The sequence below is a fragment of the Agelaius phoeniceus genome, chromosome 3 (assembly GCF_051311805.1).
Source record: "Agelaius phoeniceus isolate bAgePho1 chromosome 3, bAgePho1.hap1, whole genome shotgun sequence".
Lineage (NCBI taxonomy): Eukaryota > Metazoa > Chordata > Aves > Passeriformes > Icteridae > Agelaius > Agelaius phoeniceus.
In genome coordinates, this window is record NC_135267.1 from 47,872,906 (window position 1) to 48,017,084 (window position 144,179).

General features: G+C 39.8%; 1 protein-coding gene across 1 annotated transcript; it reads right to left on the minus strand.

The window, feature by feature from the left end:
* Nucleotides 1-280: 280 nt before the first annotated feature.
* On the minus strand, nucleotides 281-98,484 carry LAMA4 (laminin subunit alpha 4). Its single transcript, XM_054629187.2, has 38 exons — nucleotides 97,812-98,484; nucleotides 76,064-76,165; nucleotides 66,242-66,366; nucleotides 62,117-62,197; nucleotides 57,305-57,519; nucleotides 53,256-53,351; nucleotides 51,253-51,404; nucleotides 51,000-51,110; nucleotides 48,200-48,311; nucleotides 46,070-46,237; nucleotides 45,110-45,303; nucleotides 43,178-43,294; nucleotides 41,448-41,596; nucleotides 39,328-39,469; nucleotides 38,172-38,268; nucleotides 37,298-37,414; nucleotides 36,462-36,647; nucleotides 31,475-31,614; nucleotides 30,103-30,276; nucleotides 28,932-29,074; nucleotides 28,410-28,572; nucleotides 26,192-26,325; nucleotides 24,866-25,037; nucleotides 22,713-22,844; nucleotides 21,560-21,702; nucleotides 17,927-18,062; nucleotides 16,654-16,791; nucleotides 15,002-15,135; nucleotides 13,616-13,780; nucleotides 12,730-12,883; nucleotides 11,821-12,011; nucleotides 10,121-10,310; nucleotides 9,140-9,295; nucleotides 8,150-8,309; nucleotides 7,021-7,151; nucleotides 4,183-4,276; nucleotides 3,070-3,189; nucleotides 281-1,637 (listed from the first exon to the last, which is right to left on the minus strand). Exons 1-38 carry the CDS (start codon nucleotides 98,010-98,012, stop codon nucleotides 1,492-1,494), a joined length of 5,481 nt encoding a protein of 1,826 aa, XP_054485162.2. The 5' UTR covers nucleotides 98,013-98,484; the 3' UTR covers nucleotides 281-1,491.
* Nucleotides 98,485-144,179: the final 45,695 nt, after the last annotated feature.

Genomic DNA, 144,179 nt, shown 5'->3' on the forward strand with positions numbered 1-144,179 from the left:
GCTGCAGTGTGTCAAAACCCTTTTTTCACCCTACTGAGAGTAGTAGGGAAACTGCTGATTAGTGCTTACAGATGTATCTTATTCTGGTGGTTCTTCCATCTGTCCATGCTTTCAAGATCTTTGGATTCCAGTTTTCATTTGTGTGTTTTCCAGATGAATTCTTATTAATTTTCAGTCTCTAGGGTGTTGTCCTTTATTTTTGCATTTCATAGTTTCCTGCTTTGCAGCTGGTCATGTTTTGAGTTGGTTCCAACAATAATTTGCTCAGCAACCATAAAACTTTCATTACTTTATTCTTTATTGCATTACTTTATACTTCAAAGAAAAGAAAGCTAAATGGCTTTGATTCCTTATAGGTGATGATTGAAGGGACTAAGTTTTGCAAGTGATTTGTATCTATTTGGTGTGCAAGCCTACTGTGAGTTGAACCCTACCATTAACTTCCATCTACCTTCTATGGCTATAACACAGCTCACATTTGCAGCCCTTTGCCTTCTGTTTGCATCTTCCTGTTTCACTCTTGGTTGCTCTGCAGCAGCATATCTTCTGAAGGAAGATATGTTCCTTGTTTGGGGATTTCTGCTCTAAACTGAAGTCCTGCAGGAGCCTCACAGGGAAGTGATGTTTTTGTATGATAAGGGAGTCACCTGAAACTGTGACTGTGATTCTGCTTTCTATGCTTCATTTTTACTTGTGTCACATTAGTGCAAATGAGATCACAATGAGATTGTGAATTTAGTGCTGTGTTTGTATGTAAGTGCATTTAAAAATTCAGAGAAAAAACTTGAAATTTAAAATTGTCTCTAAGGCAAGCATTACACTAAAATTACCTAGTTTAGGTAAATGAGTCTATATATAAAACATCTGTCTTAAAAGATATACATCCTCTCTTCATATTGTGGCAGAACATATCCATGAAGTCTAGAAGTGGAATAAACATTTTAATTTTTCATTGTTTGTAAGCTTACATAATTAGTATACTCTCTTCCCCCCATTTTATTTGAGGAATATATAAATGAGTTGAATGGAAAATTAAAAATATACAGTAAGATCTTTATACAGTATTTGCGATGTAAATCTATTATCTAGCTTTATTCTTTAATGTGCATTAGCAGATCTTTTCCTGTGGAACAAAGGGTGACTAGATATGGAATGAGATTATGTAGAGGATCTATTTTGAAAATAACATATTTAATATAATTTTAATTTATTTTATATTCTCATATTTTCATGTAAAAGACTGGCCACACATATACTATAAGAAATGGTAAAGCTCACTCTTGTGGTATGTTAAGAGAAGTGCAGAAGCAACAGCTTTTATTCTTCAGTGATTTTTGTTTGCATGTAAATATGAGAAGTGACCCCCCTTCATGCTTTCTGTAGATGTGGCTGTGATATTTTCATTCTTCTTGTCTTGCTGGACATAGTTTCTTTTGTTCTATTTTTCTTTCTGTGGTCTAAGAAACTTTTCAGAATTGATGCAGTGCACTATCAGGCTGCTGGACAGGTATTAATGCTTACAGCACCACTAACCAAAGCTGCTTTACTAAAACTCACTGGCTTTTCATCAATCATGAAGTTACGAATGCAGCCAATGAAGGAATTGCGTGTAGTCAGGCTTGATGTTAGCAGAGACTCTGGAAAAAGAAGATGAAAAAAATTAAATAAATAAAAGTTTAGAGCTCATGATGGGCAAAATAATCAGTTTGGTAGCAGAACTTTGCTACTAAGTGCAGCTCTTCTTAATCTTCTTTTAAAATGTTTGGCCTACTGCCAGTGTTCTAGAGGCCATTAAAGTATGGTTAGTTATCTACAGTTATGTGAAACTCTTGATACTATATTATCAATAGACACAATTTTGCATTTTTTGACAACTACATTTTCTTTTAAGTAACAGAGTAGATGAGTCCCTGTGTCTGCTTTTAAAATTTAACATCACATGTATTGTAATCTGTGTCTGATTTGTTAGTTTGCCTTCAGTTGGCTGTATCTGCATGGCATTATTTAGTATTCTATCTTATTTGTTGTTGTGAAGTTCTGTGTAAGAGTTTCCTGTGCCAGGCTGATAATAGCATTATAGAGCCAGTGTATGGCATTGCTTTAGTATTCTATAATTAATGTAGAAATAGAAGGCTCTATTATGAAGCAGAACAGCATTTGCAATTACCCCTTTATATTACCTCTCTGGGAAGAGTTCTGTCCTAATAAAATTCCATTTTGGATTTAAAGAGTGAGCAGGCATCTGTGCATAGATTTTATTATTCCCTTTAGGCTCATTCTACCTCCTGGTAGCGTGGGATGGATGTGAACACCATGCACTCAAGCCAGTAATCCAAGATAAGCATTATAATGAATTTTGTAGTTAGAACTGTTAATGATTGACATGCAAGGCTCAGAGAAATAATGCTGCATGTTTTCACTGAGAAATGTATGAGAGTTGACTTAAAAATGGATCACGTAGTGTTGATTACAGTTTGTATATGAACCCCAACAGAGTAGCTCTGTCTGTTGAATAAGGGAAGGAAATGTGGTAATCTTGGCCCATGCTACACAGATGGTCTGTGAGTCACAAATACACAGGAGCAGAAATCTGTCTAACAGAAACCCCTAGTAAGAAAAAGAATCTCCATGTTTTATCTTGTGTTCAAAGATGCTATTGCTTGAAGAAGAGGAAAGATGCCTACCAGCAACTAAACCTTGGGACTCAGGTTACAGTGACAGCGAGTTTCCAATCCCATAAAAAAATAAATCACTTCTTAAAAAAGAGTTAGCCCACATGGGAAGGAAAAACAGAAAAAAAGAAATTTTGTTTGTTGTTGGCTGACTTCTCTAGTGAATCCATACGGTGCCCTCCAGCAGCTGTGAATGTTTTCATTTCAATGAAGCAGCACATCTTTTTCTTTGATAACTTGAGGCAGAACATTTATGATCAGCTCTTGAGCCTTTGAATTTTACCAGGTTGTTCACATATTTTGTTCTTTTTTGAGATGAAAACTTACTCTTTATGCTTTCTCTGGAAACAGGGCTGAAATCTCAGAACAATGTACCACAAAGATACCAAAAACCTACCTGGTACACCTCCAATAAACACTGGCTCCCTGTGGTCCATTGCCTTTGGATTTAGAGGCCCTACCACATGGTTGACTTCAGAGTCTACGTCCAGCTGCACCACATTTGCGTCTCTAATAACTGAAAGGAGAAGGAACAGAGATCAGCAAGAAGTGTGACATGAGTCTTTTATAAGACAGACAGGAGTTATCTCTTTGGTGTGAGTAGTTGATTTAGTGTTTGCTAGACTGAGTGTGAGCCATCAGTGACAATTTGTGAGTGGATTCTGGCACAGGGCAGGACCAATGGTAGATACAGTGGGAGCAAGGGTGCTTTTGAGTGGGGGTCTTGATCCCTGGTGGCAGTGTTTAGGCTCCAGGTTATGAGCATACAATGGCTTGTGGCTTAAAAAAACTGTTGCCCAATCACTCCCATTTGGGGATATATCGGAATGCAGTGAGACTTCTCCCTTGCTTGAGTGCTTGGATTTCCTTCAGAAGGGAAACAGAATGCTTGTGGACAGGGTGTAGGCTCAGATCACTTCTGCAGTGATAGTGGAAGACATTCTAAGTCCACATCTAGACAGGAAGATGAGGTGGTTCAAAGCACCCAGGAAATGCTTTTTGACTTTCAAAACCAGGAAAGAAGGATGACTCTCTGGCACAGAGGCAAAATCCCAGCTGCAGACATCTCTCTATCATGAGCAAAAGGTTCCCCACATCTGTCTTGTTATTTTACTTTTAAGGGCAGTGTATACTTTTACCTACTGCATTCTATCAATTTATTTAACCTCTAATTGGGAAAGGAAGACTATAATCTGGTATATGAATTAGGAAAGGTAGCCAGAATTTCAGATGGGCTGCTTTCTGTTCTTTGAACAGGGAGCTTCCATCTTTGTTTGTTTTCCCTATCTTTGTAGGAACCTGTGCTTGTCTTCCCAGGAAGCCCTACAGTTCTGTGTCTGAGGGATGACTAAGACTGTGTCTTTCACACAAACTTGGGTCTTGGCAGGTGAAAAAGAAGAACCTGAAAATACTTCTGCATTGCCAGTGCTCTAGCCCATGGAGATGGATATCTGGGGAGCAAGAGACGGGCTTTGTTACCTTAAATACGGAACAATCACCTTTTACTGACCTGCAATTCGATGCCACCTGCCGTCGCAGAGACTCTGTTTCAATGTCACTGAAGTTGAAAAATCCCTGATTCCATTATTCAGTTTCACAGTAACCTAAGGGAAAAGAATGTAATCATCACTGTAAACCCCCTCCTTTTCTCTTTTTACCTTCTGTTGTAACAATGTTGTATTCCTCACTCAAAACATGTCAAGTACCCAAGAGAAAGGAAAACATGGCTTCATTAAATTCTTCAAAATAAAGTACCTTTTAAATAATATTTAGGGTGGGTTGGTGTTTTTTTTTTTTTTTGTTGGTTTTTTGTTTGTTTGTTTGTTTGTTTAATTGTTCAGATTCAATAGTTCGGAGACATTCCTAATTATCTCAAGGAAGAGTTCAAGAAAAGATTTAAAAATAAGAGCTAATTTCACTCATTTACTAGTACCTCTACTCTATAATTTCCTGTGTGATAAATTAGTGTTTAGAGGCATCAGATGATGTTTTTGGCATCTTGCTAGCCACTTAATAAGGAAAACAGTCATGAAAACCCAAGTATAAACAAGCAGAAAAGATAAGAGAAAGGAATGGATAGCAAAATTAAGAATTACTTTGAAGTTACTTGTTCAAGCTTACAAGTAAATCTCTGGAAGAGCTAGAAGGTGAACATAATTCTGAATTTTGCACTTCTGTTTTAGTTAATGGATTAATATCTTTCATGGAAATGGTGCAGCAGCAGCAAACCAGTGCTGTGTCCCTGTTGTGGGACATGAGATTCCTGGTGGTGATTGCCAGAGAACTCCAAACTCTGAGCCCAGCCACTCAAGCTTTTCAAATGTTGAAGTTGTTCCTGATTATGCTGACTCTATGCTGACTGAAAATCACAGAATCATAGAATGGTTTGGATTGGAAGGGACCTTAAAAATCATCTTGTTCCAACCCCCCTGCCATGGACAGGAACATCTTTCATAAGATCGGATTGCTCAGTCACATCCAACCTGGCCTTCAACATTTAATGAGATGGGGCATCCACAGGTTTTCTGGGCAACCTGTTCCAGCCTCACCACCCTCACAGCAAAGAATTTCCTCCTAATATCTAATCTAAATTTACTGTCAGTTTGAAGCCATTCCTCCTGGTCCTGTCACTACATGCCCTTGTAAATGGTCTCTCACAAGGAAGCAACTTATAGTTAATTCTAGAGGGTTTTGATACAGTTGTAACCAAAAAATATTATTTTTTTTCTAGAAGGGCACCAACAAACACAACTAAAATGATCCTCATGTTCTATTTTATCCACTCTTAGACAAAAGTATTGACTGAAGCAAATAAAGAATTACAGGAGAAAGTGACTCCTTAATAAATCACTCAGACAAGCTGTACTGATAGAGATGTGTACATTTTAAAAATGAATTATAGTTGCTGATCTTATTCATTCAGCAAAATGGTTTTCACAAAACAGGTCTTTTGTAATGCATTCAAAGAGGGCAGATAGTTAATGCTAAATACACACAGATCCTTACTAAGAATTTACTGAACTGCTGCAGTGACAAGCAGGGAAAAGCTGCTTTTCCAGGGTGAATTTTGTTTATGAATTGCATTTGCATTATACAGGAAGGGAGGTGTGAAGCAGTAAGGGAAGCAGCACCCTTTGTTAGACCAGTTGGTACAGTTGGGAAAACCAGACAAATTATTGGGCATGCAGAACTTTGGTTAGAACTTGACATAAGAAGTGCTATACTGGACTGGTTCTATGCAGTCTCAGCTTTTAGGTGTCGCATGATATGCATCAGCACAATGTACTTAAGAATTTCTCTGTTAATTCCCTAGATACAGGGGTAAGAATGGGCTTCATCTTACCTAATCAGCTGTCAAAAGTTAGGTGCCTAACTGAAGCACCTGTTCTCTCTATAGCCAACACAGAAAAAGAAATTCTCTGAATAACAGCTCATTTAGTCACCTAATTAGACACCTGCTTTAGGATAGGATGAATCATCTTGTTAAACTGTTTACTCAGTCACTCTGCTGTAGGTGCTGCTCTTGGAGAAGAGGTGAGAGTGTTTCCTCAGATGTTGCATTTCTAACTGAGGTACAGCCAGACCCACTTAAAAACCCTTCCACTTTGATTGACAGGTGCATAGCAGTGATTGAAGAATGCCCACACTGCTTAGTCTCTTGACTGTGCCTTGAGTTTCTCCTCTTCAGGAAAGACCAAAAAACTGCTGAGATTTCCTATGCTCTAAATCTTTGCTTGTGTGGTTCACTTAAGACTGAAATTTATTGCTGTAGGTGTGCAATGCATAGCATGAAGACATCCAGATTTTATCAATAAACACAATAAAAAATAGCAACAACTGTCTGGTGTGTAAATTTCTAACCTCTCTCCTTCATTTGAAATCCAGAGCCTGTAGAAACCAGGCCAACAGACAATCAGAACTTTTCCTTTCCCTCACTCTTTCTATCACACATATATCTGATAAAGAAAGAAGAGACTGAGTGTAACTCAGACTTATCGTTTAAGAAATAAGAAAAAAAAATTATTGACGGTTACTTGTAACCATGATACATTTTTAATGTGTGGATGAAAGAGCAGTGCCAAAGAGTTGGTGCTTTTGCTTCTTTTCAGCTCACAACAAAATATTTATGGCTTGTATTAGTAAAGTGATCTGAACTTGTCACAGGTGTTATTTTTAGTATTTTAAAATAAATATTTGGTTTGGCTAATCTAAGCTGTTATTATATTTAGGGGAGAAATAAGAATCAGTTAATGGCAAATTTGTAAGACAAAATCTGCATGTAGCGAAGCCCAAGTAAGTGGAAGAGAAACCAGTCAAGGCGGGGGAGGAGATGTGACCTTGTTTATACCTGTCCATTTCTCATGTGCATATTCAGGTACTCTCCATTCACGCTGTGACCATGCAGTAGGATTCCTGAGCTGCTTCGGGGACGTATTTCAAAAACAACTTCAAATTTCAGGCCTAAACTGAAGGATTCATCTGTGAAGTAAAAAGAATAACATTTTTTTTGTACCGAGTTAGTGATGAAATTGGACATTTATTCAAAGTCAAAGTAGAACATCAGAGGGTGGATTTCATTTGTTCTTCAAACTATTGAAATATGAGATAGCATGATGTGCTGTCAATGACCCATTTCAACTTTTGTTTTGATTGGACAACTAATAAAGGTTTATTTACTTTTCTCATTATTTAGAAAATGTATTTTGTTTAAAAATGTTTCTTAGCAATAAAATGGACAACAGAAAGTAAATGATTTGTATTTTTGGCAGTTTCCTTTTGTGCAATTTCCTAGACACTCAGAAGTCATTATTGAGTGAGTGGGAGTTCACTTGAGCTTTGATGATTCAATAGGAGAAACTCCCTTTTTCAAACTGGTGACAGGCCAGAGAGCAAATTAGAAACACTAGTCTGATTCTTCTTGGTGCTGCCAGTGAATAGGGTTTTGCAGTTTCCTTTCTTGTTCAAATCAGAGTCTATGTGACTGAAACAACCTCCTAAAACTCTTCCTGGGACACAGCAGGCCGAAATGACAGAAAAGCTATGTTCTGTCATGCTGTTCTGTATCAAGACATGCCGAAAGCCTTTCTGCAGGAGTTTTTATTTACATGTTAATGAAAAAAATTAAGGGATGACCATTTGATGGTGTACTTGGTTTTGGCCCTGTTGACTTCTATGCTAATTTTTAACATATTATGGTCTGTTCCCTGATTAAAATTATTCCCTTATTAAAATGATTCTTATTATTTGAAACACATACATACATACATGCAGATGTGTTTATTTAACAACATTTAAGTTTCACAGTGACATTGTGACCTGTCAACATCATCTGCTTAGCACAATAGTGATCTGTTTCTGATAATCCTTACAGCTCACAGCCTTGGAAATTACCACACTCTTTAGTGAAAAATGCCATTCTGAAGCACACTGAATACCACAGTCCTATTTTGGGATACATTTGGTTAGGATTATATTACCAAGGACGACATATCCTCCTTCTGATGAAAAGTATGTTCCTGCTTCTGATGGGCCTTCAAAGCAAGGTGTTACACTAAATGTCTGTGAAGCTGAAGTAAGCGATCTTCCATTGAGCTGTAAGTTGCTGAGACAACCGCTAAAGCTGTAGACAGAGTTAATCTGAGGGGTAAAAAAAACCTTGATTAGTAAATAAACTGCTTGTGGAAGGAAATATATTCTTCTGTCCTTATTTTTATTTGTTAATAAGCTGTAAGGCTGTGATTGTCTGGCACATCAGTTTTGAACTAAAAAACAATTTCCAGAGAAGGTGAGCAGGAAAAATTATTCTCATAGCCTCTCATGTCTTTTTGATGACTTCAAGGTAATTCCAGCTTGTGTTTTTTTCTCAGTCCTTACTGAACTGTGAGAAACAAAACACAAGTAGGGCAAGGCAGTGCTATACATATACCTCATAGCCTCAAGGCAAGATGAGTCTACTTTTTCAGAGTAGTTTATCAATCTTGTTAGGCATATAACACTACAGATTACCTTGAAAGAGAATATTATGTTCATTGTTGGTTCAACACTCCTTTCTGTATACTTCAGTACTGAGCTGTAGAACAGAATCCTGACCTCTAGGTATTGTCTTAAAACAGAGGTACTGTGAGAACATCAAAATGTCTCCAAAACTCATTCTGTATCTCAGACCTCAGGGTGAAATTGATCTTGCCTAACATTACTTGTCTCATCTAATTTTGGATGTCACTAGGATTTTTCTGTTCCTTATGGACCATTAGTTTCCTAGCTGCTGCTGCAAGGCTGTGGAAGCCTTACCCAGCTACCACCAGCCCAACCCTGTGGAATGCTCTATACATGAGCTGAGCTGTCTGCTCCTTAACAGGATGAGGGCCAAGATCTTAATCAGATTTTGTCTGATCTCATCCCGACAGTCAGCTTTTGTTTTAACTTTACACAGAGGAATGGGGTCTGTACATGGAGATCTGCTTTACCTGGATGTTTTTTACAGCTTTTCCGGGAGCTACACCTCCAATATAGAGTGGTTCAGTGACTTGCCAACTATTCACATTCCCATCAAAAGATTCTTCTAGTACTCGGAGACCATCGATTATCAAGCGACCAATATTTTTGCCTCTAATAAATATCACCTAGGAAGGGAAGAAAAAAATGTGGAAGATTACTTCCATCTGTTAAGGAATCACTACTGTGCATGAGAAGAAGATGAGACATTTGAGAAGAAAAGTGCATGAGCGATGCTCTACAAGCCTGTTTTGCTAACTTCCAGAATTCTTTGTTGGACAACCCTCATTTTTCACATTCATATGAAGGCTAGATAGTAAAACTGCTGCCTTTCTTACATTTTGGTGTACAAGGCAGAGGTAACTAAGGTGTCATAAGGTCTACTGAGATCTACCTATCACTGTTAGCATTTTCACAGTCATCATTAGTTTTATGGTATGGGTTCATCCAACCTGCTTGAAACACTTAAATGCCCAAGTCAGTAGTTTAGTAGCTGTAGACTTTCTCTGTAGTTAATGAGGAGAGGGAGATACCTACAGAGGGAAATTCACCTTGACTCCTAAAATTGTCTTTTTATTTTCATAGACTACTGAGGCAGCCTAAGACAGCTGTGCTCCTTTCTTAGGCACTTCAAAGACATTTGCTGAACAAAATTATTCTAGTCTTTCCTTTAATAACTCATTTAACTCTTAATTGCCTTACTGCTCTGCTTGCTTCCTTCATTTCTGTTCAGCTGTTAGTGTTGGGAATTGCTGAATTTTTATAACTGACTCACTTTCCTGTCCCTAGTTAATGACTTAATAAAATGCTGCGTGGAAGATCTAAAAATATTTATGGAAGTTTCTCAACATGTAGGCATGTTTATGAATACATGAATGAAAACTCCCTGAGCTGGTACATGAAAAATGCAGCCTTGACAGCATGTGCCATCATGATTGCTTGCTTTTACTTACATTGTGCCACAGACCATCATTGTATTTCTCTTGGCTCTTAATCCTTATCTTCTGGTGACCGGCATTAAACATAAAAATGAGTCGGCCATGAGCTACGAAAAGGGCCAGGAAGTTTGTCTCTTTTTGATCCGAAATATAACAAATCATTCCGTGAGATGAGTGAGTTTTCAGACTGATAGAGAACTGAGCTCTGGCACATAAAAACACAATATTAACGTTAAAGCAGATACTTTTGATTTAAATCAAACATCAGGCAGAGGAAGACTGAGATTTTCCTTTCATCCAAAAGATATTCATATGCTTTATGGAAGCAGTGTTTCTAATAAACATTCTGTGCTGGTGTTTTGAGCAGAAGTCAAAGCTGGAGGAAAAAGCTGCCTGGTGAAGAACATTTTTTCAAAAATTAAAACCTCTAGAGTGAATAAGTTCAATGCAGACCACCAAAATCTGACAGTACATTTCCTTTTATGTTAAACAGCATGGCTGGGGGAATTTTTAAGTGTGATGGCACGGAGGCCTGATGTTTAATATTATTCCAGACTCGATCGAAGCTTCTCCTTCCTTGTAGTTCCTTGTGAAGTCCAGGACTTCAGCATAGGAAGTCATACCATTGTTGGTTTGACACTGTCACAGTGAAAATTTCTTGAGTGATTGCTATTATTACTTATGGTCTAAAGCATGGCAAAGCTGTATTGGTGTAGGACAGTGCCAGAACTGATTCCTCCTTTTTCTGATGTCAGGTTTAACCCTAGTTTCCATTCTTCATATTGTGTCAATCATCTATACATTCCTAATGGCCTCTGTGTGTACATTCCACAGACACTCAGTCCCTTGCCAATATTGTTTTAAAATGACACAACTCATTACTTTTTAAAAATGAACATTATAAAAATGAAGCTTTAATAAAATTTGGCAAATAAATATATGTTTTAGGAATGAAGGTATTAGAGTTTGGGTTTGCCTTCATATGGGTGCCATCAGAACTGCCCTAAGTTAAATGCATTGAATTAAAATGAACATAATGGCTTTCTAATTTAAATCAGGAAAGAGCACTCTTTTTTTTCTGAGTTAGTGGTCTGGTATGCTTCCAGGAAGTGCTGTGTTGTTGAATTTATAGTCTTTAATGGAAAGTATTAAACCAAAATCCTTATTGGATTTTGAATATTGCATGAGATATTTTGTGGGAACATGAATATTAAATTTCAACAGTATCTGGACTCATTATTACTTAGATTTCTATTATGGCTTGAATTGGACCAGGTTTTCATAGCTTTGTGTCTTACTGCACTATGAAGATTAAACGACTGACAGAGTCCACTCAGCATGTTACTGCTTCCTTTCTGCTTTAATGCCTTTACTTCTTGTGTAAAGAGACTGATTATTGTGCATTGCTTGTATAGAACTAACATCCTCAAAAGCTTCACACAAACAGGCAAGGAGACACATTTTGTTAATATTCAATACAGATGAAGCTTCCATAAGAAGGATGTAAGTGGAAGCACCATCTATGTTTTTCTCTTACTCAACTGAAGCACCTTTTAATATAACCTAACAACAGGCTCAACACAAAATTTAGCCTAAGATATAAAGGAACAAAGCCACGGTAACAGTAGAAATGTGTCCCTTAAAAAAAAAAAAAAATTGAAATACATATTTCTCCTGCCAAGCATATTTCATTTGTATTTCTAAAGTCACTTTACCTTTGACTGAAATCCTTTGGTATGTGATCAAATTCTTGCCGGCTGTTTGCTGTTCCTCCAAATTGATAGGCATGTTCAGTTGCCTTGGGATTCATGGGCAAGTGGCACTGAGGCTCTTTTTGCAAATTCACTTGATACAGCTTTTTGAGGCCAGATGAAGGCTGTGCAATCTTGTCTTTATCTCTTCCCACCTTCATAGAAAAAGAACTATTAACCAGAATTTTTAGCTAAGATTGGACATAATAAAATAACAGTATAATTTATATATAAACTAGTAATATATCGTTTCACTGCATAAATACCAGGGTTGTTTCCGAGTCAAATTTTCCTTGAACAGATCTACTGTAAATGCTGATTTAGGACAGAACAAGGCAGAAACAAGACAGAACAAGGCAGAACAAGACAGAACAAAATACTTGTGTAGCTTACGTTATTACAATTAAATTTTTTGCAGTTTTCCTAATTAAATCTTTTTCTCTCTGCTTTTGGTGATACCAGCTATATTATAGGCATGAGAGGATATGCTTAGACTAAAAATTCCGCATGCTGGAGGAAGGTTTTTCCCCATTTATATTAATATGTACTAATTGTACCCAGTAGAGAGCCATACAGCAGCAGATGAGAACAGAAGCAAGATTTTTGCCTTTAGAATACAGAAGAAATCAGAAAGGCTTGTTTCTGAAGTACTGTTTTGAAGAGGTCAGGTATTTTATTTTATAATTCTAGCAAAAGAGAAAGACGCAAGTATAGGCCAGATAGATTGTGTCAGGGCAATCATTTCCAGCGATGGAATATGTAAAGGAACAGGATCCTGTTCATATATGGGACATTGTCTTTGTGCATTTTAGATCCATAATTTGGAGAATTTTGGAAAACTCTAGAGTGGTAATGGAGCAATTTGTAGCAGACCTTTTTATTACGGTTTCCTTTGGCTTTTGATGAATTTTTTCCTTTCTTATGGAGAAGAGCAACTGGAGGAGATTCAACAGGGCATCCATACAAAGATGCCTGAACTTTCTCAGAGTACTTCTGGAAATCCTCCACTTCAACCTCTTGATCCAACCTGTGTTTCAAAGAGGAGATGACAAGAACAGCTTTTTTTCTCAAGTGTTAGAATTGTCTGCATAAAAATCTCAGAATTTTACATTTATAGTTTAGATTATATTTGAATGGGTTTAAACTATATTTAAATGTTATATTAAATTATATTTAAATTATATTTGAATGGTTCATTCTTGGACCATGGATGAAAGTACAGATTGATCAGTCAATGTATGGGTAATGAGGACAACCCATACTACATCTGTGTGTTGTATATATGCTGGCATAAACAGAGAATGTCAATCTGCAGCATCAAATTCAACTTTAAAATCTATATAAGAACATATGGTAAAACAATTAAGATCAACACATTCGGATCATTTTTACATGACCAAAGTCCTAACCTCCCCAGCTTCTGCAAGATGTCTTAATACAATTTTGTTTCAAAGGCAAACCTGAGAGCTACATAATATAAATGTAAATTACAGCTATGCAAATTATTCATTGCACCAGCAGCATTAGCACTGAAAGCTTATTTCATCAAGTTATTCCCACCTTAACAATATCTTAACCTAACAGATCTGTGCCAACAGATTCCATGGCAAATAAGGTAAAAATCTTATTCACACATGCTGTCTAGCCTCACAAAATGAGAGAGGAATTTTTATTGTGACAATAAATCACTTCTCACGAGCTACTATTCAAGCTGTCAGGCAGGGCAGTGACTGCCTGTGTTTGGGAGGATGTTACTCACCTAGTGAAGTAGGCATTGCTTATGCAGCCAGTGAAGTTGGCTTGCTGTGTTCTGAGGGGAGAGCCACCAAAATAAAACTTCTTGATGCTGTCTGGGCTTTTCCCTGCTCTGTCCTTTGCTGGGTTCTTCTTGCTCTGTTTCTTGTCATCAACAGTCAGCTCATACCTGCAAAGGCAAAGCATCCATTTTGCAGGCTAGCTTTGGAAACGTTGGTGCCAGTGGTCAGACAGAACAGTGCACCCGAAACGCTCCACTCAGTGCATACACACTCAGCACTACTGCTCAAAGGCATGAGAGGACCTTGATTTCAGCTGTGCAGTGCAGTGCATTGGCAAAACTGTGTACACAGGCCTATGGATTTAATATTACCCTGCAGTTAATTGTGAAGTCCAAAATTGTACAGTGAAGAAAGACAGACTAGGGGGTTGCTGATGAAGGGATGGAGCCACCTTTTGGGTAAAATAAGATCCAAGCACATGCTAATTGTTTATGGCCCTATCCCTTTTTCTTTCTCTTTCATCACAGTGCAGTGGTGTTTGAGCTTATACAATGCTTTTTAACTAATCTGATTTTGCAACCCACTAATTGTTGCAGAAGTCAGGAATGATTCTCTGGCTTTATAAGAAACTAAGTATACTAAAGCATCAGACATTGATTTTGTTTTGCAAACTCAGGGAGACATGACAATCCCCAAGGTTATTCCAAAGCACCTTTTTACACCTTCAGCTTTTCAAACTGTGATTCTTGGATGTTAGAAGTCATAGGTACAAACCTTGATTTCCATTAGGAAAGTAAGAATACTTGTATCTAATAGGTAAGATTCTTAAAGAAAGTTTCTTTGATTATGTGACCTTCTAAAAAAAATTAAACATATGAACAATAGTAAAACATACCAATAAACCAAAGCTTTCAAGAGTTACAAGGAGCACAGTGAGAGACTTATTCCCTACTGCTCTATTTAGTCACATTTGTGGCTGCCAGTGCTAAAAATATTTTTAACATGTTTCACTGTGTGCATCCCAGATGAATGCTTTATGTGAAGATGCCTCAATTACTTTAGGGTAAACTGGGAATTGTTTTAACAAATTAAAAGAATCAATCCTGTTAAAAAATTAATCTCATGCTAGCCTTAAATGTTATTAAACTGTTTTCTTACCTGAGAACAAAAAAGGACTAAGCTTTCAGAAAAACTATTTGCATTTAAAAAAAAATTCTCATCATCTTGAGCTCAGGCCCGAGTTGGTCAGTTTTCAATCACATTTTAAAATCAGTCACTTAAAAAAAGCCCCGCTCAAGTATTTAAAAGTGAGTGCTAAATGATAATGTGCTTTACAGGAAATATTTATGCTCTAAAGGTAGAGAATAAAAGATGCTGTACAGCTTTACCTTTCTGGGTTGACAGAAGTAATGATGAAATGTGTTTTCCCATCATTGTAATTTCGGTCTGGTGACTGAATTTTGGTTCCACTTGCATTTAAAACCACGGCACCTCTCTCCATAGAGATGGATAATACATCTGGCTGAAATACAGACAAAAACACCTTCATAAGCAAGCATTACACAGAAAAATTAACAGTTCTGTGAATTTTCCTCTTGTATTTATTATCCTTCTGTGTTCCACATTTGTGCTTCATTTGCAAAAAGATATACTCTGAGAAGCAAAACAAGAGATGACATCATTAGAATTTATATTGCCAGTTTTAAAGTCTGAATTCTGGGAATTCTGCTGCTGATTATGTCTCATGTACCTGTCACATGAGCTCCTTCCATGTAGCACAAATGTATGATGTTTGCATTTCATTTGTGTTTCTGGTACCGTATTGAGCAGCTGCTACTGCGAGATTCCTGCTGTCATAAGACCAAGACGTTTTTTTCTTTTTCTAATTCCCTCTGATCAGAGCCATTCAATCACTCAAAATTATCTCAGAGATAAGATGTGCTATCTGGGTCAGGCGTTCGGGATCACTGTGCCACTAGCAGAATGCTCCCAGTTCCATTAGAGCAAGCCCTGCCACTGTTCACTGGTAGGAATCGTTCTGCCTCATTTGCCAAGCGCTAAATAGCTGAACTTCTGCTTGTTTAGTAGGGCACTTGGCACCTCAGGATTAGAGCTGTTGAGTTAAAAACCTGAAGTGGTGTGTGCGAGGCCTCATTTATGCAAACGGCGTGGGGAACTGACACGGTTACTGATTTCAATTGAAGGTAATTCTCCAGGCTGCGACACAGGAAAGTTTAGAAGTGGTTATGGGTGCCACGCAGCCTCCTCTGCTGCACTGCTGATGATATTCTGCAAGCATAGCAGAACAGACATTTGGGGGTGGTTGCAAATGTTCTGTCATCTGAGCTCATGCTCGCTGCAGATGTCAGTCTGAGCCTGCAGCATCTTGGGATCGCTTTGTCTCACACAACATTTTGTGAGTGCAAGTCCATATTTCTGCCCAGGTCACACTTCTCAGGGGGTATTTAGAGCAGCCTGGCTTCCCAGAGCTGCAAGGAGCCATTCTCAAGTGTAGCTTTTCCCAGTCACACATGGAGGTCTGAGTGCCATCTGGGAACATAGGCAGTTTTGTGACTGATTTCTGTCAGCTCAGCAATGCTCAAAATGCTGTGCCACTAATTCAAACAAACTTTGCTTCTCCGTGATTGTCTGGATGGCAAATGTCAGGTCCTTAATACTATTTGTGCTACTTTGGTAGCACCTGCAGGTCCAAATAGGGATTGCAGTGCTGCTGAGCACAGCAAGGTGCTCTGTGCATTTCTGCCCTGAGGACTTCAGCGAACACAAGTAGATGCATGTTAATTTAGGCATATGATCCGGTTCTCTTCTCAGCATCAAAATAACACCAAAGCATTACTGCTTTTCATCTACAGATCATATGCAAACTGTAAAAATGAGGTCACCAGTGAATGCTTCTATATTGCAGACTGCTTTATCTTGAAACCATAAAGTGAGAAATTGTATTATTCCCCTAGTATTCTCCTGGGGAAAAAATTAAAAGGTAAAATAAAACAAAAAGTAAAAAAAAATAGATACTTACTCCTTCAGAATAGTAAAACAACAGCCCACTGGGCTGCAAGGTCCGGAAATTAAAGCCTCCTTCAAACTCAGTAAAGAGGGACACTTTTTGGCTTGATGCAATGAAGCTCTCACCATTGAAATATGCATTGCGGGACATCTGTGTATTAAATAAAATGAAATTAGAAGTACAGCTCAAAAAACATTCCAATAATACAAAGAATAGGGCTTTTTCTTTTTTTTTTTTTTTTAACAGTTGCAGCCAGTTCAGTTCTAAAAACCAATTTTTCCTGCATATCTTACCCTAATTTATATAGGCTTTCTCTCCCATCATGGGAAAATCTTGAGAAAGTGTAGCAATTTTAGACTAAGTCAAATTATTCCCAACTTCCTGGGATCTTGGCCCTATTCTAAGTCTGCTGACGTTAAAGAGCATGAAAAGTAGAAGCAGAGGTGCTCATGCCCCTGTCTGAGTTGCATGGCACTGAATCACAGTTCCAACATGTGACATGCTACTTTGTGTGCTGTGCTGGGTACTGGGGTAGGGTGGAGGGTATTGAACATGGTGGTCTATAACCCTCTGAGTCTCAGGAGCAATGCTAGGTCCAAGGCAGGACAAATTACAGAGAGCTTCCATATTGACAGAGGGTGAGGTGGTGTGATGAGTTCTACAAGCAATCCTTCCTCTTCACAGGTTTGCAGCATGGCTTTTGATAGACGTGGCCACAGGATGAAGACCCCAAACACTATCTGGATTTGCCAGCCTTGCATTGTACTGGACAAATGGTGAATGATAGAAGGGACCAGAAGTTAAATGGCAATTTTCTCAGAGCTAATGCTGGTACAGTTTATGTGTGTGTGTGTCACAGAGGAAGAGCTGATTTGGCTTAAAGGGAGAACTCATTTGAAGGGTGAATTTTTTGCTGTCTTTTCCATTTCACACATCTGTATTAGGATGCATGTAAGGGTGATTCTTCTTGTATCTTTAAGAAAAAAATGAATTACATTGGAATATTTCCATTCAGAATACAGTACATAATTTATTTCAGATTGAGTTTTCACATTGCAATTTCACATATGAGAAGAATTTTAAGTGAAATAACTTGTGCTATAGTTCAGAATGAAAATTGGGTATTATGTCAGCAGACTTAACAGACACACACAAACTCCACACCTCTGCTAGTCAATGAGTGCTTGGTGGAAGACTGTCTTTCCATTGTTTGGAGTAAAACTCAAGCTCCCAGCTATATCCATTGTAAAAATTGCTGTTATGTCACAAATGGTGTTATGCTTACCAGTGAATCCTCTGGGCACCCATAGCTGATTCCCAGGGTTCCTGGTTCTTCCAACAAGTTGAAATCCTTCTTTTGGAACTGGAAACCCTTCATGCAGCCTTTAAAGCCGATACTTCCTGCCAGATGTGAACTAATGCTGTTGGACAACAATACCAAACAAACTGCAGTTAGATAGCTCTTGTCTTTCTGAACAGGATTTTGTTGCCAAGATATTCTAAAAAAGTTCTGGAAGAACTTCAGTCATTTGCCTCACTAGTGCCCAACTCCTGCATCTTTGTGTAAAACAGCTAATGAGCCACATTCTATGTTTTGAAAAGTCAAGATGCACCAATTGTAGAAAATATAATGTATTTGTAACTACTTACAGTAAAAATAAATTGATTTTTGTCTTAATTTTTTTAGCTTTGAAGAGAAGTTCCGATTTAGGTTTCCTGTCTTGATTTTACTAGCAAGCTCAATTCTTGCCTTTGCAAGCAAATGTGTGTGGAGGAATAGAATGTAAGAAGATAAAGATAGTGCAGAAGGTAGTCTCACACCTGAGGAGTTGCAGCTGTACTAATCACCAAAGATTAGGAACAGGCCTGTCCTTAACAGGCCACAGCTGTGTCCAGTATGAAGAGGAGTGCTACAAAAGAATGGGTTAGCTGGGTGAGGAGAGTTGTTGGAGTTTGTTGGCTGTGCTGTGAAGAAGAAGAAGAAGGAGTCAGTGCTGTGAGGAGCCGCCTATGAGAAATCACTGAGAAGGTATGGCATTTTTGCAATAAGATGACAACAAATGGGTCTCTATTTCTTATGAAAAATACTAACAGAGGTCAGGTCATACTTGCTGATGTATGGGTTTACATAATTTTAAATGAGAGCAGTGGGTGGGCTTCCAGGACCTTTTTTTAATGTCAGATTTGAGGTAGACAGCATAGCAGTGTATCCCAATTGTTCCTACTCATTACTCTCAGTTTTTCAACTCCACACCTTACCCAGATACCAGCACAACATTACAGCACAGGATGATTATAATTGAGTTTATCCTCACAATTCTCAAGGTGCACGAAGAAGTAATCTGCATAAAATCACAGTGAGTCTGTGATAGGGGCAAGGAAATTACATGGGAGCTGCTGCGTACCAGTCCAGGAGATAACCAGGGAGCAAATACACTGAAGGAGTGGGTGTGAAATCCAGAGTTCTGACCTGGCTGCCTGGAAGCAGTCTTTGTCCTTTAAGCAAGATGTAGCTTAGCAGTGGGACTCTTCACCTCACGTGACATGGTACTGTTGACCTCTACTACCTGCACTTGCTGTCTGTGAGTTATGTCATTATAAGGCAGATATTGGGAACATGGTAGAAGAATTCGAGGTCTGGAAATGCCTAATTTTTTGCATTGGCAAAACCAGACCATCAGGGGAAGTAGTGCAGATGTACATGTCTGAAACACAGTGAGAGAAGGAGTGCTGTAGGGGCCTAATTTGCTCTGCAGTGAAATCAGCAGGAGGGCTTCTGTCATCCTTACTGGGATTTGGACCAAATTGTGGGGTATCAATTAACCACTATAATCTTTACTCTGATTGACCCTGAGGCTGGCTGTATATGACAAGTCTGCCTTTCTGTAAAATGCCACAACATTTTCTATAAACAAGCTATAGAAGAAAGGCTTTCACTTAAAGAAAGGCTTCTGAGTTAATTTCTTAATTCAGTTAAGGTCCCAGTGCTCCTACCTACCCTTAGCTTTCTGATTTATGCAGAGAGTGAGGTGAGAGTAAAATAATGGATGGTGGTACTTCCAGATTCATTTATTTGGAGAAAAAAGGCAATTGACAGAGAGAGATGCATTTGAAGAGAGTGAAAGTTACGCTGCTTAAGAAGAATATTAGATTGCTGTAAGACTAGAGCTAGTTTCCCCATGCTGCTGCTGCCCTGCAAAGTCAGTTAAATGTGAGTCTGTCTGCAAAGAGGAAGCATAATTATCAGTAGTAGATAGTATCCTACTAATCATGTACTACTCTCTCTACTGCTGCTACTAACTTATGCTCCTGATAAAAATAGAATGATGCCACCACGTTTGGTCCATACTTTTTGCTGTCTACCCTTGTAAAGAGAATGAAAGTTGAGTATAATATCAGAGACAAAGTTGCACCTCTGCTTAAATAATTTCTGTATATATTTTTAACATTATAATTGATAATATTTTTACAATGCCTATGGTATTTTTTTATCTGATACTGCCTATTAATTGAGATGCTATTTTTCCTGCTTTGACAGTACCTTCCAGGTGTTTTTCAGAATAACCACAATCTGCTTGGAAAACTGCAGGCATAATTCATGTGATTCATCTTCTGTCCTATATTTGTGAGCAAGTCTCATCTGCCATTGAGGTGCTCAATTGCCTAGATTTCTAGGTCCTTCTGGGCTTTTTTGATGTTCTTTAGCCTTGATTAATGAGAGTAATTTTCACCATCCTTCTGTACTTTCTTTCTAGATCATTAATGTATTTAATACCAGCCCTGAGAGAGATCCTTTGAGCATGAGCTGTAGACTTTTTATACTGTGAAAATTGAAAAGTTACTACTATGTCCTATTTTCTCTTTCCCAGCTGCTTTCCAATCCACTGCAGCATTTTCTCTCTCCACTCCACTATCTTAATAGCCCCTTATAAAAGACCTTTGTAAAGAACTATTTGAAAGGACAGTTAAGTTATACTCTGTTTCTCCCTTGCCCACCACTTTGCCTGCATGTTCAATTAACTACAGGAGATTGAAAGGCACAAATTTTCTTTACATGAAGTTTGTCACTGTCTTAAAAGCTTAAAGATTAAGCACTTTGTATCTCATATATTATTTTTCAAGTCAGCAGTCAATTTTGACAACAAAATAAAGAATAAAATGTCACTAAGTCCCAGAAGCTGTTGCTCAACATTTCTTTTTTTTTTTTTAAACATGGAGGGTATTTCTGTTAGCAGTTATGACACTTGAAACAGCAGCTGGAGCCATTTTGAAAATTCTGGCCTTGCTGTCTGACCCTGGGAATGAATACTGCCTATCAGAAGAGAATACTCTTCTTCAAGTAGCCAGTCTGCTCTCAGGGCATGACCCTGGGGTCCAGCAGATTCCTGTGGCAGGAAATGAGAGTTACACAGTCTACTGAGATTAAACTGCATTTCTGTCAAATGGTAAAATAGGAAAATGAGACCTTTTCTTCCCACGCCTACACAGAGCCAGCTGACTTAGATCCAAAGAGAACCTGAGACAAATCAGAACTGAAATGCTTAGTGGGAAAAAGATCATCTTTAGATTTGAAAATGTGGTTGGTAGAGGGTCTTGGTCACTTTTTGCTGAGCAAGAAGTAATACCAATTTTATATGCTAACATGTTCTTTGAAAATGCCTTTTTGTTTGAAGAACACAACTGTTTCTGTTACCCTTTCTAAAACAGGGCCAGTGTCAGTAAAATTTAACTGTGCTGGATCAAGCCTTGTCTTGAATACTTAAGAGTTCTGAGACACACTTAGAGTGTCTGAAGGGTTGTTTTATATGAGGTTGATGCCAAAGAAATTGTTTCATTGTTACTCCTTAAGGACAGGCCATACAACTTTACATATGGTAGTTAATTGAAAATACTGATTGAATCCCATTTGTAAACCAACCTGGAGTGCAAGATCTCAGCAGGTGCTCCTCCAATGTAAATGTCTGTGAAGGGCATTGCTGTTCTTTCATTGTCCACGCTTTTTATGTGTCTTCTGTCTACTACCAAGATCATCTTCTTGGAATTGTGATATATAATAGAAATCTGAAAAAAAAGCATGTGCTTAGAAGTGTAATCTTTTATAAGCTGTTATGGTGATCTTGCAAAATTGATTGCATCTTTATATCTTCTGTTTGAAAAGTTCCCCCCATTTAACAGAGAATTTGTTTGTAAATTGGGAGAGGCTGACTGATTACTAGTAGGAAGTTTGTTTTGATATCTTTTTTTTTTCTGACAACTGAATTCTCAGGATATTTCAACTAAGAATAAAGAAAATGTACCAAATTCTACACTGTGGCAAACAGAAGCTCTGTAAACTTCAGAATGCTTTCTTGATTTATCCAAAAATTAAGACATATTTTTGAAAAGTTATTTCACTGTCAAAGCATAACAAGTTAAATTGTTCTTTGCTTAAACATGAACAGACCTATAGCTGTAGTTTTGGTCACGAATCAGACTTTGAATTGACATCAAGTAAAAGGCAGGAGAAGCAACTCACTATGGGGGGGAATTTGCTGCTGTCACAGTTGCATTGGCTTACAGCAAATTCCCTGAAACTAAATGCAAGTAGATATTTTACATCTGCCAAAGTCCCTAAAACACTGTGCATATATAAATGTTGCTATCAAATCAACTCTCCTTGTAAAGAAATAGGAAATGCCATAATTCTTGTAAAGCAAAGCATAACAACTAAGGTGGTCAAGTTAACATAATGACATGGTTTTACTTGAGGAAAGTTTTATATTTGATTTAGAGGACTGTCCTTGATATAATTTCATATGGAAAACTTTCTCCCACGTGAATGGTTGTGTCCTTGGTTAGTAATACACACAATCTGTCTACAAGCACTGATTTATGAGGAGGCAGGGACAGCCTTCCCTTTCCTCTGCTCTGTACTGGTAGGACTTGCATGCGCTCTGCTCTTCTGCCTGTTCTACCATATCAGCGCCTGCCCCTCATCCTTTGGCACCTTTCATGGCCATTGGAGCAATTATTTCTGCTTGGAGCCTCTGGGATAGTTGGTCAAACAGCTGTGATAGCAACCACATCTGTACCTCATGAAATTTAGCATCGTTAATCCTAGCCTTCCTCATGGAGTCCTCGAGAAGCACAGGGCCACTGCTGAAACCGAAGTCATAGCGGAGGTACAAGAAACCATTCTGCATCTCTAGGCTGAAGAACATGCTCTGTGTAAAAACAAAACAGCAGTCAGAAAAGGACTGTGTGGCAGCAATTAAAAAAATTTTATAAACAGAGTTATAAGATTGACATTGGGAAAAGCATGCTGGGAAAAAATATTTGTGAAAGTGTAACACATTTTTCTATATTTTTATATTTGTAATATATGTTTATATATGCACATGAACGTAAAATTGTTTTATAAGTGTTGCTTTTTGGAAGACTTGGAACTGTTTCCTTATAGAAATAGTATTTGGTAGCACAGTGATGTCACTATCCTCTACCAGAAAGGTGTGTTAACATCAGGAATACCTATTCACTGTTGAAATAATACCCCATGCCCTAAATGAAAGATATTATACTGGTGAAAGCAATGTTGTGCTCATATGGCCATGTCTGCATTGTGAGGTTCCATCACAATGTCTGTAATTGCTCAGGATTTTGTCTTTTCATAGGCCTGATCAGCACTGATGTATTTACTGCAACGATAGCAATAGCTGGAGTGTATTTACTATGTGTTTGGTTACTAGAATTCCTGACTGCTCCTACTTTGATTCAGTTTCTGTTCTGTGGCTGGGTGACCTAAGTTTTATAAACAGGAGCTGTACTTTGGAAAATCTTTAGGGAGTGCTTGAAATGAAGATCTGCACCCTAGAATTAGTCTTGTTCCAAAACTAAACATAAAGAAATAGAGACAAAATTTACAGCAAATGTGCATCTGGGTTAATGCTTTCAATGCTTTTTCTTCTCTCCTACTGTTCATGGCTAATGGAAACATGGGAACAATAATTCTAAATTCACTACTGCAGTCTAAGAACTGCTGTCTTTGACATAAATGAGTCCACCTTCAGAAGTCACTACTTAAAGAAGTAAGAGTAGGTTTTAATCTAGCACTTTTAAATGAAACTGTAGCTTGGGTTTGTTCTGAACAGCATAAACTTGAAAATGAAACAAGGATTATATTAAGAATATTTATGAGCTGTCTTTGTGGAATTGGATAATGGACCACCTTACACAGACTTTCTAAAAGTACTTGTGAGCAGGTAAGGTCTCCCACAGCTGATATCCAACTTGATTGCAGTTTCCACTGACACATATAAAATGCATACGTCTCCAAGAAACATCTAGGTGCTTTTGCTTTGAAGAAAAATGAGTGCTCTGCAATTTTTAACAGCAGCTGCTTAGTCAAACCCTCCAAAGAATGCAGGTTAGTGGGTAGCATGCTATGCTACAGAGCAAATTGCTTCCCACCACCCTCCTCTGGAAATTACTCTAAAGGAGAGAGTAGCTCTTCTAAGAGTGGATTTTTTTTTTCTAAATCCTTAAAGCAATGTTACATGTCGGTGCCTACACAAGTGTCTGTCTGTGGATTGCATCTGCATAGAAAAATGTTTTCTGTGACTTTTCTAGGTTGTAATCCTGAGCTTGATGTGGAAATGCCCAAAGACAAAAAAAAAAATCCATGTTTGTCTTCAAAAGATATTTTCATGTCCTCAAACTCTTACAGAGATTCTATCACTCTCACACTTCAGAAAAGCTCCTGACATTTGGATCAAGCCTTTTTATTTGGACTGCGTTCTATTTTCAGTAACTTAAATATTTAACTCTAGTACTCCCTGAGGCACAGTTATAAAGTGGCAGCTACCACAAAGTGGCTACTTTTTGGGAGTTACTTCACAGAAATTTCCTATAGCTTTGATTGAGCATTCACATTTAAATAAAGGCACAACAACTGGGCTTAACTGGAGTCTGTCTTGAAGTATCATCATGAGGATATGACCAGTTTGAAGTCCTGACTGTCTCTGGATAAAAGCAGAGTCTAACTCAAGGCTTTGGCTTCCTGAGCCCTTTGCAGAGCAAGTTCCAGTTTCCTCCTAATGTATGCATGCACCAGACAAACACAAAGTATTTCCTCTTCCCAGAAGTTAAATGTGAGGACATAAACATCTTGGATTTTCCAAGATATTCTAGGTACTGGGAAACTTGTGGTGCCAATGGATAAAGTGTACTAGCAGGACTTGGTACTCACCCCATTGATCATCAGCAGGATCAATCCGGTGTCTGTAGGTGTTCGAACTTCGATGTCAAATCGAGTCACCTGGCTGAATTTTCCCCTTCTCTCAATGTTTCTGGCCAAGGCATAGCCAGAGCCATCAAAGAAATAGCTCACAGCCCGGCTCTGAGTGAAAGCCAACTTATCTCTATGGAAAAAGCAAGCAGGGAAGGGTTTTAATTTAGGGGAACTTAAATGCCTTTACATTCTTTATTGAAATAATTGTTCTGAACTTCTGCTTCTGCCTGGCAATGGTGAGACTGATGACTTCCTTGCCATTTTTTTTCTGGGGTTTTTTTTTCCTGAAAAATAATGTGTAGCTCTAGGTACATCTAACTCCATCATTACATCAGGCTTTTATCCTGTGCTATATGTAGAGGACAGGAAAATTCTTTGCTCATCCTTGAAAAGTGATAGGCCCACAGCACTTCCTCATTATAAGAATGCACAGATCTGTCTATTAAGAGCTTTCCCAGTTTGTGCAGAAATCCATTTGAATTCTCCAAGAACTTTAGCTGACTCTGGTGTGCTCTGTTCTGGAGAGCAGCAGCTTGCGCTCCCTGTGGGAATGGTGTGGGAAGCTCATTTTCCCTATCCCAACACTTCCTGCGTTTCTTCCCAGTGCATGCTGCAAATTACTCTCCTTTTCTTTCCAGGGAGAGGTTCTGCTGTTGCTGCCTGTAGTGTGAGCAAAATGCCTGCTGTGTCTGTGCTGCACGAATGCTGCAGCTGCTGTTCACTTCTACTTTAGGAGCTGCATTTCCCAGTTTCTGAAAGGGAATCATCTAAGGAATATCTGTGGTGGTTTTAAGTGCACTTAAAGGAAGAAAGTTTTGTGTAAGCCTTCCAGGCTGGGTGTGGGACTACACTGAAGGTTATCTGGCCTAGTAGACCTGACTGGCTGTGGCCACATTGCTTGGAGCAACGTGATTCCAGTCAGGAGAAGCTCTGTCCAAGGCAAGCAGTGGGGTAAGGAGGGAGCCTGGAACAAGCCCCAGATAATGTGGCAGTTTGCTTTATGAAGACATGAACAAGATTATGAGATAGCTAGTGGAGACAGCAAGAAAATCATAGAATATCTCATGCTAAAAAGGATTCATAAGCAGTCCAACTTCCACACATGCAGAGATTTATAAATAAAATTAAACTTGTCGATGCAATTAGGAGCTAAGAGCCACCAACTTCCTTCTGGGACGACTCAATACCACCTTCATTTTTTTTAATCTGAAGCAGGAATGAGCCGTCAGGATCAACACTTGCAGGAAATGGGAGCGGCAGAGTGAGGACGGGACTGTCCCCTACCTGGCACAAGGTGGCGATGTGGTGGTGTCGATGTTGTAGACGTGCTTGAAGTTGTACAGGCTGATCACATCGTCGTTCAGGGTAGCCAGCTCCAGGCAGCCGATGAAGCCGGGTAGGTTTAGGCTAGGAGGGAGCTGTGCAGAGGACAAGAGTTAAAAGGAGAAGGGTGGCCCTCTTTAGTTGGGTGTTGTGAGAGCATTTGTGCCTGGGATCTGTTTTGTCCCGGTGCAATTTGTATTTTCAAAAGATAAGGTTGATACTGATGAGAATAGTCTTCATATGATACGGCCTTTGGGCTGTAAGTGAAAAGGGAGCACATAAATGGTCTCACAGTGAGAGAATTAGGCCGGGTAGGGCAACTGCAAACGAAAACTTCTTCTATGGTTTTGATGGGAGCATGCTTGGAAACAGGGAAAAAGGTTAAGATTTGACTAATAAGAGAGCTTACTCAATGTCTTTGAATAACTCAGTGGATATTTCATATCTAATGCATAGATATTCTTCACAGCCAGAAAAATAACTCCATACCATAATTAAAGAGAGAGAAATGAGAGAGCTCTTTAAACCCAGGAGACAGGGATTCAAAATCTGTGCCAGTGGGTAATCCTCAGTAGGTATTATTTTGAACACTTCTTCTTTTAACAAAGGTCACTGCAAATGGAATTTAAACAGCCACACTGGGGAGGGGAAAAATATCAAAGAATAAAGCTAACAGACCTAGACCATTCTTTTTACATTAAAATATTTTGCCTTGTGGAACAGGTGTGATAATAATAACACCTCTTGTACTTCAGAATTTGATCACTGTAAGTAGCTTTTCTTCATCTTCTCATTATTTCCATTTTCTTATGATACAATAGTAATGGTAATACAGCAATACAGAATATAAGTAGCTGTAAAAGAAAATTACCTTCTTATCTTCAGCACCGATACATTTGGTAAATGATCATGTTTTCTTTTTTTTCTTTGTTTCTTCTAGTCTTTGAAATTATGCTAAGCATGGGAGTTCTAGTGGTTAAGTGGTGCATTTCATATTTGCAAAGTATGTAACAGAGAAGCAAAAAGCTTTTAACAAATCAGACTCTATGTTAATAAATAAAAGTGAGGTGTCCTTTTCTAAGGGGGAAGGGACCCATATGCCTATCAAATAATACCACGAATCCTTTTCTTCCTATTTCCCTTTCCACTTCACTCTCCTCTTTTCTTTTTCCTCTGCTATGCTCTGGAACAGACTTGGAGGGTTCATTTGCTGGATGACTTTTTGTATGTGCATGTGTGTATGAAACTGATATTCAATCTTCGGTCCTATTCCCAGGCAGTTTGCACCCAGGGCTCAGTAATCCAAAATTCCTGCCATAGCATGTATCTAGTAGTCATAACAATGCCAAGCTCAGGAATGCATAAGTTTTGAGTTACTCTTTCTTTGTTTTTATGTTTTTAGAAGAGCTGCTTGTGGATCAGTATTTGGATCTTTTTAGAACCTACTACAGTTAGCTTAAAGAATTTAGGATTCTCTAAAGTCTTTCTAGGTGCATTTTTATTGAGCCATGCACTTTTCACAGCCAAGATCATTCATAGCACTAAATTCCAAAAGAGGAACTGGTATGTTCACAGAAGCAGGTAAGTGAGGTGCTAATTTATGCTGACTATTAGGAAATAGACTGATGCTACTGTCTCACACAGGTCTTCAGACATATTTTGCACAGGCAACTTTTATACTTTTATAACTTTTATACTTTTAACTTATAACATGCTGTTATAAGTCTGGATTTAAATCAGTGATAATTTAAATTCAAACAAATGACTATATTGCTCCTTTCCCACAAGATCCTAATATTAGCAATACATTTTTGTGACAGTTGTAAAAGAGCAATTCTAAGTACCAAGAACTCATTAGCATAGAAAAATACTGGTAGCCTGCAAGTAAGGTTGGACTAATAGGCCTTTGTTTATGCATGCTATTTAACAGCTGGCAAGCCTTCCTTTTAGTACTTTCAAGGAAAACTGAACAGCAGCTCACAGACACCTGATCATCATACTTGTATCACAAAATATGCTAGGCAAAACTTCTACACTATGGCTAGAAGATAGGGTTCTAAGATGATAAATGACTAAATAAGGGCTTTTTCTCTATCTACCATTTCTGTGTTTAAATGGAAGTCCAGCAAGGTTAGTTTGTACTATTTAATTTTGAGTACAGAATATTTATCTGACCAACCTTGAAGCCTGGAGGCACTCCACCAACATAGAAAACAGCATTTTCAGGTTCCAAATTAAGAAGGGAGCCAGGACCAAGAACCTCTCCCTTTTTGATGAATTTTTCTTCAGCTGTGCTGCTAAGACTGGGCACAGTTAAAAACATTTTGCCGTGTCTTCCGATCCTGCAGAAAAGAATTGTAAGAGAAGAGAATTTCATGTTGGCCAGACTTACAAAAGAACAAACAAGCCCCCATCTCGGGAGGTAACTGAAAACAGGAAGGGTTTTATTTCCTTAGAGAAGACTAGTAATCAGGAGGTAAAAAAGGGAGGGACTACAGACACTATCTCTTCCTCCCTATGGCCCCTTGGGTCTTGGCTCTTCAAAAGCAGGAAGAATTTCCATTTATTTCAGTAGGAGTAGAACCAGGGACTGAAAATTCCTGATCAGCAGTTCTGACACAGCCTTTTCTGCTTGATTTTTCCCATGAACTGGGAAAACATGAACTGTTTGATTTTGGAGAAATACACGTTATCACTTTACCTCTCAATTTTGATGATGCTGAAGTAAGAAGGCCAGGTGCTGACTGGCTTGGCATCCAGAGGTATCTCCACATCTTGGCCCCCCAGATTATAAATGTACACAAGATTGTCATTTTTAATTGCAAGACCAATGTAATGTTTTGCCTAAAACACCAATGGAGAGGGATGTTAGAGATAAAACATCGAAAGAGATTTAATGCAGGACATAAGTAAAGGTACACTTTGATAAACTGAATGACACCTTTAAATATTACCAAAAGCTATTTAAATAGAAACAAACCCTTCATTCTTTAATTGGTTGCTTTCACCACATAAAACTGTACAGAAAAAAAGCCTCTGATATTTTATTTTATATCCATTTTGACTGAGGTAAATTGAAGGTCATGAGATCTCTGCTGACCATGAATTAGTCATGTTCAATGGGAAGCTGTTCATCATTATTTAGTGTGCAGTGCCATGTGCAGGAAATAGTCTAAAGCCTAAGTATTATGCTGTAATTAAATATTCTGCCAAGAGGCATTTGACTTGATTTATATTCAGTAGACATTCTTTTTAGGAAACCTTAAAAATGAAAGCCTGGCTCTTTACCTTCCCAAGTAATAGGTTGCCAGAATGGTACCTGGCTCATGAGTTGTGATTTTTTTTCTTTTCAGAACCACAGTTTAAAGAACAGCTATTTCAAAGTAATGATCGAGAGTGTACAGAGTGTACAACAGCAGCACAAGCCACAGATAAAGAAGCCTGCCTATCTTGTGGGCCTATGACCTCAGAGATTTGGAATTGACACTGTCAGCAGCATAAACTGATTAAAGCATATCTCACAGAAGCCAGGCAGGTGACATTAACTGCTTCAGAGCACCTCGGTATTGGCAGAGGAGATAGCAAGTGTGGCTCACAGCAGTGACAATCAAAGCAGTACACTGCCAGGCAGTCTAATTTGCTTTTTAGAGAGAATCCTTCATTGTTTGGGGTGACAAGTCTCAAGGACAGGGGTCTTAGGAACCCTCGCTCTTTGCTTGTCACAAAATCAATGATGGTCATAGAATAGACACCTTTTGTTCTGAAACACAAAGAAAAAGTGAGAGGAATAACTGAGGGCAAATAAATTTCAAACTGATTTAATTTTTTTCTTTTTAATCTATGCATAAAAGTTAACTGGGCTATTCTCTTACACTCTTGTTTCCGAGGTACAAAATGAATCTGTCTGGAGAGGCTGCCAGCTGTGGGTTGTCTTTGTGGAGCTTTATGTACAAGCTCATGGAAGTGAAAGATTTCAGTTCTTCCACGTTGATCTTTGGATTGACTTCAACAGCTGATTGGCCTTCAAACATCATAGAGACTTGGACCTGCAGTTGCAAAAGGGCAAAGTGAGACAGGTGTTGTTGTCTGGGGTCACTACTTAAGGTAAGTGTGTAACAATACTGTGCCAGCAGTCTTGCTTACTGCAAGAGTGGAGTTGGCACCTATATATTGGCATGTAAATTGTATGTTTGTAACAATCTTTCCTGAAAGATGCTGTACAGATTATGAAGAAAATTATCTTAAAATTGATTAAAGGTCCTAATGAACTCTGTTTAAGCATATTCATAAAGTAAATTACATTTCAGTGGGAGATAGATGTGTGCTTAGTTGAATCAGGGCTACATTACTATGTATGCCACATAATGAAATTCTTACAGAGCTATAAAACTTCTGCCCATAATTTATTTCTTTGCTTTGGAAGTAGTACAACCATTTTCTGCTCATGAGTAATCCTGTTATATCATTGAATCTACAATGATATTTATGAGATGCTAAAAAAAATGGAAAACTGTTCATTTTATTTCAAAATGCTTTCAACATAACTGAACTAATGTTTTCAAGTTTAAATGCAGTATACCTGAATCACAAAATACATTTTAAAGAACAGTCAAGTACAACACACAAACTGATTTTTCCAAGTTGTGTTCCAGCGCTGTGAACATACAATAATACACTGAATTTTTTATTTCTCTGAAAGGATTCAAATATACTTGACCTTGGTTTTCTTTTTCTCTCTCTTGTTAGAGAAAAAACCCTCATTATTTATGTATGGTAATGAAAGTGGTTTTTTTTCTCTATTAAATATGTGTGAGCCAAGGATTCTCTTACCCTGCAGAAAATTAATTCAAGGAAAGGAAAAAAAATGCTGTCATCTCAGAAAAGCTTACATTAAATTGCTGTAATTATTACTCATGGTAATTAGCTTTGTAGGAAATTTGCCTACAAATTTTAGGTAATTAGGTTTTGTGGTTCTGGCCACCTTATACATTGTGCCCAAACCTTTATTGTCAAGTTGCTACTGCAGTAACAGTAGTCTACCATGAATACTATGATAATGTCAAAGGCTTGCAAATAGTAACTGTAAAGTTTTTAATGACCTCCAATGTGCTTTGTTCATCCAGTTTTGGGGAGGTGACAATGTTCAGGTTTGTGCTTCTAGCATAGCCCAAGAAAATGGAGGTTACAGTAAGATTTGATTATTAGCACTAGTAACCAAAAGTCACAAAAGTCCAAAAGTTTTACCTTGCTTGCTACACTTCTGGTTTGAGCAATTAACTCTCTGATTCGCTGAATGCTGGAAGAAATATTGTTTGCTGGTGCCTTCTGTTCTACTCTGCGCATCTTGTCCAGGAGTTGAGGGAAAACTTCTGTAAGTTTCTTCACTGCAGTTAGAAAAGAAGAGACAGATCTTTTTTCCTCTTTGAAAGACTGGTTTTGTATCAGGAATATTCCACCCTATCCTCTTAGGTTAGCTCACCTGTCTCCTTCTGCTTTCTGACCAAGTCATAATTATGATGTGTGAGATGCAGTGATTCCAGAGAGGGTAATGATTTCTAAGAATCTGGTATTACTAAAGGTTTTGGAAATAAGTTTGCACAAAGGACGCTATGTTTTCTTAGGACTCATAGGTAATACTGTGGTGTGTTACCTCTGTAATACTTTCCTCAAGGAACTCTGAAAACATTAATAGTTTTAACCTTTTAATCTTCCTTCAAGACAAATGAATGTTAAGCCTAATTTTACATCTATGGCAACTGGAGCAGAAGGATTATTTGTTCAGCATCTCATTGGATATCTGAGGCTGACCTAGGAACAGCATCCAAGAGTTATGGCTCGTGAACTCTTCAAATTCACTGTGAGGGAGATGTATAGGCTGTTTTCAGCTATGTGTGCCTCCCAGTGTTCAACAGCAGCAGCAGTGGCTGCACAGGAGATGTGTTTGCTTGTGGCTCACAGTCATGACAGAAACACTGCCAATTTCATCCTGTGGTGTACAACAATAGAAGGCCTTAGATGATGATGATGATGATGATGATGCAAGTGCACCTAAACTGTGCTTAGTACCTGTCCTAGGCCTTGTGATTAGTAACCTTGTTAACTTTCCTGCCTGCATCTGCCAGGGGTTATGAATTAGAGTCCTGGACCTTTGGTCTTTCACTGCTGTGTCCTCAGGTGGTTGCTGTGCAAATGTCATTGTTATCAAAGGGAAATGCAGGAGCTCTCTCCTGTTCAAAGTGAGAGAAGTCCTTTCCCAAGAAGATAAGCTGAAAAATTATCAAGAAGGAAAAATAACTACCCTTAATTATAATCCAATTTTATCACATCAGATTCCAATGACATGCTGCCCTTTGAAGGATATTTACACATGACATCATTTTTCATCTTTAATTAAATGTAGGTACAAGAAGCTGAGTATAATGAAATGCGATTTTAGCTGTGAGCTACGTGCATATAAGAAAAATCCAGCATTCAGAGTTAATTTTAATGACATGGATTCACTGTAAAGGTTAAGACCAGATTTGTAGGGTTTAAAGTTATATTTTAGGGGTTGCCAACTTACATCCACCTGCTCTTGTGTTCTTCTTGTCGTATTTTTACCTTTGTGTGAGACTCACGGAAGGGCTTGTGTTGGAAGGGACATTAAAGATCCCCTGGTTCCAACCCCCCTGCTGTGGGCAGGGACACCTTGCACTGGACCACATTGCTGAGAGCCCCACCCAGCCTGGCCTTGAACATTTCTGGCTGAAGACTGCAGAGAGGCAGATAAAGGGGCTCATCATCAAATATAGGAGACTGTATAAAATACAGGGGAGGAGGAGCAGACTCCAATCACTCTTCTGTGCTTCCAGTCTGCATTGAATAAGCTTCAGCCTCGTTCATCTCAACCCAGAATATGAGAATACACCATGGAGTCCTACAAGTCTGCTTGTTTTTGGATAGAGTGAAAAATCTGTATTTGTCAGTCCTGTCCTGTCTCAGCTTGGCTGTTTTCATTTGTGTTTCACTCTCCAAGTTCAGTCCAGGAGTGGGCCATATAGAACTTTAGACCCTCAATTTTTTTTTCCATTTAGTCCTGAAAGGTCTTATGTAGAAGGACTTAGTAATCAGCTGTTCTATATAAAGAACTGTACATTAAAATATCATGACTTTAATGAATCCTCAAAGAATTACAGTAAATTTTGGTGATCCCAAAATGTATTAAATTTTCTATTTAAAAAACCCCAACAAAACCCAAATCAACTTACAGGAAGTTTTCTTTACCTTTTTATATTTTTAAGACAAAAATACTGCAATCTCAGAAAATGATTTAGCAAATTGCAGCTACTTTTTTGTTTTTAATAATCTGTAAATCACATGGAATTGTGTTTGATTCGTTATCTTAAAACCTGGATTTTCTGTTTGAAATTTGATGTATTAAACTTGAAATGCTACTATAACATGTAAACACAAAACTGACATCTGTAACTACTAGAACTATTGTGGAATCTCAGTATAAATCTCTTCTTCTTGGCCTTTATAATGATATTCTTCAACACAGAAGAACATTGATTTTGACTTTTGTCTTTGAGAAGAAGGTGAGAGTGGAAAAGAAAACTAGTCTTACACAATGATAAAATATAAAAAAAAAAAGAATAGAAGGGAAATTGTCAAGAAGGAAATACCCTTTTACTTTTTCCTTCCCAAACTGTCTGCCACCCTCTCTGCTGAAGCCCGCCACTTCCCTGCACAATGGCAGCATGGACAATTCTCAGACAAACTGCACAGCCAAGATATGCTCTCACCCTTCCAAACACCAAGTGAAAGCTTTATTCAAGGGCAGTGCAGACATGCCAGCTTAGAGGCTTCAGCTGCTCTGGCACTGATATTGGCATGAAGATCAGGTGTTTTGGTGTTCCAGCACCTGTCTGAACATTTGTTGTGACTTTTCTTTGGACTTGGATGGACATTGCTCCTGTTGGAGCAACCTCTTCTGGCAGAATACACAGCTGATCTGGGAACGCTCCACCGTGCCTGCCATGTCTGCATCTGTCTTCTTGGGCTGTCAATCACAATCACATCTGTCTGGAGCACTACCCGTGCCAGCCTCCTGTGTGGCACTCATCTCTCTTCTCAGCTATTTCCACTGGATCTTTCTGGCAAAAACACCTCATCATGCCTTTAGACAAACAAATCAAATGCCTTCAGAGCAAAAATGCCATGGGAAAGCTTCCTCCACAACTGTACTAGGGCACACTTTGCTGTAGGTTGGATATTAGCATCTCTCCAACAGTTAGTTTGTGGTCAGCAGGCCCTCCAGGAGCTCAAATAGGAACAAATATTTTCAAGGTGACTCCTGACCTGCAAGCCCACCATCACAGAGACTTTTTTCCAGGCACATCACATAGGAGCTGTTCTTGTTCCTTTTTGGGAACATAGCCAAGGGAGAGCTGGCCATTTTAACTCTGTTCACTCTTACAGAGCACCTCAAATGCTGCTGGAAATATTTCCTCCAGTACAAGAGCTAGTATGAGCAGATTTTTTTTGAATCCTGTATGTCTGCTGGCATTTTGAGCATGAAGAGCCAAATGCAGTCTGTGTTGCTGCTCTACCCACTAAGCTGGCAAGGGAAAATGTTAAATGTAAATCAAGTGTAAAGGTGAATAAAAACACCCCCATTTGTAAGCTACAGCACACTGTTTCACTTGGAAATTTTTCATCGTACCATTCCCTCTTGGGAGGCCAGTCATATCCACATTTGCATGATTTTACATGGTAATTAGAGCTCATAGCCTAAACTACTCTGTGGTGATCAAAAACATTTTACAGGAATGCAATTCAATACAAGTGCTGTTATATTAACTACACTCTTATGGAGCTCTGTGCAGGGACTAGCAGTGAGCTTACCCATTCCCAGAGGGACAGGTTCACTGTTTCCTTTTGATGAAAAGCTCAGAGAAATCTGAGTTTCCTCCAGTTCTGGAGCCAGAAATTGGGATATTGAATATCACTGAATTTCTTCTCGTAAAGGGAACCACTTCTATGCCAGTTCTTGGGAGCACTCACTTAACCAAAAATACTAGGGGTGAGGGTCTTATGGATCATGGAATTCTGAAAATAACATGACTCTTGGGATTCCCCAGCTGAGAGGGAAAACTGTGACTTTGGAAGACTAGAAACAGTGTTGGGTTTGGCGCTCATAACACCATTTGCAGTAAAATGACACTTGAGTTGCAAACTTCCTGATAGAAGGAGAAAAGACTTAGGGCAGTAGATCTGAGATTCAGACTTTCTGGAGACAGAGTCAATGAGGTTATGGAATTTCTCTGGGGCACTTTTAGGAGGAAAGACATCACTGAACAGGTTTGCAGGTGATGGTATCATCAAAAGTGTGAAGGAAATGACTTGTTCTGGACTTCCAACCTCCCTAGCCATAAATATCTTAGGATAAGTGAGCCTCAAGAATACATGGAGCAATAAATAGTGGTGCTGTAATCAATTTTTTATTCCAGATATTTTCATTTCTAGATTGATTATTTTCTTCCCCAATTATTCTTTTCCTTCTTTCTACAGTCACTTCATTTCAGCTTCATTTTCACGTCTCTTTTTCTACTCTTGTCTACCATCTTCATTTTAATTTTGTAGTCTGCCTTAGCTTTTCTTTTGTCTTTTTATTTCCCTTAAATTTTTCATAATACGTTTTCCAGTTTTTCCAATAATAAAAGTAGAATTAATGTGATGTTTACAAGCTTCTCCAGAAATCACCCTGCTTAAATATTTTATTTCCTCTTTTATCCTCTTTGACCCCTTTGTTTAGACTACAAGCTCATCAAGTGAGGGACCATTTCTTCTCCATGTTTGCACTCCTGAAGACAAAAGGGCTCTGTTTTCAAATGCTTCTCAATGTTAAAAAGCAAATAAATAAAAAACCCTAAATCACCAACCATAATGGGAAGAAGTGTTTAAACAAGCTGTTTACCATTCAATGTGACCTTGGTACCCTGATAAAAATGAACTAGAATTCAGTAAGTCTTCAGCACTTAAGTGTTTAAATAGTTTTTGGAAGTCCCTGAGGATCCAGCATTCTTAAAATATAGTCAAGACCAAGACAACTGCTAATTTGTGAAAATTTTCATGGAGGCAAAATGCTAGAAGATCATACACGATGAATATGCAATGTAAACAATTCATACAACATGTTATTGCAGTGATTTATTAACACTGAGGAATGGCAAACTTCAGGTCACCCTACCTGCATCCCCAGCTGAATGCACAGCACTGTCATATGCCTGTGAATTGTGCTGGAAGTCTTGCAGGTTTTGGGACCACAGCCTCACGTTCTCATCCATGGGGGTGGTAGCCTGTGTTACTGTTGTGGTGGCACTTACAGCCTCTGCAGTCTTCAGCTGAGCTTGCTCCAAACGCTCTCTGGCCTCCTCTACAGAACAAATAGGGAATGATAGGAAATGAACTCTCTCAAATATTCAAGCGTTGTGTGTCCCATCCCTGCCCACTCTCTGTCTTTCCCTTCCCTTTTCTCTTCTTCCCTCCAGTTTATAATACACTGAGCATGATGCTGTATGGAATGGAATATTCTTTTGGTCAGTTGGGGTCAGATGTCCTGGCTGTGCTCCTTCTTAGCTTCCCATGCATCCCCAGTATCCTCACCAGCATGAAAAGCAGAAAAGGCTTTGGCTCCGTGTAAGCCCTGCTCAGCAGCAAAAAAAGAACCTCTGTATTATCAACTCTGTGTTCAAAAAAAATCCAAAATACAGCCTCATGCTAGTCACTGTGAAGAAAATTAACTCTACTGCAGCCAAGACCAGCACAAGGTTCAAGAAGAATATTAAAAATTTCAGTGGCAAAACACTTATTTTCATTCTGAAAGTGTTAAAGCAGGGTATTTGATATCTAGGTCTGGTAGTTTCAGCCAAACTCTTTTAAGTGTCCACAGTGCCGAACTCCTAGTAAGCAACTTCACATCCATATTCAAAGATAAAAATGTGCTCTTGAATGTATGAAGGTAAAGCATCACAGAGATGAATGTATGAAGATAAAGCATCGCAGAGATGAAGTTCCTCCTCCAACCTGTCTCTGCTGACTGCATTTTTGCGATGGCTCTCATCAGCTGGCTCCGCAGGGCGTTCATTCTGGCCACAGTGCCATTGACTTGCCAGCTGGTGTCTGCAATGGTGTAACTGCTGCCTGTGGGGACAAAAGGGAGGCACAGCTGAGGGGCGTCCAAGTAGTGTCTGAAAAGGTAAATTCAGTCCTGGGGAGGTATGACCTTAGGTATTTACTATGCCAGTATACCATGGCCTCTTTTAATTTATGACATACTTGCACTCCTGACTTAACAGAGTCTAAAGGAAAAACCAGCCCTGCAGCACCCCTGCTTGCCACAGGGTGTCTTCCAAAAACCTGGAGAGCTGTGTTGCAGTCAATATTCTTTGTCCTTGCTTTACCAACAGTGCTGAGAATGGCTGCAACTGGTACACAGGAATAGTCTCAAATTGTTCTCAAAATTTTAAAAAGTAATTCTGTAATTCTAGATCTTTCTTTCATTTACAGTGAAGAAAGGCCAAACTACTTTAACATTTATTATTACCCTCCACTGGTGAAATCCAGCTTTCTGAACATTTAAGCTGCTGTGATTTGATTTTAATTGAACTACTTAATTTAGTATATTTACTCAGTGAAAAACAGTTTGCAGGGTCCCATATTAAAATGATAGTTGTATCTGAAATGGACTTTTCATGAATGAAATAAACTATCAATATCTAGTAGGATGATAAAACGTGAGCTACTCAGACTCTGCCCATGGCCATTTCAAGTACTTTGTGTGGTAAATTCAATCAATAACCTATTCTGTTGCAGCAGTAATTCTGCTTAGTGATGTGCTTCTGAAATTTATTTTAGTGGCTATAAGCTGATTGGGAAAGTAGAAAGAATGTATATTTACTGTCATGTGCTGTCCGTTGTAGCTGCATGGCTCGGATGAGAAGTTCTTCACTTTTACCTTTATGGTAAATGACCTGAGTATCAATTCCAACTGCAGCCTACAAGCATGTTTCAAAAAAGAAAGTCAGAATAATCCTTATCAAATATTCCACTTTATTGTGATCAATTGTGGACAATATTTTACCTGCATATAAATGCAACTGCAAGGTCACTTGCAGTTTAATGCTTTGTTAACATTTAAGATTGGCAGCTGGATTGGAAAAAAGTCTGAAAAGCAAAGTTTTCTGTTTCAAGAAAGTTTAGAGAAATGTATGGTTTTCCAAACAACAGTACTGAGTAACAAAGATGGAAAAAAATCCTTGTAATTTACCAGCTCCAGTTTAGTCAATGTGACTAAATGCTGCATGTTATTTAGGTGTTGTGACTGTTCATTTCTACTGTCATCTCAGATAGGTGATTAATGCTTTCACTTCATGGAGAGCTGCCTTGCAGTCTGCAGCAGTATGCTGGAAACAGAGGGCTGGACTTGAAATCCCTCAGCACTCTGGGGTGCAGACCCCTTTAATCTAAAAAATCCTCTTGCTATCCCACTAATAAATTACTGGTAAATAACATGTATACAGGTTGGTAACTACAGGCATACAAAAAATATGTTTGTAGTTGTAGAAAGTATTTTTGAATAGAAAGGCCAGAGAAAAAAATCAGCATCCTACTCCTTACACTGAGTGTATGCATGAGCTTTGTCCCATTTCAGCCTGATTTTCTATGAGGTGCAGTGATGCCTTGACCACGTTTCCTGCCACATGGCACTGAGTGAAGCAGGAGGACTCAAGCACTAAATGCCAGCTCAGGTTCCTGCAGGAGCAGGGAGTTGTCTGTAATTTCACAGAAATGTCTCAATGTGAGTGACAACACAGAGCAGCATCACCCTATGGGACAGAGACAAAAGAACCTCTTGTGTCTTTTAAATACCAGGAGACTTCAGACTGGAAGAATAATTAACTACATGGGATTTAATTCAGGAAATAATAAAGGGAAAAATTGTGCAGTGAGAAGTTCAATACTGCCAGTTAAGATAAATTTGTTTTTTCTTTACACTTAGGTGCCTGGAGTCTCTGAAACATTGTAAAGTGAAAGCTAGTATGAAAATTACTTACATCCTTGACCCGGTTTGTTGTGTTCAGTGCCAACAATGCAACTTCATTGGCTTCTTCTATATAACCAGCAATGTTTTCATACACATTTGAAGCATTGATTGCCCTTTGTACCAAACCATTTGAATCAACACCATACAAATTCCTGTTAAAAAGAGAGCAAAAGGTGAAAGAAACCAAACTGAATCAAATTAGTTTCTGACTACATAATCACGCACATAAATGTACTTGGCCTAACTGGTATTCTCTTCGTTGTGTTTGACCAATCTGAAGCAGGTGAAAACTGTTTGGATAGAAGAGTCTTCCCTGCCATTTAACTCTGAGAATTTTGCCCTTAACATTTATGTGAGCAGCAACAAATGACTACTCAGCTTTTACTTTCGTTCTTTCTTTTTTTTTTTTTTTTTCTAGATTAGATATTCCATAAATTAACAGAATAACAGGTCTCCTTCTTTAGGAATAATTCCTATCCATGAATGGAAAGACCTATGTGTTCCATTGCCCAGGACAGCTGTGTCACTGTCCTGTTTATATTTTCCAAAGATAAGTGGGAAAAGGGGAAGAATCAGATGAAGAACTACCCTTAGCCATGAGAATTTGCAGAAAATTATACTGAAAGAAACCTTTGATGGCATGGTTTTGATCTGCATATTAGGTGATAACTGGTCTTCAGGAGCGGTTCCAAACAGAAGATAGTTCAGGGATCAACATTCATCTGTTAACAATTTTGAATTGATATTATTTTTTAATGTTCTGGTGATAAGCAGATTTCAAAGTATATTTTAGAAATAGATTCTAAATATAGATGTGTTTGCACATGTGTGCATTCACTTCAAAGTGTTTGCACACCGAGAGATTATTAAATTTCCAGATTCAGCATTATTGCAAGAATTTTCTGCTGAAGTCCCTTAAGGCAAAACAATAAACTCAGTCAAATAAAAGCCTAACAGGCTAATAAAGCAAACCTATAAAACCAAGATGTTTTGAAGACAGGCTAAACGTTTCAAAGAATTAAAGTTTCACTGCAGGACAATCTTCTCAACAAACAACGGAGTCAGCATTATTCCATCTGGGTATTTTGTAATTACTTCTGTTTGCTTTTTGTGAAATTCCTAATGTGTTGGACTTGGTAATAATTTTAAAATTATTTTGGTAAGGGAGGAGGGGTACCTATATGGGGTATTTTCTTTCAAGTTGGTCTGCTGTCCCCAGTTAGCTGATGTCAGACTGAACATACTCTTTGGTTTTTATGTTTCTGCAGTTTGTGTGTCATTATAGAACAGTTTCAGATGTCAGCTTTATACAATTGCATAAAAGAAGGCCATCTGTTATTTTTTTCTCTATTTTAATCTCCTATCTAGGGCATATGAATATTAAGAAACAACTGGTATTTAGATAATATACTTGAAGAGTATTTGTAAGCTTATCTTCCAAAAGCATATGCCTATGATATTACTTAAGGTAGAATTTGGTGACATATTTTATTTAAGAATCTATTTACAGCAGTGATTTTTTCCATGGATAGTCCCAATTGCAAAAAAAAAAAAATTAAATTTATCTAGAAGTGATTTTTTAGTAAATTGGTGCAATGTTGATGCATTTAGTATCTTCCAGCAAAATATAAAGACATACAATAAGTTTTTGATATTGTTGTGAGCCAGTTTCATTGGGACAGAACCTACTAAGCATCAGAACTGCTCCATCTGTAAAACTGTTCTTGGAATAAAATTATCTGGAAGCTCGTTTTGTGCCCTGTAATGCTAAGCATTTTTTTCATGTAAATGAACTTACTGACATGAGCAGTTTCTGCAGACCCCATTTAATTTTGCTTGTGATATTTTACTTTTCACTAATCCACCTTTCTTATTTTGCTCTACGAAGAGGAGAACATGCCCAATTAGACTAGAGAGAATGCAAGATATATCCTTGTTCTTTAAAAAGTTCCATAGATTTTGCCTAGCTCAACTTCAGCTGCTCTCTGTGGACCATGACAAGTCCTTCTACACAAGACTTAACACTGATTTGTTTAGTGCTTATTCATTGTCACTGTGCTTCTGCTTGTCTTTTCAGCTGTTCAGTAAGTGGCACTTGTATGAACAGAATCTGCTGAAGTTAAATTTTACCCATCCAGCTCATCAGCAAGTCTTCTTAGGTTTTGTGCATGATGCATAGCCTTCTCTACCAGTTCATCATCAAACAGGGACAGGTTGGCTATTTTTTCTTGCAGTTCCTTTTTTGCTCCATCTATTTCTGCATAGAACCCCGATGCATTCTGAACAAAACAGGGAAGGGAGGAAAGAAGATGAAAGTAGTAAAAATAAAGTCTGTATTTTGATTATTATGGTTTTTTTTACCCTTTATGTTATTATAATGTTGCTTTATTTCTGCTATGGTTGTTTTATTTTACATCTTTAAGAGAAAAAGAGGAAAGATCTAATGGTGAATGCCAGTATGGAGACAAATGCAGGAAGATGAAAATAACAAAAATTCCAGAAATCACTTAAGAAGGCATTGGAGAGACATGCATAAAATAAAAAAGAAAATGGTAAAAGTATTTCTATAGTCCTATATGTTTGCTCCAGAATTGTGCCAATGACAAGTCTTTTAGAGTGAAGTCCCCTTTCTGCCTTCTTGCACAGAGAGATTCCTCATGCTAAGACATCTTGGATTAGTCTAATTTGCAAATCAGTCCACCTAAATACTACCTGTGTATGTATAGGCAAGGAGAAGGGGAATTCCTTTGCCTTAGCTGTGTTTCTTCCTTTTTTAAAATACTTGGGGGAAGACCAAAGGCCTGCATTCACTTTCTCTCCAGTACACAAGTTTGCCAATGTATTTGAAGATTATAATGTGGCAACATGTGATTATAAATACAAAATACATGAAAAAGCATGAAACTGAGAGAGGGAAAAAGGATGAATGGGTGAAATGTGAAAATACTTGTTGCTGATGAGGATGGACAATGGATGATATTTGTACTTCCTTCCCTGCAGTGTGAACATCCTCAATGTGGAACCCAAAATGATTAATTGCAGCAATTTGTTTTGCACAAACCACCAGAGAAAAACTCCAATGTACTGCTTGAACACAGGGATGGTTGCAAAGTAAGTGGTTGTTCTGTTTTCTCAAATTATTTTTTCAAAGAAAAATTAATGACTTTTCATAAATGCTTTTGTGTCAAGAAGTGGGCAGCTGTGACCAAAATGAATGCTTGTACAAGATTTTATTTTTTCTTCAGCTATTTCAAAATTTTAAAGTAAGTCATGAAGAAAGAAAGCAGCTTTGGTAAACATTTTACTTAGCAAATTCCTAGTTTTATTTTCCTTATCTTCTCATAGAAAAGCCAAACCCCGAAAATGTCTACAAATTTCCTTCAGCACCATGTCTGATTCAAAACACTGGATAGTAGTCTATGGCTCCAGAAAAGGATTTCTATACAACAATCTGGTTATATATGTTTGACACAGTGCCTGATTCTAATGCTGGTATCTGGGATCTTTAGTATTCTTCCATGCTCACTTATAGGCACTAGGAAAGGAATTTAGCATATAATGCAGTCTTTTACCAGAACATCTTTTGGCAGCTGCCTATAATGAAATAATTGAGAACTCTACAGCATAATCTTTCATTATGCTTTGCCTACAGTAGTATGTCCTTATATTAGAATTATTTATTTTTACAGTAAATTGTAATAACAGAGCTTTTCATCCAAGAAAACCATCTACTTTTTCAGGGAATATTAGCCAGTGTTTCACTGAAGCAGTATAAAGAAGGAGAGCTTTTCCATTAGTGATCTAAACATGACTTCAAAAAATCTGGATATATCATTTAAACAAGCTCCTGAGGCACTTACCTTTATTACTTCACTTAACTCAGAATTGACCTTTTGTGGTCCTTCCAAAATAGCTGTGGCACTGAGCAGAATGCTGTTCACTTCATCCATTTGCTCTTTTGTCTTCTCATGTTGTTTCTAAAAAGGAAGTTCAAAACATAAATCACATCCAATACCATTTGTGCTTTGATGTGTTAATTTTTTGTTAAATGTGCTGGAGTTAATTAAAAGATAGTGGTGAGCTAAATAGATTTTAGACATATCAGAAGTCTGATTTTCCAAGACAGGTCTAATTGCTACATTTTATGATGTGAATTAATTTTGTTTGTTTGTTTTGTGAAAGAAATGTTGGATGATTTGAAAAAGTATTAATATAATTTTATGTTACAGACTAAGAAGCTATAGGAATGAAGCAATATTCAGTGCACAGCAGAGACAAATTAAACATGGATTTTTCATAGTCATCTGGAGACTAAATTTTTCTGGAGCTTTTTTAAATCTACAGTACAGAGATCTCTTTTCCTTGTCAGTAGTAAAGCAGTAAAGATTGTCAGTGAACAATTTCTTTTGTATAGAATCTGCTTTCATTGTGAGGAATAATGGAGATCCAAATGGTTAAGAACAGTGAACAAATACGACTACACGCTTCAGGCTTTGCTTCATAACTGTGAGACAAGCTGTGGCTTGGCACTGTAATTATGGAACAATGGAAGAACAGAAGAGGTTTTGTACTTAAGGATCTCAAGCTCTTGTGAAAGGATTCACTGCAGGAGCATGCCTGATTTCTCTATTGAATTCTTAGACCTTCCGTATCAGCATGAACTTCTAGCACGGCAAATTTCAAGAACTCAAAACTCTGCCACTGATGCTGTGAAACACAGATGTTGGCCTGAATTTGTGGGATCATTCTTCAATGATCTTCAAAGAATGATTTGTGGGGTCATTCTTTAAATCACAAAATTGCTTACTAATGCTCTCTCCTCCAGAATACAAACAATTTCAGCCATTGAAATGAAAACAGTTTGATTTGAAAGGCCCCAGATTGTTCTCTTTGTAATTATTTTCCTTGCTGAAAAAATAAATTAGAAGTTTTAGGTGCGATATTTTGGTTTTGAATCCCTTAAAAGAAATTTATGAAAAGAGGGAAAGAATCACAGAACTGCTCTGAAGAGAAGGGGACAGGTCACTTCTGAGCTGTCTTCCTAAGTGGAAGCTTTACTTTGTTCAGAACCCTGAAACTGTTCATTTGGACAAGACACAGGGGAAAACTGTTGTAGCCTTATAGCTAAGCTAGCAAGTTCTCCTAGCAAGTAGGAAACCCAATTTCAAGGTACCTATTGTGGAGCAGTTGGATGGATTTGTGCAACAATGGATTTGTGCCTGGAGACTCAAGGACAACTGTCAACTCCTGAAAAAGTGGGGATGCATTTTGTTTAAAGTGGTTCAGAGGAAGTTTGGATCAGACAATATGGATGCACTCAGCCCAGGGCACAAATACAGTGCAGGGTCTTTATAAGTAATTGTTTTCTTAGAACAGAATTAGTTGTGTGAACATGAGGCCCTCTCATATTATGTCAGGACAAAATTGGATGAAATAATCCCACCACAATATTTGTAGCAGCCATGCTACCTGAAATTTCAAGTTTCTTGAATTTTACTGTAATGTGCCTTTCTACTCTAGGCATAAATATCCATCTCTTCCTCAGTCTGATGAGGCATGACATGCGAAAACTTCTCATTTATTGTCTCTCTACAAATAGATAATAGTACCTTGCACTTCTACAAGCTGTTTCTTAGAACTGAAGAGTCAAACTCATCCTGCTGAGTGCTCCATGAAATTCTTTCTTGGTGTGGTGATTCCTGAATCTAAATTGTGTGCAATCTACTGTTTTAAGCAGTGGCAGAGATGGAGTGTTCACAGTCAACACTTATGATAAATGTAGTGCACAGTACCTCCTGCCTTTGGAGCCTGGCTGTGTTTTCCCTGTTTATATCCTCTGTTTGTGTGACATAGTCAAGCGCCTCGCCTAATGCCTCCTCCAGGTCTGACAGCTTCACATCCTGTTCGCTGAGCTGCTCCAGCACATCAGTTACCAGGGATCTGGTGTCATTGTGCTTCTCATGAAATGCTTCAATTTGCTGTAGCACTGGAAGAAAAATGAGGCCAATAAATCCAAAGCTTGTATTTCTGACAGAACTTACCTATACAGCAATTTCTTTGCTGTTATTCAGGTGACAGTAAAACACCTTTTGTAAAGCTCACTTGAGGGATTATATACCTAGATTTTAATTTTCCCTTCTCTTTTAAGAAGGAAAGATGCCTCTCATTTTACTATTTCATTTTAATCCCATTACTTCCCCCTCTGAAATACATTTTATTAAAAGAAACTAGGTCTGTCTTTGCCTGCTTTTCATGTGTTTTTCATTGTTTAACCTAGGCAGCCTGTTCTGGAGAAGACAGTCTTTAGGCCTCATATTCTGACTCATATTCACTAAGCTGTGAGAAGTAGGCTGCCGCTTTTTCCCATGCTTTCCCAAAGCTTTCCCAAATCTTTTCTCTCTCTGCTGGTGTTTGCTGTCCCCATAACAGAGCTGGCAGGGGGGAGGATGCTCACATGAGCAATGCCAGCCCTGCCATGAACCTTCCTCAGCAGCTGTTGTTGAGGTGCTGCAGTGCACAGGCGCACACAGACACACAGACCTTTTCCTCCCCGTTCTGCTGTGAGGAGCACCAAGCACCAGCAGGGACTTGGGGCTGGAATTTGGGAGCAGCAGCATCTCCAGCACACCAGCTGGTGCTTGCCAAGTGCCTGCTGGTCCTTCCCCAGGGCTCAGCAGTACACCCAGAGCTGCCCAGCACCTGCCAGCTGAGTATCAGCATGTGGCTGAAGGAAAAACTGACTTAAAACTCACACTCTTCTGCTGCATTTTCCTCCTCATCTGCAAGTTGCCTCTGATTAGTGAAAGGCTTTCGACGTTTGATCTCCTTCAGCATCTCTTCAGCCACACTGCGCTTCTGGGCAATTTCTTCAGGGCTCAGCTCTTGTTGAATTGCATAGTATTTTGACTTGCTGCTGATTTCTAGGGGGAAAAGGGAACAGATGGTTGATTCAGTATGACTACAGAGAAATAAATACTGCGGACTACTTTTACTTTTGTGAATTGTGATGATACTGATGGCAAAATAAAGTTTTAATTATCTTCAACTCCATAGTAGGTAATCATTATGTTTGATCCAATCTTAATATTAAACCTGTAAATAATTCACACATTCTGTCACGTGTGGAGGTCTCAACAGAAGAGGATGGGATTCAGCAGATGTAGGTTGTGTGCATTATTTGGCTTGACATTTCTTATAGGCTGGGATAATAATTTTATTTTGGATTCTGTGGCATGTATCAGGCCGGGACTTTCATCTAGGATCATGGTTTTTAAGTGCTGCTGTTTATAAAATAATAACAATGCTAAGGAGACTGAAGTAACCTCATTTTCCATCCGCAGAAGTTTGAGGCACCCTGAGGAGGTAACATATGGCTTCTGGCCTGATGCTGCCTAGCTGGTTTGGAGATAGATACTATTTTAAGGTTTTGGTCTCAGATCAAAAAACGTTGTTGTATCCCTGCAGCTGAAATTGAATTTACCCATTCCCAGTGTAATCATTACAAAGTTTACTCACTTCTCACTCCCTGGCCTTGAATACCAATCACCTCCTCTTCTATGTCCTGTGACGTGTGTGCCTTTGGCTAGTGCTTGTCACTAGCTTTGTGGGTAAACAAAGTTGGCAAAAACAGCATTATTCTTATGGAAGATTTTTATAAAAAATAGGTGTATAATTGTGGCACCACTGATTCTTTGGCAGAGTGTCTCTATGCCTGCTCTTGCTGGGCCCTGAGCTCATTAGTGGAGCTTTAAAGGCTCATACAGAGCAGAAAATGATGATGACCATGGATTTCTTTTTCCTTTTGCTGGCACGTGTGTGTGCACACATGGGTGATGCCTCTGTAGAAGAACAGTTTTGAGCATAGTGAAAATAATTTTCACCTACTTGTTTCCAACTGTTTTCATTCTATTCCCAGCCATGAAGATTTTTTCTTCTATAACAGCTTAATGCAATTGTGCTATTTGTGTGCCAAATTAAATGCATATCTGCCTTATGTGGTTCCTGTCCTGCTCCAAACCAATTAATGATACAAAAAGATGATACACAGACATCAACCATGATTGTTAGTGATGTACAGTGAGGCTCATGCTGACACTTTTACTCAAAAATTGTAGAAATAAAATGTGATAGATGGCCAGATAGTCAATGTTTTTTTAGCACCAGAGGTGTAAAAAGACAATACAAATAAAACATACTATATGGTCTTAGCCTGGCTCTTTTTTGTGATAGGACATATTAACCATGTTTCCTGAGAGAAAGTAATGTAGCACCCATGGAGGTAAGGATAAGCAAGGATAACAGTTGATATGTATCCACTCTTCCTTACACAAGCTGCCAGATGGCTTGCAATAACTGACAAGATAGAACTAATCAGGTCTATTAATCAAATATTTTCAATTGGAAAAAGGCTGTTTAACTTCAGCTACCAGTCAGCATTTCTATTCTGGTGCCATGGACAGGTTTTGCCTACTGTTGGCTTTGCTGAAGGCTGGGGGAAATCTGTTCTGCAGCAGGATGGAGGCTTTCATGTCACAGGTGTACAGGGGACAGGGGTGTTTTTGAGTACATTGATTTCATTGCTTTCTGCAGGTACTGAAGAAGAGGCTGCAGTTGGTTTAATCTCATTTTTATATTTCAGGATGATAAGGGTATGTCATATATATTCCAGATGAAGATGATTATCTCTGACTAGGAAATTTTTTTTGAGTGCAGTTGTGCTTGAGAGGGTGTTCACTGTTGCCATAAATTACATATTGTCCAATATATCAGAAGATTTTCCTTTGATATATAGGACAGTAAAAATTCTTGATGATCCACTAATACATGAAGGCTTCATTAATACATTCTTGACACTGAGATGAACCAGGAATGAATCTGTTTACCTTCAATGTTATCTCTTATATCATTGAGCTGCTGCACAAGCTGGGAAGCACGGCTGTTGATCTCCGTGGTTTCCTTCTGTACCAGGCGGCCTTTGCTGGATGCTTCATTTCCCTATGAATAAACCATGAGAGCTAAACATTAGATTTCTTTTCAGATGTGAGGGTGAGCAGTATAAACACACATTTTGCTTTCTCCTGGTGAGTACGTGGAAGTCCTTTTTATCATATAAAGTAGTATTTAAAGGTGTTCAAAGTGAAGATCTGTCTTGTCAGTGTTTTCAGAATTGCAGAGTGAGAGATTAAATCCTGTCTCATATTTATCCATCATTTGCTGCAATAAAATTTTCATAAATTATGTACAGTTGTAAAACTCTATCTACTGAGTCTCCTGAGGCATTCAGTGGGGCTGGCTCATTTTGTTGCTAGGTATGGCATTTCCTGAGTAAGCAAATAGAATGAGGAAAAAGGTGTCAAGCTCCCAACTCTTTTTAGATCTGTGTCTCCCTCAAGTGAGGTCCCCAGCCCTGCAACTTGTTAAAGAAAAGGAAAAGCCCAAGGATTGAAAATACTTTAAAGAGCACAGACATGGTCCTGTACTGCATTGTGTTGGGGGCAGCACTCTGCATTGTATTCCCTTACTTAGGGTTTGTGGAGGCCCCAGGTGGCGTTTGAAGGTAGGGCCAGGGAGGGCAGCACTACTAAAAGGGATGGGCATAATGATAAAACAAATTATAAGGGTTATGAGACTGATAAAGTAAGTGTAAGGGTTAGTAGAAATGTTTCTGGTTCCCATCTTCCAAATATTCATGATCAAGCTACGTGCTGTTTCACTCAAAGCTCATCCCATGCAGACTTTGGAGTTACAGGTAGTTACAGGAGCTGTATTTAGCAGGGAGATTTGCCTACAGTCGGTCCATTCACCCTGCCTTTGTGTTTTAGATCAGAATCTGCAGCAACCCATCCCCTAGACGTAGGGACATGCACATAAAATGCTCTGAACAGAAAATGCTGGGTGTCTCTGCAAAACCCACTCAAGGCCCTAGCACCCATTTTCCATAAATGTACTCTGAAATAGCAAAAGCTCAATATATTCAGAGTTACTATTGTGGTCTTCCACTCTCAGAGTCTGGGGTTATTATCTCCCTGCCTTACAAGCAACCACAAGTATTGATGTGGAACTAGCATTAGCAGTAACCAGGGAGAAAAGACTGGAGGAAATGCTGAATTTATTTGCTCAGGGACAGTAAAACTGAAGAATGAGGAAAGAAATCCCCAGATATTACTGCAAATGAAATGTTATTATCCAAACTCACTAAATATTCATAGAAAACCAAATGCCTTAATCAGTCTGCCCACCAGCTACAGAGAGGGACACTGAGGCACGTGAGCTCAGACAGATATTCACAGGTATGGAGCTGTGAGTGTGAGTTGATTTAATAAAAGCTCTCTTGAACATAGTCCGTATAAATTTTATGTGCCCTTTCTGCTAAGCAAGTGTTGATTAAAAACACACAAACCTAAATTTTCTCTTCCACTTTCCCACTTTCCTTTGTGTTCCTTTTTTGCCCCCTGCCTGCTCCTATATTTGAGTTTTAGTTTAAGGTATAATTTTAATTTGTCTTATGAAGGAATTGGTAAAGGGAATATAAGGTCTGGCACTTTGCAATAAGCACGAAATATAATCTAGTTGTATGGCAGCTGTGGCTATCTTTGATAATAACATAGAGTGATGTTTTTTACTAATATATGTATATTGCAGCAACAGAAAGATGTTTAATATCATCTTTTTAAAATAGAGGATAAGCAATTTTGAACCCTATTTCTTCTCTTAACATATAGCATATATCATATTCTTCTAGGATGCAATGGAAGTGTTGTGGGAGATGAGAGCTGATAACCTTAATTTTATAGCCTGGCAGCTGGATGTGGATACAACATTTATGATTGTAATTGTATTAAAAATATCTTGAGTGCTGATCAAGCTCCCATCTCAGTGGGTACATGAAAAATCTTTTAAACTGGCAGTTTTGAAATAAATTTTGAAATGTCCAATCAGGACTAATTTAATTTTAAGAGAGCATACAAGTAAAATTGATATAGTACAAATGCTCCCAAAATCAATCTGCATTAGTTTAATATTGGTTACTTCACTTAAAAATCAAAATGTGAATGTGAAAGGCAATGTGTCTATCCCAGATCAAACACGTTTTGTAGGGGGTAGGTGGGAACTCAGATCCTGATGGGAAGATTTTTGTGACTGGTGGCAAACCTCCAACCACACTCAACACACTTTTTACCTCCTTCCTTTTCTGCGAAGAAGACTTGATAATTAATTTATGCTTTTAATTCCTATTTAAAGTAGAAAGTTACAAAATAGAAATAGAAGTAGAAATAGAAATAGAAATAGAAATAGAAATAGAAATAGAAATAGAAATAGAAATAGAAATAGAAATAGAAGGTTCTTCCAGCTGTCAGGGCACACCCACTCTTGTTTGGTGAACCTAAAGTGTCAGAGTAGATGTTAAGAAATGTTTTTTTATGAAGAGGGTCAAACACTGGAACAGGTTTCCTAGAGAGATGGTTGATGCCCCACATCTGTCAGGATTTAAGAGGCATTTGAACAATGCCCTTAATAAGATGCTTTAACTTTTGGTGGGTCCTGTATTGCTCAGACAGCTGGACCAGATGATCATTTTAGGTCTATTCCAACTGGGACTATTCTGTACTTGCCTCTTATGCCAACAGGTGAATATGACAAAGTGCAAACCCTCAGAGCTTTGGCAGAAGGCTGTAAACAAACCTGTTCATCAAGTGTTTCTGCTTCTCTGACAAGATCATTCATCTCATCTGCAGCATCATCAACCTGGATGGTCCAAAGTGTAGCATGATTCTTCTTTTTGGACATTGCCTCCTGTGTGTGGGAAAAAAAGTCAGTGCATCTGAAAACAAACTCCTTCTCTAGTGAGGGCAGAGATTGAAATTTACAGAAATGGAGTGGACATTCAAAGATTCAAACTACATGAAAAAAAATGAAAAATCATCAATGTTTGTACCTGGAGATGAGTGGTAGTGAGGTTCAGGTCATTCAAACGCCTTTGAGCTGCAACACCTGTAGAAATGCTCAGTAAAGTGGCTTTGCTTTCGTCGATTGTCAGAACTGACAACCGGATGTCATCTGTCAAATCCCAAATGCATTTATCACAGCCTGATAAGAAAATAAGACAGCATAATTTTTCTTTAGTGTTTGTGTCAGCTACAGCAAGCATCTTAAATTCACGTAATAGTGCTCTTGACCCATGGTGTTCACTCTGTCACTGATGCTTGCTGGTGGATACCTCTTTTCTTTCACTTTCATCCTTCCACTTCCAAGGTTACTTCTACAGTACAGTTATGACATTTCTAGCTGAGCAGCACCAGATGGGACTGCTCAAAGAGGCTGACACAGGGATTCTGTAATCAGTTGGGAGAGAGGGAGAGGTATTTCCTGGCTATTCCCTAGGCGCTACATGTTTGTGGCCTGAAGGACAACAGATGAAGGCCAAACAAAAACAACTGCATTTTGTCAGAACCTCAAACTTGATATTTAGAATTTAGTGGTATGAGAAATAAGGATGTCCAGCACATGGGCTCTTGACCACCTACTTGGTTACGACGACAACTTCTAAAAGTTACAATGTTATAATGTGCTTGGAAAGTGCTTTGGCAGAACTATATCCTTGCATCTGCTGAATGATTGCAGTGCCACCTTGTTTATAGTGACACTGGTGCCAACTCTGAATGCAAGAGACTTAGGTGAATGTGAAACACATATTCCTACAGACACTTTTGCTTGATATTTTAGCAGATCCCAAATGTTTTCCTTCTGGTTGCTCTTCAGGCACATGACCTCTCTTCTTGGGAGTTGGTTCAAGAGTGCATGCATGCTACACACTCTGCATTATATACAGGTATAAATACACAAACATTTAAAAAATACCTGTGGTTACCAATAGCTACAACATAGTACTCCTGGAAACTCCCCAGGCTTCCTGTCATTTGGGTATGGGAGATAGTGGGCAAGGAACTGACTGATGGATAAATGCCAGGTTGTCAACAGCAGCAATCTATGTTAGATGCTGTACTGGCTTTGACTGGGGTAATTTTCTGCACAGTTAATTTCAGCAGCTGGTATGGGGCCATGTTTTGGATTTGTGCTGAACACAGGGTTGATAATGTGGAGATGTTTTTGTTGTTGCTGAGCAGGGTTTACACAGAACCAAGACCCTTTCTGCTTTTTGTACTGCCATGCTGGTGATGAGACTAGGGATGTGCTGGAAACTGGGAGAAGACACAGCCAGGACAGGTGACCCCAGCTGACCAAAGGGATATTCCAGACTGTGTGACATCATGCTCAGTAAACACAGTGGGGAAAAGAAGGAGGAAGGCAGGGGGGACATTTGGAGTGATATCATTTGTCTTCCTGAGTAAATATTATGAGTGGTGGGGTCCGGCTCTCCTGGAGATGGCTGAATGCCTGCCTGCCCATGGGAAGTAGTGAATGAATTGTTTTGCTTTGTTTGCAAAGTGTGCGTGGCTTGTGTGTGCACAATTTTTCTGGCTTTTAGCCTTCTGATTCTCTCCCTGTTTCTGCTGGAGTGTGTGGCTGTGTTGTTGATGGAGTTAAACCACAACTAGAAAACCATAAATTATATGCAAGATGTCACAGGTAAAGTTGTGAGGACAGCTTTTAGGGCCAGAATATTATTTTTCAGGCAGTGTGTCTCAAGGTCTATGGAAGTAGCTTTGGTGATACTTCCCTGCTGCTCTGCAGTTTGGACCTGAATGTGTAGTCTGCATCACAGAGTTGGAAACATGCCTGTACTCAGACAAGTGTGTGAGAACATGCTGAAGTACTCAATCAGCAGGACATTGTGTATATTCACACACTTAAGTGCCCTGTGGGACCACCATCAAAATCCTGAGCCCACTGGAGTACCAAGCTCTTAAGTTACTATTTGTAAGCTTCTAAATATAAGAGCAACATTAATTATTGGTGTTTTTATGATAATGTTCTTACTGATGGTTGGGCAGTCTGTGTCAGTAGAAACTTCAGGACTGTCTGCAAGGCATTCTCCAGTCTGGCTGTCACACATTCTGCCTCCACAGTTACATGCTGGGGAAAAAGAAAGGACTTTTGAAAGAAGAATCTTCAAAATGTACAACCCCCCCTCCCAAGACTCGTGAAATTATTATACTTAGGATTGTGTGTGGGTATTCAAACCAATATGAAGAACTTATTGGACTGATTTTCCTTTCAGTAGCTGGAAAAGGCTTTTCTTGCACTGGTGAAATTTGAACAAATAAAATATGAAGTGGAAACACCTCTGTTTCCAGAGAAGAGTGAGAACACCTCTGCTGAAATTACTTGTTCAAAGCTTGGTCATGAGTCAGCGAGGCCAGAGTTGCCCAGAAGGGCCATTGTACATCAATGTCTAGAGAGGGTGACATTTAGGAGATGTATTAAGAACAGCGGGGCAACTAAAGTTAATTATTAGTTACAAATCTCTCCACAGCCCTGTGGAATTTTTAGCACTCTGTCAGGCTGTCACTAAAAAGGCTTTGCAGCTATCAGGGATTGATTGTGGACTCCAGTTACACTGTCAGCTTGAACATATCAAAAAGTAAATATCTCCTACCACTTACAATGAAGAATAAATGACGTTTTATATTTTTTCAAACTTGAGAAAGCAACATTTTTATTGCCAGCACAAGTGGCTTTTTAAAAAGCCCAATTTCTAATCTAACATCTCTAAACCTCTTTCAAGGTTTAATTGGCCTTTTAAAATATATTATTTTAAAGATTAAAATATTCTTGGAACACTTCAATACAATAACAAAAACTCAAGCAGAACATAAGAACAGCAGTAATCTATCTGGAATTTATTTTGGTCTTGTGATTCATGGTTTCAGCAGAATCTCATATAACAAAATATTTTACTGCCTTTTTATTGCAGCCCATTAATTGTTATGTATGAATTGCCCTTGTATTTACATTTCCCATTGCACGGTCAAGGATTTGTCAAGAGAAAATAAGTAAAACAACTTCAAAGACAACACCCTGCACTAATGTCAGAATAATTTTGTGTGAGTGGACCAGTGTTAGTAAAACACTGTTAGTGTTTTTGTACTGTTTTTAGTACAGTTTTTGTACTAATGTAAGAACAGAAATTGCTTATGAATTCTCTGATGCAGTCAATATTTTTACCTTATCACAATCTGTGCCTCTCAGCTTTTGGATCGATGATTACTTTAATTTGTTATTTCTTTTTTTTAAGAAGTGAAAGAAAAGTATCTGTTGAAAGTAGAGATTTCTTTTTACCTATATCATGGGGACTGGGCTATCACCAGGTAGCAATATTAAACTTAAAAGGTTAAAATTTCAATGAGACTGGTGGTCAAGAAAATAAAATTGTGTCTTCTTGTTTAAATGAATACCTGTGAGTCTGCTACACAAAATCTTATAGCAAAGTAATTCCAAAAGCAATCTGGACCATTTTTCAGCTACTGGTTTAAGAGGTACCATAATTTTAGTAGGGAATTAAGACTTTCAATGATACCATAGTTTGCTGGTGGGGAAAGCTTCTAAACTTACCTTTATTTCTGAGGGCCATTTGTGGAGAGCTTTGAACTATGGGCTAAAGGATATGTGGTTTAAAAAAAAAATTAAAAGCAGCTTAAAACTACCATTCACAGCTACCCAGGTTTTGTTTTCCACTAAAAAGGAAAAAAATGGTTTTAGATTGATAGAGCTGCTTGTTAGTTTAGTGGTCTTGCTTTTTTTTGTTTTATATACCCTTTGACATGCTCTGTGGAAACCACGTATGCAGACTGGCTTGATTCTTACAATAATTTTGTTTCTCTATTTTTAGTTTGAAGAAGATATTTGACTTATTTCAGAATCAATTCTAAGCAATAGTTCCTAATTTTCCCACAAAGCCAAACAGAGGATGAGCTTTCCCTGTGAACTACACAAATGGTTTGAATATCATGGATGTATTGATGCACTGCAATCTCACAGTACTGTCGAGTACAGCACATTGTGGTGCTCAGCAGAAATGAAGATGAAACGAGAAATGTGTAATTCTCTGAAACATAATACTGCAAAATCAGGATTTGCTAGAGTAAACTTCAAGATTAAATTCACTTCTGGAAAGAGAGAAGCTATACCTCTCACAACATAGTCAAGTGCCCAAGCACTTTTTATTTTTAGCAAAGATGAAACACAGTAAGAAAATCTGCTAATGAAGAGAATTACCACACTGATTTGAAGTCTGTGTGAAGAGCCTGTACAGAGAACTCCTGTGTACCTCCTTAAGAGTGCAAACAAAAAAACTGTACCGAGGTGGTGAAAGTTTGAATTGAGTTTTGAAACTGCGCTTTCAGAGACGCCTTCCAAAATCACTTATTGCATAACCTGCTCAGACACTTGGAATGCCCTGTGACTCTCAGACTTCTGGCAAAGTTACTCTTAGGTGCTTGAAGCTTTTGGCTGTGGGCAGGGCATGATGTGGGCTGTGGTTTGCAGAGGTGAAGTGCTGGGTGTGTTCTGTCTGCCTCATGGAATTCAGGACCCACAGACTGGATCCTATCATTCCTTCCTGGACAACTACAGTTAAGTCATCGCAGGTGAAGTGAATTAGGCAGTGAAGTTTATAAACAAGATTTTTTTTTTGCCACCTCAAAATCACAGACATGCTGTATTTCATGAACATCTTTGCTACCTAAATCCAGGCAGGAGGTGAGTTTTGGGGCACACTGCTCCCCAGAGCTGATGTCTTTTTAGCTGGTTGGGATACATGGCTTTGGCTTTTGGGATCATTGTGCATGAACACCATCTCTTCCTGTTCAGTATAAATGGAATTCAACCACATGACTTTGCAATATGAGTTACTCACACTGGAGACTCACACTTAAATTCCAGCTGTCACTGGAATATAAAACCAGATAGGACCATCGTGGCATCATATATGGTCCCCTACAAGTGAAGATAGCAGCACAAAGGGCATGTGATTGCACAGCATCCTCACAGCCTCCATCCTGTGTGTCCCAAAACACTTATAATAAGGAAGTAAAAAACAAAGTCCAAGTACACAGTGAGTTGCAAGAAGGATCAAGATATTGCTAAGTCCCTGAGGCCTGTAGCTCTGTATCTGGAGGCCCTGGATCACTTCTGAGGTCCAAGCTGAGTGTGTGTTTCAACTGTCTTACTTTTGAGTCAGGCTGAGGTAGGAATACTTTGTCTTCCTCCTTTGTGTTCTAGTCCTTGAGGGACCCCTGCCAAAGAATTTGGGAGGGAGCCCCAAGATCCTTGCTCTGAGCACCTACATTTTGCCTTTATCAGTGGCTGTTCTTAAGTGCTTTGAAAGAGGATGTAAACTTCACTTCCAGAGCCAAAGCAAGAATAAAAGGTATGAGGTGAAAGCCCTGTTTGGATTGAACTCCATGTAAATTAGGACATTAGAGGAGACAAAACTTTGCGACCGCTCTGTGCAGATGTGTTTAGCTGAGTTACTCCATGTAGCACTTTACCAGACTCTGAAAGTACCTCTTGTGTGAAAATACAGTAACCAGCAACATTACACAGAGTTGTAGGAAATGCAGAATATGTCACCAATGTGGAAAATAGCAGAAAGTGAGTGGGTGTTGGGTCAGGACAAGAAGGATGATACTGTTCCCATAAAAAATACTTTCAAGTTCTTAAGCACCATCAGCCTGAGTAGTCATGGTGTGGACAAGCACAAAGATGAGGACTTTGCCCAAAGAACTTTTAGAGAACCTTACTTAAAACAAGATTCAGGAGAGCACAACAGTGCCTCCATTAAACCTGATCAGGCACTAGAGATGTTGGAGTCTAGGGTCTGAGACTTGGTCATGGGAGATGGAAAGAGATATTTCTCTGGCGCCTGGGATGATTCAACTGAACAGGCATCCAAGTTATCCCATCACCTTCCTCCCAGAACCCCAGGTATCTGTCAACCCAGGTATCAGGCATCTCTGATTTCTGGGAGATCACCCACAGACCGTGCTGTGCTGCTCAGCTCTGCTGTACCAGACTGCAGACAGTACCTGTGCAGTTTTTAGCCAATCTGGCGTCCCCGTAGTAGCCCGGCGCGCATCGTTCGCAGTTGAAGCCGCTGGTGTGGTGCAGGCAGTTGCGGCACTGGCCGGTCACTTCATCACAGTCTTCAAAAATCAGATTTGGGTCTGAGTTGCCATTGCAGTCACATTTTTTACAAGTGCTTCCAATTAGCAAAGGGTTCCCATAGTAACCAGGGGCGCACCTGAAAGGAAGAGCAACACCGGCAATGACGAACAATGACATTCCTATCTGTGACACCTTTTTATCTCTGACCTTATTTGTGTTACCAGGAATTGATCATTGTCTGCAGCTTCTAATGGACAGAGAGCTAATTAGGAGCTTTACTCCTACAGAGGCTATTTTGTGCTCTAATCTCAATCTGTACTGTTATATATTTTCCCCTTCTGGAACACCCCTGGTATCTCAAGCATACCAGTCTGCATTAATTTATTTTTTCTGTGTTCTTTTAGCAGTGAAATGATTTTCTCCCTATTGTTTTAAAATCTGTGACAGAATTGCCTTGGCATCAAGGCAGTTCTACAGTGTTTGTTTTGGTCTCTTTCAGCTCTGTATCTCACCAACTATATTGTGTTATATAGGAAACCGGGGTAAGAGGCCACATTTCAGGATGCTGAAACTCAGAGGAAATTCAGACTTTATTTCTATTATAAATGTACATAAAAAGTACTGCCTAGGAAAGGTTTATAGAAATACTTCTATGGTGAGGAATTGGGGTGGCTTCTTATCTTTGCAAAACAGAATAGGCCCTGAGCCAAACTCTATTTTTCAGATCTGTTTGATGTTATCCTGTTGGATGAAGGTAAAAGGCTGAGAGCAGTCACCAGGGAGGATACCTCTCTTGGTCTGCAGAGGGAGAGAGGGAGGTGGGTACCAGGCACCCCAGTGAAGGCCTGAAATAGGTCCAAATTTCATATCATGTCTTGTTATGTTTGGGAAGCATTTCAGTTGAGAAGTTTCTACATCTTAAAATGAGAGACATGTTGATATTATGCTGGTTTTTCATAGTACAGACACACCAGCAATGCAATACTCCTGGATGGATCAGTGGCCCTAAGCACAGAGGTCGTAACAGATTTGGTTATTTGGAAAGGAAATAGTCTCAGTTAAAGATGTTTCTGCTGATATCAGGAAATGTGCTTAATCCTACAAGTAAGGGGAGCTTTTGCAAAACAACCATTGACACAAGGAGAACTAGTAGCGGGGTGGGCATGGAGTGCTAATGCCCATGATGCAGAAGCCTGCAGCTCGGAGATCAGGGACTCATACCCCAAAACTGGAAATGAAGAATTCCTGACAGGAAGGGAATAACTGGCTGGTGTAACAATTGCTGGCTGAAGGAATTGGAGGATTGAATAGTTGCTGCAATGATTTTGGTAAGGAGTATTTATTGTGGCTCATTCTGTTTTATCACCATGTTGTCCTTGTCTCCCATCCAAAGTCCTGTTTAAGATGCTGTTTTTTTCTGTCTGCTGTTGGTAAGCAGGGAGTGTGAGCACTTCAGGCAGTTCAGATTAATTTTCCCAGATTCTGGCTGGGTACCTTAATCAAGGTCAGTTGTCTTCTAAAATCTGAACACAGTCAAATTCAGGTTCTGCCATGTCTGAACCCTGAAAACGTGAGAGATCTGATAAAAGCTTCGTATTTTGATCTGTTCCCATATTTTCTGTTGTTTTTTTATTTTTTTGGATAAAGAGAGTAATTTCCTCAACACTGCTTTGTTCATGTTCCAGTCCTGAATCCTCACAGTAGAAACATAAAATTTAAAGCATCTTAATATAAACCACTTGGCTGCCTCAAACACTGCTTTTGTCAATGACAAAGGCTCTTTCTGTCTCTTTGCAGCACTGCCAGAATCTTTGGTGCAGATTTTATCATTTGGGTGACCCAGATGTAAAGAATTAAAGTGTGGCCGGGAGTTCTGTGCACCCCCTGAAGAACTGTGAGTGCGACACTGAGTGCAGAGTGTCACTTATGATTATGATTTGGTTGAATCATTCCCCATTCCCATGGGAGTTAGAGCAGGCAGTGATGGGTAGAGCTGCTAGTCAGTCATGCCAGAAGTCTTGCTATGTTTGTCTGAAATTTCAGTTTCTTGTTTTTCTGTAGTAAGGTATTTTCCAAATGATCATCTGTCTAATGTGGCCCCCAGGTTCACAGAGGCCACTGAGTAGGGCTGGGGTCAGACCAGCCTTTTGCTCACTGCAGCCACATCTACCAACAACAGTGTGCTATCCCCACGAGGCCTGTCGTGTCTGCCCTCTCATCAGGACAAGGCCATTTCCCCACTTCTTTTCAACAATAAACTGTTCAGTTCACTTGCCAGGAATGTAGAGGACATTTCCTCACATCCCCACAGATACATTTTGCAATTCATGACCACCTGAGGCACCAGAACAAGTTGCCCAGAGAAGTTGTGGATGACCCATCCCTGGAAGTTCAAGGCCAGGCTGGATGGAGTATCCTGGTCTAGTGGAATGTGTCCCTGCCCATGGCAGGGGGTTGGAACCAGATGACTTTTAAGGTCCCTCCCAGCCTGAACTCTTCTATGACTCACTTTTATTAGCCATAACTTCTCATCTGGAGCAGCTGTTTAAAGTAAAAAGAAACTTTCAGAGCCGAAAATAAATGTTTTACCTTCACTCTTCCCTTTGCCCCTCAGTACATTTCATAGTACTGAGGCATTTAACGTCTTTTGAATTGTGGGCAGGATGTGAGAAGAGCAGAGGCCACTGACTGGAAATGTTCTGCTCCATCTCTGCACTTTATGGCCTGAAAAAGTTAAGAGGCCTGGAGTAAATGTCTTTTCCTAGGTTGTATCAATAAATGATTCTTTTTTGCTAAAAAAGAATATTTCCTCTCCCATAATAAAAGTGCAAAGTTGTCTTTGTTTCATTCTGCAGCCATAGCTGCTTCCTGTAATTATTAGTGAGTAAGAAATCAACTTCCTCTTCTCTGGCAATGCCAAAAGAACCTTTTTCATCGACTTGCTTTGGATGGTAAATTGTAATTTTTTCAATTGTTCTTTTTAACACTTGTGCATTAACAAAACCTGCATGGCATCAGTTACCACCCTGATGCCTTACTGCTGAAGTTCAGGATAAAAATGATTAATTTCTAAATTTCAGTTTGGGAAGCTGGTTTACTCAGTTCCTAGCTAGGGTGCCTGTGAGTTCACACCACCTTTTTCTGGCAGTGCCCAGCAGCAGTGTGTGCCAAGTAGGGACCTGCTCTTTAGCAAGTGGGCAGGGGCAAGCAGTACATCATCCAGCTTTGAAACGCTTTTGGACATTTCTGATACAAACAGTAGTAGGACCAGAAGGCAAGTCCTGTCTGTCACTGCTTACACCTTACCCCAGCAATCAGCCAAGCTCTTAACATAGTGACCAGGACAAGCTGATTTCTTTCTGTAGCTTTTTCTACACAGCTTTGCCTTCCTTGAGACAGATGCACTGTGTCAGGCTGGGGAGTGGCCCTTAGAAAACAATGCTGATGTTATTTTCTGCTGTTTCTCTGTTACTGCTGCCCATTTCATAGGATTTGTATTGCTTGTAGTCTGGGTTGACATTTTAATAACCATTAAGGAACCTCAATGACCTTTTAATTGTCTGCATTATCCTTTGTGTATAAACCTGACATTTTGAAGGAACAAAAGAATACAGCCGTGGGCCTGTAAACAAGGGTGGGCTTTTTATTTTTGTGCCATCTGCTTTCACTGTTGCTGTCATGATGCTAGTGATGTGGAGGTAATTGACTGATGATTTTGCATCATCTGTAAGGATGATGTTCATTGTTCATCTTACCTTTTTCATTTTGATTTGTCTTTGCATCTTAAGCATCCCTTTTCTCCCTTCTCTGACAGTTACATTAAGTATCATTTGAATTCCAGGCTTGCCCATTATTGACAGATGACTAAAGACTTAAATACTTCAGGGGCTTTAAGGGAAAACAAAAGGAAATGTTCAGGAAGCCATTGTCTGAGCCATCCTATATCCCTCAGTCTTTGTGCTAGAGCTGTTTTAATTTATTGGCTGCTCGAGGACAATTTCTGAATTTTAATCAGGCCCTAGACATTCATTGAAACATCATCCATGTGTGTTCATAACAAGTAAGAAAGCCTCTTACAGCACATGACGTTATATTTCTGCTGTATAGTTCCATTTATTTGTGTCCTTTGTTATTTAGGGAATATTTACTGGAAATTGTTTATGGATATAAGGGAAAGTTGAAAAGCAACACTGGTCTATAATTGTTTGCTTGACATTATTGAATCATGCCTGTGAAGTGCATTTAAAATGTAATGAAAAAAGCTGCATCTGCTTTAAGAATTTGACTTGATAGTGGATTTTCTCCTTTGCTTTTGTAAAAATTATTTGGTAGAAACCTGCTACATATATAAGGGGGTGAATTGCAAGAGGAATCGATATGGTGGATATTTTTCACTCCAGCTGCTGTTTCTGATTTGTATTTTGTACTTTTAAATTACATTCCTTTTAGGAAGATCACCGCATGAAGGTACACAAAATGCAAGAACTAGATCAAAATACATCATATGTAAATGTCTGTCTTATGCTGACACTTCGCCACAGCAAATTTTAGTGCTTTTTAGTAGGAAACGAACAAGATCATTTCACAGACACAATTCTACCTGATGAAAACTAGTGCATAAGATTTCTCCCCAGAGAAATCTTATGGCAAGATTTGGCAAGATGGCAAGATTCTCTCAAAAAATTCTGGACTTCTGTGTTGCTGAACAGCAAGCCATCCTATGAATTTCTTACCTTTCACAGTTGGGTCCTGCATAGTTTTCCTTGCAGACACAACGCACACTTCCACTTTTTCTGTAACAGGAGACTGCAAAGCTGGAATTTCATCAGGATGAGTAGTTAGAATACCAGGCAATGACAGACACTTGGGAATGTTTCTTTGTTACAGTATCAACATTTGTCAATGTGAACTCTGGCTCTTGGTTGTTCATTGCTGAATGGGTATTCAGCTCTCTACATAACTTATATTATACCCCTTGTTTAGACTTTAAATTAGTTTAGGAAGAACTAATTAGTGTATAGAATTATGGAGCTACATAAATACAGATGAATAGGTATGAAAGTCATTGTCTTGCAGTGCAGATCAGACACATCTGCAGGTTTTGAAACACACACTTTAGACAAGGGACTTAAGATAAATGTGTATGTCATGTGAACGTAATTGTTTCCTGTCTACTATCCTAATGGATAAAATATTGTTTGTGGAAGACACTGCAGTGAGCACTTCAAGAACTGAGATTTTGGAACGGGTGCAGTAGTTTTCTGTGCAAATCCTACATTTTTTCTCAAATTCCAATCTGGAAGTTCCTAGTGATGAAGACTGACCTCAGTAGTGCTGTCCTCATCCAGAGGAACTGAGTTTTCAGTAACCAGGGCTGCTCCACCATCTTTCCAAGAAGGCTGGAAAGAGTCTGCAGCCTCTTCTGAGACCAACATGCCAAGTAGTGATGCTGACTGCAGTAATGGCTTGGGCTGTAATTTCTACTGCTGTGATTCTAAATCATGAATTCCTTTGTTTTCTCATGTTTTTGGGATTTAAAAAATATTCAAATAAATATGAGACCCAAGAAACAGCAGTAGCCAGATGTGAAAAGTGCAAATTTTATGTGTATTTCAAAAACAGTGATGGACGTGGCTTAAATACATTTACAGGAAAAAAGAGATACGGTCCTAAGATGTTTCTAGTTAGTTTGCAATATGTGTGAATAAATTTCTCCCAGCACTAGATTGCAACCAGAGTAGTGAGTGGCAGCAGTCTCCAGCTGCAGGCCCATGGTTGCTAAAACACAACTCTTCAGTCATATGGTGCTGGGCAGCTGTGGCTGGGTTGCATCCATTTCACACAGGACAAAAGACTCAGAGCAGTGGGAAAGTGCATGATCCATGCATTGCTTGTTCCAGGAATAAACAGCATTGAAAGCTGATGAGAATTCCCGCATAATTTCAGTTCCTGCCAGTGTTTCTCAACTGGTTGGACAACCAGAGGCAAAAAATCTGTCTGGATCTCTGCTGTCTCAAAATATTTGGTATAACCAGAGAGAACATAAAATGAGATTCTGCTCACAGAATTTACAAATTAACTGCTGTGTGACTTTTACAAGAACATGTTGAGAAAGTCACAATAGTTTGGCAGGCTTCCTCTTCTTTAACCAAGTCTAATTCCTTCACGTAGCTGCAAAAACCACATTGTGGATCTAAGTTATGAAGTAGGACTGAAATCTTCCTCAAGTTTTATACTTTTTGTGAACTTTTAGGGAGAAAAAAGGCTTTATAATTCCCTTGGGTTTGAAAAGAAGTAACATCTGCTGGACTGTGACACAACCTCCATCCTCCTTTTTTTGTTCCAAAGGGATGAGATTACACTTCATGTGTAATGTCCAAAAGTTACTCCAAAAGTTCCCAGGATAGAAGATATGAAGACAGCCTGGTCAGAAAATCTAGAGACACTGATGAATTCCTGGAAAAAATACCTATCTGGTGAGTCTGTCAGTTTACAGATTTGGTATTCTATTTCCAAAGTAAAAAAGGGTAAAAAGCAGTGTCCTTTGGATGTTTTTTAAGCCATTTAATGCTTCTCTCCTTCTGGTAGAGTTATTATTTTGCCTTACTCTTTATATGTAGTAGGATTAATGAAGGAAAATTGAAAAAAACCCAACTAATGAAAAACATTTTTTCTTTGAATTTAGTTAAGCTTTGGTAAAGCTTAATGTTGCTCAATTTATTTTTTTTTTTGCCTTTTCGAGCCCCAGCTGAAGACTATTTCTGTGGTCAGGTCTGTCTCATGCAAGAAGCTGAACAGGCAATTTCTGCACATTATTTAAACAGGGGTATGAAGCAACTTGGGATGGGGCGTTCCTTTAATTACTACCTTCAGGACTTTTCTGAGGGAAAACCAAGGAAGCACAGTGGATTTTTACTGATGTAGTTTCAAAGGAGAGACCATTCATGGAACATTGAATATTCTGAGATGAAGGGACCCTTGAGGCTGATTAAGTCCAAGCCATATATTGCTGCTAATGCTGAGGCATCTGCATTCAGGTTTCTTGCAACATTTATTCTCCCTTCCCAACCCCATGCTGCTGAGTTTTGGGTTTGGGGTTCCTTCTCCCTAGTCTTCTGGAACAGGAGAGGCATAATATCCCTAGCTAAGGAGCATGTTGAAACTAGGAATGCTCCTTGGCCTCTGCTGCCATCTCCCACAGCACTGTCAAAGAAAGACTGTAGCCATAGTCCCTGCTGGCCCCACTGCACTGAGCCCTGCTCAGTGACCTGCTGGACCATCCAGCTCCCTGCTCTCAGGGACCACCTCTGCAGAGCCTTTGGGCTGCTGTCTGGGTGAATGCAGACCCAGTCACCCTGTGTCAAATCGAGCTGTAGGGAGCACAGACCAGACCTTGCCTGACTGACCCGGCTTGGTAGAGCCTGAGGCTCATGTGGAAGTGCCTCAGGCATGTGCAGCCCAGGTGGTGGCTCAGAGAACAGCTTCTTACACCAAAGTGGCTGCTCTGTGTCCAACAGGTTACAAAAGCCACTTTGCCAAGGAAAAAAGCACTGCTCCTGACTGTTGTATTTCTAATTTTTCAGGCATTACAGCTGCTACTGAAACTGGAAGGAATAGTTTGCTTCATCTTGTTCACTCCTAAGCCTTTTTAGATGTGAGCAAAGCCAGGTTCTTCCACTGTCTCTGGAGGATTTTCTCTGTAATCCAGGCAAAGCTGAAGTTTTTCAACAATAGCTCTTCTTCACCCCATGGCCCTTCTCACATGTCTGCAGCTCACTGCAAAAGCCAAGAAGAGATCTGCAGGAATTTGGCCAGAGTGATTTTGTTCCTTTTCCAGTTTGAGCCCTGAGAAGCTGAGCAAAATGGAGCCCATCCCACCTTAAGGCTGTATGAGTAATCCTATAGCAACAGCAAACAAATACAGTAAGGATGAAATTCCCTTTGCTGTGACATCCTGCTGAAAGCAGGATGGGAAACAACACTAATAGCTAGCTCCCTGAAAACCAGCGCCAGCCTCTTGGCAACCATTTACAAGCATCTCCCTGTGGTGGGATTCACATAGATACCTCTCTCCCAGAGCATGAATCTGAGCAAGAGGAAGCTGATAATTTCTTTCAGCTGCATTACTGACATGCCACTAATTGTTTCTAATGGCTGCTTGTGGCTTGTAGTCTTTTTCTTTTTCTTTTTCTTTTTCTTTTTCTTTTTCTTTTTCTTTTTCTTTTTCTTTTCCTGAAGACACAAAGCACACAATGTCTGGAGTTCTTTGACTTGGTCTTGGTTTTCTGTCAGGCTTCAGAGTTTCTTACCCAAAAGTAGCTGGGCATCAGCTAAAGGAGCACTGTAATTATCACAGGATGCTCCAACACTTTCCTTTGAACTGTTACTGTGCTAACCAGATCCAGCTGCTGTAGACTCAGGGGACTGCAAACTCAGGCTTTTTTGTGTTTGGTTTTACCCTTCAGGTGACATGGATAGAACTTTCTGTCTTTTTTTTTTCTGTCTCAACCACATAAATCTCTGATGCCACCTTTCTTGAGAATTGTTCTTTAAGGGATTTTAAAAAGCAGCCAGACAACTGAATAATCTCTTCCACATAAAAGGGTGAACTTGAACTTTCTCATTCTCCTCCTGCTTGGTAGGAATTGTTATGAGCATTTAAAAATATTTTACACTTTCTAAATGAAATGCTGTTTCCTGTGGTTGTAAACATGAGCAGCTGGTAGTCCTCTCATTTACCCCTGTGTTTGCCAAGGGCAGCAACCTTTGTCTCCTGCATCCAGGAAGGGATGCTGGCCCCACCTTGGAAAAGGCCAAATGCAAGCCAAATGGAAGAGAAGCAAAGACTCTTTACATACTTGGCAAGTGCTGGCAGGGGGCAGGGGCAGGGCTGGCAGAAGGTGGGCACCCCCCTGACAACGTCGCCAATGAAGCCATCGGGACACTGCTCGCAGTGCTGTCCTGTTGTGTTCCTCTGGCAGTCCTGCAGAGGAGGGAGACAGAATGGTGAAAGTTAAATGGAGGTGCTGCCTAATTCAGAAAAAGATCACTTAGCTGAAGACCTGGCCAAGCAGATGAGTGGCTGATGCCACACCTTGACCTTGCAAGGTATTGACAGATTTGGGCAAACAAGCTAACACAACAAGCTAGCACAGCTGCAAATAAAAATACTATAAATGATTACAGTGACCAGCAGCAAGGGTTGTACAGGACAAAACATACATATGAGGCTGGAAGGTGCTGGAGCAGAAGTGCCAGAGCTACTCAGGTGTAGCTGCCAGCCCTGTTTTGAACTGCATGTGCCAAAAGGGAAAAAATCCCCTTTAATGACTCCAAAACTAAAGAAAAGATATCTGCTGGTAAATATTGTCATCAAACTTGAGCCAAGACACAGGCTTCAGCAAGACTGCTTCTGGAAAAGAGCATAGGGAGCTGTCTCACCAAGCTACTTTAGAAGAGTAGGAAGGATACAGAGTGGGTTCCCACTCTTGCAACTGTGCAAGGAGATTTTTAGCATCCTTGAATCAGAACTCTCCCATTACAGCAATTTGTATAGACACAGTACAGATGTGAGCAGCTATGCCAGGCTTGAGACAGCAAGGAAATAGATCCATGGCAGACATATGTGGAGAACTACTCTGTCAGTGCATATTTGCTGTAGGTTTGGGCTAGCATCCTTGATTTTGTCCTCTTCTGAGCTAATACCATGGATCATGGAAACTGCATATTGACAGATATGATTTCCATCCCTGAGAAGATGACAATGTCTATAATAAAGAAAAATACCTCTGAGTATATGAATAAGCATCTACTGATTCAGGAATTCCTGTTTCACTATCTGCTGAATAATGGTGCAAATAAGCAAGGAGAATCAGAGGATGTAATCTATCACGATTTCCACAAAAAAACCAAGTAAGTTGACAGGATACTTGAAAAAAATTTTCTTTTGCAAATGGAAAGCTGACACAGGGTAGGAAATTAGGGTAGGATGGAACAGTAACTTTTCAGCATGGGAAGAATCACTGTTCAGATCACCACCTAAGCCTTGGTGCTGATATGAGTTATGTTCAGTATTCACTGCTATCTTACAGAGACAGAAAATGTAGGGCTGCTCAGCTGGGACAGAAAGGCAGGAGGGTGTGTTTGGGTTATGTATAATTCAAAAGTTTGTAAATAAGCTGTATGCAATACAATAGCTCACCCAAATTCTGCAATACAAGAACTGAGGGGCAATGATTTGAAAAGGTGCTTCCCTACACGGAACATAGACTGCTGCTACTTTTTGCCAGGAGGTGAGAATACTTGCAGGGACAAAAAGGGATTCCTTAGACAAATTAATGGGCAACAGATTTATAAATGGATATTCCAAGAACTCAAGAGGTATGTACCCTGTGACACACCCTAATACAGCAGTTGTGGCTGATGGTGGAGTATGAAACTGAGACTTCAGAAATGGGAACCAGTCTAGGTTCTCTCCTAGCCTGGACCTCTCATTGCCTTTGCTGGAGAACATACATGCCCTGCAGAAAAATCCACTGGGGCCCTGCATGGGAGCTCTTGTGCTACCTGGCCCAGGAGCTAGGAGCTGACAGGGAAGATGTGTGTGGGGTTTCAGGAGTGCTCCAAAGGGGAGGGAGCTCCTTAGCCTGGGGAAAGGGGCACCTGGGTGGCTCTGTGGCTGGAATATCTTCAACAGCCCTGGGGTGGAGTGAGGGAGCCCAGCCAACCAACTGTTCACCTGCAGCAGCCCCTGCAGATTTGACACTCACTTTCTTCTCCAAACATGGTGTGCTCTTTGAAGAAAGAGTATGAGAAGAGAGGAATGTGATTAGAGAAGACATTTAATGAAAATAAATAGTCAAGCTTCACTTGCACAGGCATTCCTAAATTAGTTTTGTATCCTCATGCTGTGACTTTGATTTAGTGGCAGAATTTTGTCCTGGCAACATTGATGTTTTTGGTTTTGCTTGTGAAAGCACATCTGGTTTTTTTACTCAGTATTTCTTATTTGAATTCCATAAAGGATCCCCAATTATTTTTATTTATTTATTTATTTATTTATTATTTATTTATTTACTCATTTACTCATAGGCTCAGATCCATTTTGATTCTAGAAGACTTTGCTTGTCTTTCTTCCTGCATATTTTATACTCATAGAGAACTCATTGCCCAGAAATTATTCTTTGTGCAAGGCTGTCATTTGGCCAGACAAACTCTACAACATGTAGAATGTGATGAGATAAAGGAAAAAAAAAGTAAATTTTTATTCCACAGATCTTTAACTAGATTAGCCATTAGTAGTTTTAGAGCTAAAGGTGGTTTTACTTAGTCATATTTGCTGTAAGGAATGAAATATTTAGTATATGGAAAACCAGAAGGTTATTTTAATTAAGGGCCTCTAAAACGAGAGAATACTAGGAGAAAGTTTGAATAGGAGGAAGGGGAGGAGGAGGAAAGAAGGGCACTAACAACGGGGCATGTGGTGAGAGCCAGAAGGCTAATACAGTTTTAAAGATATTTTGCATTTGTCATTATCCAATGAAAAAATGATGGTAATGTACCACCAGAGAGACAGGAGAACGTGGGCACTGAGCACTTGAAGTGCTTGAGCCACCCTGTGTCTGAAGCACTGGCAGAGGCCTTGGGTGTGTTTGATTGTAGCCTTCACTGTGTTTGATCAATTCGCTTCCCCTTGTTTGTCCTCAGCTCACAACACATGGGTATTAACAGAGTAAATCTGCTCCTGCTTTCCAAAGCTCAAATACAACTGCAATGAACAGAGCAAGACGGCAAATGTTGCTCCTCAAATCTGCATTTTTGTATCTAAAGTGAAGGGAAGTGAAAAAGGGCTCTCTTACCACAGATGCTCCATTATCTGAGTGCACATTTGTGGTTTTTCTCTGGTTAGTGATTATGTAAAAATGACTATCTTATTTAGCAAGACAGATCTTCTGTGTGTATTTAGAGCCATATTTTACAGTGATAGAAAAGGTGTCCTTATATTTTATATTCCATTATTTTGCATCTACAACTAAACTGCTGAGTCCATTAGGCCCAAGAGACCTATCTGAAGGGAGGAGAACATCCTGCAGCTCATGAGTGATTCTCAGCATTGGGGGACACTGGTGTGCTAGTTTGAGAAAAGTGTTTTGTTTCTCTGTGGATCATTTTGAGTGGATGATCAGTAGCAGCTTGGCTTCTAAAGGCTTCTAGATGAGTCTACAGTATGAAATCACTCATCCTTCAGTAAACCAGTGGCTTGTCTGATGACAGAGTAGCTGGATTGTATTTGCCTGTGTAAGAAAATGTCTTAGCTGGTCCTATACTACTCCTCTCTGGCACTCTCACTGAGTGCCAACAATCAGTGTGAGCATTTTTACCTGGTTCTTACTGTAACTATTAGTGCACACATGAAAAGAACATGGAATGGGGCTATGAGTGGGGGTGAGGGTGTGTGGTGTTACTTGGAAATGATTGTCAGCACCGAGCTCCTAGACCCATTTGATTGGAAGGAAAGCTGGAACTACCACAGAACACTTCATATGATGCAGTTCTCAGTTCATACATTTGTGCAGAAATAATAATGAAAAGTTTGTTGTTTCTCTTCAGGCAATAGTACAAGGACAAGTTTCCCAGCACAAGACAAGCATGCTTGTGTAAATTAATATAACTGAAAAACCAAGGCATGAATCTGCCCCACCTTCACTTAGGAACGTGAACTTGCAAGAAAAGAGTTCATACTGATGGTCTTCAAAGGCACCAGCTTTGTTAAATCTGCCATTTGTGCAGTTTTAGGGAAATTACTTCATCTGAGGGATAACAAAGTGCAATTTAGGCAGTCTGGATCTTCTCCATAGGAAACTGGTAGCAGATTGGTTTTCTGTGTACCCCCTAAAGTTGAAGACAGACAGGACCTGCCACAGAGTGTTGCAGAGCACCTGTTAGACACCTGATGCTGGATGGTATGGAGACACTCCAGGGGCAATCAAAAGTTAATACTCAGCCCTGCCTCTCATAAGTTAGTACAACAACAACCCCCCCACCTCTCCAAAACCACAAATAAAATCCCCCAGAATAACAGGGTCTTAAATATTGTTTGTGAAATCTGGAAGAGTCCTTCAACGTTGACAATCTTGCTACTTTGGAGATGAAAACAGTTATTGTTGCAATGTATTAGGAATTGTCTGTTTGTTTACCTTTTTTCTCCCTTATTACTTGTCCTTCTGAGAGACAGTCTTTTACCAACTGTTAATGCAGGAGATTGCACAAGGATAAATAAATTGTATAGGTAAAGAGATGCAGATGGCTTACATGGCTGGGCAGTCTCTGTTTGGAGGTAGATTTAGACTTCCCCTCATATATGCTCTCACATCTGAGGTTACAGAACTGCATAGCATGGCCCCTGCCAGCACACCAGAATTTGCTGCTATTCCAAAATAATAGTAATAAAACCAGAGTGCATCATAATTACTTGAAAGCCAAGAGTTGTACATGTTTTATCTTTTCCATCTCTGAGGTTTAGGGTTTCAAGCTTTCTCTCTCCAGCCACTGTGGGTGAGATGCAGTATTAGTTTTCAGAATTTCATATGGGAGAAGGAGATGAGGCACTTAAAGTAAACACAACGTATTGTGCAATTTTTCACTAAAGACACTTGTCTAAGTAAAAAAAAAAAAAAAAAGAAAAAAAAAGAGAATAGCTACATAACTAATTTCCTGATGTGGTTTGGGTCAAAATACCACCTCTATGTCAAAGTTTTGATTTATAGACCTTGTCCTGTATTAGTGAAGTGGGAGATGATGCCTTGCCAAAGCACCTGGCCCACTACTTTCTCAACCCATCACTTGGTGTATCTAACTGTGACAAATGTGGCTGAGCAGGTGGGAGAGCAGCAGCCCCTCCTTGCAGTCTTGGCCCGATTACCTTCATGCCTCTTACACTGGCTGTGCAGGAGTGGAAACAAGTGCTCGCAGATTGAGGATCACTGTCACATGTTTTCAACAGTAAACTGGGAGGGACAACAAATACTAACATTAAACATAGCTAAGAGGGAGGAAAATATCTATACCTGAGAAAATGTGTTGATTAACACTAATCTTTTTGACAATCACTGCATTCTGGTCAGATTTTCAAACATATGTCACCAATGTGTATAGATATCTGCAGCCCATCTTTGCAGAAAGAAGCAGTGAGGTATAAGCAGCAAGGCTCTTTGTGAAGGCAGAAGTACCTAACGAGCTGGGGAGTTTTGCTAGCTCCCTACTGCTTTTTGCTCATGCTTGATGGATGGTTGTAGATCCACTGGCAGCTCTCCAGACCAGCCTTGGCAACCATGTGGAACATATTATCCTCTTGGGCAGAACTGCCAAATCTGTTCCAACCTTTCCACTCAGCTGTAAACCCAAATGCTTAAACACAAATCACTTACACGACAATATGCTCTATTGTAAAAAATTCCATAAAAGGCTGGAAAGAATACCGGTGGATTTATCCTCTCCACTGTTAGGATCATTTGGTCTTTCCTGTTCCAAAATGGTCACATTTATTTATTTATTTATTTATTTATTTCCTTATGAGTATTTGGATGCCTTATATAAAGACCTATCAAATATATGGAACAGAAATGATAACAAACTACTTAGAGATTTCTAGGAAGACAGCAAGAAATTTACCTTCACCTTCTGCTATAATGCTTTCTCCAGACTTCTTTTGTTCTGTGTTTTCATGCATCAAGGAAAATCTAATCTCCATTAACAGTAGACACCTCATGTAAGACACTGATAACTCAGTCTTACAAAAATTTTGCCTGGATAAACAGCTTGGTGTTTTTGAAAGAACTTTCAGCTTTTCAATCCATTTTGTTGTGTTCTTTTGGAGTCATTGCCATAATATATTGCAGTCACCTCAAGCAACTTGCTTCCCTAGACTGTGCAAATTTTTAAGTATGGTAAAGCCCTGTGAATTGTACTACTTGCACAATCCTATGCAAGTGTGACAGTTTATGGCTTTAGAAAAGCTGTTCCACCTCTATATGCCACCCTTTTCAGAGGTGACCATCACAGCCCTTCTGATGATCAGTCATTTGAAGACCACTCCCATGCCTGAATTTGAAATGTGAAGCCCTCAGTGGAGGTGCTCTAAAGAAACAGGCCAGCTGTAGGTGGTGGGGTGCGGTCTGGGGAATGGTGAAGGAGGTAAAACGTTCCTTTCATACCTTCCTATCTTACTAGCAGCAAAACATGATGGGCTTTATGCAGGGAAAATACACATCCCCGGGCCTGCAGATGGCCACTTGAGTCTCTTGCAATTTCACCCAGTTAACATCACATGTTTCCAAAATCAAAGGCTAGAGCCTGAAAAGGGACTTAATTTTCTTCTCATAGCCAGGATTGAGAAAAATACGTTAAAAATCCAAAGTCCAAGATCAGCACGATAAATTGATGTTTCTTCCCCTACTGGCCTTATGTGCATCACCAGATAGTGTCCTTGAAATGAAGCATTATTTGACATCTCTCTTTTAATATATCATTAGTAGAGCTTACACTGTGCTGGCTATTCTTCTTCTAACACTTGGGTGATTTTCTATCCTAACAAAATGGACTGTGTGTCTCTTCAGTTTTAGTCACAGGGTCACATCACTGATTTCTGTACTGTTTTTATGTGGACATCTATGCAAGGAAGGCCCTGTCTGCAATAATTTCTTCTGTCTGGTTACCTAAGGAGATTGTTGATTCATTGACTGTGTCATTCAATAAGCTTTTAATGACTCGTGGATTTGATTTGCACTCTATGAATAAGCTGAGAGAAGTTTTGAAACAGAACCTCAAGATATATATATCAGCAGAAATTAAAGATATGAGCACTCTACCTCAAGCCATCATTAAAAAGGGTTTAATTTTATTTGATTTTGAATTTAGGGCACAGGCCAATGAAAATTTCATTAATTTGTATGCTGTGGGAACTACATTTGTCAAATTGATTTGAGGGATTTGCATAATATGATGGCCTCAGAGCATCATATGGGGCCCAACCCTTTATTTTCATCCCTTTTGAAGCAGAGTACTTTTTCCTTTTCTTACTGTCTTGTCTATTTATTCAGGTCTTACAGCTTAGTTATTACTTAAACTATAAAAAAATTTCTACCAACCAAACACAGTGTTATTATTGCTTTCATGTTATTATAGCTTCCAGCATTGTTAGCAGAGTTAACTTTGAAAAGTGATGTCTTTTTTAATGTCCAAATACTTCCATTATGTTGATAAACATGGAGATATCGAAAACTTTAACTTTGGGGAAGATCAGTTCTTCTAAAGATCTGCTGCTAAAGATGGTTTGTATCTGTGGCTCAAGATAAGGGTAAGACCTGGTTAAGGTGGAGAGTCCATATGTGATGAAACTTTATAATACGATTGCATCTTAGAAACAGGGAGATAGCAAGTTCCTAATCATGGAAATAGAGACTAACAACAATAATAAAGTGGGATAAATACAGATTTATCCCACAGCTCATTAAAAAATAACTGAATGCAGGAAATCTTGTCTAACTACCAGGTATGGTGGTTTCCACTGCAAGACTTTTTGGAGTAGGTGGCCTTAAAATTTGAGAATAGGGAGAATGGTGAGCTCTCCATACCACATGGTCCTATCTCTTCACAGGAACTCCCAGATATAGAGGTATTGACTCATTTCTGCCCTGGCAGGCTTTGTCCAGATATGTACATGTCCTTCTCCAGCTCTTGGGGATGGCTGCTTTTTCCACTGATTCTAATACAAGTCACATTACCAACCATCAAGTCACCTTTCCCTAATCTAATGTGCTTCTTCCTGCTGTAATTAAAGTTACATCTTTCTCTCTCTAAGCTTTTCTTCTCCCAGGCTTTCTCAGTCACATTTTGCTGTTTACCAATTTCATTACTCTTCCAAAGTTCTCCGGAAATTTCCGAATCTTCAGGAAGGTCCTGTTACTGCAGTCCCCATGGGCATCTCTGGGTCTGGTTTATGCTATCAAACCTTTAAAACTCCTTTTCATTCTATACTTTTCCTCTACCTTTCACTTTTATTTCTCTTAAGCCTTTTCACTGTTCCTTTTTATTCAGAAGTAAATGACCTGAGCTTAGTGGCTTTTAAAATCCTTCAGATAAGCTATCAAAAGGCAATTTGAACTCAAACAGTAAATTAGGGTTTAGCTTTTAGTTTTATTCCTTACTACCTAGCTGGTTCCAAGAGAAGAAACACCAATCAGGAATGTACATTTACTTTCAGATCATTTCTTCCTGATACTGTAAATTTTCTGAGTTTGTTTGTTCGTCTTGAACCCTTGACTTAAGCCATATTTTTGTAGAAGACAGGAAACAGCTCTTCTGTTGTGTTTGTAACCTGAGGATATAATAATTTCCTAACTCATATATTCTACTCCAGAAGCTCTCTGGTGACCAGAGTCATCAGAAGCAGACGTGTGACAAGCTGTCTTGTTCCCAAGTCTTCCATCAGAGGTTTCCCCTTGGCATCACTGTCACTTGACATTGTCACGAAGGGGACCATGATCCCATGAGCCAAAGGCCTTGTGCATGTGAAAGAGAATAGCTGGGAATGCCTGGGAGTCTGAAACCACTTTTGAAAATTTAATATTAAAAAGTAAGCCAATATGTGTTCTGCAGAAACCAGCCAATTCCAAGCACATTACAATGGCCAAGCCATAGTAATTTTTCCTGTGCTGAGCAGCTGCACATTCTTCTTCCCACAGAAATAAAAATGGTAGGAAATATGCCATGGAACTTGACTCGATGTATTTGAATAACTGAAAACTTGATAGTGGTTGCAACAAAGAAAGTATGTGAATATTATGAGTCCATTTTATGAAGAGATAAACTGAGGGCAAAGGTTTATGACTTGTCAAAAGTAACACATGGCAGAGCAAGGGGTTCTGGGCTCTTACAAGCTATACACTTTACAAGCCTGCAAAGAGTGTACTAGTGCCTAGCTCTTGCTATGTGGTTTAAACAGTATTAGCTTCCATCATTTTTTTAGTGTATTAGTGCCCTAATTGCCCACTAGTAGTTGGGATTAGTTTTACTGGGCTCATTTGTGCTCTGGAGCTACAAATGTTTGACTACTATTACTAACACACAGCTTTCTGTATGAGGTGGTTCTGAGTCAGATTGAACATGTGGGAAATTGTAACAGTACCATGGAATTCCACACACTTTTTCCCTGGTGTATTGTTTCAACCTTCTCATGTTGTTCCTTGGCAGCAGGAGACTGCCATGCATCTGAATTGCTCTGGGAACACATGTATATACACTCACAGGGGTCACTCACCATTGTAAATTGTTTATATTATACACAGCACTGTATTAATAAGGGGGAGAAAGAAATGTGTTTGAATTTATACATTCTTTTTCTCCAGAGGTATACAAAACTCTTTCCATATTTCTGATGGAGTAAAAATTTTCCACATGCTAACTGTCACAAATACTGCATGAGGGAAGTGTTTTGAATCTGCAGAGATAATTTAAGTGACAATTAATTTTGGCCAGGACAATTTATTACGGTATTGATCTTGGCCCTACTTATGATCCTTCTTCAGCAAAAAGCTTCTGTGGTACAGACACTGCTTTTGCATTATATTGAAACTGAGCATCAGTATTAAAAGTCTTGCAGTGAGAACAGAGGAATTCCTTACCACACAGATTCCAGATCCATCAAGGCATCTGTTTGCATTACCATTACAGTTGCAAGGAGAGCATTTTCCTGAGCTGGTACGATAAAATCCTTCTTGGCATCCCTGCAATGAGAAAGAAATTATTTCCTATGCATATGTAGCTGGAGAATTAGGTTTGGTGAGAGGAGAGGAAAGCAAGGCTACAGCCATCAGGTCTCCCCCGAGCACACTGTACAACCCCACCATAACAGACCACACACACACTGCTGAACTTGAGTCTGTTCTTTCACTCTGTCCTGGTGCTTGGTTTTTTGCCTTAGAGTGTTAAAGCTGTCAGCATTCCTGCCTGTGTCCTGTCCCTGACAAGGTCTGGGTGTGGAGCTGGCAGATTCTTACTGCATGTTGTACTAGAGGATGAGTTAACTAGAAACCATAATCCTTATTTAGTAAAGAAGGTGTATTTATAGGAAAGGAATAGCTTTTACTGAAAGAAAAGAAAAGGAAAGGAAAGGAAAGGAAAGGGAAAAGGATGAAAGCTTTAGAAAATTTACTTTACATCAAAACTTTGATGAGATTTGGAAGAATAACCTATGGGAAACAGAAACATACCTACAAAGATCAATGCCCTTTTGAATAAATGTATGGCTTTGCCTGTTTATATAATTTAGTAATTTTGATAATTTACCTCAGCTTACCAAGAGGAAAGAGAAATTTTAAATATCTGGATCACCTTCTTTTGAATAATAATTAAAGCAATAATAATATATGGAATCAGAAACACAAAGCTATTAAGGTGCCCTTCAAAAACTGAAAAATAAAAAGAAAATTAAAGTGGATAGTTTTTGTTGTGTTGATTATAAATTCTTGTTCTTCGCTGAGGAACTTTTCCCTCATTATGCAGAGCTGGTGAGATGTACGCAGGCTGATCTCATCAGTGAACTCTGTTAGCTCAGGTACCCTGTGTCACCCTGCTCACCCTGTCCAGTCTCCCTGTGTCACATATATTATGCTAGATTAATGAATTTTTGGATCCTAAACATCTCACTCTTGTCTAAGTCTTGCAATATTGTTGCAGAGCTGATGTAAAGACACTGGCATGTCATTCAGTGCTCCGAAAATTATTTGCCACACCAGTGATTTGCCAACAGTGATGTTTCTGCTATCACTCGCAAACAGCATCCTTGAGCTGGCTGTCAGAGCTTAAGGTATGCCACACTTTCCTGATATATTTTTTGTGGCTGTCTGTACATAACTTTTTTTATTCTGTGGCTCTTGAGGTCACCTACCCTTGAAAAAAGTGGGAAAAGTGTAAAGTTCAAATAACTCAGAAGGGTGTGTGTCTTGCATTTGTATGAGCCAAGAGGCTTCTTATTGTATTACTCTGATCAAATCAGGATTAGCTTTCCTTCGTGTCTTATTTTCCTGGGTTGTCCTCAAATCAAGGATGAGATATTTTTCTGCACGGTGTAGAAAAATAGCTTAGCACCTGTAGCTTCTCATGCTCAGGTAAGCTATGGCAGAACAGCAGGTATGCATTACCAAATGCAGACCCACACAGTGATACCTCCCTACCTGCAGAAACTGGCCTGTGAGCAGCAGTGCCAAATGTCCCTACTGGTGGCTGGGGCTAGCCAGCCTTGGCACCATGCTGTGGCCTTGTCACTCCTGGGACCTGCACTCACATGTCTGCATCGGGCTGTAGTTACAGCTGGGGAGCTCTGGGTAGCAAGAGCCAGCAATCCTGAGTCTTGGCTGGGTGTTAACTTCCATTCCCAAGTGTGGCTAGGTCCAGCCAGACAGGCTGCTCGCTTAGAAAACAACTTCTTAGGAGATGACTAACAGCAGGCTTTAAAAATGAGGTTTAGAAATTAATCATTGGTCCCATCTTATCCCAGAGAGCTCTGAGAAGTGGAGATGAACATAAATGGAAAACTCAGTTGCCTTTACCATTCTTGTGCACAGAATTTTATCTGGTTTGTTTTGGAAACACTTTCTTTGATAATAGCTCCTAGGAGGCAAAGTCTTCAGACCACAGACTCTTTGGGACAGCAGAAATACTGTCTATTTCTACTGCTTGTTTCTTTCAGTTGTTTAGTCTTTGCACAGCGGTAGGACTGGCTCCCGCCAGACTAAGGATTGCAGCTCAATGATTACACCACACACTGTGGAAGGGAGACAGTTAGTTTCTAAATTGAAAACAGATTCTTGTCCCAATGTCTGCCTTTGCAATATTTCTTTCCACCCATACAGATCTAAAGCTTGTTATATTCTCTGATGAACAGAGCTGGTGGGTGGTCCTAGCTGTGTTCCTCTAGTGTCTGCCCAAAAGCTTTCTTGGTTTTGCAGGTCTAAGCAGAATGATTTTTACTTATGATAGTGAATATGGACAATGGAAATGTTGGAATGCTTGTAAAGGTGTCTATGAAAATCCTTTAGTCAGCCATAATGATAATCTCATTTATACTTCAACTGATGGTGTGCCTGCACCGCAGCCACGAGAGAGCTTCCATCCTGTCCACACACCCAGCAGTAAGAAGATAGTGCAGGTCAGTGCTACATCGTTGGTTTTAGCATTAAGGGCAAGGGCTGCACAGACTTTGCTAAGGTCCACTGGGAACCAGTTTACCTCCTATTATTAGCAGACACACTTCTGAGTTCCTTAAGATATCTGCCTCAAGTCTGGGTCCCTCTATTTTCATTGTCAGAGCCCCACTTCAAAATGAGATGTGGGGAAGTCATCTGGGTATTTTTTTTCATAGCCTTTTCCCCCTATGTTATTCAATTAATCACAAAAAACTTGGAAGGTGCTGATGCTTACTATTTTAAACAGTACTTTAAACCATGGGTTGCATCAATGTAAACCAGAAATGAGATATTGACAATCAATGGTATGAGGGGCAGTGGAATGAAGGGAAAATGGGATCCAGACTTCCTTTGGGCTCTGAAGTTTTCTCAGGCATTCTCAATTATTCTGATATATTTTTGTTGCTCCTTGCCCTACTAGTGATAATGGAGTGATTGGTTGGTTGTTCCAGAGCTTGAGCCAACATCATATTTATAAAAAGAAGTGTCAGAGTGTTGAGCTAATTGAGGGATTCAAATTGCTGAATGTTCTGGAAGCAAAAAATTATTGCACACAAAGCAGAAACAGGACTGGATCAAAATAGAAATACCCTCCCTGTAAAATAATTATGTAGGCAATTGAGTGAGGAACATTTCCGTCCACTGTCTGTTTCTGAATGGTGAAGACAATTAGAAGGCCAAAATGTTAGGTCTGCATTAGCAATTATGTCTTCACAATTATTAGATATTTTTTTTCCCTGAGGGACAAAGTTTGTTCCAGTTCAAGATGAAAAGTCCAATCAGATCTTGGCCTTGCTGATCTCCTGAAAAATCTCTGCACCCGTGGGGCATTTATTCCCTTGCTCCCGCCCTGCATCTGGGTTGAATGATTGCATTACTTAAAAACAAGAACCAGCTGCATGCTGAAAGTGCTGGGGAGCCTGTAGTAATTTTCTGCTTCTTCAGACCTTTCTAGTGGTCTGGGTACAAGATGGGACTGAAGATGGAAGACAATTCACATACACAGAGTATGAATTTACTCCCATATTATATTCAAGCAGTTCCATCAATTTCATTGTAACTGTTCCTGATCTGCACCTGCAAACTGAGGGCAAAACCAGATCCCCCAGTCCTTCCCTGCTTCCAGCTCACAGGAGTGGTGCAGCTGTGCTGGGGTGGCTGTTTGCTCTGAACCTGTCTCTTCTGGTTTTCTTTCCCCAAAAGAAGAGTGCTGTGCTGGTAACACACACAGAGCATTCTCTGTGGTCACATCTGCACTGGCCAGCTGAAGAAAGGCAAGGTGTGGTTTCAGGCCTTAATCTTGCTCCTTGACAGACAGTGATTTTCCTCCCAATGAACAGGCCCAGCTCAGGACATGGCATGTGTTAGAATGTGCCCCCAAGGGCAGCTTTTATAGGGCTACCCTTCTCTGGGCAAACACAGGGGGTGTTTCAGCACATGGACACAGGCTGTGTTATCCCTGTTTGACTAGGAGGTCCCAAGACTGCTTTATTCTGTGCTTCAGATGTAGCCACTGACTCTCTCATCTAATGGTAAGAAAACATGGCATATATCTTTAGTTAGTAGTGCAAATTGTGACTTGTGAGTGTATAAACACACAAAGGCTCTCTTCCACAATAAAAGGCTCCCTTGGATCTGCACCAGTGCTTGTTATTTCCAGAGTTTCCTCCCAAGTGCTGAGGTACACAAAAGCATGTACATTCAGGGTTAAATGGTCTGCATTTATAGATGTTTAATGGACATTTCAGCTTGTGTTACATCCATGATACTATTTTCAGTCTTGGACCAGGAATCCCATCACATCTGGTCCAAAAAAAAACCCATAGAAAAAGATGGTGCTCTCCTCCATGACCATTGTACAAGAGGAAACAGCTGATGCATGAGGGGAACTGAATTTAAGGGACAGCACTCAAAGTAGTTGCCATTGCACATCAGCTGCCTAGTCACTTCTAAGTTTAGTGCCAGCAGAGCCTTGTTTGTAGCTCCCAGTAGTGTTATGGCCTTTGCTGCTAGAGAGAGTCCAAAGTTGTGCTTCCTTCCAGGTCTGAGAAGGATCCTCAGGGAGCTACATGGATGGATGGTACATGGATCCTCAGGGAGGTTCAGGCATGAGGCAAAGGTCAAACATTATGGTATTACTTGGTAGAGTCTCACTACTAGAGAGAAAGGTCTGTTCAGGAAAGTAAAAGTGAATGCAATCTGGACACAGCTGAGCCTGATAAACTCATGGGCTCGTGATGAAATGAAAATTAATTTAATTAACATAATATCCCAGATCTATCTGCAAAAGTACAAATAGGTTCTATCCTGTATTGCAAACATTGTGTTTTGTGTAGAAGGGTGATTTTTGATGGCCAGAGGGAAAAATGCACATTTTCTTAGTTTCTGGCAGCCTTCACACATTACTTCTTCATATGCCAAGGGGTTAAAGACTCTAGCATCATTTATGATATGCTATTCAAGTCTTAGAAACTGTTCCTGATCATGTTCTTTTAGCCTTCAGTGGAAGAGAATATAATTAATTCTCATTACCTGTCATCTGATTTTGGCCAGGTACATACATAGCTATCTCTGGTTAAGCTGACATACCAGAGTTTGTTTACTTTCTTTATCTTGATGAAATTTAATTTGCCACATAGTTTAATCTTGAAAATATATTTTTGCATTCCAGTTTTCATTTTTCTGCCATCTGATCTCTTCTGTAAAGGTGGTAAAAATATTATAAAAAGATATAAACCTAAGGAAGTCATAGTTTGAGGAGTGTGAAATCTGGCCTGAGAGGTTATCTCTCAGTCAAAACATTTATGGAGAACTGTGACACATATTGTAAATTATTTGAATAATAATGTTTATCACTTGGCATAGATTGAGTAATAGTTTTGGAACTGTAGGACCCTTAGAAGTCCCCATTGTCTCTTATGGAATGAAAGAAAAGAAAGAAGAACAAATGAAAACAAGTTCTACTTGAACATTTATGAAGCTTTGCTTCAGAACACAGGGAAAAGAAAACAGAAGAGTGTTGCTCCTCTGATATAACAGGCATCATATCAGCCACAAATACCTGTAAAAGTAGGACACATGGATAATTTAAGTCCATGTTTTCAATTCATTGATGAAAACAATCAGACAAATTGAGTGGAGCAATGTCCCTTCTTGGCAGCTTCAGATCAGTGTGTAATGTTTATCCATCTGGAAGGAGCAGTTTAGAAAAACAGGTTTGAGGTTTTGGACTCAAAGTTATATCAGATCTCTGGAACTCTATATCTTTTACCATACAGAGATGAGTGAATACTTGAAACCACCTCCATTCATTTTAAAGTCTATGTCTCTAGAGCAGAGACCAGTCTGCTGGAAGTACATGGCATTACCATGGAAACATCAGCCCTCTGCTCCTTGAGGACATTTCCAAACCCAACCCAAGCATGCTTGCTTTTGTTTATTTGTCTTTATAAGCAGTATTTGAAACTGGCAGCTACAGTTCTGAGGCCTTTTTGAAGTTTGTTTGCTTAGGCCAACTTGAGATAAATAGCCTATTGCCCTTCCTAAAAATAAAGATGTTTTCCTGCTTGAATATCTCCCAGTACTTTCATTTATTAAATTGTTTATTAGAAATAGGAACATTAGAGAAACAAGTCTGAGAAAGCAGTCCTCTACTGTATATTTGATGTTCAGTTTCTCTGGCTTCCTTCGAGCAGGCGGGACTCTTTTCCAAAGAGATTGCTGGTTTTGATCACCTATAACAGGGACTCCACTTTCAATCCCCAGCCAAGAGCTCACAGAAATCTTGCCAAGCATTCAGCACTCAGCAGGTCTGTGTGAGCCCTGAGGGCAGTCCCAGGCTGAAGCCCCGAGGAGCTCTGTGCCCCAGGTGCAGCGCTGAGCTAACACAGCTGTGGCCGTGCTGGTGTGAGGGTGAGCTGGCCTTGGCAGCTGCGTGCCTGTGCAGGAAGACAAAACCACAGCAAGCTGGGACTCATCCACAGGGAGACTTCCACATGGAATGCCATGTGGCCAGAAGCCAGCTGGACACCCGTGGTGTGGTTTGATTTCTTGTATACGGAAACGTATCTAAATTCGGTCAGCTGGGCCTGCTGCTCTCTCCTAACCGCCTAGAGGGATGTGGAGGGTGGCTCATGTGGAGGTGCCAGCTCTGTATACAAACTCTATGAGATGAAGCATATTGCACATGTCAGATGTGCTGTGCCTTACAGAAGTGTCCAGGCTGCAACAGCTATGCCACAGATCTGGCCAAACTGCTGGGCCCTGTATCCTTGGAGAAGTGCAAAGTCTCCTCAGAGTCTGTCCACAAGTCAGAACGTTCAGGTAGAGAAAGTGGATAGATATAAAGGAAATCCTGACATCCAACAAACCCAAACAACGATCTACATATGTGCAGGGAAGATCTAGCCTAGAAAGAATGACCCCATTCTAAGGACACTCTCTGGGTCCTTCCAAAAGGCATACTAAAAATACTGCTTTGCCAAATTGGGATGTAAATATACAAAGTGTTTGAATCCATGGACATCCATCCTGTCTTAAAACCACTCTGGGCAGGCAGAAAATCTATGGCTTATCATGCTTGGAAATCATTAACTACAAAACTGTCTTCTTTACCTTGGACAGATATACAAATATACTTCTGGTATTTCATTCATCAAAAGACACTGAAGACAGCAATGTGACTTTCCCATCTGCTTTTCAGTTTGGGACATAATTGACTTCCAGTGCATTTAAGCATGGATTTTTAAGTTTCAGTCTTCCAGCTGTAAATTGATGGTCATTTGACTGCTTCTCGCTCCCTGGGAGCAAAGTAATAGACATTTCAAATTCCTCAGATCAAAGACATGTTATTCATAAGCATAGACACAAAGATTTAGTTCTTCTTCAGCCTGCTGAGAAACTTTGTGCAAACAAAAAGAGCTGTGATAACACTGCATCCCACTCTCCTGACCCTCCTGCCTTTGGTGACCTGCAGAAGAAACCTCTCTCCATTTGTTGCCAAAATATAAAATCCAGCAGATGGACAGAAAGCACTGTGTACAACTCCAGCTCGGTGTCAGCCTCTGTACTGGTGTGCAGCACACTCAGGAGCCCTGGCTGTCTTACACAGCCAAAATGCACTTTATTGATCACAGAGAATGTGTTTAACTGCTGGAGGTTAAATTTCAGGTTGAGAATTCAGTATGTGTAGTTTTTAGGAGCATCTTTTCACTGTGTGGGGTTTCAGAAGTGTGTGGGTACAATGGGATGGACAAGGGGCAAGTGGGAGAAAAGGATATACCTATATCTGCTCTGCAGGGCCCTGCTGCTGTCTGAGATATGCTGGGTTTTGCCTGGTGCCAGAGGATTGGATGGACTTACATGTTCACTAGGAAACAAATGAACTGCACTTACTGCATAGGGTCAGCAGACAGGAAAACCTGAGCCCATCAGGAATTGAGTTTACCAGACTGATAAGGTGTTTATTAATTAATGTGCTTTGGTGCTCTTCACACCTAGACTTTTCCACATTTTTGGATGAGGATCTCAGTGGTGCCAGCTTACCAGTTCTTGCTGAAAATGCTTTGGGACAAGATACTGACTATAGCTGAGAAACACTGCTAAGAAAATTTGGGGATTCATTTAAATTCATCTGCTGTTTTTATGTGTGCCCAGGAGACAGTATATATTTTACAGGTACATGTATGATACCTGAGCAGTGTGCCTCAGCATGCAATCCATCTTTCTAATTTGGCCTAACTAACCATGAAAAGATGACTTGCCACATTTTTTGACTAGGAGATAACAAATCACTGAACCACCACCACATACTTCCAGATGCCTCTGCATGGTTCCTGATTCCTGTTTTCCAAAAGAGTAGGCCTGTGAGAGAAAACTGCATGAAAACAGTGCTCGTAATATTATTTTCTATTTTGAATATTGTTTGGCATTGCTCCTGTTCTTCACAGTTTTTATTCTCATCTGTTTGACATGTGAACACCAGACTGTTCATGAGATCATCAGCAAAGTGCAATCATAAAATGCAAAATAAAGCTCTGCATTTTTTCACATAATACCTTGTAAGAAAGAAGCTTGAGATGGTGGTCTTTGCCTCTCAACAGCTGAAATGTTTGAGATAACAGATGGCTGTATTGAAATACTTTGATTTTTATTGCTTCTCCAACAATGCTAACCATGGCAGGGGGGTTGGGATTACATGATCTTTAAGGTCCCTTCAAACTCTTAACATTCCATGACTCTATGATCTGAGGGATCCTGAAGTGTATGACTCGGGGTAGAATTTGTCTAATTAAATTTTCTCTGCTTTGTTGTGTTCTGGGTTTTTGAGACACAAGGGAGAAAGCATAAAAGCATTTCTAGAAGGTGTCCTTGGCCTCTTTATATACAAGTACTTGATGACAGCTCTGATATCGTACTGTCATTCATGCTGCTGCCACATTTTTACAATAGTAACTATGTAGTTGTGAATCATTTGTTTACTAATTTCTTCTAGACCTTGTGTTCCCAAAATTTGTATGGACTTGAATTTGCCAAAGTATATTTGGGCAGTTACAATTTCCTCAGAAGCACAGTGAGTACTCATAGCAATGAGGGGTTTGCTGCAGAGAGTATTTTCCAAGAAGTCTGTTTGTATGTTGTGAGGCATTGATCAAATCCATGGCTTCTCAGTTTGTATTTATAGCTCACTCTAGCTTTTATTTATAGGTTACCTTTTAGTCTTGTCTATATAATATATCTCTCTTGTTGGCAACAAGACTTGAATACCGTTTAAACAGTCTTACAGTAAATGCCACCCCCATGAGATGATTGTTCATTGGCCCTTCTCAGGGGAGGCCTCGGTGCTTCTCCTGGGCTGTATCTATTAATGGAGCAACTGAACATTACACTGAAGGGTTTGGATCTCCACCTGCCCCTGTTGGCTCCCACAGCCATTCTGTTGTGGCCTTGTTCTCTATTCATGCTTGTGTCCTCCCTGTTCTGCTTTCTGTTTGTCCTCCTACTCCTCCTATCTTTGCTATCCCTGCCTATCCCTGCACCTGGTCCCAGCCACTCATTCACTTTATTACATATGATTCACCTCTAATCTACAAACACCTCCACAGCAATAGTTTCATTATACTGTTTGAAATTAACATAACAAAAAATGTTCCTTCTCACTGAACATCAAAGAAACTCATCATTTTGTTTCCGTGCAGGGGCTGCTCTCTCTCTCTTTAATATGTTCATAAGAATACTGGGACTCAAGAAAATACATTCTTCTGCTCATGTCTTGTGTGACAATGAATTTTACTCTTTCATTCAGTTCCTCAATCAGTAAAATGGAATAATGACCACAGCCATGCAGAATCACAGAATAGCTGAGGCTGGAAGGGACCTCTGGAGGTTGGCTGGTCCAAGCAGGGCAGCCTAGAGCCGATTATTTGGGACTGTATCCAGATGTACTCAGTGTAACCCATGGCAGAGCACACAACATAATCCCAGTGTCCCAGATGTACCCAGTGTACCCAGCAGAGACACTCCTCTAAAGCTTCACATCCTTTAAGAGAACTGGTCAGAACCACCAGGAATACTGAACATTCCCATGTGGCCAGACATTTCGGGTAGCTGTGTTTTGCTTGTTCCAGATGTCTGCAGTGAATATAAAGCTGTTTCTGGACCCAAGAATTTCTTAATGCAGTGGTGAAAGAATGTTTTTGGCCTTCAGCTAAACAGCCATAGTTTGAAGACATTTTGATATGTGGACAGCAGCACTGCTTGGCATTGTGCTGCCATACTCATTTTTCCCACCATTCTTTCTTAGGGCTAGACCTTACTCTTGTTTTTGAGGGTGACTTTTATGAGTGACCTGCAATGATTTACTGCCAGAGCTTACCAGATATATGAAAAGGATTAGTCAAAGAGTATAAAGAACTACAGTTCAGTGATAAAATTTCTCATGAAAGCTTCAAACTAACTTTGTAAGGGAGCTTTTCAGATATTTAAGGAAAATCTGTTTTTTTTCATACAAGGAAGGAAACATGAATGTGGAAAAATCTATTTGATATAGTTGTTTTTAAAAAATATCATCTGTAGTATTTGTTTCTGTTAAATACAATGATGAAAGCATTTTTCTCTTATCAAAAAAACAAATTAAGAGCAGGAGCTCTTACTCAAGGTACAAAGAACTTTAATTCTGCTGGTAACTTCCCTTTAATCTGTCCTATTATTTTCTCTTAATTTATTCCATGCATCTTCCTAAACCAGGCCTTGGCTAAGGAGGAGATTTCTGTGAGTTTTTCCAAACACTGAGGTAAACTATAACTAATTTTAAAAATAAAATGCACTGGTGGTGCCCTTTCACAGAGCTGTCATGCTGCACTCTAAGTTATCATTTGAAGAAATAAATGGACTTTAAATTCCCAGACTGTGAGTAATAAATTCAAGATTGCCTTTGTACTCGAACATATAAATCCCTATGGAGTGACATTTCAGAAGGATCTTTGTCTTCCTCTAGAGAATGAGGCCCTCAGAAGTGAATATCTGACCTGTTGGCCAAAGTTCTACCATCAAAGTAATCACAGAGAGAGACAGACAGAAGTTCTGCTCTCCACCATGAGGTACCCCAAAACGTGCAGGCAAAAGTGGACATCTGCTCTGCAATTTTATTTATTCTCTGTTGATTTTTTGCTAAATTTATCTGAGCTTTGAAGCCATGCAAACTAGAAAATTAAAAACAAACAAGCTTGTTCACCAGCTTCCCCTAGGCCTCCAAGCTCTATTTATAATTTCAATAAGCCTTCATTACCTCTGGTCTACAGTATCAAATTCTTCTGAAGAAGAAAGGTCACATTCTAACTATTATTACTGAAGAAATGAATTCAGTGTGTGACATCACAGCTAGACAGTTAATTACTCCATTTAATAGGACACTACAGCTGTTAGGGAACTGTCTGCATGCAAAAAGCCACTCTGTAGTATTTACCATTTCAAAGGCAGAAACCTCATGCAAATTAGTCATTTGCAATTTCAAATTTATTTTTAAAACTGTAAACATTCCTGAGAGGAACACATTTTTTAGCTTAGTCTCCAAACCAATGTTTATGATAGTTTTATAATAAGCACCCTGATGTAGTCCATTAAATCCCTATATTGTTCTTTTAAATTTCTGACACTGTTAACTGAGAAATATTTATTATTTCCTGTGTTACATTAATGTTGTAAATTAGAAATTAACCAGAAGTTGGTGAAGAGATTTGGGCACAATGCTGGTAATCTTTTTTTATCCACTTATCTTGACAGGTATCTCAGTTCTAATTGCATTTAATGAGATTGCAAACTAAAGTAGTAATTGCACACTAACAAGGTTTGTGTTTTGTTACTTAAATTATGAATGTAAAAGAAAATTCTTTCCTGCTTAAGCTGTCATTAAGCAGAGCCCTCCAATATTTTTGCATATTGTTATTTATAAATGAAATTCTCACATGAGATAGGTTTGATAAAAAAACTCAGTGAATGCATTTGCAATAGATCTGGACAAATTATTGGAGTGTTCTGGATAAGTGATATGAAATGCTCATTAAATCTGCAGCAGTGTATTTTTGTGAATCTGTGTACTTTGATTCTTCAAACACCAAAACAACAATAAATAAAGCAGTGACACTGGTTGTGAACATACAATCTTTTTCAGTAAATGAACTTCTTAATAAGTGGTGAAACAAATGAAGCATTATTTTCTGTCAGCAGTGTCCTTTCTGTCAGCCCCTGTGCATGGATTTCAATATTGTTCCTTTTTGCCTGCATTCCTGGTGATGCTCTCACCTGAGAGCACAGGGCTGGTCTGGAGCCAGGCACACCCTGTCTCTGGCCAGTCTGCAGCTGCTGAAGAGTGTATCTGATGATTGAATTTAGTCTGGTTTTCCAACTGTTGCTGTGTTAAACAGCGACTAAACACTCGAAGTTCTCCATCGTTTATATATACAGAGGGGCTGAACCCTCCTCAGAATTTACTGGAAAAGTTGTGGTTGCCTTAAGGGACACAGGACAAGACACTAACTTCAAAACTTTTTAACTTGAAAACTTCACTTGCTGACTTATCCATCAAAATTTGGAATATTTATTTATTGCATTAACCTGATGAGTTATCAACTCATCAGCCTCCAAAAGAGATATTTATTTCAGATGAGAATAAAGGACAGGTTATGAAACGGGTGGAAACCTTCTTCTCAAAGTTTTAGGTGCAAAGATCAGAGATCACTAAAACTAAAACTAGCAAGACTGAAAATAGTTGCTACAATTCTCCATAAAATCTGGCTAGCAGGAAGACACAGAAAAAATGTTACCTCAATTTCTCCCTATGGCATGGTAGAGCTGGCAGTCAGAGAGACAGTGAATGTGGCTAACTGCACATGGGTAACCTCCAAACCAGTAAGCAAAGCAGAGCTTGGCATGCAGGAAAAAATTACAAGGAACCCTTTCTCCAGCCCACTGTCACTCTGTATTCTGATTCCCTGGGTGGGCTTGTGTGAGCCTCCACTGCAGCAGTGACAGACTGATGGGGACTCCCGAAAACGAGAAACAGCTGAAAGCCAGATGGCTTTATGCAGAACAACAACTTTATCTTTTACCTTGACCAAGTAATTGTATTAATTTTTAAAAAAAATTTCCTGTGTTGAAAAAGTTTCCAGACTGTTATCCCTTCCCCAGTTCAAGTGGAAAACAAACTGCCATTCAGCAACAGAGATGGGGTTGGATCCAACATAAACATATCTCAGCTAGGCATTCTCCATAGAACTGCAACTGCACAGTCATTTTTCCATATACAGTGGGAAAGACAAAGCCTCTGCTTAAAAGGCATTCTCTCAAAAGGGGGAGGGCTAAAGTGTTTTAGCTGTCTGGAAGCTGGCCAAGAATCAGATATTACTACCAGTCTCTAATTTACTTATTAGTATTGCCACTGAGTGAAAAACTTACTCTTACAAGATGCTCGCTGTTGGAAATAGAAAATCTGCACTTGAAAGGGTAGCTGGTTGATTTTCCTCTTTCAGAAAAATGCCAAGTTTATTCAATTTACAGGAAAAGGGATAAACCTATGTTGTTTCCTCATTAACCACCCTCCACCCAGTCTCCACTTACATGAAATGTACATTCTGAATCATTGAGTCTCTCAGATAAGTGAGACATAATCAGTTGACAAACCACAGTACTCCCTGAGAGATTTACAGATAGAGAGAAAAATTTTCAAGGGATGAAAAAGAAAAGTGAGCTTTAAAGCAAGTACTAATGTGCTTGTGGGACACTGTTAATACTGAGAGGGTAAATCTCAAGCTTCAATTTCCCCACTTCCAGATTTCTAGTATTTCCTGGTTTGATTTTGCATCTCTTTAAAATGTTGAAATCACAGCAGAGAGGAGCAGTGATCTGCTTGACCAATAGCCATAGCATCAATTAAAAGCCTGTTGGAAAGAAACCCAAGCCAATGTGACAAACTTGAAAGATGAAGAGAAAGAGCTTCCATCCTTTCTGCCTCCCAAGGGTAGCCCAGCTATGGACAAAGCAGACAGCTGCTGGGGATGGCTGATGGGAAGATCCTGTGTTTCTGGGCAGTTCTCAGAAATAAGGCTTTCCCCCTGGATTGCTTTAGCACTTTGCAAATGTGTGGGAAGAGAGTAAGACAGCTCAGCATGGTTAATTTTGTACTGCATGCCATACATTCAGGATGAAGCTGGGCAGAGGCTGTGCTCTGAAAGGAGAGAGGAAAAGCCAGGGCTGGGGAGAAGGGGTAACCTGCCTCTATCTCTCAATGCCTCTGGGCTTGTTTCATCATAGACATAGACTGATAATGAAGAAATAAATTTTCTGTTGGCTCAAAGAGAGGGAAGAATTAATGTATCAAGAGAAAACCATTTTTTTTTCTCATCCCTCACAGAAATCTATCACCAAACACCCTGAATTAGCTGGTGCCTTAGATACTCTGTTGAACCTCTGCAGACTATCCTTGCCATTGACTGGAAGCAGAGAGCCACAGAAAACCACAAACTTGCAAAAGGCTGAGTAGGGTATGCAAATTCCCTGACCTCACACCATGTCTACACCTCCAATACCTGCCCACATCCCCCTGAATGGATCTATGCCAGGTACTGATGCTCTGGAGACCTTGCCAACCCTCAATGGGCCAGGCTGTGTTAGCCTTTCTGGGTCATGAAGGATTCTAATAGTCAGGGTAGGGAGGGTTATGTTATATTTTGTGCTGCCAGATTTTGTTTTTATGATTTTCTTTTTTTGGATACTGGATCTGGATAAATGCTTCCTTTCACAAAGTGCTTTTGAGGAAGGGTCCCTGGAGCCAGGAGTGGGGAGTACAGCATAAGGGAGTCATGAATGGCAGGCTCTCTGTGGCTCTCCATGGGCTAGCATCCAGGCTCAGAGGAGGAAAACCACAGTAGGAAACCCTAGGACATACTGGCCTTGCATTAGCCTTGGCAGAAAGGTCTGCTAATCTCTTGCCACTTGGAAGGTCTTTCATAAAAGAGTAAAAGATGCATTGTAGTGTGGTAACAGGGTGCTGCAGAGCTCAGAAGGTATCTGGTTTAGGTGCTGATTCTATGTAGCTACTTTTCCTGTAGTTACACTGGCAGCAATCGTCAAAGATTGAATGAACTAATTTTTATTCATTTTGTTGGGTAGGCAGTCAAACAGTGGTTCTGAGTATTACAGTTTTAGTTAAAAAGTCTATTTTTAAAGAACATATTGGAAGCTGTTCACAGAGAGTATTTTTTTTCCTTGTAATTATTAAGTTATGTTTCAAATTAATTAAGGTGTGCCAGTTCCTCTCATAGTCCCTGGCTTCCATATGTTATGACCTAAACATTAATATCATAGTTGTTCTTACAGTCTTGTAATGTTGGAATAGTAATTTCTAAAATACTTTTCACAGCCCTCTCTCATTCTTTGACTCTTGAATGCTGTGCATTTTAGCACTGTTTCTTGTTGGTTTCTCACAAGAGAAAAAAAAAAGGAGTTCTAGTATTCATGAAGTATTTATTTCAAGAAAATAACTATGTAGGGAATTGCAAAATACAGCTAAAAAGGAACTACAAAGCCAGATCATATTTACTGTATTTTAGTCAATCTGTTTTCATTGTCAAATACACACTTTATGTGTTCTGACTGACAGTTAGGAAAATCTCTTTGAGATTTTAATGAAAAAGAATTAGGTTTCAAAAACTTTGGAGCTCTAACAGCTTTGTGTATAATGCTATTCATCAGTTGTTGAATCTTGCATTAGGATGCATAACCCAAACCTCCTCAACTCATGGTGATGTGTGAAAATGGACTGGGATGAGATCCAAACATTCAAGAGTACCAATTAAAATATAAGACCTGAAGGGTCTATATTTTGGTGTTTGAAATTGAAGTCCAGAAGCAAGTTGTAAATGATCAGTGGCAGCTTATATGTTACTCAGAAACTAGACCTCTTTTACACAGCTCTTGAACACTAGAAGCTCTAATTGTTATCAGTTAAAATCAGGCCAAGTTTTCCTTCAGAAAGCAATTCTTTCATTTCTTCTCATGCCCCCTGGAAAAACTGGACTTTTAATTCCTTCCTTGCTTCCCATGTTGTGAATAAGAGTGGGCATAAAATGCCTTTTATTGGTTTTCACAGCCCAGAAAAAGCTTTAGGGCACTTTGCTGGTGCTTGCCCAAAACTTTGTGGGAATACACTGCAGTGGAATCTGAATTTTGTTTTCTGGTGGGTGTTTTATACATCTTCTTGAAATGGAGAAAACTTCCAACAGAGCATCTGCTCTGTCTTGTGCTTCCAGTTGCTTCAGCCTCCTATGATTCAAAAGGTTTGGAGACTGGTGGCACTACTCCAAGCAGCTGATTTTCATTAAAGTTTTGATGAGAAACTTAAGTTGGAATCACAAACATCTGCAGTAAAACTTCCTCCCCACTAATAGATGTTTCTTAGAACATAACCTTGCTGTATCAGAAAAAAACAGCAGCTAGAAATCCAAATTTCCCATTATAGGAGTTAACCTAACATAACCTTGAGGGTCTGAAGTGAATTAATCTAAGGATCTGCTTTTTAAAAGTATATGCAGTTCACATTAGCTTTAAAGAATATAAAGGTTCCTGTCAAGCTAAAACCCTTTTTGGCTCACACCTCAGGATTAGGTCTTCTGCTGCTTCTTGTAGTACTAGCTTGTTTTGAACAGATTAATTCTACAAGTAAGGATCAAATTGTGGTTTCTCTCAACATTTTGCAAGATTTTCTGTTTCAGCCATTTTGGGGAAAAGGAGTAAAGATGATTTGGTGATATTTTGAATTTTTGTTAACAAGTGGCTGGCACTTATGGTTGCTGTCAGTTTATATATTTACTGTGAGCCATTTTAGAGAGGTGAGTTTGTCACAAGTCTCATGCCAATCACTGCTTATCACTTTAGAGAACCAGAAGGCAAGCATCTCAAAAAATGCTTCTTGTGTTTTATCAGCAGCTGCTGGTAAAATTCAGGTGGGAAAAAACGATTGTAAAACACGTCCTTTTAACACACAAGCTCCATCAGATAACTTCTGCCTCTTACTTTCTCTTATAGTAAATGGCTAATTTTGACTTGACCGTGATAATTGTTTCCTTTAAAGGACTTTTTCCTCTCTGCCTTTCCCCTGAGCCAAAAACACTGATGCTAGAAACAGTTTTCCTCTTCCATCTGTCCAACAATATCATGCCTTCCTTCAGTCTGGGAATTGGCTTCCTGCCCTGTCCCAACTTCTTTTTTTCCTTTACTCTTAAGACTCTTGATTATCTCATTCTTGCTCTAATTTTTTCCTCTCCTTTGTCTTCCTGCTTTAATTTACTTCTTTTCCCACTATTTACTTCACTTCTTTCCATGGAGGACATTTGAGATTATCTTTTTTTGGGCTTGGCAGATGTCTCCACAGAATGTCTGTCTTCCCTTTCTTTCCCTAATCCTTCCCACACTCATCTCCTATACTGGCCTCTGTAGTCATTTGTGTTAGCCTTGGTCTCTGGCCTCTTGTAGTCATTTACGTCAGAATGAAATTAATATTTTACTGGATGTCACCTTATATTCATTTTACATTAAGAAGAGTGACAGCAGAATGTGAATGACAGAGAACCATTTGTGGTACTCTCAAGTATTTGAAGTCTTGTACCATGTTTTACTCTCACCTTAGAGTCTGTAAGGAGCTTTCTTCCTAATGGGGAAGAAAATCCACACCTATATAATTAAAACCATTACATTAGTGGAATTTAAAAACACAAATGTTGACAGTAGCAGGCTTCAGACCCAAATGGTAATGTATGACCTGCCTTTTAGTTTAGAGGCATGTGTTTGACAGTGGGACATAACTGTTCTCACAACTTCTGATTTTCAATTTTACTCTGTGCCTCACCAAACCTGGAAGTGTCTCACCATTCCCTTTCCTTCTGCTGTGTCCAAGCTAGTGAGTGGAACATTAAAACAAACAGCTCTGATGTTTGCCACTTCTTTATCTGCTTTCATTTGATATCTGCCTGTTTTAAGTCCTTTGCTTCCATCTCTCACAAATCTTCCTTATAAAATATTTTAATCTGTCCTTGTTTGGAAAAACCAATCTCTGACTTCATGCCAACAACTGCTGTTGGGTTGCACAGATGAGCTGGATCCAATGCTCTGCACTCACTCTTTTTCTCTCTGTCTCCCCACCTCCCCATATTATCTTTATGAGCCAAGGAACTTAATTTTCCTAAATAGCACACAAGTACTCTGAGTACTTAAGAGTGCTTTTCATATTGATCTGCCTCTTCATGGACAAACCAACACAACTGAATAAAAAAAATCTCCAGTGCTTAATCACTTCTGAAAATAAAATTTTTAACTTGTCGTTTCAACATAGTCATTTTCAGTTTCCAATTGTTGCATATACCAATACCTTAATTTATTAGACCAACAAGTCTATTTTTTTCCTTGTGTATGTACTTACACAGTAAGTTCAAATTTTTTTCTTAACCTCCCTGAAGTTGGCAAATTGGATTGCAGAATCTCTCAGCTATCTTCAAATTCCTAACACTGTAATCCTTGTCATGATACTTTTCTGGATAATTTTAATCAATTTATAAGCAATTTTTGTTTTTTTTCGAAATAGGAGGCAGATATCTTATTTCACTGTGGTCACTAACAATGCTCCTTATGTAGGGAACACAACATTTCATTGTGTGGAATCTAGTCTGGCTAATTTAAATATCTACTTTAGCTGCTTCATAAAGTTGTCCTGAAGCCAGAATCCAACAAAGTTTTTAAAGAAGAAGAGACTCCTTTGACCATTTCCAGGGAACACTGCTAGAAATTAGAGCTTTAAAAATTCTGCTGTCTCCACTAATGTATGGGGAATTTGGATTTGTACCTGAAGACAGTCCATGATTCTGTTTGAAACATCTGGAAACAATTTATGTGCCTAATTTAGTGTTCTGGATCACATAATGATTAAGAATGAGGGCATCAAGGTAGCTGACGTTGCCTGAAGTCCAACTCAGACCCACGGTACTCTCTGTGCATGGATACACCATATCAGGATTAAGAATGTAGCTAGTTCTCTTCTTTTAAGAGGTTTTCATCCTAATCCCAGGTGACAAAAATCAAAAAAGGCAAAGCTCCTCATTAACTTTAATTCTGATTTTTTAAACCACTTCTCCCAGTTCCTCCCAGTTTAGGGCTGCCACACGTGGTAAAGGAAGAGGATTGGAAAGCTGAGAAACATTCACTAATATGTATTTACACTAATTGAGATCTCCTGTTCTTCTATAGGTTCATAATTTCAAACTCTTACTGGGATTTAAGAGCATCCCACCAGTTACATCTTGGAGACTTCCACAGTCGCAGCTGACTGTCACCACAGACCACAGTGAAGCCCCATCTGTGGCTTTGTAACTCTGCCCTACGAAACTGCCCCCTTTGTATAATTTGGCACTATTTGACATGACTAACAGCCTCTGTCTGCTCGGGGGAGCTGTAGGCCTGAGTCAATATTTAGACGAAGGGGCTGAATCAAACCGCGCTGTGTAAGGGAGTTTACTCTGCGGTTCACTGTGAGCTGTGGGTTAAGCACTCGTGCTTCCAAAGAGGTTAATTCAAATTCAAACCTGCTGGGATAACCCTGTTGCTGAGGCTGAGGAAGGGGAGGTGAGCTGTGGGAGGGAGAAGCTCTTTGAGGACCAAAAGTAATGTTCCTTCCTTGGATGAGAGACTACCAAACCACCATTCTTTGGCCCCTACATCAACCTCCAGGCTGAAGCCTGTTCCTCAAATCCTGTTACCAACCACACACATGGATCAATGAGTAAGTGGGTTCTCACTGTTAGAGAGCCATCTGTCCTATCCCAAAAAAAGCATCCTGCTGGGCCTGGTGCCCTTGGAAATTGCCATGGAGGTGAGGCCTGAAATATACAGGTAGCAAGGGGTCCTGAAGTCCCTGCTTCTTCCTCATGAAAGTCTTCTGCAGCCAAGGGCCTTGGCATGATGATACCAGGCACAGTCATCCAGTCATAATATGGGATCCAGAGTCTAAGTGCTGCCATTGCATGGGCTGAAGTAAACTACCAGAGGAAATGCCAGTTACTGAGTCTATTATGTTGGCCTGAGCAAAAATTTAGAAACGATTGAAATGGTTGAAGGAATTTAAAATGTCATTCCCCTGCAAGTGTCCAATATATCTCACAGTGCTTTCCTAAGATAAGATCTAATAGATGTACATGAAAAAATGTGAATTGTGTCTTTGGGAAAACCATACTATACTATCATAACAAGAAAGACTAACAATCACTTACACTCATTATCCCATTAAAAGCAGCTACAAAACCCATCCAGCTCTTAAGTCAGGCATTTCATTGAGGGACTTCTATGTTGTAAGAAACAGGTGGCAACGCAGCTTCTCCAGGCTGATCCAAGGCCAGAGGAGAAAATCTGTACATCCCACACCATGAAGCCTGTCCAAAAACTGGGATGGCTCCTGAGAGTCCTTATGCTGAGCAAAGCAGGGTTGAACCTTCAGTTTTCTCACACAGGTCATGTTTCATGAGGACTCTCTGGCAGGGTGGGCAGGCGTTTCCTGAGGCTGTCCAGCTGCTTGGAGCAGGGGAGTGAGTTCTGTCCTGCCCTGCAGCAGCAACCCTGGCTGTCTGAAGGCTTTATGCACTTATTTCCATGGCTGTTAATTCTGGCAAGTGGAGGATAGGTGGAAAATCAGCCATGTGATATTGGAGATGGCAATCTTGATAGTGTCACAGTGACACAGCTGTGCTAATCTCACCTCATTTTTGGAAGTTATGCTAGAAGAACTACTCTTTCCCTTCCCATGACCTTATGGAACTCAATTAGCCTCCTACTCTGCATCTACCACGCATGAGATATTACTGTGTTGTGTCCACTGTTCCACTTCCAACCTTACCCCACCCCCCCCATGTATGCTGGAGTAATTTATTATTTCCTCAAGTTGTATTTTTGAGTTGCCCATTCCCCATGCAGTGTTGCTAAAATAAAGAGTACAAATCATTCCCAAAATAACAGGGGGAAATTTTCCATTGTCAAATTGCTTCTCAGATCTCTCTAATTTCATTTGTCACTAATCCCAACCACATAATTTTTGGAAGTTGAAATCTCTGCAGGTGTGTTCTCTGCAGGCAGTTTCCTAGATGCATTTGATTTATCATCCCCTGCTTTCACTGTGGAAACAAACTTCAGATTTTGGAGGTGAATGGCATTCAGAGGCAAAAGCACAAACTTCTACAGGACAGCTTGCCATCAAAAGACAGACTCTTTTGGGAAATTTCAGGGAATTCCAATTGCAGGAATTACAAGGCAAGCAGAAAAGTGTTGTGACAATTAACTCTTGTAAAATAGCTCTGTTTGGACAGGCCTGTTTAGTTATGTTGGCAGGAAAGTCAGAGACATGCTAAGCCAGCTCCACTGCAAAGTACAGCAGCTGTCTGCTCACAGCAGGCAGGGCATGTGTACATTTTGAAGTCTGAGCTGTATCTCTCCAGTCCCGAAATGCAGCGTCTCAGACCACCTCCCCCCTCACCCCCAAATCCTCCTGTATCGCTTTAAGGCTCAAATGATTAAGCTAATGTTTACCAGATGGGAGCTTTGACACAGACAGGTGAAAACAGAGAATTGCAGACACAGAGAGAGAAGGGAATTACTGTACCTCAGCAAAAGGCACCCAACTTCCAGTAGCTACTGCCTGCTGCTGCCCTCTGATAACAGTGGCTTCTTGCGTGCTGACCGCTGAGCTACCTTCAATGTCAAACTGAAAAACGCTTCCCTCACTCGAGGCTGTGCTGGAGGAGAAGCATCTCAAAAAGAAAAATACAGGAGAAATGAGGGGCCAGGCGGAGATCAAAGCCATTTCCTCCCCTTACATCCAGCAGTGGTCTTCTAGCGTCTCAGTAATTGTTTACCCTCTTCTGCAATCAGCCCCCCTTGGCTTAGTGGTGCCTCAGTTATTTTCACTTTCTTTCAGCATTCAGTTTCCAGATGTGGCACTTCAAGGCAGTCTAACCGGATCCCGATTTAAAAGAGGGGAAAAAAAAGAAAAAAAAAAGAAAAAAAAAGAAAAAAAAAAGGAAAAGAAGGGAAGAAAAACGCTTTTGCTGCCTCCCTCGTTCTCTCTCCGTGCCTGTGGCTCCTCTTTTTCCCCAGAGGCTCCAGCAAAATAACATACAGATGGGCAGTGCTTAAGCAGAGAGTGTCAAACAGAGATTGTATTCCAGGAAAGCACCGCTAGCTCTCCAGCCACCTTATCTCCCCCTGTCAGGATACAGACTGAAGCTCCGTTCAGTGCTCTGGCTTCCTTCACATGTTCACATCATTCCCTCTTTTACCTTTCGTGTGGAGACCCTCCCACTCAAACTTTACTGTTCAGAAAGTGAGGTCACCCTTTCCTCCCTCTCCACGCCAACCCCCCACAACTCCATCTGACTGCTGCAAACAAATCACTGACTCTCCTGACTGTTTATTTTTTAACATCTCCAGTTTATTCAACGGAAGGCAGAAAGGTGCCAAATTTATTAAATAAAAACCCGCTAGACTAGCCATTCCTTATGTCATGGGGGAGGGGAGGCTGTGGGCGGGAGGAGGAGGAGGAGGAGGAGGAAGAGGAGGAGGGAGACAGCCTGGCTGTGCCATGGGCTAATAGGGCTAAGTGGTTTCTCTAACATGTTTCATTCAGTTCCTTTCCCTCAAGCCCAGTTCTCAGCTTCTCGCTGGCTCGTGAAAAAGAATATAGTTCACTGCGATTTTGGAAAATGACTTCATTCCTCAGGCTCATGAACTTTTATTTACAAAGAGCATCTTGTATTCCTTTTTCAAGAGATGCTTTGTGAGGCCTTGGTAACAAGGCTTGCAGTGTGTATGTGGAAGAGAGCTGAATATGTTGCCCACAGCTCACTTCATTTTGTGACTATGATCTCAAAAAGACAAGACAGTAATCCTTGCTAGGTTTTAGGATGAAGTCAGGGTATAATTATACTAATGTGCACTGCTCCAGCTAAGAGGTCAGCACCTTGTCCATCAGTGGTCCTGAATGCAGGGAGTGGTAGCACCATTGGCCAGTCAGGCTTCTTTCTTAAATCTTTGCAGAAATTGGCTTACCAGGCTTCATTTTGAGAGTGGATTTCTTCTTTTTCCCTCCCTTCATCCTTTCCTTTCTGGTTGAAGATATTATCAACCAAAGAAGCAGCCAGTAGAGATTTAAGACTAAAATGAAGACTTTTGGTGATCTGTTGACTTCCATACACCTGTAGGCACAGTTTTGGACCCATAAATGCTGTACAGAGGGACATAAGGAGGTTCACTGTGAAGAAAATATGCCTGATTCAGAAATGGCAAAGCTGAGCAGGCAAGGCCACTCAAGCTTGTGGGGCAAAGTATTCACCCAGTAGAAAAGAAAATGCTGTGTGACATGAAGGTATGAGGTTCAGGACCAAGGTTAGGAGGAGGAAATAAAAGATATAAATGGTTAACTGAGGGTTATTCCATCCTGAGAGGAATAGAAGCATCTCTCTGTTAGCTGAATCTGACCTGGTGGCAAGTACACAGTCCTCCCAGAGCCTGAGGGTGAGATGTCACAGATGCCAGGACTTTTCTAATTCTTTCTGGTAATGGCAGTCCTGGAAATGGCCTTTAACAGGTCTGAAGCAGGAAACAGAAGACCAGGGGGTCTTCAGGCAAGGTCTCCATGAGCATCCCATTAGGTCTTCTGCCACAGTGCAATCTCAAAGTGTAAAGATAACATTAAAGCAGGGCTAAGAAAGAGAACAAAACATCTTGAAAGTAAATGTTAGAATCACAATTCCCATGGTGGTAGTGGAAATTTTTAACTACCCAGTGAATTGTGGAGCAAATTGCCATAAAATGTGTGAGAAAATTTTTTGGATGTTTTTTGTTTTTTGAAAAACCTACCACCAACCAATCTTCTATGTCTGCTCCCAGGCATTTGGCTGGCCAGCTTGATAAGGCAGATTTTAAACTGAAAGACCTGGGGGATGATGCCCAAAGTGGCAGTGCTCACAGTGTCACATCAAGGTGGGAATAAGCAGGCCAGCCACAGCAGTGGCAAATGTTCCTCAGCTGCCTCTCAAGCTGAGAACCAGAAGGCCAGCCACTTAAAGTGTGTGTATTCCACCTGGGAAACTGGCATGCTCCATTACCCCTCTGAAATGCCTGTGCACCAAGGCACACAGCATGGGGAGTAAACACGAGGAATTAGAGGTCTGTGACACTCTCAGGGCCATGACTTTGGTGCAGTTAGAGATGTGGCGGGATAGCTTGCATGACTGGGGTGCTGTCATGGCTGAACATGTATTTAATGAAAGACAGGCCTGCAAGGTGAGGTGGTAGAGTTGCTGTTTATGTGAGAGAGCAAATTGAAGGGATGGAGTTCTGCCTAGGAGTGGAGGAAGAATGACTCACAAGCTTATGAGTAGGAATTTACTTGGGTAGCACTGTTGTGGGTGTTTTCTAGAGGCCACCTGCTCAGGAGGAAGCAGCATCCTGGGCCTTGCTCAGTGCAGACAACTGACCACCTGCACCCTGCACATTCCATTGAGGGACTTCCTTCAAGTATTCATCTGCTTCACCAGAGCAAGAAATGCCATTAGAAATGTCATTAAGGATGCTAAGAGTACAAGTTCTTTGAATAAAGTCTGGTGTCTTTTGCACATACGTAGCAAGTAACCAAATGAACTTCAGAGTATGATAAAGGTGTCTCACCTAGTAGGTTAATAATAATGCAAAATGCCTGGAGCACATTTAGAGAAAAGAAAAAATATATTCTTGAAATGGGCAAAAGTTACCAAGTGAAAAAAAGATTGTTATACATTGTATTTCTTTATGTAAAATCAGAACAAAGATATTTGTATTCCTGTAGAAGAGTTCACCATGCTAATTTACAGCAGTTTGAGAGAGGAAATGCTGTAATTATTCTTAGGATCAAAATTCTAAAAGGCCGAAGCTGTCTGCTTAATATCTTTGTAAAATCCCAGACTGGCCTAAGGCATTAAAAATTTGAAAATTTTCATGTTGTGATTCTATATAACAAAAGAAATACAGAGAACTTCAAATGGTGGAATTATTAAGTGGTGAATAATTTATTCTAAAGAAATACAAAAAATAGAACACAGCTCACAAGATCTGTCTCCCCAAATATATTGGCGCCATACAAGAAAAAATATGACCAAAGTCTTTTGAGCAGAAAATATTACATATTCCCCTAAATATCACTATACAGTGGAATAGCTTGCTAAAAACCAACTGCTTAAAAAAGCATCTTTCTGCATTTAATTTAAAATACTTTAAAAGACTGTACTCCTTTTAAAAGAAGTGCAGATTTGTGTAAAAATCGAAAAAAATTAAAAATATGCATAGAATGCTTATGAAATATAAAACTTTAAATATAAATTTATGCTGTGATAGATTTCCAGTCTCTTAATCTTTGGCTGAGATGATGTGGCTGTGTAAGCAGCCTGAGATTTGGAACAGGACTTCTTCAATATGGCAGGGTGCAGAAACAGGAGTTCCTCCTTCTGTTTTCACTGTATCATCCTCTGTTCTTTTTATGAGTTCTTTCCCCCATCTTTAACATTTGGTTTTGATTGGCTGTGATAGACAGTAGAACTGGTGAAAGACAATAGGAAGAATCCAGCGGAAGGCTTATTACAAATAACATATTCCAAATTAACCAATCTCAAGCTTTTGTGTGTGGGCCACTGGTGGTTTGTCAGTTCCCATTGGGACATCTGCAAGCAGCCTGTTGAGCTCTAGTGCCAAATGTTACCAGTTGAACATCTGAGAATATTGCATGGTGGTCCAATGGAAATGTTGACAGTTGACTCATGCTTGCCATCCAAAATATTTCGGAACCAGTGTTCAAAGTACCTTTCTAAAAGTTAGAAGACGTTGGCAGCATATCTTTGTATCACCAAATGAATTATCTACAGTCAGAAACCTGCAGCAATCAAGGGGCATCAAGCAAGAATTTCTCCATCACAATTTGTGCCAGAGAGAGATGCTAATAGAATTGTACTTATGCAAACAAAACATCACTTTTTAAAACTTATTTCATGTGTTTTGGATTATGTCATACTAGGACAAGTCTCAGTTGGCAGGTGGAAGGTAGAATTTATGCTGTAGGGTTCAAGGATGTCATACTGTCAGACTCCAAGTTGTACCCCTGCAGGGAGTCGTAAGCATGCTCTTTGTTTCTTTGCCATACTATTTAAGGGCATCAGCTAATTATTTTCCCACATGAAGACATTTTAAAGCCAACAGTTCTCATCCCTCATGTTATTAGTTACTGGCAACACTGGGATCTGGCTCATTCCATGTTGCTTACAACCAGCCTCATAGTGTTTCTGTGCCATGATGCTTGTCACTGCCCAATTTCTCCACTGTAAAACTCTTCAATTAATCATGCCAAAATCTTACAAATCTGATGGAAATGTACTTAGTACTACAGTATTAAAGACAACCTCATTTACCAAGAAAGATGTCTGAATGTTTCCATTTCCAGAGTATAACAGGGAAAGAGCTGCCTCTTTCTCTTGCTAAAAGCCTTCTCCTTGGGAACTGTATGGACCTTGCAGGATTAGGAATGAACCACAATGTATGTAATACTGGATAACTTGAAAAACCCAACTGGTTGCTAGAAATCAGTCAGATTTAGAGTAGTGCTTTCCCAATCCAGTGTCCTCTCCCCAGAGGTAACCAATAAGTAACCAATAAGATTTTCACATTTTTTCAATATGAAAGTCTGTGGTGGTTTGACAGGAAATATGTTTTCTGGGATGCTGTGGTCAGGCCAATTGGTGCTCAGATTTTAATATTGGCACTTAATGTGGCCATTGGGACATTGGGTCCGCCTCTGAGAACACGGGGTTAAAAGCAGGGCTCTCCCCTGGGAGGCTCTCTTGGGTTCTGGTCAGGGAAAGGTTCAGAGCTCCCTGCCCGGCTGCGGGCTGGGCGGGGCAGGGGCAGCCATGGGGCCGGGTGAGGTAGGCCCAGGGGCAGCCATGCGGCCGGGTGAGGTAGGCCCAGGGGCAGCCATGGAGCCGGGTGAGGTAGGCCCAGGGGCAGCCATGCGGCCGGGTGAGGTAGGCCGGGCCCTGGACAGAAGGGAGGGGAAGGCCCCTGCAGGATGGAAGGGTGGAGGAGCACTGAGAGACATCGGGCAGCCACCCCCCACCCCCCCAGGAGAGACAGAGAGAGAGCCTGTGCCTGTGCTGGTGCCACCTTGAAATTTAATAGTGGCCGGGCGAGAAGGAGAAGGGGGGGGGTGGTGAGAAGGTGCCCAGCAGGGCAGCCATGGGAGTTCTGGACAGACAGAGCCTCAGATTTTTAACCCTTTTCTTGGATGATGGACACCTTACAAATGCTAATCCTCCTGGAGCTGAATGAGAAGAGAGATAGAGATGAGATAAGAGGAAATGGGCCATGAGAGAAATAGAGAAGAACTCAGGTGGAAGAGATGATGGAGTAGCTTATGCTGGACTCTTTTTGTGTAGCCATGGACAGAGCCATGTTTCCTTGTGATACAGGGACTGCATTCTAGGGGGAGGCAATGCCTCAGGACCAAGAGGGTTCGGTGTGGGTACCCCTCGGCCCCAGGGGGTGAAAAATATGGGGGGGACAGATGTCCCAAAGTTGAGACTGTGCCTTTTTGGAGTGGGATGAAGTGTCCTTAAAAGTCAACCCTAGAAGCAGCTCTGGTTCGTGTTCAGTGGTGAGAGTGCTGGACATGGAAGGAAGAGGTCACCATTGGCACAAGAAGGACTCCTTCTCCTCTCGATGAACTGAGGATTGAGTATTCTGAAGGGTGGTGCTGGACCGAGAGTTGATGATTTGGGGGATGCATTGTATTGGGAATTTGGTGGGGAGGAGGAGGAGATGTATTTGTGAAGTTTTCATTTTCCTTGTGTGTTTCTTTTTTTTTTCCTTTCCCTTGTAGTTTAGTTAATAATTTTTTTTTTCCTAAGTGGGAGCCTGCTTTGCTTATTCCTGGTCACATCTCACAACAGAAACCAGGGAGAGGGTATTCTCATGGGGGCACTGGCATTGTGCCAGTGTCAAACCATGACAAAGTCTTTTAGTACTTCTGGTTATCTTTAACAGTCTTATCTGAACCTCCTGGTACTCTTGCTATATCATTATTCATGTTGAATGGCCTGAACCATAGATGTGCTGTACTACCATTAATGATAATATCTACTTAATTCCTTATGAATTCTAATATTCTGTATTCTTCTGAGACAGCTTTTCTAGCAAATTGCTTAGATGTGAGTAAGAGGTGTTAACCTAACTTCATTTGTAGAAGGGCACATGAGAAAAGAAACCACCATCATATGTACTGTTGCATAAATAGCAAAGACACTCAGATGTTAAAAAGTGAACTAGAAGAGCTGAGGCTGGTGAGATGAAAGTGATACTTGCAGGGATGGAAGCCATGTTTCCTGTCTTTTGAGGATAAACTGTTGAATCTTTTAATTTCCTGTTACAATTCCCACTCCATCTTGCTGTGGCAAGAGAATGATTGCAATATTCCAATAATTCAGTTTCTTGACCCAGTGTTTTGCTCTGATATTTTGGCTTGCACATCCAGAACCTAATATTTCCAGATGGTCTGTCATATAAGTTCATATAAGATAAAATTAGCCAAGACAAATCAATTCAGTCTGTTATAGCCAGTAAAGTGGCACCTTTGCTAGAACAAACCAAAATGTGAGAGTTTTTTTAAAAAAACTATTTTTACAATGGAATTGTCTGTAGTTTTATCAAATATGCTTGTAGGTTGTATGAGTCTGAAGGGAATTTGATTAGGAGGAATAGGACGAGTATGTTTTGCCTGTAGATAATGACAGTGCTTAGTATCAGTATAAATATCAGTATCAGTAGATACATTGATGGAGAAAGAGGTGGCATTTTAGCATAGCTTGTAGTTTATTTAAGTTGTTGACAGATTTTATAGGTAAAAGCAACACATTACGTCACACAGAAGAGAATAGGTGGTCCTGACTAACAATGATCCTGATAAGATAAATCCCTCTCTTAAAGTGAAGACCTGTCCCAAACTCAGATTTCCTTATATTTTTTTCCTTTTGCTCTTCTCCTTGTAAATCTTCTCCAAATCTTCAGAAAGGTACTTTTTAATTCTTTGTAATGCCACTTGTGTCCTTACTGCCTCTGAGAATTTATTGGCGAGTCCCCAAATCTACAGCAGTTCCTTAGTTGAACGGTTCCTCCTGCTGACTGTATCTTGTCTCCTTCACTGAAACCTTGGACACGAGGGGCTAGCTGCTCTTCCTGGGCAAGACAGGAAGGGTTTACTCTAACAACAACAAGACCAAAGAAGACTAAAGAAAAAAAAAACAACCTTACTTTATATACTCTTTCTTACAAGCAGATATTCTCAACTTGTTTGTGGTACTCATACTCTGATTAACTGTCACAGTGCACTCCTCCATAGTGCAGCATTTCCCCATGCATTATGCTTTGACCTAAGCTGGCCTCTTTCCTCTCTGTCTGGAGTCTTTAGACATTTCCCTTTCTCTCCCAAATTGTTTGTCTAATTCAAGCTGCATATCGCTACTTTTTTTTTTTTTGAAATTCATTCTCCCTCCTGGGAAGCTTCCCCACCCTTCCTCATCGGTTGTTTGATCATAATAATGGAACATTGGCAAAAGAAAATCGTTGCATAAAAATCCACACTGAACTTTACAACCCCTGTAGAAGTGCCCATAAAACAGCTTTTCAAAACTGAAAAAAAAAAAAGCCACACCCAAAAGCCCAGATCCTGGAAAACTGGCTAACAACTCTCCCAAATCCAACAGTGCTTAATTTAGCCTTGGATATAAAGTCATACAAAAGTACATATTCTGGCTCACTGCCAAAATACTTCCCATGGATCCTCCTAGGTCAGCACAAAGAAGAAATTGTCTCAGCTCCCTTTATCTTCTTTAGTCCAAGGAAATGCTGGTGGCTAAAAAGGAGTATGTTGCCTGCAGCTGACAGCAAAAATGTGGTTTAACAGAGCTCTGAAGCAACACTGAGATCACCAACAGTTTAACTAGGGCAGCAAAGCTCTGGGTGGAGCTTGTTTTCTGGCAAGTTTGGTGGGGTTTAAAGCCTCCTCAAAACTCTGAACTTCCCCTGACATGTCCCTTTGTGCTAGATGTAGCGGAGAGATAGCAGACTTGCAAGAACATTCTTTTCCAACCTAGCATGTCCCATAGGAGGGCATCCCAACACCAGCCAGCTCTGTGTGCTGTTATTCCCTTTTTAAGCATTGCACCAGTTTTAAAATTGCTCTGTGCCAGCAGTGCTTGAAAGTCAGCCTTAGTTGCCTTGCATAGCAAGCCTAAAGTGCAGTCAAAAACTTTTCTACTATGATGGGAGAAGGAAATGTTTCCCTATAACACAAACAGTTCAGCAAGGTAGATCCAGACTTACATGTCTTGATTTTTGTATCACACCTATTACCTGTCACTATAATCTGATGGGGATATTTTAAAATCCTTGGTTTATCTAGGTCTGATTTTTTTTTAAGTGGAGAGACTTGTGAAGGTGCTTTGTCTTCGATTATTGGTTTTAGATGCTAAAATTACTTCCCCTGAATGGCCCAGTAAGCAAGGAGGAGGAATAAATTTTGATTGCACTCTGCCACCTGTACTCCTGACAGCTTAATTTGTTAATGTCAAGTCTGCAGGCACTAAATGAATGCTCATGAAAGTCTTGACTATCTGATGAAGGGCACTGGCTAGTATGATGCAATTAGCTGAGCTCACCGATTATGATGGACAGCTGGAGCTCTCTGAGTTCTTCTGAAAGAGCCTAATCAATGGCATCAGAATAATAGAAGCTCTCTACATGAGAAAGGCAAAGAATGAAGGCAGTTAATTAGATTTTTTTAAATGGTTGTGTTTATTATACTTCCCATTTGGCCTTGACAGTTAAGTCTCAACCACAAATGAACATAACTGTACTGCTAATTTCACTGCAATCAAAACCAGTTTTAATTTGCATAATAAGCTGAAAGTATTTGTTTGAAACTATGACCTACAATAAAACCCCCAAAAAATTCTCACACTGTTTTGCAGGAATTTCATATTTTCTCTTAAAAGCAAGAGTGATGAAAGTTATTTTCATGTACAGTAAACACTGTTTTTCAGATTTTTTAAAAAACTTTTTTTGTATTTTATTGTTATTTTCACCCTGGCCAAGTGACAAATTCGATAGAATAGCAAAACAATTCCCTTTGACAGGAGGCACAATACCAGCTCCCCCAACTTGTCTGTTAGCAACAGAGCTGGCTGAGCAGCTGTCCCCTGTCCCACTGCCAGGAAATGCTGACAGCAACAGCTACACCATTTCAGTTGCTAACTGGCTCCACAGCAAGTTTTGATGGCTAATGAATTGCATAAGTGCTACCCAGATCTGTCCAGATCTGAGGAAAAAGAACAGCAGCTTTGGGATGTCGGCTGTTTTGAGAGAGACCCAGCACCACAGAAAGTTTCTTTCAAATGTGTGGGTCACACTCTGCCTGCAGTGACTTGGTGCCATAACACAAATCTGCATAAAGCAAAGCTGCATTTTCTGGTAAGGCAGAAGGAAAAAGGGTTTAGGAGACACCAGCATCTTTCAGCTGGCACAGAGTGTTTTGCTATGACAGCAGCCAGCCACGATGGAGCCAACAGACAGAGCAGTGTGCATGCATGTTGAAAATTGGCTGATTTAGTTGCTTACCCACACGTACAAACGAATCCTGGTAGCTCCCTAATTGCCAAGCTATTAGCTATTCAGTCAGGCAGCTCCAAGATTAAGCAAGTCCCTTCAGTTTTAGACACTTGCTTGCATAGCTGTGAGGAAATCCATGTTGCTTTGTCCACTTTTATTAAGCTATTGGAGCTCTGAATCCGTATGTGTGTGGACAGGCATTGTGTAAACCTCCAAGCAGATCAGTGCTGGGAGGGGACTGCCCTTAGGTACACAGGCTGTGTGCATGACCAGGGGCAGCTGATTCTCCTCTGGTGTCTTAGGCAAACTGTCTTTGTAACAGGAAAAGTCATTTGCCTTTCACAAAAAATCAGGTGCTTTACTTGGTGGCTTTTTCTAAGTAGCAGAAAGTTATCAACTTAAACCAGGGTGATCACAAACATGATGTGGTGAGTTTTAAGGCAAGTGTGCTACACACTGATGAAGGTATAATCTATTGTTTTTGGGGAAAACTGCCCTTTTATGTCTCCTCAATTGTGCATTGGAAGTTTAGGCCTGCTGGGAAGGTCTCACAGTAGATACCTGACATTTTGAGAAACACTGCACTGTTTAGATACCTTTGAAAATATTTCTTTGGGTTTCTCTAAGCTTTGTACTGAGCTCAGGTGATTCTCCTGTCCTGGGCTGACAACATCTTTTTGAGAAATTGCTCTTCATAATTAAGGTGAAGGATGAGACAAGACCTGATTTCTGAGCTGAAAGTGTTTTAACAGCCCTAATAAATGGGTCATCCTTGTCTGTATGGTCTGTAAACCAGTCTGTAACTGCAGGCTATCAGGCCAGCTGGAATAACAGCCTGTAACCTGTGATGAGTGTGGATGGCTGCCACTTGCATTCCAGTTTCAGTGCTCCCCTTCTGCTCCCCACAGAGCTCTTTGCCATGTGCTGAGTGAGCAGAGCAGTCCAGTCAAGCTACCATCTCTAGTGTGGAGCAGAAGTGTGTCTTCACTCACACAGAATGAAGTGATTTCACCTGTGATTCAATTCTACACTGTGAGGTATAGCCAGACTTTTCAGGTTCTGTATTAATTTTAGAAGCAGCACCAGTAGATGTGTCCTAGTCCTCCTGATTCAGAGTCTACTGGATCATTCCCTCACACATTCTGTGTCTCGACAACATCAGCCATTATCCTCATAATTGATGGGAAGTTCAAATGAGGTTTGTGTAGCCAGTATCATCTTGATAACTCCTGATGAAGCTAGAGAATAGAAAACAATATTTATTTTTTCTTATGAAAAATCTAATACACTTGTCCAAACTCCTGGTTTGGAGACAACAGTAAACCCACTAGCACTTTGATGCCATTCCCATTGTGGTTTTCATGAAAACCAATACTTTCTTTAGTGACTATCACTAGTTTCCATAGCTGAGAAATTTCTTCTAGCTGCCAAAAAAGTTTTCTTAATTATAATTTATTTAGGTTTTATTCTTACTTGCAGGTAAGAATAAAGAAGAATAAGCTGTCCTTAAGCTTCTATTTCCTGTTCTCTGTTTTTTTTTCAGTTGACGAGCATAGCTAGAGCATTAGATTGCTTTCTGTTTCTGTGACAGTCTCTCATGATCTAGCTCCAGGTTCAGATCTTTTCAGGGTTTTCAAGTGCTTGAACCAGACAATAGAGTAGTTTCTTAAATTTTACTAGTGTGACAGGAATATTCATGGCTGCTGAAGTGGCTACAGTTATTGTATCCATAGCAGCACACATCACACTTGGCTAGTTTGGAAATGGACCCTGTGTTTTCATGCAAATCCTATGATTTGCATGAAAGAGTGGATTGTTCATATAGGCCATCAAATTTAACAAAGGAAACTTCCCTTTTTGACTGCATATGCAGAAAGGCAAAAATAATTGCTGTGGGCCTCATACTGTGGTTTTTTAGTGCTTGCTGGGACAGAGCAGGTTTTCCTGTGGGTCAAATCAAGATATCTAAAAGTCTTTTGTTTGCCAGTTTCCATGAGACACTCCAGCCTGAGTCCTCTCATAGAGCAGTTGATTTTAACATTGTTCATCATACAAGATATCTTTTCCTTTTTGATTCTTTTACCTTCTTATTATGTCAGTGGTTCACACCCTCTCCTGGATCACCATGTGACTGCTTTGATCTGAGGATGTTATTCTGTGCTCAGATGCTCCCTTAGTTAGCTTTCTTTGATGCAGCAAAACCAGAAAGTTTAAATAAAGATTTCAAGAGCAGGAAGTTTTGACTGCCATTATCTGGCATGAGATGTCCAATTTTTGGGGTTACATTTTGAGGCTATATGCCTTAGGCTAGATTTCACAGTTCTTGGACTTGTGCATTAGCACTGAAAGTTCAGCTCTGGAACCTCTGTCTTGCTGCCCACCTGTTGTTGGTTAATGGTGAATTTAGGCTGGATTTGCTTGTGGCAACCTAAAGTTATTGCTCTTGACAGAAGAGAAAAAAGCAAGCAAAATACAAACAATTGGGTTTTAAACTTTCATTACAAATTTGCCATGTATCTTTAATAGTACTATCAGGAATAGAAAATTGTGTCATGAAAGAAAAGAAGAGTCTTCCCATGGGTTTCCTTAGGACCTCTTTAAAATGATTTATAGAACTGCTTCACTTTTATTGAATTATATGGGATAATAAAAGCCCCCAAACTTGAAAACAAAAGGAAGTTGCCCTTTCAGGTCTTTTCATGAGTAGTTTCTGAACAAGCTTGCTACAAATTTACACAGGCCTGCTGACAATTTCATGGTGTTTTAGTCCAATAGATCTGTTCCACATGATGAATGTGATAAGCAGAGTACACTGAATGCAGTCATCAAATGTCAGTTTAGTCAGATTCTTACTGTGCTACTCTCACTCTTCTACCTGCCTTTAAGCCTTATTTTCAAACTCCCTGAGAATTTATGCTGATCTAAGTCTATGTGCTAGCACTGGCCTTTTTTTAATGCTGTAGTGAGCTGGTTTGGGGAGCTGAAGAGGAAAGAAGACTAACCCTGAAAAGCACAGCAAATTATTTTCAGTCCATGTAGCTCCCTGAACTTGGTTGCTAAGAGATCAGCAAGCACTACTGCTAGTGCAAGTTTAGTGAATAGTTTAGGAAAAAAAGCTGTATTTCAGGAGCAGGGTATCCTAAATCTTACCTGATCCCTGGCTTCTAAGTGAAGGGATCATTCAGAAACATTGGTCAGGATTCATCAAATTCTTTACTCAAAGAACTTGCTTGTGTTTTTCCAAATGCAGAGTTTGTTGGGCCTCATTAAGACACACTTTGATGAAATAAAGTGCAAACCAAAGAGCCGAACTGACTTAATGAATAACCACATGTCAGTAAGAAAATAGAAGTAAAATTTTTGAAAATATAAAGAGACTGCAATCTTTTAACCAGGTCATGTGGGTCATTTAATAGTTCTGCCAATTGAACAGAGAAGGTGATGTCTTGACCCTTCTGGAATCCACAGGAATTTTTTGATTTACTTGAACCAGGATTTGACTGCAAAGATTTTTTCTTACCATATAAAGCAGAAGATCAGAATTTACTCTCTCTGTATTTACAGTGGCCACATAGTTCAATATACAAATATATCTGTACAAAAGAGTCTCACAAAGTGGATTAAAAAGAAAAAAAAAGGGATAAACTTCTAGAATCAAATCAGAAGACATTAAATGTTGATCATTACTACATGTAGTACAAGAAAAGAATTGATGTTTAGGAGGAAAGGAATGCTTTGGGAAACACTCATTTAACCTTAACAGATCTTAAATTTAGATCTAAATTTATTTTAATGAATGTTATTCCTTACCTGCTAAAAGAATTGTCTGTATGAGTGAAACACTTTACCAGCTGATTTGCTGGGATACAATACAATACAGATGATTAAGCCCAGAATTTGCATTCCAGTATTCTTATATTTATTTGAAAAAAATCACTGAAAGATTCAAAAATGTGTAAGGAGATTACAAGACAACAGAAAATATCTACTATCTGACAGAGACAGCTCAGATATTGTGGCTGATCCCTTTCTCTGAACATTGTCAAGGTCAGGCTATTAATCTGACACAGCACTGATTTTTTGGGCAGAGGAAAAATAACCTTTTCAACACAACTATGCCAATTTGAATATGAGTAATGTTTCTCAGCACTTAATCTGGGAAAAATTCTCAAAGGTCAAAGCTTCAACGTGGAATAAAAGACAAAGATTCAGAGAAGCTTGGCAGTCAAGACTGAAAGCCAGAGCACAACTGAGCCTCAGCAAATGTGATTGATTCTATTAAACAACAGAAAGAAAAGAAAAAGATGGTTTAAAGCACTGGCTGTACTTAGCAGAGTGTATTGTTGGTGTTCACCCTGTATTAATCCACTGCAGAGACTGTGCCAATACACAGCACTGCTGTTTTAAAAAGCCTAGTGTTTGGCAGCTGTTTTTCTTGTACAGAATCATGGAGAACTGTGATTGCATCTTTTGGCCCTCACCCACCCCCTCCCCTCGAATGCATTTGTTTCCTTTCAGCAGTATTGCAATTTAATTCTCTTATAAAAGAAAGAAGTGGAAATGAGGAGGAGGAAGAAGAAGAAGAAGAAGAAGAAGAAGAGGAAAATTTCAACATACAAAAATGTTATGGGTTTAATTTGGTCTAGAAAGAGACTTCACATGTCTGGAAGCACAATAGCTCTTTCCAGGCCAAAATTATCCTTGTATGATGACCATAGAAACAATCGCCAAAAGTTTTTAAGAGGGATCATGTCATGACTTAGAAGTGGAATGTGTTTTCAAGTGCAGTGACAGCTTCATTGTTAGCTTTTTCCTGCTACTTCTCTCTGGTTCCTGATGAATTTGGAGAAAGTAGGTATGACACAAAACTGGAATTTTCCACAGTTTAGTAATGGTCTCTTCCTCAATGGCCATCATCAAATGTACATGGGATCCTGGGATATGGGACTTCACTGCAGTCACAGGAGCTGGAGTACTCTTCAGCAGTAATGAGCAGCAGTAACTGACTGGAAATATCTTTCCTACATCTCTCAAGCAAAAATAATGCCATCACACACCCTGAATCATGGGAAAGACTTAGATTCACAGAGATACCAGTGCATTAAATTAATCTGTAAGTGATGGCATTGTAGGTAATTTAAATATCTTTGACCTCCAAGAAGATGCAATTCCAAATTGACTTTTTGATACCGAGTGTGGTTTGCCTCTTTCTTGTCTCTCCTGTCAAATGTCTCTTAATATCTTTTATGAGATTCTCCTTTCAAATGGTCTGAAGTAAGAAGAGCAAAATGAGGAAAATGTTGACAACTACTTTCTAAATTATTTGCTTTGCATTCTGAGGGAGAGAAAAACCAGTATAAACTTAGAGTATTCTCTAATATGTTTGTTTATGTATTCTAATGAAGGATACAAAAGGGTTTTTTTTTGCCATGTAAGAAGCCAGCTTTGGATTCTTTCGACCCAAATATACTGACTGTAGACATCTTTTGACTAAATGTTTCCTAGAATACTTTATTTCATTCCTGAGGTAAACAGGCAGAGAAGGAAAGAAACTCAGACACATACAAAGGTAGCATGGACTCACAAGTTTATTTCCTTGTGTAATGCAAATGTCATTGCTTTGTCTAATGTTGATAGTAAAAAGTGCTAACAGCATCAGGAGTTTGGTATAGGATAATTTGTGTTTACCTTTAAAATGGAAACCACATCCATTTTAGACTTTATCCAGAATGGAGCGATAGCTACTGATTATCTTTAACATGCAAGTTCCCCTGATATTATGCACTGAGTCTGCCTAAAACACAAAACTGGGCTCTACATATATATATATATTTTTTTTTTTTTTTTAAAGAGTTTTTATTTGGAGACAGAAGCAGCACAGCATCACATTTGGAAAAAACTCCTGTCACAAATGAAGTCTGTATAAAGTGCTCTCCCTTCAGTTTCCTTGGCTAAAGACTACTTCCTGCCTGGCCATGAAATATTTGGAGGCTGAATCACTCTCTTAACCAGCACACTGCTGCCTCTGTAACACTTTCTCGATTGGAGAAATGCATGAGGATGAACTGTGAGCATCTGCACTTTCCCTTGTTCCCCCAAAGGTAGTGACAAAGGTATTCTCAGGCTAAATGTATTACTCCCCTTTTTAGGTGAGCAGACTTTATGTAGTCTCTTCCCTTCTCTTTCTGTGTTAGCATTAAGCTCCTTGCTCATTTGGCAGGTATAGAGACCCCAGAGATTTCGTGCACAGGGACTTCATTAGCTTCACCCAGCAGGGAGATTTCAGCACTGAGCTGCCTTTCTGCTCCCAGAGGAAGGGCTGCCTGCCTCTGCAGGGCATGGGGAAGAGCCATGAAGGGGATCGGCAGAGGTCACACCCACACAGGCAAAGGGTACATTCCTTTTGAGGATGTGATGTGCTCCTAGTCAAAGGGCAAATACTTTCCAATAAACTGAAAGCTTCCACTTTGTGGTTTTGCTTGTGTTTTGACTACCAAGGAACACATTACAGTATTCAAGGTTGCACTGGTCTTGCAGGTGTGCTTGCAGGTAGTTGCTGGGAGGTGCCCAAGTTGCTCAGGTGAGATGTCTGTGCTGCAAAGGTCATTTGGAAGTGGAACAGCCAGGGTGACTGGCCAAGGATGCTGCTGCTGCTGCTTGGGTCACAGCACCGTGCAGCATCCACTGAAACACCCTGCTCTGTCCCTGTGACAAACACACCTCTGTGAATGCACCTGGATACCTTCCCTTCATTACTGCTGAGTGTGTGCAGGCAAGCTGACCCTGCCAGCACACCAGGCAGCCTGAGAGGACTTCAGCTACAGCACCAAGGGCTCAGTCCTGGCTTTGTGGCAGCCAAATGTTAGATGTCCTGGTCTCTGACACCGAGGAGTATGTATGCACAGATGTGGAACCAAATAGGTTCCATTCTTGAATGTCTCAGAAACTCTCTATTTAGTACTTGGAAAGAAATTTAGTAGGTTGTATTTTAGCAATTTATTTATTACTCGGGAAACTCTCTGGAAAGTACAAACTAAGCTTAAGTACAATGATACTACTGAGGAATAGCCCTTACTCTGTATTATATGAGCATTCTGAGGCAGTTGGAAGCAGTTGATTCTGAACTGGTGTTGTTATTGTCATTATTGGTCAGCATTTCTGGTCTACTGATCTGCAAGGGGAATTCAAGACTTAGAAAAGCTCTAAGAGATACTCTAGATGACTTTGTTCTTCTGACTTCCCCCTTCACTATTTATTTTGTTATAAAGTCTAGAAAGGAGCTTTGGGAACTTTATGTATTAACATTCTGTTGAGGAAAGCAAGTGCTCAATGGATCAGACAATATCAAAGCTGCAATGAAATGAATATTGTGAAGCATTTTGTGTGCCTTTCAACTCTAAAATTTGCAGTAGTTGGTTAGTGGTGATAATTCAAGTTGCACAGAAGTCAAAAGCTATAAAGATATTGATTTTATACAGAAAAAGAGGAATGGAAATAAGATCTGCATTAAGCTGTGAACATTACAAGTTGCAGTTTGAGTTCACCTTGTGCAGGTTTAGAGGCAGATATGAGAGGAGATTTTTAGTTTTATTATTTCTGGAGTAAAAGATCAAAGAATGTTAGTGAGAGAAAAAAAAAGAAAAAAACTATAATCTCCTTGACTTTTTTATTAGCATATACAACCATTTTGCCTGAGAAACAAAAGTGATGAAACAGGGAAGAGGAAACTTGGTGGAAGAGAAGTGAAAGAATTTGAGAGGACAGATGGTGATGTTGTTAGTGCATGAGGTTGTACTGATTCTGTTTTTGTCCTTTCTGGTTTTGTGTAGCTTCAGATGAGTTATATCAGTTGTGTTTTTTGTCCTTTTTGGTGCAGTAACATTTCTTTGATTATTGCAAGTATAAGCAGATTGAAATGAATTATGCCTTAGGCTGGGAAGGCTGTATGGTTCTTACCTTGGGGATAGTAGGGTCCTTCCCTGGCAGAACTGATAACTCAGTAAAATCTTAGTTTTATTCCTTCTTGTGCTTAGCATGGCTAGTCCACATGCAAGCAGGCATCCCCAAACTGGATTTTCCTGCCTATTTCCAAGATTACACAGATGGCCAGATGACACCTTGAGCCCCCAAAGGAAGTATCAGGGTAAGTTTTAAGTCACAGAATTCACAGAATTCACAGAATGACTAGGCTGGAAGAGATCTTAAAGATCATCGAGTCCAACCCATGCCCCAACACCTCAACTAAACCATGGCACCGAGTGCCACATCCAGTCTTTTTTTAAACACATCCAGGGATGGTGACTCCACCACCTCCCCAGGCAGATCATTCCACAACTTTACCACCCTTTCTGTAAAAATCTTTTTCCTAATATCCAACTTATATTTTCCTTGAAATTGTCCTCTACAAGGTGATGTCTTTTTTCTATTTTCCAATGTATTGCAAAATTTATGCTCACCTTCCTAGTAGTGTATTGATAATAACTTTGTCTGTTCTTGTTTTGTTTGATATTATTCCATTAAACCAGACAGTCACATGTGCACACGTGTGCTACAAAGTAGTCTATTGCCATCCTCAGCTTCTAAGAAGTCCTGGAGGTATTAGTGCTGACAAGTGTCAGCTTTGTCATATGGATTTGGTCAGACCCCACTGCCAAAACCTCTGGATTCTGGGAAGCAGGTCCTTCCTGCATGGATCTGTTGACCTCTAAGCTCTTTCCGCAGCTAGGAAATCTTTTTACCAATTCTTCCCAGGGATTTCCACCTTTCCCTGTAAACTAGTGAGATCTACAGAATAAGACATTTTCCTGGCTTCTCCTGTGATACTGTTTATGGTGCAGGGAGAAAAGAAACACATCCTTCAGCTTGACCCTGCTCCTGAAGCCTGTCACTCAAACTTCCATCAGCATCAAGTGACAGTGAACTCCTCAGGGAGCTGCAAGGAGATGGGGTTGGACTTTATTGTCTGGAAAGCAACTTAGCAGTGAAAGACCTTGGGGTTCTGATATACAAAATGTTGATCATGAGTCAGTCTTCGCAGCAATGAAGGCTGTCTGAATTTTGGGCTTCAGATGCTTACATCCACACCTTTGTGGTGCAAAATTAACTTGATTTATTTTTGAAATGCAGTGAGTAACATGTAAAAATAGGATTACATGAACCTTTCACAGGAAGACAAAATTTTAAAAAGTGATGGCATTATTGTGTGTTTCCACAAGCTTGACATAATTCAGAAATAAAGGAGAAGATTGTCAAAATAACTTCCAAAAATGTCAGAGAGGCAATTTGCTGAAGCTTTATAAAAAATGATGACATTTGTTCTTTCAGAATCAGACTGCTACTGCTAGCTACCTTAAATTGTACTTTGTTCTCAACCCTGAAAAAGCTTTTGCCTGGACTCAGCTTAATGACTATTGATTTCAATAGCACTATTGAAAATAAAGAAGTAAGGTAAGGATGTGTATTTAAGCTCTGCAGGATCAAGGTCTTATTTTGCTGAATTTTCATTGCTCTAGGTGAAATATATGAAAGATAAGGACACCATGAGACACAATTTGATTATATTTTTTAGAGATTTATTATTTCAGTAAATTGTTAATATGTAAAAGAAACAAGCATCAACTGCTCTTTTTTTCTTTATGCTGATGCTTTAATGCAACAATGACCGTTACAAATTAAATGTTGCCCCTAAAAAAAAGTCAAAATGACTATTTTATCTACACAGTTCTATTTACAATACTTTACAGCAGGAAAGTATTCCACTGACATTATCTCTTCAATTAGGCAAGCCTGCTGTGCTGTTGGTAATTGTGAAGTGAATTATTGTACCAAAACAAAGAAAGCTTTTCTCCAACATGTGTATGAAAGTATTGAAGGTGGGGGAATTATACCCTCAGTTTGGCTCTTCAGAGTTTATTAATGTTACATTTCTGAAGGAATGGGTTATTCAGTCTATGTTCAAGTGCCAGGATAAGCTGAGGAAGAATGACTACAGGACTCATAAGCAGAGCTGCAACATACTCCATTTTAGGAATCCTTTCTGGTTTCTAATGTGGGCAGAAAATTAAATGGTTGCCTGATGGTGTCTGGTCATAATATACAGCATTGGGCTCTACAGCAATAAGTATTCACTGTCCTAGACAGTAAAAGTGTGGCATTTACATATTTATATTGGACCAGTAACCACTACAGTATTATAATTATATTAGTAATGAAAATGAAAGATCCAGCTCCAGAGGGTCCATGCCCTGTTTGCTTTGCTGGTACAGATGAGCCCCTGGGGATTTGTGTGCTTGGACTTAGACTTGTCCTTGTGCCAGCTCTGTGTGCACTAATCCGTGTTGCCTGCTCTGGGAAGGGGCACTTGTCAAATCCCTTTGCATTCAGGCTCAACATGGCACAATCCAATGCAAATGTTGTGCCTGCAGGACATTTGAAATGAAGCCACTGTCTGTATGTGCCCAGGCTCCCTGGTAAGTGAATTTGTCTTTACAGCAGATCCAAGCTTAAATCTTTCCTGTGCCTGATGGGATTCATATCTGAAAGTCCCATTTTGTGGGAGAATGCCTTAATTATCAGATGGTGCAGAGAGTTTAGTGCCTTGTAGGTCAACAGTTGTTCCCACCCCAAATCACACTGGTCAAGGCCTATATCTAGCAAAAACCAAAAAAGAAATAAAAAGAAAAAAAAGGAAAATAAGAGATTTGTATTCATGGACTTATATTTTCTATTTAAATAAGAAAATGGCATAATACCTAGTTGAAATAAGTCTCTATCTGTCACTATTGAGTGAGGAATGACACAAACTCTAGGTCAGAAACCTAAGAGGCTAGAAGCCCTGACTTTATTGGGCTTTTTATTCTTTTACACTCTTTTTCCACTCAGGTGGACCTGATTGGTCATTTAATCAACACATTTCACATGATTGGCTAATTAAGAAGACACCCTTTGGGGCAAACATCTCTTGAGAAAAACAACTTATTACAAACACCACCTGCAGATTACAATTCTTTCTCTCCAGCTCCCTAGAGCTTCCCAGACCAATTCATGGGAAAGCTTATCTAGCTTTCTCTGTCTCTGACCAGACTGTCATATCCCCATATATCCTGTGCTATTCTCCAAACCATGGCAAGAAGAGCCAAAACTGGGCCATGAAGTATGATAATTTAAGAAAATAAATGATCATGCTACAGAGGCTGGGTGCATGCCCTGTGTGCTTTACTGGTACAGGTGAGTCCTTAGGGGATGGTGTTCCCAGATGAAGAGAACTGGCTTCTTGCCTTTGACCCAAAGCCCCTTACAGGAAAGAGTTGCTGGCTGTAATGTGGGAAGGTGAGGCTTCCCACTGGTGGAGAAAGGGGTGTCTCAGTCAATCCTTTCAGGTGGAAATCCTGTGGAAGACGCTGAGCTGGGTTATGTGTTATTTCAAAATCTGACCTGGAAGGAGTGTGTGTACCCAAGCATTAGAACTCCAGGCAGGAAGATGTTTCTGTAGGCATAAACCTGCATGGAGCTGCCATGTCCTGCTGGACCCCAGAAGAGAAGGGGAAATTTGGCAGAAGGGGAATACTTCTTTCGTCTTGCAGGACTTACTGTGGTTTTTTGAACTTTTGCCTGTCAGAGGAAAATTGAAACAGATACTGTTCAGAGGTTTTCAAAAGTTAGAAGAAATCAGCTCTACCCAAGCCCCTTTCCACAAAACCTCTCTGCTTTACCCAGATCAACCCAAGGAAACAGGAATTTGTTGGTCAGGACACTCATCTGGACCACATAAATGCCGGGTTTAGGATCTTGTTCTAGGTTTCCCTTTGTGGTAAGGAAATAGGACTTGTTCTCCAAGTTGGGACCAGCAAGCTATAAAGCCTGTTTGCCTCCTCAGCCTCATGCTTATTTAATGATTTCTACAATATAGAGCTGCTGTATGGAGAGAAGGGTTCACAGGCAGTAGTCACATCCAAGGTCTTACCCAAGCTATGGGACCTTTCATGTTACTCCTTACTGTCCTTTCCTCACTCCCACAAGAGTATTATTCTGGAATGGAGACTTCTCATACCTAAAATCCCATTCTGGGTCTTATAAACCTTTTCTGGCTTACCTTTTTTCAAAGCAAATCTTTACATCAACTTGTTTTTGACAGTGATGTTTCTCAGCAATGAAATAAACATCATTGACTCATTAGAAAATCCCTTCAGGTCAGACTTTTATTGCATTGCACTTACAGATCTGCAGGCAGCGAAGAACTAAGTGTAGAAAATTTTGCTGATGTTCTTGTTTTTCAAAATGTCATAGAATGTATGACAAAGAAAGGCAAAAATACTTTTCCTAAGTAAATATCCTTTAGAGTGGAACAAGAGATATAGCATCAAAATCATCTTTCCCTAAACACAATTCCAAGAAAACGGTAACAGATCCCTCTGCCAGTATATGGTGATGGATTCTCAGTTCTTTGTGTGATTCATGATGATAGATAGATGTCAAATCTTTGCTGCATACCAGGGAAGATATAAGATGTAATAATATAAAAAAATCTAGTAACTTCTGACAGGAAAAATCTGAGACGAACATGGCCTACCTAAAAGAAGTTACATATTAATTAATGTTATTAGTTTTATGTTTAATTTTATGTTATTAGGAGTATTGAAAAGATGTGTCAGGTTGCATGAAAAGTGCAAAAATTTAATGTGTACATTTTCTTGTTTCACTATCCAGTTATGTGATCAAAAGCTACTGCATTTTTGTGGGACTTTGTAGGAAGCCAAAGGCCAATATTTTCAAGATCAGAAGTGTCACTGAGAGAACTGAATATATATAATATATATGGGTATACTAAAAACATCCTAATAGTTGGTAAAGCTCTATGGAGTCTCATGCCAAACTCAGAACTGTTGTTTAGCCAGGTTTTGTTTAACAGCAGAGATAGGAGTGGCTGTGCCAGACCAGACCAATAATCCATTAATCCATCTCCTCTGCATCCTGTCTCTGGCAGTGGCTTGCTGGAAAGCATACAGGAACAAGAGTGTCACATAGTAATACTTCTCTGTGGTGTTTTTCTTGACTCCAAAAATTAGTCCTGAACAGTCTTCTGAGCCAGTGTTGTCATCTTTATATCATATAATCCTCAATGGATTTTTTTTTTCCTTGTGTTTTTCTGGTCAAATTTTGTCTCAATTATTTGTTTCCCCAGTGCCCTGTTCCAAAGGACTGCTGCCACCAGCCAGGGACATTTGATACCTCCTGATTCTTAGGGTATTTCTTCCTTAAGAATTTATTAATGCAACTACTTTCCAATCACTAATGTTGCAAAATCAGTATGCACTTTTCCTTCCTATCTCTCTGTTTCAGATTCCTGTTTGTGAAACACAGCCACGTTCTCACAACATGTAAAAATGCCGCTTATGAATCACTCAGATGCTGTGCCAAGCCTGTGGAAAAACCCATTGGGAAAATGAACAACTGAACAGCATGCTGTACATGAGTCTGAGGCCCAGATAGTGAATAATGAGAAGAAAACAAATTATCAGTGGGATGCTCATTAAATGAACACCATCCTCTAGTGTACTGGACGAGCACAGACAAGCTTGTTATCCATTTCTGTAATTAGAAGCAGTGTCCTAATTGATGTGCAGAAATGTGCCAAATTCAGGTGACTCATGTTTGACTTTGCTGTCTTAAAGGGTTGTTTCAGTGTAGCTTGTGCATATTCATGTCCCATCTCTGAGATAACACCTTTCATTTAAAGTGAAACAGCGATTCATTAGAAATGAGTATTATATTTTTCCTTCCTTTTAAAGTTCCAAAACACACAAGAGATTCAGTTTTGAGAGCAGCAGCTCAGTTGTTTTTTTCCTGAGGATTTCATTTCCCAACCCACCCATTGCATTATGAGTAGGCCAGTGCAAATATGATTTCTGTAAATGAAAAGTCTGCTGGTAACTACTGTGACCTGTAGAGATCATATGTGCTAGGTTTAACTGGGCTGTTTATCAGACTTATCTTGTTAATGAAAAGCAGCTGCTTTTCAGTCACACCAAGTTATTCATAGCTAGCAGTTCCCATATACAACTAAATTGTGTTTTGTACAGGGAGACAGGTTTGCAAGATGTCCCAGGCTGGCAAATGCAAAAGGAAGGGATTTAGAAACATCTCTGAAAGCTTCATCCTCTGACTTTTATGTATCTATTTGTAAATATTGAGGAAAGAGTCAAATACTGATGCCAGCTGTCCAGCAGTCTTAGCAAAGAGCTAGAAGTGAATAGATCCACGACAGATCTAAGTAGATTTCTAAAGTAAACACTCCTTGTTCTGTCAGCTGTTTTGACTCTGGTTTAGAGCTGACATAAGCCTCCTGGTAATGTTTTAATGATTGCCTTTTTCTTCCCCAAATCTTGCTTTCCTGTGGTTAAAGCAGAGTATTACTGTCTCACCGGTGTCCAGAGGACCTAGCAAAAGTAGTGGGAGTTAATACTAGTGAAGGTGGAATCTAAACGCATAGGCAGGTGAAAATTTAATAATTCTGTGTCTTATAATTCATATCCTGTGGCAACTAGGAAATATTCCATTATGGTCTGCTGTGATGCTGAAAAAGTTATGGGAAACAACCCAAGGCATTATAATGATAAAAAGTGAATGGGTGAAGCAAGCTTAAGTAAATACAAACTTGATAAAATTAAATAGTTTCAAGTTTTCTGGATATAAAACTATTTGTGGACATTACTTCCCAGCACAAGCATAGAAAGATGTGCCAGCCATATGTCTAGAATGGCATAACTGAAGAATAGGAGATATCACAGCCAAAGTAATTCCAGTGGTTACTCTCAGGCCACAACCTGGAGTTGAAAATGTGGTACAGCAAATTTCTTAGTGACGGCAGCTGACCTTCTCTGCAACAGGGAACACACTGAAGAAAACCCAATATGAGCCAAAGCAAAGTCTCACGAGTTTGTTTTTTTAGCTGTTAATAGAAATAGCCATTACCCCATAGCCTCTTTCTTGCAGGAGGTGCAATCTTCTGCTCATGCTAAGGGAGGCAGAAGTGAAGTGCAGCATGAGTGGTAAGGTCCTCTATCCATACTGTGGCATTTCTGACATGTATCATTTTTGGTGCACGGCATTCCAGAGCTGAGCTGTGCATCTGATGCTCTGCATTATTATGCAGAAGGAAATAGAGGGTGCATGAAGCTGAAAGGAGAAATCCCTGGCAGTGTATGACTTTGGGGGCCCAGTGGGAAAGGAAATCTGCTGTCTGGTTTTTATGTGGTCATATCTTCTCCTTCCCCTCATCTCTTTGTGAAACAGTAGAAAGCAAACTACAGTCCTTGGGTAGGCATCCTCTCCAACCAGGGGTAGGTAGGTGTTTGGGGCTGTCCTTCAGAGATGCCCAATTCTGAAAGGTGGCAGAAAAAGGAGGCTGCATTCCTGATCCTAGTTATTACACACTTGAATTTTGGCACCAAAACATGTAGAGTGTTGCCTCCCTCAGCAGTTTCCACTGCTTGGCTTTGATGGCAGCAGTCTGTGAGGATTTGGTTTTGGCAGTGCTTTAGTATTAATTTTTCTGTGGGTGTTTGGAGGTGGAGGAAGGCTGAGGGCTGATGGCAGCTGCAGAGCTTGGAATCACCAGTGACTGGTGGCTTCTTCAAATGAGACTATAAAGCCCTCTAAGGCTGGCCTGGGGGTGCACAGCCATAGCTTGTACCAATGGTCTGGCTTTCTGCAGCATGTGAGAGTGAAGCCATGGAGCCAGCACAGGCTGCTGACCCTCAAATCCAGCCTGCAGGAGCAGTCCCTTCTCCTGCTCCCCCATGAGCAGGAAATGCCTCCTTTTTCACCTACAGCTTGCTTCTGATTGCAATGGTGAGTGTTCTTGTAGTGAGAGATCTTGGCTTGACAGTGAGACAGAAAATGTCAAAGATGGGTGATAAGACTAATATGAAAAGAAATTAAGGAGGACTCTGTTGCTGTCCCAGCACGATACTGTAGGACCAGCTTTTGGTAGTTTTGGGCATATTTGGGTTGCTAGAAATTGCTCAGAAGGGGCATTCTTGGGCACAGGGTCACATGTTGCACTGTGGGGGTCCCTGGCAGCATGGTCACAGACCTGACTGAGGGGGGAATCACACCTGTAGCAAACAGGCACTAACTCACAACAGAGATTTGTTGTAGTTACCAAAGGTTTCATCTACCCTTCAATCATCGCAGTAATCCCATTTTACCACACACTGTGCAGAAAGCTTTTTGGTAGCAGTTATTTTCATACATTTTTGGCTACTCATCTATATTTAATGTTAGATTGTTGAGAAAATAACAAGAAGTGAAAAAAAAGTTCTAGAGGTGCTTTACCACTGTCATATCTGGTTTTACAACCCATCTGTGTATATGTGATTAACTTTTAGATTTAAACAGCTTGAAAATATTTTAGTAGTTCCCTAATCTTTCAATTTTTTCTCCTCCTCTCCCTTCCCAAAGTACTGAGTACTTTAAAGAGTGATCTGCTTAAAATGATAGCATATTTACCCGCTTTAAATGGCTTGTGTCACTTCTTAACATCAAGGGAGAAGCTACTGTACGATAAATTTTTTAATTCAGAATTCTTTTTATTTAGACAGGGATAAGAAAGGAAAAAATGTTATCTTCTTTATTTCCAGGAAGCATTAAAAATTCCTTATCCTACCCTGAAATGCATTTTGTTTTGTTTTATTTTGTTAATAATCTGTATTCTGATTGCTGCTTGGTAAGGAATAAAAGAAGATTCTTTAGTCATGGGAATGCAGAGATGTTTATTTCCACTTTGGGAGTATAACATCTGTTAACTCTGTTTTCAGAGTTAGTTGCTGAAGCACCTGGTATCTCACGCTCCACCCGAGATTGTAAAAATATTTGAAACTGCAGGAAGGCAATACAGCTGTGCAAGCTTATATGGGATCTTGTTGATTTAATTAAGTTCAGAAAAAGCAGCCATACCAATAAATGCATAGTTGCTTGAAAGAGAGAGGTGCTATTTGATAAAATAAAGCTTCCCCCTTAATTATCTGGGGTTTAGTTAAACATTATAGTCTCCCATCATTCCTCTGGCACAATTAAATTCTGTTCTTGTTGAACTCATGCATTCATGCAGATAATTATTTTTAAGGGTGAAAACGACACAGTGAGGAGAAATTCAGATCCAGCTCTTGCTGTTGATGTCTGTGTCTTTTTAACCTGGTTAAAAAGAAAAAACAAAACCAAAACAAGCCAAGTTAAATTCTCTGCCTTTGTGTGGGATCCTCCTTGGCTACAAATATAATCTCTTGAATGAGGAAGACCTTCATGCCTTGGTTTGTGAGGCAGTGATACAGTTACAGGAGAGAGCCCTGGCTGCATGTTCCATACATATGGAACAAAGAGCAGCGAATGTTTTGGAGGATGGAATTCAATTCCCGGAAGGGTGCATGCATCACCTCCGCTTGGTCCAGCTGCAGGAAAACTCCAGCAGTCACCCTGGAAACAGGAAAAATGACACCACATTAAGTGAGGGAGGTGCTAGAGTGATGTTTAGCATTCAGGAATAAATAAGGATACAGAAAATGGTATCTTGAAGGAATGTGTTCCTGCTAGACAATATTGAAATCCAAAAGAAAAGCTGTTTCTTGCAAATGAAATTTTTCTGCAGAATCTTAGTGTATGTAAAAACTTGGGAATTTTTCAGCTTTCTCCAAACTCAAGAATTTCAAACTACCTGGGAGAATAGACTCTAATGTATATGGGAAGCTGTTTGTAATTTCCTTTGTAATTTCTGAATATATGTGGCAAGTTTCCAAGATTTAAGTATAGCAACCACAAATCACTGTGTGATTAGTTGGCAGAGCATGCACTGGTGTAGGGGTGGTAAGTGACTGCTAAAGGCATGGCATATGGAGCAAAGGTCATCACTCGCTGGTCTTCAGCTTCTTGCTGGAAAATCAGTGGATCATTTGGTTAAATAAAGCACTGATAGACAGGAGATTGTTTTCAGGTATTTGCTCTGCATCCTGTTTGAAGTGTTTCTGGCTAAACTCACTGGCAGTGCTCTCATCTGGTAACTCTGTATTTGCATATTGTCAGGGGAGGACTCTGAAACTTGAGAAAACTTCTAAGCGGGGCTTTAATATAAGAGCAGAGTGACAGAATTTTTTGAAACAGAAAATAAAAGTGACTAAAAAAATGGCAGCGCTTAGCATATGCAAACTGAGTGGAAAGATGGAGTATCACTACATATTTTTGCTTACTAGAGATGGAATTATACTGGAGATGTGCTGAATCAAACCTCATTTGACTGGGTAATCAGTGAGGCTGGTGCTTCAGAGAGACAGTTCATTTTAACTCCTATGCTGGAAAGCACACACTGTGGGTGAATGTAAACCTCTCTGCAGACTTAGGCATGGTGAATGGGATTATTGAGAATGTCACTGACACTTTTTCTAGAAGCTGTGTAATGCCACTCCAACTCTTAACATGCCTCCTCTCTCTGTCTACAGTCATATGAAACAAAAAGAGAGCTAAACTGATTTGTAACTATTTCATATTCTGGTACACAAAAGTATCTTTGCTAAAGGTGGTTTCCTGAGTTTATTTAACTATTAAAAGCTGCTGCAAAGTTTGGTATCATCATAAATACCAAACCTGTGCCTGAAAACAGGGGTGGGCAAATTCATATGTGAAACTGTACTTTTCAGCACTGGGTCTGCATAATTTCCTAAGTAGGCATAAATTTGTCTGAATGGACAGTGTTTTCTTAGGGAATCAAGATGATGAGCAGTTTATAAATTGACATATGGATACCTCTAGCTGAGAGGGGGGATCTCACCCACAGAACTCAGCACAATGCAGCTCTGCACCTACTTAGCCCTTCAGAGCACCATAATAGAAGTCACCGCATGCAATCCTACACCATTGAAGTGCATGCTGTAGATTTATGAAGCATTTTATTTCCCCAGGGCTTTCTGTAACACTCATTACTCAAGAATCTGGGTCTTTCAGAGTTAGTAACTGTGTTTTTGTAACAACTTGGACAGATGAACCAGCTCTGTAAATGTGAAACAGCTACAGAGGTTAAGATGGAAATGTCTGGATTATGAGTGGCTGGTCAGATATGGACAGTACCAACCTCTCTTTGCATCATGGACTTAAGCATTTTCTTCTGCTCCATATAGACCCAGCAGGAGGACCAATGAAAACATATAGAAATCTGCCTCTCAGGTGAGGTTCCTGGACCAACCCTAGAGCAGCTCAACAATGCAGTTTTATGCCTCACTCTGTGGTCTCCAGATTCTTCAGCTGCAAAGGTAAACATGACTTCTGTTGAACATGCACAAACTGTACTTTTGAAGGTTCTGTGACTTGACTGAATTTGGTCAGATATTCACTGGGTAGGCAAAACAATTACTAACAGACAAGCTGCACTGTCACTGCCATATATGACATGTGTGCTCTAAACTTCTAGATTTTGAAGAAAATGTTGCTGGAATTTACTTGAGTATTATTTGTCTCTCCTCTTGAGCCGGTAAAGGCTGGGAGGGATAAATCCTACAGTGTGTAAAATTTGAACCTCAAATGGTGGTGGCTTGGGAATGCCATAAAGTGAAATGCAGGCTGCAGAACTTGAAGCTTAGGCTGGTAGCAGTCTGGGCTTCCAGCCTGCTGACGTAGTTTTGTTACACACTTACCAAGTTATTTTCATGTATTTGCTGTACTTTGCTACTCTTAGATGCTTTTATGCCAGGAATGTATTTATCTATATATAATTTTCCATGAAAAAGTGATCTATCTGCAATGCAGACAGATGGAATACGATCTAGTTTATGTAGTATCAACAAACCCATGCTCTTCTTTTTTGCCTTTACATTTAAGTTAAATTGCATTTTGAATGCCACCATCTGCACAGTAGTATGCCTCAGCAAGGCCTGCTGCTCCTTAAAGCTATTAATTGAAAAACTCTGCCTACTCTGAAACAAAACCACTCGACTTACCCCTTTTCTCAAGTACTCAAGGAAGAAAAAACCCCAAACTAATAGGTGTCATGAGGCATTCTGGTGTTATTTTAGATAAACATAGTTGTGAAATTTAAAGATGTAACTTCTTTATATCCACTCTGTTAATTAATAAAATTCCTTAAATATAAGTTAATCACCCATTAACTTATATTTAAATTTTTTCTTAATAGGTCTCAGGATGGGCTCATGAGCTTGTCTGGAGAGCAGTCCTTCCCTGGTGCTGCCAAGTTCTAGCTCAGACTCACTGCAGGAGCTCTGCTGTGGAGATGTGTGAGCTGGGGACAGCTCTACAGGGCCCGTATTCTATTTATTTCAAAGGAGATGGATTTAATTACAAATGGTATAATTTGAAAAGATTTTGTAGTTCAGAAAAGCTCTTAAAAATCCTCGCTGGCAAACTAAATAAACGAACCTTTATTGCATCTCTTCTTCTTTGTATGGCTGCAGGCTGTTTAACAAGGACCTCTGCTGTTCGTTTAATTTATTACACCCCCTTACACTCCACGTTTTTCCAATTTTTTTAATGAGTTCTCATTTTGTTGGGCTTTCACAACATTTTTCCATGTCCCCCGTGTGCTTACATGCACCAACTATATGTTACATAAAAAAATTGCAAATCCTTCAATACCAGCTGCTGCAGTTAATAAACTTGTAACTCTACCCTCGTTGAACTATGTCAAATCCCTGGAACATCTGGCATGTTTAAATTTCTATGCTATTGGGGGCTGAATTTTTATTTAAAACTTCCAGATATGGACCTGTCAAGAATTTCTTTGCACTGTAGCTTCTTTAAACCCCTTAAATTGTTTCTATAACTGTGAAGAATTTCAAATGACAGCTACCAAATATTTATGGATTTTTTATTTGTTTAATTTGTTATATGGATTTTTAAAAAAAATTATTTTCTCTTTTGTTTTCTGATCCAGTGAGTAACCCAACCAAGTGAATAATGGAATACCATATTTTTCCTGCTGAGCTGATCTTTCTGTCTGTGTTTCTGAATCTATACCTACAGTTTCTCCTTGAAAGAGGAGATGGGCAGCTCTGGGCAAGGGGAACATGCAACTGATGATGGTTAAGTTAGAAAAACAACTTTGTCTCTCTTTCTGTGTCATGTGAGATTTTTGTAGCACAACTATTCTTAATATTTTTTATTAACTCTCAATTTTTGCCTTTTTCTGCTTAGTGGTGCTCTCCTTATTACAACTGGACTTCAGTAGTTCTTTCCCAGGTCAGAATTAATCCTCCAGAGTTTTTTTGCTTCTATCCCATTTAGTCCCAAACTCCTGCCCTACCACCTGCTCTCTCACCCTTACATCTGCTTCCCTGTTTTTAAACAAAAACCTTGTAGAGGAAGGTTTACTGGTGTGTGTCAAAGGGTTAATACATTTCTCCCTCTCACTGCAATTTAATCAGTTGTCTTTGATATTAGCTCATCTAAGACTACCCCAAATGATATATCATCTGTTCAGGCACTTTCAGGCAAACCATATCATTAGCAATGCTTCCACAGCATCCTCTCAGCTGTGTGAAAAAGCAATTTGAAAGACAGGTTAAAGCATTTTATTGGTTTCACAAAAAGAATGAATGAGGAGAGAGACAAAACAAAACAATGCTCAGCTGAAGCCTCACTGTCACCACCACTTCTCCTTGGTTCATGGTTATGGGGCTGCACACCAGCTCCCCTATAGGTCTGACATGTATTCTTCTCTTTTGGCTAGATAGATATAACAGTATTATTATGAAAATAAATCACTTTACGTGGGGGACTTGGTGGAAACCCTTTTCCACCAAGGGTATGGGTATGACTCTTAACAGCTTTAAAAAGAGATAAAGCAGTGGGTCCAACAACATGCTGGAAAGAGCCATTAGAGAAGTTGTTAGTATGTGCAGACTGGAAAACCTGCTGAAAATAATCTTTCTTATTCATGTGCTTCTCCTGTTCTAGGTCAGAGCAAAGGCTCTGTCTCTATATGAGCCTTTATATATATTATATATATACAATACAGCATTGCCCTGTATGCTGGATTAAGTTACGTTCCCCTCCTCAAACTCTGAAGCAAGGACACAGTGGTCTACAAATGCAGTTGCTTACTAAAATACCTAGAAACCAAAAATTAACAGAATGCTTCATTTATTTTCTATGGTGCAATGAAACATGGTCTTTTCCATGACTGTCATGGCAATTGTCAGAGGAACCAGGATGCTTTGGTAAGGCAGTGGGCCTGGAGAGAATAATTTATAAAGCCAAACTCCCACCGCTGACATACAGACATGTTCCAGCTGTGGGAAGGACCAAGAAATGAGATTGTTGTGAAAAGGGATGGAAAGGGAATAAAACCACTCACAGTTTCTAAATGGAATTAGAATTTAGCAAAATAATCCTTTTCACTATGCTGAAGTGCTAGCACTCCAGGGTAAATGATCATGTAGCTACTAGAGATAACCAGTAACAACAGGGCAAAACAATTGCCCTTCCACATGGAAAACTTTGAGTTGGTTCTCTGACTGTTTTACATCAGTCATAAAACTAACATTACATAAGTCCTAATGCAAATGGCATAATTTCACTCTAATGCATTCATAATTAACATATTAATGCTAATTAAAAATGTGGAAATCACTGTTATGGTTCAGAATTTGCTATTTTTTTTCTCCATGTGTTACCTTCTGCCTGCACACAATGAAGTCTGAACGAGGAATAAAACATGGACCTCCCAAACCTACAAGCTCCATCCACTGTGTTTGGTGTCTTTATGACTCTCAGATCATGCATCTCCCTTAGGGACAATGAAGACTGGTGATGAGCATTGACAGACACCTTGGACATTCAGTTTATCAATCCAAAGCCACCTAAGGCTGACAAAGGCCGAGCAGTCTGTATGTGACTTGAAGAGGGCATCCTATTTCATTGAATAGTTTTCACTTCAGTTCAGAATTTTCTTTCATTTTTGATTGCATTCCACTTCATTATAATTCCTCTTCCTTGTGTTCATTTCACTTTGTAACCTGATTTTGAGATTTCTTCTCCTTCAATGAATATTCATTTCATTAAAGGAAATGAAATATTGAGATTTCAATCATCATTTCAGCAAACTTCAGTCCATTTCACTGCACTTCATGTCATCCCACTCCATGTAATGGGATTCACTTTTTGAACTTTTAATTTTCTTCTTTTTTTTTTTTTTAATAATTGCCTTTCTTTCATCATATGTCTTCTCCTGCCTGTTTCAATTCTTTCCCAGATTTCAAGATTTCAATGAGTCTCAGTTTAGCATGGTTCACTGCACCTCATGTCATCCCATTGCAATTAATTGCATGCACTCCATTTTCAAATTTTATTTATTTGTTTCAATTGCATTTTATTTCAGCCTCTGTCATGTTCAGTCTGTTCATTTAACTTCATTCCTTGATTTTGAGGTTTCATTTCATGATTTCATTATGGGAAATGAAATCTTGTGGTTTCCATTAGTAGCATTACTACATTATCCACTACTTTCTTTACACAAAGGGATCACAAGAATCAGTTCCACTCCTTCTGCCAGTTTCATATTGAGAATTCATGTTCAGTTATTTTTCACAGTTTGGGCTTGAAAGAATTTATATCAGCTTGATGATTACCTCCCTATTGTCTCAAAAATCATGTTTATATTTTCCAGGATTTATCCTTGCATGACATGTAGGTCAGTCATTCTACAATATCTTTTTTTGTGTCTTTTCTCCATTCTCAAATGTGGGCACTATAATGGGTTTTGCGTTGTTCTGGTACTTCTCTTTTTCATCATTAATTTTGAAAGGTGTAAAGATTAGTTCATTCAGGTCCCTGAGTTCATTAGAGATGGTGGAAGAGGGACTAAGTGTTTGTGTATCATAGGTAAGTAATCTCCAGCTTGTCTTTGTTCTAGCCTGAACTATTACCACTTTATCACTGATGCTAATTGTGTCAGCCACCTGAGCCCAGCTTACTTTCTTAATGGAGATAGAAGCAGAAAGATTGAAGAAAAAAATAAAGTACTAAATGAATTGCCCTTGCAAAAGCCATCTGCTACCAGCTTTTTTTTCATTTAGTGAAGGACCAGGTCACTCAGTTTGTTCTGATTTATGATATGTAATCCACTGTAACCCTTCCTTTCTCTGCCTCAGGTATTTTCTGAATGTGCCATTTTTACAATATTGTTTGCTCTCTGTTGGGCTATCTTTTCCTCATTGTGAGGAGTCTCTCAAATAATTCTCATTTCTGGGTGAAATTCCTTTATTTTCTTTCAGCAGCATAGAGTTTTTTTCAGAGAATTATGGTTTATGGAAATTCTTCTCAGGTAAACTGCCCACAACAGTGTATTAGGAGTGCAGTCAAATGTCACCCATGTGGTGCAAAATGTTCTCATATTATTTTAATCTGATATTAAATATTACTTTATTTGCCTTTGATGAAATGCCCTCAAACTTTTATAATCAAATTACTTCCTCACTAATGGAAATTCTTAATGACCTTTTATATATGTCTGGATATACCAATTTTCCTTCAAATCTTACACAAATTCACAAATGTGATTGTTGCCCTTCAGAGACATCCTCTTAGAGTCTTAATAAAATTTGTTAGAAAGTGACCTCTTACTTAGAGTCAGCTCTGCTGGCTCAGTACATATCTCAGGGCTGCAGCTATCAGCAATCTGGACAATCAATGTCAGTGTTAACCTATTGTGCAGGTGGCTGGCTGGCAATGAGACACCTGGTAGATAACAAGCTGTGTGGAAAATACCGTGGAGAGAAGAGCTGTTAATCAAAATCCCTTCTGCGAAAGAGTCATTAGAGCTTTGCTTGACACGTGTCAGTACTGTGTCAGCAGGACTGCTCGGGGGAAATAATGGTCCATAGCACCTGCTGTGTGATGTGGGCATGTCTGAAGTGGCTGCTCACACTCTGGAAGTGTCCTGCAGGTTGGACCCTGAGAAACAGAAGAGGGGTCACTGTGGAATTTACATTCTCTGAAAAAATTCCTTTGCCCAGGGTTTTTCTCCTGAGAAGCTGAAAGGCAGCGAGAGAGGCCTCAGAGAAAAGGAAAACAATTTTTATCTCATTTGCTTCTCCTGTGTTGCACTTGTGTGGAATGTGTTTGGAGATTGCTTACCCACAGCTGATTGCTTGAATGGACTCTGGTGTAAGCTGTTTTCACTCATTGGCCAACTAGGGCCAAGCTGTGTCAGGACTCTGGAAAGAGTCACGAGTTTTCATTATTATCTTTTTACTATCCAGTAAGTATCTTTTCTGTATTCTGTAGTATAGTATAGTATAGTATTCTTTAATATAATATAGTATAATAAAGTAATAAATTAGCCTTCTAATAAGATGGAATCAGATGAATCATTCTCTCCCCTTGTTGGGGGACCTGCATTTACAATAGGTCACCCAACGCTGAAAATCTTTTGGAGCTCAAGTACAAAAAACAGCACCAGTGAGAGCCAAGCATGTACCCTCCATGAAAAAAATTTAAGGGTAGGTGTTGAGTAGGGATTGTTTTGAGAAGGCAGTTTCAGTATCTTGATGGTTATGCAGTTTCTAAATGTAGCTATGAATTCTTGGATATGGACAACTAAAACATCATTAGGATTTTAATCTGCCCTGTGCATCCTGCCTAAGATCAGGAGAAATAATGTGCACAGTCTGCACAGAACACAGGAATATAGATCTCTAAACATGGCAAATGTTCTTGTATTTCGACCAGTTCTGAAATACCTATTAGAAAGTTTGATCTGTTCTTTTTCACATAACTCAGAATGATTTTAGCAAGGCTAAAGTCCCTGCAGGGACTTAGCCTTTTTTCCTCAGGAAAAAAGAAACGATAAATAAATTAATAAAATAAATTTTACAAAATTTTGTTGATTCATTAGCTTCAGCAGGGTGCCAGATCGAACATCTACGTGGAAACAGCATTCCGTGGCTCTCACCTGCATTGTAAATTGTCTGTAATTTAATAGTGAGTGAAGCTTAGGGGGAGCAATTGCTTCAAATGTTTGCTGCCATTAGCTTAAGGGAGAGGAAATGAGAGGAATCCAGAAGTTTTCATTTCCAAGCAAAGCATGTCAGACAGCAGAGCGCAAGACCTTTTTAAATTGCAATATGGCATCATGTTAAACAGAACCCATCTGTGTTTCCTTTGGCTTTCCATCAGTTTACATTTTTTCTTAGATGTAGTAGTTGCAAATGTCAGAGCTTTTTCACCATTTCCCATAATGCAAAATTAATATGTGACTATCTGTAGGTCTACAGCTCTCACTGACCCATTGCTGCAAACTCTGAGCTGTTCATCTCAGAAGTACCAGTGGTGAACTTAAATGGAGACACAGCGTGAAGTGATTTCTATCAAAGTGTTTTAGTGCTGTTAATGAAATAAGAGAGCAGTAATTAATGTGAAGTGATGCCTGAAAATGAGGGGCAAGCACTAGCAGGTACTGATGGGCTAGATAGTGATACAGGCCACTAGCACAGCATGTGGGTACACCTGGGTTCCAGCAGGGTGTTTGGGCTGTACCTCTGCAGTGTCACCAGCACAAGGGAGGAGGCTGGAGCTGGGCTGCCTGAGCAGAGATAGGGCATGCCAGGGCTGAGCTTGGGGTGGGAGGCTGAGGCAGCAGGGCCTTGAGGTCTGATCCTGCCTTTCTGGGGGAAAACGAGGTGGTGCCTGGTGAGCTGGTGGCTGGGTAGGGAGCTTGAGGAAAAGAAGGGATCTTGCTGAGGACAGCATTAACCACCAGATGAGAAATGTCCTGTGATTTCGATTGCTGATTCCAAGGCATAAGTGGTTTCTTACTCTTGGAAGTGAGGATGTGAACATTTAGATTAAAAGAGCAGGGGGTTTGTGACACTGGGAATGAGAGATTGACATGCTGCTGCAAGGGCATCCAGGCATGGGGCCATGCATATCTGAAAGTGAGCTCCTCCTGTGCAGCCTGAGCCTGCCAGTGCTGCCATCCTTCACCTCCCCAAGGGCTGACAGATTTTGGGGCTGGCAGGGAAACTGCAGTGAGATGGGCTGTCAAAGCTGCCTGCAAGGAAGTCACCAGAATGGTGACTCTTCCTCTGAACTGGACCCTATGGGCCACTAGCACAGAGAGATGACCTCTGGAAATATATTTTGATGATTCCTGCAACTTAAAAAGACTGCCTGTTGAGTTGGCTGTGGGTGAACCTTTTTTTTTGAAGGTCTTCAGTGCTAGGGAGAGGGGAGGTGGATACTTTTGACAGCCAGGGATGGTATGGTTAGAGACGATTCCACTTCTGTTGTTCCTTTGTCAAGCTTAGATTCTGTCTGGCAGTGAGAGAAACTGGGGAAGGTGTTTGTGATGTGCCAAGTGCTATTTGCATGTCAAACACTGGTGTTCTGGCTGGGGTGGTTCAAGGGTTCTTGGGATCCTCCACCAGCTCACAGGGAGCTGCATTCCCACAAGGGAATGAGGACAAGTCTTCAGGCGTCCCAAGTGGGATTTATCTTGTTGAACTGCAGTGAGTCATCCTAAGGCCAGCATGTAAATTGGTTCAGGTGAGTTCCTCTCAGCAGGCACACAGGTATTTTTCAGGGTGTGAGTCTTATTGACCATCTCTGTCATTGATGTGGGTACACTCTGTGCTCAGAGAGAGGGGAGTTGCCCCCCACCCACCTGTGGAAATGACCTGTTGAGTCTGTCTGCATCCTGCTGCTGTAGCTATATCAGATATGCCAGTGAAATACATCACTCCATTTTATGAGATTTTTCTCCTCTGTTGATTTCAAGTCTATAGTTAATCAGGCACCTGATCAAGTGGTACCTCTCAGTAGCTTAAAAAACAACATGAAGTTTGTTGCAGTTTACTCAGCCTGCTACTGCTCTATCTAGGCAAAGACAGAGAAAGACAGGATCACTGAACTGTTTGGCACTTGCTTCAAGAACAAAACAAAAATGAAAAGTGGCAATTTGGGAAAGACTCATCAGCGACTCTGACAAAACCAAGCTAAAAGCATGAGGAGCACTTAATGTATTTCCAAAATTCAAAAACCACCTACAACAGTACTTACATGTAAATCTTCATTTTGCTCTTGTGGAGGCTGTGGAACATCAAAAGACAGAAGAGAAGCACAGATATTTTTTAGCTTTTTAAATTTTTTAAAATAAACTTTCAAGAGATTTGCCCTTAATTTCTCTTCTGTGTCACCTTCTGATCCTTCTGGCTTGTTATTACACATCATGTGACAATCATGGGAGCTTTGCACAATAAGGGTGTTTGATGAGATTAGGCTATTTTTAAGTATGAATATACAAAAATTGAGATGGATCAGAAGCTAGTTGAAAAATTTTGCCTGGTCTTTTAAATAAAAGTTTTAACTTAGCTATCTAATATAATGTCTGTCTTTTGAAGCAACTAAAACTCCTTTTTCCCAAAATGCTAAGGTCCCCAAAACCAAAGTAGGAGCATTCACTGGACGGTCATGAGAATAGGCAGTGTATCCATTTTCTAAAATTGATAAAGTGTTTTTGAAAGCTTTTCTATTTTCTTGTTCTGTTTGTGTGTCTTGAGGTTTTCTGAAAGTGTAAAATCCAGTGCAGCCTGAAGAGATGTAATGCAGGGTTAAGAACAAATGGCTGTGGTGCTTCCCAATATCTGCTCAGTGATGTCATGCAGTGCAGATTGATGCCTCTCCTCCATCTGGCGAACTCCTATGGAACTCACTGACACACTCACATGTTCATGCATCTACTCATGCTTTTTCCCTCTTTGTGGCCTTAAAAAAACACTCCAAACCAAAACCCCAAGAGAGTCTGTTTCTGCTCACAGAACTAGCAGATCCTGGCTTGCTCTGCTGAAACATGATTAATGAAGTATAAATGGGTAGTTTTCTTACCAAAGGGCTACTGACAGATTAAAGGCTGATTAAAGTTGACTGTTGTTTATATATGAAAGGAGGCAACTACTTGATTCCTGGTGGGCAGCAGTCACTGGGAAAGTTTGTTTGCTTTTGACGGAGATGAAGGATAGACAGAAGGATTCCTGCAAGAGTAAAATTTTTTCTCTAGGATGGATCTGCCAAATGGTTTCTGTGCAGTATGTTCCAGTTTTTATACATTAAAATGTATATAAATGCACTGACAATAAGGAGGGGTGGGTGGAGAACTCTTATGGAAGCACTCGATAAATCCTGCATCAGGTAATAAACTCACTGATATCAAAGGTTCATCTGCTCCTTAGAGATAAGCTCTTATGTAATTTGATACTTATCAAAGTACCCATGAGTTTGCAAAATTTAGTTGGGAGATCTTCTCAGCAAAGGCTGTGGCAAGCCATTTGTGAAAACAGCATGATATATTTCACAGCTGCTAAAGCACTAGAGCAGTTTTCCTTGCAGTATCTTAGAACGCTTGAATTTCTTGCTGAAGCATGAGAAACTGGGGAAAAGACCTAATGCTAGCTCAGACATATGCAAAATATCTTTAAGTCATGACAGCAGAGGTTTCTGCAGTTGCATCAGGTTTTCATGGTGTGCATCTTGCCTGGCAGCTGCAGGGGACCTGGTCCAGCTTCATTCAAGACAAGTCTTGTTTGCAGCTTCTCCCACCTTGCTGGAAGCTGTGTTTAGGCTGGTCCCTGCCTGAGTTGGGTTAAACTTGTGCTGTACCTGGTCTTGCACCCTGTGGACCCACAGGCTAGTGCCTTGACTTGAGCAAAGGTGGTGCCTGCCCGGCTGTGCCCTTTATCTGTGGCTTGCCTTTGTCTTCTTCCATTGCAGACCAGCCATCAGATAACTGTTTCCCTCTGGTGATGAGCATGTACAAGGAAAATCAGTTGCAAATTATTGCCCTTACTCTCAGAAACCATTCACTGGAAAAGAGAATCAGCCTCTCTTGGTGTATTTTGCAGTCACATGTAATTTTCATTAGGAACTGCTTTATTTTGTTCTGATCTTAGAGCTCATGATAAACATGTGCTGGCTAATAAAAATCAACAACCATAATTTCAGCAACAAAAAGTTTGAAAAGTTTTGAAAGTCTATTTGCAAACATGTCAAGTGAGTTTTTGTAATACATACTTTGATATTTTCCTTTCATTTCTCTGATGGTGTCTCCATAATTTCAGCTTCCCTGCAGTAAACATCACAGTATTTACAGCCTACAGAGACATGAACAGTGTTGAAAAATAGGCTATTCAGGGTTTGTTTTATTAGTTCAACATCACCAAATAAGTTTAGGTAAGTTGGAAGCAATTTTTTTACCTCAGAGAGTTAAACAGTCAGGTTGCTGTGTCCATGCTGAGGATGTTTGAAATTAGGCCAGTGGCAAAACTGTGAACTGTAGTCCCTGCCTACTGTCAGAGTCCAGCACCACGAGCTCATGCAGCAGCCTGCCCTGACGTGGCAGGATGCAGGAGAGCAGCTGGCCCTGCTCTGTGAGCAAAGGACCAGCACTGCTGGGAACCACCCTGTGGGGTATCATTCCTCACTAATGAGCTTAAGTGGAACCAGGTGGAGTGCAGAGGCAACACGAGGAGAGATTTGTAGAAAGCCCTGGTGTCAGTGTGACTATATAAATAAATGGAGGGTTTTTTATTCAGATTTGAAACAACTGGACAGCTGAAGAAGGATGCTGACAACCCAAGGGAAAACACTTTGCTTTGCCCTTTGTTTTGAATCTATGGCAATGTCTGCCTGTACCTTTTGTGGGTGTATGGAAGGTTATTTTACTTATGTTAACCAAAATATGTGTTTCTCATTTTCTCTGTCATGAATTTACACAGTCTTAAAGACTTAATCTGCTTCCTTCAGGTGCCATTAAAACCTCGGGGAGAGCTTGGTTTTTGCAAGAGTCTGCATTAACTGAGGCATGAACCTCCACCCTCCTTAAAGGCTGCTCCACGTGTTGTAGACAGCCCTGTTGGCTGCATTTGTTTTCATCACCTCTAGGCACTGAATTCAACAGTTAGAGCAGGAGCTTAGTGTCTTTCTTAGATCTTCCTATACTTGACCAAGGAAAATCCACATCTTCATCCCATTTGGAAAAGAAAGTTCATGTTTTGTTGCCTCTCTCCTTCCATCCCCATTAAGCAATTCTGTCGTGACTGTGTACCCATCTCTGGTAAGAGAGACAAATCTAGGCAAAAACAGGTGAGGGCAAGGATGGTATTTGATGTTGGCTTGTTGAAGACAAGAGGGATCTTTTTATGGAGGAATTTACCGTGTATGTTTGGAGATTTTCTTATTTAACCAAATTCTCTTATATTATTTGGTATGCTTATTGGGATTCCAGATGGTTTTTTTAACATACATAATACATGAAACCACTGAAAGGCAATCTCTGTGGAATCCCTTTGGATTTCCTACAAATATTTAGCTTCCACTCCAGCTTTCTTGCTATCTTGTTGTTTCTGTCCTATAATAAGATCCTTTAATATAGCTCCCAGAGCTATACTATAGAACCTAACACCTTATAAAAAGGAAATTTGCAATGGATGTAAGGAAATTATATCAGAAATATCCCTGCAAACAGCTTGCCAGTGAGTTAGAGATAGTGTCAAAGCTGGCATAATGCCAGCACTGGGTGACCACTGCTCTTGGATATTTTTCTAAAGTTTATTTTTTTTCTAAAGTTTAATCTTTTACATATGTTCCCTCCCCAACCCCCAGAGAAATATTTTTGCAATGATCTTAAAAAAAAACCCCAACAACAACAAAAAATCAATGCCAGTCACTGGGTTCTTAAAGAGACTTTTAACAACCAGGAATGTAGCACACACACAATAGAACTTAATACCCTAACTATAAGAAACAGATTTCTTTAAATATAAAGGTTATGATGAACAGTAAACAAGACAAAATAGAGCTTTTACCTTGGGGGGGGGGGGGGGGGAAGAAGGGAAAGGAATGGAAAACCCAGTGTGGTGAATTCTTTCTAGTGCTATGTCCTACAGAACAGGGCAGAAGTTCCATCACTGCTAAGTTTGGTTATGAACTGAGGTAGAAACAAGGGAGTATTTAGTGTGCATTGCAGTCAGCACTTTCAATAAAACTCCTCTCTGGGGGGTGTCTGCTGCTGGTGTTTGCATAGATTTCACTCTGTGCAATTTGGTGTAAATCTCTATTGCAAATACCTCTGCGTGGGAAGGGAGTTGTTGTTGCCACCAGAGACATTTTTCAGCGGTCAAAATCCAAACAGACCTCTACCCTGCAAAACCAAACAAAACTAAACATCCCCAACCTGAAAACTCAAAGACGTGGCGCTCTTCCTCCCAATGACATAGAATTGTAGAATCATAGAATGATTTGGGTTGGAAGCGACATAAAAGATGATTTAATTCCAGCCCCCCTGCTATGAGATGGGGCCCCAGTTCCTCAGAGCCCCATCCAATCTGGCCTTAAACACTTCCAGGGATGGGGCATCCACAACTTCTCTGGGAAACCTGTTACAATGTTCAGCATCCTCACTGTAAAGAATTTTTGCTGTATACCAAACCTGAATTTCCCCTATTTCAGTTTGAACTCATTGCTCCTTTTCTTATCACTGCAGTTGCTGATTAAGTGTTCCTTTCTGCTTCTCTTGTAGGCCCCCTTAAGGTATTGGAAGGTTGCTATGAAGTCTCACAACCTCCTGTTCTCCAGGCTGAATATCCCTTACTTTCTCAGCATATCTTCACAGAAGAAGTGCTCCCATCCTACAGTTGCTAGGACTGCAGGCTGAGTCACACCTCATTCAATCAGGTTTGCCAAACCTCAAAGACAGCAATTTCTTAGTTTTGCTGAGCACCTGTTGTAGTGTTCTCATGTTCCTTTTCGCTCTTTTCTGCTATGGATGAACAGGTCAAATATCCTCTTTTCTTCTTCACAGATTATGAGCCAGACCTCATTCAACTATCAGTCTCCTGGAGACTCTTGCCCAGAAGTTGGAAATTTTCTTTATGAGCATCACTCAGTGCAGTTCCCCAGCTGAAGTCTGGCCAGTGCTGTGTAGGATGGAGAGATGATCCTGCCAGTGCTGCAGACTAATTTTCTATTTTTTCACCTCAGTGTGATGTTTCTCTTTTTTTGTAGTAGCATGATGTTGTTGACTCATGTTCAGCTTGTGATCCATAGTAACTGCCAGCTCCTTTTTTTCAGAGCTGATTAGTCATCTGCCATCCAGCACCTGTGCAGCTGACAGTCCTTATCTAACTACAGTAAATTCTGCACATCTCCTTTGAATATTTTATTTCTGTTGGACTGTGCCTCTGACTTATCATGATCATTTTGAGTCTTTCAATATGTTTCCATATCTGCAAACGTGACAATCCCAGAGCAGTCATGACAATACTGTGTTGTGATGGACTCCAGGTATATCCTGTGGGACTATACATGATACATAGCTCTACCCTGACAAAAGCTGCACATAATTCCCCCCTAGTATGGTTTGCCAAGCCATTCCACACCCTTGGAGAGCAGTTTCTTGTAGTTCATATGTATCTAGGTTAAGTGTGATAATGATGCCATGTCCCACAAACTGAAAATAGTACCAGCATCATAGGAGCTGTTATGGTCCACACAGAGTCATTGGTGTTTGACTGAGGAAACAAACCCACCTGTGGAAACCCTGGTAAAAATGTCAAATAATTTTAGACTGTAGAAGATTTCAGGCATTGAGGTACCAAGACATAACAAAGAAATATTAGAAAGAATAATGAAAATAAGATAGCTTAAAAATTATCACTCATTCTTAGCACTGACTCAACTTTCATCATTTAACCTCCACTGCTCTGATGCAAAAGTAAGACTGAAGTCTGGCAGAACCAAGCAGAGTCGTTGGTTCTATACACTTCAATCTTATTTTTGTGTAAGGTAGGTAGGACAGGAAAGGTGTAGGTATGGAAATTTTGCTTTTCCAATAGGAATTCTTCTGCTTTGTATATCATTACAATGTTCAGTTAGAGAAAAATACAATGAAGATGATAAAAAAAAACAGGTGGGACTACAAAAAAAGTTATGGGATAGATCCATGGTAGTATGTATGGAGAGGTTGCAAGACCTGGATGGAAGGCAGGAATAGGTTTTAAATGAACAAATGTTATACCTTTTTTGGAAAAAGGAGAGCTACAGTAATGCACGAAGGTACTACCTTGAGATTATACCCATTTTACAGAGAGAACAATGTGATGCCGTGACTTGTCCTGTTAAAGTTGGCAGGAGTGTGGTAGGGGTGCCAATATTCCCAACTTTTTCATGATGACACTCCTGTTTCCTTCACAAAGTAGTCCTGCACTGTCCTGAGTCTATGTCTTTTCTCACTCTGCAATTGCCATGTAACACTTTGTGGTCTGCTCTTAGCACTTCAAAAGGCCAGCTGCTCCCTCAGATTATCAACTAGCTTTTTATCTATAAATAGAGTGTAGCTACTGTCCTGGGGAGATTCGGAGCTGGAATATATGCAAATATATTTGACAGGTTTTCTGGGCCTCACTCTTGGGTTTAACATAAATTTTCAGATAGGATAAAAGTCAGCAGCACATCCAAATATTCTTAAAGCATCTTACAACATTGATGATTGTTCTAGTTTATATATGCTTTCACTCATTAATTTGCTAGTACACATTAAATGCCTATTTTCAAAAAGGAAGAATATGGACAGTCTCTTTTGCTGTGTAAAACTTAGGATCTTTAGAGGACATACATGCCTTTTGTATCCATTCGTGCATTGTACCCTTATGCAACCCCTTCTTGAAACTCAATGAGAATGATGTGCCGTGATAGTTTTCTTTTGAGCTCCATATCTTCCAGGCTTGAGTTTCCTGTGGTAGTGTGAGAAGAGACACAGCAGATGGCAGTGCATGACATCAATTACCTCTGCTGCATGCTCCCGTTCCCAGCGGTAACTGTCCAGGGCTGGTGAGATTACACCCGAGGGCACCCCCACTCCCTAATGCCATGTGGAGGAGAGGAGAACACTTCTGTGAACCAGTGCACTCCGAGGCATCACTTCTGCTAGGTGGATCAAGACTGCTGAGTCAGCCTGCCCCCAGATTTAAGCAGCTTTAGCACTGGCAAGAGACTCCAAAGGCCTCCTACGTACAGACAGATGCAGCTTTCAGCAGAAGCCAGTCCCAGGGTATTTCTCTTTTCACCCCTGTTTTTATCTTCTACAACATGATTCATGTTCTTAATTGCTTTTCTGCTTCAAAACCTAGGCAATTTGCATGTCAAATTAATTTTTTTCCATATATCCTCATAGTTATGTTTTTTGGAGTGAATGTTAGAGGGCTTGTTCTTGGTGCTTTGTGACATTTGAACTAATATTTGGCACAGAAACAATGATGGCATTAAATAAAAATTTCCTTACCAAGTTGTGATGTGTTTCATCAGTTTGATCTGGTGTAAGGGACAATCTGAAACAGGAGAAAAAGGAAGATGGAGGGGAAAGGAAGGAAACAGAATTTTCTTGAATGCCAACACAGGACTGCTTTGGTAATGAGTGGGAAAACAAGGAAGAAAGTCCGCAAATTATAGTTTTAAATGGAAAACATTGTTTTTAACCAAAATGTTTCATTATAAAGCTTTTAAGGAGAGCCCAGTGAAGTGTCACTAAGATGATGAAGGAGTTGGATCACATCTCCTGTGAGAAGAGACTGAGAGAGCTGGAACTGTTCAGCCTGGAGAGGACTCAGGGGAATATTTCCAACATATATAAATACCTAAAGGAAGGCTACAAAGAGGATGGAGCCAGCCTTTTTTTCAGAGGAAATGGCTGCCCAGAGGAAATGGGCCAGGCAATGGGCACAAATTGAAACATGGGAAATTCCCTCAGAACATGAGGAAACAATTTTTCAGTGGGAGGGTGAGTGAGCAGTGATACAAATTGAGAAGTCTCCATCCCAGGAGATCTTCAAAAGCTGTCTGGACACAACCCTTGGTAAGCAGCTCTGGGTGGCCCTACTTGAGCAGGATGGTTGGACCAGATGACTTCCAGAGGTCCCTTCTAATTCAACCCTTTTGTGATGCTGTGAACCCAAAGAGAAGCAAACTCCTGTACTGTACTCCTGTACAGTACTCCTGTACAGTTATGGTATTTTCCAATGTCTCATTGCAAATTGCTTGGAGCATTATTAGATAAAAAACTACTTGAAGTTGCAGTTGGAAAACTAGTGGTAGGCAATGCCCAAACATGGTCTCAGTGTTCATATCCCAGGGCATTTCCTGAATCTGCTAAGTAGCTACCCTAGTGCTACTTTCCAAAGTAACTCAGCAAATATGCCATGTGCTATTTGTTTCAGAATGACACATTTGAAACAGATCATGAAGTGAC

Excerpts from the sequence above, each read along its gene's own strand:
- LAMA4 (XM_054629187.2), bottom strand. The coding sequence starts at position 98,012 with ATGGCTTTGATCTCCGCCTGGCCCCTCATTTCTCCTGTATTTTTCTTT. Across the intron at positions 57,520-62,116 it reads GCAGGACCCAACTGTGAAAG|GTGCGCCCCTGGTTACTATG; the intron begins GTAAGAAATTCA and ends TCTTCCTTTCAG. Across the intron at positions 29,075-30,102 it reads TGTACCTCGGAAACAAGAGT|GCAAAACATTACATTGGTCT; the intron begins GTAAGAGAATAG and ends TTGGTGTTTTAG.